General features: G+C 43.0%; 5 protein-coding genes across 8 annotated transcripts; 4 read left to right on the plus strand and 1 right to left on the minus strand.

Annotated features, from left to right (window-relative positions):
* Positions 1-26,336: 26,336 nt before the first annotated feature.
* LOC120065740 (complement C1q-like protein 4) lies at positions 26,337-46,955 on the plus strand. Its single transcript, XM_039016830.1, has 2 exons — positions 26,337-26,879; positions 46,776-46,955. Exons 1-2 carry the CDS (start codon positions 26,343-26,345, stop codon positions 46,953-46,955), a joined length of 717 nt encoding a protein of 238 aa, XP_038872758.1. The 5' UTR covers positions 26,337-26,342.
* Positions 46,956-55,054: 8,099 nt separating this feature from the next.
* On the plus strand, positions 55,055-73,225 carry LOC120065182 (SWI/SNF complex subunit SMARCC2-like). Its single transcript, XM_039015968.1, has 25 exons — positions 55,055-55,165; positions 56,027-56,146; positions 56,473-56,558; positions 56,777-56,858; positions 56,966-57,058; positions 57,170-57,239; positions 57,395-57,464; positions 57,768-57,843; positions 59,019-59,266; positions 59,513-59,637; positions 59,873-59,932; positions 62,336-62,501; positions 63,064-63,135; positions 63,289-63,402; positions 63,930-64,083; positions 64,264-64,383; positions 64,491-64,553; positions 64,761-65,019; positions 65,264-65,425; positions 65,589-65,650; positions 66,154-66,280; positions 66,409-66,572; positions 68,834-68,968; positions 69,133-69,520; positions 69,695-73,225. The coding sequence occupies exons 1-25, from the start codon at positions 55,055-55,057 to the stop codon at positions 69,751-69,753; spliced, it is 3,186 nt and encodes a 1,061-aa protein (XP_038871896.1). The 3' UTR covers positions 69,754-73,225.
* An 883-nt stretch (positions 73,226-74,108) lies between these two features.
* Positions 74,109-84,865, minus strand: LOC120065181 (myosin light polypeptide 6). 4 transcript variants are annotated; one of them, XM_039015964.1, is made up of 7 exons: positions 84,768-84,865; positions 84,483-84,510; positions 82,904-83,047; positions 77,215-77,388; positions 76,474-76,551; positions 74,561-74,609; positions 74,109-74,455 (listed from the first exon to the last, which is right to left on the minus strand). In XM_039015964.1, exons 1-6 carry the CDS (start codon positions 84,768-84,770, stop codon positions 74,581-74,583), a joined length of 456 nt encoding a protein of 151 aa, XP_038871892.1. In that variant the 5' UTR covers positions 84,771-84,865; the 3' UTR covers positions 74,109-74,455; positions 74,561-74,580. The 4 variants fall into 4 exon arrangements, with proteins under 4 accessions (XP_038871892.1, XP_038871891.1, XP_038871894.1 ...); XM_039015963.1 differs by having other exon boundaries at positions 74,109-74,609; XM_039015966.1 differs by lacking the exons at positions 74,109-74,455; positions 74,561-74,609 and adding an exon at positions 74,638-75,084.
* Positions 84,866-93,981: 9,116 nt separating this feature from the next.
* Positions 93,982-101,117, plus strand: LOC120065180 (poly(U)-specific endoribonuclease-like). Its single transcript, XM_039015962.1, has 9 exons — positions 93,982-94,082; positions 94,624-94,746; positions 95,342-95,470; positions 97,587-97,761; positions 99,089-99,294; positions 99,674-99,787; positions 99,907-100,013; positions 100,179-100,321; positions 100,522-101,117. Exons 1-9 carry the CDS (start codon positions 94,025-94,027, stop codon positions 100,634-100,636), a joined length of 1,170 nt encoding a protein of 389 aa, XP_038871890.1. The 5' UTR covers positions 93,982-94,024; the 3' UTR covers positions 100,637-101,117.
* A 9,265-nt stretch (positions 101,118-110,382) lies between these two features.
* On the plus strand, positions 110,383-111,414 carry LOC120064892 (neurogenic differentiation factor 4-like). Its single transcript, XM_039015482.1, has one exon. It carries the CDS (start codon positions 110,383-110,385, stop codon positions 111,412-111,414), a length of 1,032 nt encoding a protein of 343 aa, XP_038871410.1.
* The last annotated feature ends 32,765 nt before the right edge of the window (positions 111,415-144,179 follow it).

Here is a 144,179-nt window from a genome sequence, read left to right on the forward strand (position 1 = left end):
AGGAGTACTGTTTTGCAGTGGGATTGCCTCTCCTCCATGGATCGGACAAATTATATGATTCTAGAAATGAATTGATTACTGCGCCTGATTTAGAAATTACATTGTTGGGCTTCGGTCCTGATCTGTCTAGACTTGGATGTAATACACAATTTAATTCTCTGCCCAATGTCAAATGATGAGAGTTGAGGTCGGGAAGTGTTGCAATGATGTCAGAGAAAATGTTTGCGTCATCCCAATTAGGACCATAGAGTATGTGAATTAGGCATAGTCATAGTAAATAGAAATTAATGTTAGTACAATCACATGGTCAGTGTGCTGAATGGTCAGAATAATAAAATATAAAAGAAAATAAAAAACTGCTAAGAAAAACAGAAAACCTTGGACCCATATATACAGTATATCACAAAAGTGAGTACACCCCTCACATTTTTGTAAATATTTGAGTATATCTTTTCATGTGACAACACTGAAGAAATGACACTTTGCTACAATGTAAAGTAGTGAGTGTACAGCTTGTATAACAGTGTAAATTTGCTGTCCCCTCAAAATAACTCAACACACAGCCATTAATGTCTAAACCACTGGCAACAAAAGTGAATACACCTCTAAGTGAATTTTTTTGGGGGGATTCAGTTCATTTGCATGGCAAAGAGGGACTTGGCAATTAATTGCAATTCATCTGATCACTCTTCATAACATTCTGGAGTATATGCAATTTGCCATCATACAAACTGATGCAGCAGACTTTGTGAAAACATTTGGCCATGACTGTATATACAGTGGGCAGTGGGCAGAACAAGTATTTGATACACTGCCGATTTTGCAGGTTTTCCTACTTACAAAGCATGTAGAGGTCTGTAATTTTTATCATAGGTACACTTCAACTGTGAGAGACGGAATTCAAAAATCCAGAAAATCACATTGTATGATTTTTAAGTAATTAATTTGTATTTTATTGCATGACATAAGTATTTGATACTTCAGAAAAGCAGAACTTAATATTTGGTACAGAAACCTTTGTTTGCAATTACAGAGATCATACGTTTCCTTGAGTTCTTGACCAGGTTTGCACACACTGCAGCAGGGATTTTGGCCCACTCCTCCATACAGACCTTCTCCAGATCCTTCAGGTTTCGGGGCTGTCGCTGGGCAATACGGACTTTCAGCTCCCTCCAAAGATGTTCTATTGGGTTCAGGTCTGGAGACTGGCTAGGCCACTCCAGGACCTTGAGATGCTTCCTACGGAGCCACTCCTTAGTTGCCCTGGCTGTGTGTTTCGGGTCGTTGTCATGCTGGAAGACCCAGCCACGACCCATCTTCAATGCTCTTACTGAGGGAAGGAGGTTGTTGGCCAAGATCTCGCGATACATGGCCCCATCCATCCTCCCCTCAATACGGTGCAGTCGTCCTGTCCCCTTTGCAGAAAAACATCCCCAAAGAATGATGTTTCCACCTCCATGCTTCACGGTTGGGATGGTGTTCTTGGGGTTGTACTCATCCTTCTTCTTCCTCCAAACACGGCGAGTGGAGTTTAGACCAAAAAGCTCTATTTTTGTCTCATCAGACCACATGACCTTCTCCCATTCCTCCTCTGGATCATCCAGATGGTCATTGGCAAACTTCAGACGGGCCTGGACATGCGCTGGCTTGAGCAGGGGGACCATGTGTGCGCTGCAGGATCTTAATCCATGACGGCGTAGTGTGTTACTAATGGTTTTCTTTGAGACTGTGGTCCCAGCTCTCTTCAGGTCATTGACCAGGTCCTGCCGTTAGTTCTGGGCTGATCCCTCCCCTTCCTCATGATCATTGATGCCCCACGAGGTGAGATCTTGCATGGAGCCCCAGACCGAGGGTGATTGACCGTCATCTTCAACTTCTTCCATTTTATAATAATTGTGCCAACAGTTGTTGCCTTCTCACCAAGCTGCTTGCCTATTGTCCTGTAGCCCATCCCAGCCTTGTGCAGGTCTACAATTTTATCCCTGATGTCCTTACACAGCTCTCTGGTCTTGGCCATTGTGGAGAGGTTGGAGTCTGTTTGATTGAGTGTGTGGACAGGTGTCTTTTATACAGGTAACGAGTTCAAACAGGTGCAGTTAATACAGGTAATGAGTGGAGAACAGGAGGGCTTCTTAAAGAAAAACTAACAGGTCTGTGAGAGCCGGAATTCTTACTGGTTGGTAGGTGATCAAATACTTATGTCATGCAATAAAATGCAAATTAATTACTTAAAAATCATACAATGTGATTTTCTGGATTTTTGTTTTAGATTCCGTCTCTCACAGTTGAAGTGTACCTATGATAAAAAATTACAGACCTCTACATGCTTTGTAAGTAGGAAAACCTGCAAAATCGGCAGTGTATCAAATACTTGTTCTCCCAAATGTATATACACACACACACACACACACACACACACACACACACACACACACACACACACACACACACACACACACACACACACACACACACACACACACACACACACACACACACACACACACACACACACACACACATACACACACACACACACACACTGACAATCAAATGTTTGGACACACCTACTCATTCAAGGGTTTTTCTTTATTGTTTTACAATTTTCTACATTGTATAATAATATTGAAATCATCAAAACTATGATATAACACATATGGAATTATGTAGTAACCAAAAAAAGTGTTAAACAAATCAAAATATATTTTATATTTGAGATTCTTCAAAGTAGCCACCCTTTGCCTTGATGACAGCTAACACAATGTGCCATTGGAACACAGGAGTGATGGTTGCTGATAATGGGCCTCTGTACACATATGTAGATTTTCCATTAAAAACAAAATCAGCTGTTTCCAGCTACAATAGTCATTTACAACATTAACAATCTCTACACTGTATTTCTGATCAATTTGATGTTATTTTAATGGACAAAAGATTTCTAAGTGACCCCAAACTTTTGAACGGTAGTGTATGTACGTGTGTGTGTTGGTGAGTACTGTACACTATATGAGACAGGCTGTCATGTTCTTGTCATCTGTAGTGGGATAGGAGGAGGTGTTGTCTGGCAGTGATGTGTTGGCATGGACAGCATGGTTTAAGAGCTAAAGAAGAGGGTCACGGATGTCTTGCTTCACTCTCCCTTTCTCCTCCCTCTCTCTGCTGCCCTTGTCATCCCTGGTAGATGATCCCTCGCTCTCTTCCTCCCCTGCTGTCTTTCTGTCCTTCGTCACGGGTTGGTGTTTCTTCTGTTTTCTTCTCTCTGTTATGTCCAACTTAAGATTCTTATCTTTGAACTCTTTCTAAATTATTTTATTCATATTCCTCTCTCTAGGCAACAACACCTATATCAACCAGTACAGTATGTAAAGCTGATGCATGTGCCTAATGATGGCATTTATGGTGCATACATAATGTAAATTAAGAGAGGGTTTCCAGTTCAGGCTACTCCCTGAGTGGATGGCATTAGTTCCAGTGAATAAGACGTATTGGGAGAGACTGGGAGGGGGTGAGGGGATGCATCTTCTGTCATCGTTTTAGAAAGGTTGTGACCTCTGAGCAGCGAGAGGAGCGGCTCTATTCAATTATTCAGTACACACACTTCTCCCTTTGGGCCTTACGTGTGTGTGTGTGTGTGTGTGTGTGTGTGTGTGTGTGTGTGTGTGTGTGTGTGTGTGTGTGTGTGTGTGTGTGTGTGTGTGTGTGTGTGTGTGTGTGTGTGTGTGTGTGTGTGTGTGTGTCTGTCCCCCTGCCTCCTCCGGGAGGGTAGATCTCTGATTGCTCATGACTGACATTTGCACATGAGTTTTTTTGTTTTACCCCCCAAACACCAGTGCTGTTTTACACACATCCCTATACCTCTGTGTGGGCTGAAGTGGTATGTTTCTTTTGGAGTCTGAGTGGGGTGGGACCCAAGTTAAGTATTGCCGTAATATACACGTCACTGACGTCAGCCTTTAAAGCTGAAATCTGTAGGTGGAAACAGCGCCACTGTTAGCCCCAGCACATTTTTTATTGTTTTTATTTTGTTGATGAACCAGAGAAGAGGAGCATCCTGAATCGTGGTGAAACAAAGCACTGTGAAACTGTGCCAGAGATCTCATTCACTTGAACGCCGTTATACATTTGTCCAGGTTGTATTTATGCTAATCTAATAATCAATAATGCTATTGATGATTAAAATCAGCCATATGTTGTGGTTTGCAGTCGTTAATTTATGTAATCTGATTATTTCCATTGTTGGTTGGTTTAGTTATTAGTTAGGTTAGGTTAAAGGTAGAACTTGAAGAATGTTTGAGCTGTTCCATAGACTTCAATGGAGCACTTCCACTTCTTCCTTCTTGGCCTGGAGTAAGAACTATCATGTCCGCCACATGAATAAAGTCTATTGGCAATAAAAAAGGGACCCTTTTCCCTTTCTTTTCAATTATCCTCCTGCTTTCACATAATCATTCCAATAGGCTTTATTGGCATAAAAGGGAAGATCCAATGTTGCCAAAGCAGTACAATACACAAAATAATGATAATTATTTCCGCTAGCAAGATACTGCCTCAAATATAATAAATACGGTAATTAGAATCAAGCAATTGCCTTAAGAGTTTCAGCTTTCTCTCGGTTTCTTTATCCATTCCAATCTGTTTCACTCTCACTCTTCCATTGTCTTTTTCTCTTCATATGCCTCTCTAATTGTCCCCTCGTCTGTCCATATTTCAGACATTGATAATATGGATATGGTGGGGGCATGAGTGGGGGGGGGGGGGGGGGGGGGGGGGGTCTAGACAAGAGCTTTAATTAATACTTCACTATGGGAGGTGGGGGAGGGGTGGAAGTTGGACATGTCTGATACAAATTGTTCTGGAGGGATTCAGCAGATACTTTTGATCAGTGGTTAATGAACTGTACAGGGCACTCTCTCCCTCTGTCTTTCAATCTCTTTCATATACACAAACACACCCTCATACACACACTGACAAATGTAATATAGCATTTCACAAGTCCTCTCACACATGTGTTGAAAGCTGCATAATGTATCTTGCAAACATCTTATTTTTTTGAATGGATGAGCAATGTTTGGGGCATTGTCACGTCTACTCCCGCTCCCCCTCTGAGGCGCTCAATGTCACCGGTCTACCAACCACTGGTCCTGGCAACCCATCATTACACACACCTGGCAACCCATCATTACACACACCTGGCAATCTTCATTACACACACCTGGCAACCCATCATTACACACACCTGGCAACCCATCATTACACACACCTGGCAACCTTCATTACACACACCTGGCAACCTTCATTACACACACCTGGCAACCTTCATTATGCATACCTGCGCCTCATCATTAGGCACACCTGGACTTCATCACTTCCCTGATTACTCACCCTTTATCTAGCACTCCTTTGTTATCACCCATCAGGCAGTATTGTTTCTGTGTTCAGATGCTACTCTTGTTCCTGTATCCACTGTTTGACTCCCAGCATCTTCGTTACAGGCATGCATGGCTTGGGCTGTAACTACTCTGACTTATACCAGCAAATTACAAGGCTCCACCTGTCCCCCCCCCCCCCCCACACACACACACACACCAGTGGTGGCCGGTGCTGTTTAAGATGGAGGATGAATATTTTTGATGAGTATGGCCTTATTTCTATTACAGCATATTGGATGACTGTCATTCATATTCCATTCACCCAGCTCAATGCAACATCGATAGGTTTAGGATACTACATGACACTTGAAATTTCCCTATACCCATTATGAGGTTGCTACAACTTAGCCTATGAGTGAAAGATTAAAACGTAGGTGCACACTCTTGCCTGCATCTAGCTGATCTAGTCCAACAGCTGCAAACGGTATGTTTATTCCCGTTTTGTTCCGTTTGCTTCCACTTAAGAAACGTTTTTCAACAGTCAGCGGAATGAATACACCACTGAACACAAAATATTTCTCTAATTTCTTCAGAAATGAGAGAATATGTTCAAAACTGTTCAACTATTGTCTTTCTCTCTCTGAGTCAACTACTCACCACATTCCATGCACTGCAGTGCTAGATAGCTGTAGCTTATGCTTTCAGTGCTAGATTCATTCTCCGATCATTTGATTGGGTGGACAACATGTCAGTTCATGCTGCAAGAGCTCTGATAGGTTGGAGGACGTTCTCCAGAAGTTGTCATAATTACTGTGTAAGTCTATGGAAGGGGGTTAGAACCACGAGCCTCCTAGGTTTTGTATTGAAGTCAATGTACCCAGAGGAGGACGGAAGCTAGCTGTCCACCATGGTGCTACCCTAAACAGTGCTGTTGAGGCTACTGTAGACCTTCCTTGCAGTGTGTTTAATCAATTATTTTGTATAGTTTTAGTTTTATCTAAAAAGGATCACTTTAATGTTTCACAATAAAATAGAATAAATGAAATTCACTGAGGAGGATGGTCCTCCCCTTCCTCCTCTGAGGAGCCTCCACTAACATAGAGACACACTTCCTCACACACACAAACACACACCGTTAGTAATAATACATTTCTCTGTGGCTGTACTCTGATTTATCCAGAGCCCTGCCCCACTGTAAATCTAAATACTCTACCTTACACTTACATTACACACTGCTTATCATGATTTTTCCATTCATGACACAGAACACTCATCAGCAACAACATAAAAGATGGGAGCAACACATCCAATACTAGTCTTGCCTTCCATACTGTTCAATATCTTCATTTTGCCAAACAACTACACCTCCATGACAAAAAAATATGTAATTACAGAGTATCGATACAGACATAAATTGGGCCAATAAATCACTGTTTGCTGGTGTGAAACGGTTTACTTGAGCGTGTCGGCAGAATTAGAACCTGAGAATTCAGTGAGAAACCCTCTCAGTATGCTTGACTATATTCCTCAGCTGAGGAGGAGGGAAGAGCAAGGGATGGGCAGCCAGAGAGGGAAAGAGAGAAGGGTGTAAGAGGAGAGAAAAATTAAGGGAGAGAAGGAAGGAGTGGATGAACTGGAAGAAGAGGAGAGTTGGTGTAGGATAGAATGGGATGAATGAACACAGAGACTAAGACTGAGACTGAAGGAGAGAAGTAAAGTAAACATATTTGGTTGGAGAGAGGAGGCAAGACGTGAAGAGCAAGGGGATTGAGAGTGAGAGAGAAGGCGGGAGGGGGTGAGAGGGGGGTGGAGGGAGTGGGGAGCATGAGGCGGATGACAAATTGTGATTAATAGATGGTGTCCGGGGAAGCAGTGTAGAGCGTTGCTCATTAATAGAGAGAATTAGAGAGGCTGTGTAACTCAATCTGCACACTGCCACTTGCAATCAGGGACCATAATCAGATATACACACAGGCAGAGGTGCATGCACACACACATAGGCCTACACGTGTGTGTGTGTGTGTGTGTGTGTGTGTGTGTGTGTGTGTGTGTGTGTGTGTGTGTGTGTGTGTGTGTGTGTGTGTGTGTGTGTGTGTGTGTGTGTGTGTGTGTGTGTGTGTGCGCTCGCGAGAGGTCGCAGGCACACGCAGATACATACAGTTAAAGTCGGAAGTTTACATACACCTTAGCCAAATACATTTCAACTAAGTTTTTCACAATTCCTGACATTTAATCCAAGTAAAAAATTCCCTGTCCTAGGTCAGTTAGGATCACCACTTTATTTTCAGATGTTGAAATGTCAGAATAATAGTAGAGAGAATGATTTATTTCAGCTTTTATTTCTTTCAACACATTCCCAGTGGGTCAGAAGTTTACATACACTCAATTAGTATTTGGTAGTATTGCCTTTAAATTGTTTAACTAGGGTCAGACATTTCAGGTAGCCTTCCACAAGCTTCCCACAATAAGTTGGGTGAATTTTGGCCCATTCCTCCTGACAGAGCTGCTGTAACTGAGTCAGGTTTGTAGGCCTCCTTGCTTGCACACGCTTTTTCAGTTCTGCCCACACATTTTCTATAGGATTGAGATCAGGGCTTTGTGATGGCCACTCCAATACCTTGCCTTTGTTGTCCTTAAGCCATTTTGCAACAACTTTGGAAGTATGCGTGGGGTCATTGTCCATTTGGAAGACCCATTTGCGACCAAGCTTTAACTTCCTGACTGATGTCTTGAGATATTGCTTCTATATATCCACATAATTTTGCTTCCTCATGATGCCATCTATTTTGTGAAGTGCACCAGTCCCTCCTGCAGCAAAGCACCCCCACAACATGATGCTGCCACCCTCGTGCTTCATGGTTGGGATGGTGTCTTCGGCTTGCAATCCTCCCCCTTTTTCCTTTAAACATAACAATGGTCATTATGGCCAAACAGTTCTATTTTTGTTTCATCAGACCAGAGGACATTTCTTCAAAAAGTATTATCTTTGTCCCCATGTGCAGTTGCAAACCGTAGTCTGGCTTTTTTATGGCGGTTTTGGAGCAGTGGCTTCTTCCTTGCTGAGTGGACTTTCAGCTTATGTCGATATAGGACTCGTTTTACTGTGGATATAGATACTTTTGTACCTCTTTCCTCCAGCATCTTCATGAAGTCCTTTGCTATTGTTCTGGGATTGATTTGCACTTTTCGCACCAAAGTACATTAATCTCTAGGAGACAGAACGCATCTCCTTCCTGAGTGGTATGATGGCTGCGTGGTCCCATGGTGTTTATACTTGCATACTATTGTTTGTACAGATGAACGTGGTACCTTCAGGCATTTGGAAATTGCTCCCAAGGATGAACCAGACTTGTGGAAGTCTACAATTTTTTTCTGAGGTCTTGGCTGATTTCTTTTGATTTTCCCATGATGTCAAGCAAAGAGGCACTGAGTTTGAAAGTAGGCCTTGAAATACACCCACAGGTACACCTCCAATTGACTCAAATGATGTCAATTAGCCTATCAGAATCTTCTAAAGCCATGACATAATTTTCTGGAATTTTCCAAGCTGTTTGAAGGCACAGTCAACTTAGTGTATGTAAACTTCTGACCCACTGGAATTGTGATACAGTGAATTATAAGTTAAATAATTTGTCTGTAAACAATTGTTGGAAAAATGACTTGTGTCATGCACAAAGTAGATGTCCTAACCGACTTGCCAAAACTATAGTTTGTTAACAAGAAATTTGTGGAGTGGTTGAAAAACGAGCTTTAATGACTCCAACCTAAGTGTATGTAAACTTCCGACTTCAACTGTACACACACACACACACACACACACACACACACACACACACACACACACACACACACACACACACACACACACACACACACACACACACACACACACACACACACACACACACACACACACACACTTATATAGAAACGCTTGGCCAGTCTAATAAAATATGTCAAAGCCTTGCTATAGACAACATGGCACCATGCCTGCACTGTATTTCAATCTTACTCCCTCTCAATCGCTTTCTGTCTCTCAAGCTTTTGGTTCAGGTCAGGCCCTTTCCAAAGATAATAATTTGGCCTGGGTGCCATCTCTGCAACATACACAGCGGTAACTCCCAGATAACATGTTGGCTTCCTGTTTGAGACCTGATTGGTTTGTTGATCGTTTGTTTTTAAGAGGTGGTCCAAGACAACTCCACACACATCAGGGGTCTCTCTCTCCCTCTCAACTTCCTATTCATCCTAATGACAATTTTGGAAAGTTACTCAATATCAATTTTGTACCAATAACTTGCTTAACATAATCTCTTTTATATCGAGCACATGTAAAATGACAGTCTCAGTGTTAGGAGATACAGTATAGTCTACTCCGGCAGTTAAGGATGTTAGTCAATTGTACAACAGAATGTCCCACCTGAGACTTGACCCAGCAGCCCTCTGGTGCGCCATCCATCCACCTGGCGGGAAGGCCATCCTATCAGTCATCACCAGTCAGACACGTGAAGGCCAGAGGATAAGTGGTGGGATGTAATGGTCATATTACAGGACAAGCACCAATGTCCCCCTATTCCAGCTATTCGTGACCACACTGTAGGGTCCACTGACTTTCTGCACAACCTGTATTCCCTTAAATCGGTAAGACTCTCTTTGGTTTAGCTTTTAGGTGAATATTGAGAAAGGTGTTAAGAATATCCATGTGTTGTCAGGTGTGTACACCTTAGAGCAGTTTATTATTTAATAATGACATAAAGAAGACTCAAAGAATTGCGATATGATTGTCGATATCCCCATCTAGAAATAGAATGATATTCGAAAGTTTCGTTTTATCTGCTGTTGGAATGGACAGTTCCAACATGGTGAATGACTTCAATAATCATCTAAACAAGATTTATTTAGCATATTTAAAAATTTTAACCATACTAACAGTTAGTGGTGCATGTCAGAGACACATATGACAAGATAAATATATAAATCACAGACTTCTATATTCATCAGATCACTTCATATTTTATAAAGCTCTCAAAAAAGCGAACTCTCTGTCAATTGTCTTCGCCTCTTGGCATCGATCATTTAAACCTGGGGCAGTCAGTCAGGTCAGCAGCTACATACAGTGCCTTTGGAAAGTTTTCAGACCCCTTGACTTTTTCCACATTTTGTTAGGTTACAGCCGTATTCTAAAATTGATTAAATAGTTTTTCTCTCCCTCATTAATCTACACACAATACCCAATAATAACAAAGCATTTTTGCTAATTCAAAAATAAATGTCATATTAACATAAGAATTCAGACGCTTTACCCAAGACTTTGTTAAAGCATTTGGCAGCGATTACAGCCTCGAGTCTTCTTGGGTATGATGCTACAAGCTTGGCACACCTGTATTTGGGGAGTTTCTCCCATTCTTCTCTGCAGATCCTCTCAAGCTCCGTCAGGTTGGATGGGGAATATTGCTACACAGCTTTTTTCAGGTCTCTCCAAAGATGTTCGATCGGGTTCAAGTATGGGCTCTGACTGGGCCACTCAAGGACATTCAGAGACTTGTCCTGAAGCCACTCCTGCATTGTCTTAGCTGTGTGCTTAGGGTCGTTGTCCTGTTGGAAGATGAACCCTTGCCCCAGTCTGAGGTCCTGAGCGCTCTGGAGCAGGTTTTGATCAAGGATCTCTCTGTACTTTGCTCCATTCATCTTTGCCTTGATCCTGACTAATCTCCCAGTCCTTGACGCTGAAAAACATCCCCAAAGCATGATGCTGCCACCATCACCATACTTCACCAGTAGGGATGGTGCCAGTTTTCCTCCAGATGTGACGCTTGGCATTCAGGCCAAAGAGTTTAATCTTGGTTTCATCAGTCCAGAGAATCTTGTTTCTCATGTTCTGATAATCTTTAGGTGCCTTTAAGCAGACTCCAAGCGGGCTGTCATAGCCCTAATTGGTGTAGTGTTGCAGAGATGGTTGTCCTTCTGGAAGGTTCTCTCCCATCTCCACAGAGGAACTCTGGAGCTCTCTCAGAGTGACCATCGGGTTCTTGGTCACCTCCCTGACCAAGGCCCTTCTTCCCCGATTGTTCAGTTTGGCCAGGTAGCCAGCTCTAGAAAGAGTCTAGGTTGTTCCAAACTTCTTCATTTAAGAATGATGGAGGCAATGGTGTTCTTGGAGACCTTCAATGCTGCAGACATTTTTTGGAACCCTTCCCTAGATCTGTGCCTCGACACAATCCTGTCTCGGAATTCTACGGACAATTCCTTCGACCTCATGGTGTCACGTTCCTGACCTGTTTTCTGTTATTTTTGTATGTGTTTAGTTGGTCAGGTCGTGAGTTGGGGTGGGCATTCTATGTTTTGTGTTTCTATGTTTAGGTCACTTGTAATTAGCCTTATATGGTTCTCAATCAGGGACAGGTGTTTGACGTTTCCTCTGATTGAGAACCATATAAAGGTAGGCTGTTCACACTGTTTGTTTGTGGGTGATTGTCTTCCGTGTCTGTGTCTGTGCACCACACGGGACTGTTTCGTTTGTTCGTTCGTTTGTGTCGTCTGTACCAGTTCATGCGTTCTTCGTGTTATGTAAGTTCGTTTGTTCGGGTCTGTTTGACTTCGTTTATTATTTTGTATATTCTCAAGTATGTTTAGTTTTCGTCTTGTTTAATAAATATTCATGTCGTATCACAACGCTGCGTTTTGGTCAAATCCCTACTCCTCCTCTTCTTCCGAGGAGGAGGAGGACACCCGTTACACATGGCTTGGTTTTTGCTCTGACATGCACTGTGTCGTGTCTTTGGCACCATTAAAACTGAAGACTTATCTTTATCAAAAATTCTCTGTAATTATTATTACGTGATTAAACTACTTAATCATGTAACTGTAATTAACTAGGAAGTCGGGGCACCAAGGAAAATATTCAGATTACAAAGTTATAATTTTCCTAATATAACTTTCAGATGTTTTAATATCTGATCACTTAGTCTTCTGATTAATTAATTATTATTTACCTCACATTAGTCTCATTCCAAACGTCGTAAATTGTTGGTTATCTCCACGAACCCAGTCTTCACTATGACTCATCCATACATCAATTGTCTTAAAATCCTTTATTTACTAACTAAGTAATTCACAGAAATGCATCACACAAACAAACAAAATAGATATGTTTACAAAGAAACGATAGTGGGTTGTGCCCTAGTGGGCTAAACCGGTATGGCGGCTTGTTAGACAGAGTGATAATTATAACAATTGAAATGCTAATCCTTTGCACATGAACGCTCACTCATTCGGGAACAATTGCAATCAATATATATATTTACGCTCAGTGTGTCGTCGGGATCTCTGTTGAAAAGTTTGTTTCTGTTGGAGAGTTTGCCCGCTCTCTCTCTGTCGTGATTAGAATGGATAGTTCAGGGTGACATTCATTCATGTCGTTATAGAATAGATGTTTCGGCGGTTGTCGGTCTTCGCGTTCAATGATACCGAATTCCTAGCTGCAGACTAGTAATTAATATCAGACTTGTTCTTATTCTGTCGGTATCGATAGTCTAAGAGTTTAACCACTTGGTATGGTTAAAAGATTCAGCCATCTACTCAAACCTTAGGTTTATGGTCTCTACTCAAACCTTGGCCCTCTCGTGGTAAGCTGGTCTACAACCTTTAGCCATCTCGTAATTGCGGTAAGCTCGGTCTCCTCTCAAACCTTGGCCCTCTCGTTATCGAGGTAAGCTGGTCTGGTGATAGAAAACCCGAGTGGGGGTTTTATTCAGAAGAGCAGAAAAGGGCCTGTCCCAGGACGCCAGACCATAACTGTGCTCATGGGCGGTCCTCTGATTTAGTTAAACTCCAAAGGGAATTGGAGTTTCCTTCATTAACTTCTTTGGGATAGAGGGCAGCATTTTCACATTTGGATGAATAGCGTGCCCAGAGTGAACTGCCTCCTACTCAGTCCCAGATGCTAATATATGCATATTATTATTAGTATTGGATAGAAAACACTGACGTTTCTAAAACTGTTTGAATGATGTATGTGAGTATAACAGAACTCATATGGCAGGCAAAAACCTGAGAAAAAATCCAAACAGGAAGTGGGAAATCTGAGGTTTGTAGTTTTGAACTCAGCCCCTATCGAATTCACAGTGGGATATGGGTTATTTTGCACTTCCTAGGGCTTCCACTAGATGTCAACCGTCTTTAGAACGTTGTTTCAGGCTTCTCCTGTGAAGGGGGGCCGGATGGGAGCTGTTTGACTAAGGGGTCTGCCAGCAGTCTCGTTCTCAGTCATGCACATTTCACATGAGAGGTATCTCTCGTTCCATTGCTTTTCTACAGACAATGTAATTTTCCGGTTGGAACATTATTGAACATTTATGATAAAAACATCCTAAAGATTGATTCTATACTTAGTTTGACAAGTTTCTTCGACCTGTAATATAACTTTTTGAACTTTTCGTCCGACTGGACCTGAACGCGATTTTGGATTTGTTTACCAAACGCCCTAACAAAAGAAGCTATTTGGACATAAATGGACATAAATGATGGACATTATCGAACAAAACAAACATTTATTGTGGAACTGCGATTCCTGGGAGTGCGTTCTGATGAAGATCATCAAAGGTAAGTGAATATTTATAATGCTATTTATGACTAATGTTCACTGCGCAACATGGCGGATATTTCTTTTGGCTGGTTTTGAATCTGAGCTCCGTTCTCAGATTATGCTTTTTCCGTAAAGTTTTTTTGAAATCTGACACAGCGGTTGCATTAAGGAGAAGTGTATCTAAAGTTCCATGTTCCAAGTTCCAATTCCACTTGAATTTTCATCAACATTTATAATGAGTATTTCTGTGAATTCATGTGGCTCTCTGCAATATCACTGCATGTTTTGGAACTACTGAACATAACACGCCAATGTAAAATAAGATTTTTGGATATAAATATGAACTTTACCGAATAAAACATACATGTATTGTGTAACATGACGTCCTATGAGTGTCATCTGATGAAGATCATCAAAGGTTAGGGATTCATTTTATCTCTATTTGTGCTTTTTGTGACTCCTCTCTTTGGCTAGAAAAATGGCTGGGTTTTTCTGTGAGTTAGTGGTGACCTAACATAATCGTTTGTGGAGCTTTCGCTGTAAAGCATTTTTGAAATCAGACACTGTGGCTGGATTAACCTGTCTAGGACTGGGGTTCCGTTCCGCTAGCGGAACCCCTCACCAACAGCCAATGAAATTGCAGGGCGCCAAATACAAATCAACAGAAATCTCATAAATCAAATTTCTCAAACATACAAGTATTAGGCACCATTTTAAAGATAAAATTCTCGTTAATCCAGCCACAGTGTCCCCAGTCCTAGACAGGTTAAACAGTCCAAAATCACATTACACAATTTCACAAACAGTATCATCCTCACTCATTCATCTTATACAACAATTAGATGTAAGCCTCATATCTGAGGCTATTGTACAAACAGCGTTATGGTAATGTGGCCGTATTGTCTCCCATGAGTTTCGCAAAATTGTACCAAACGGACCAGTTCGTAGCTGGATTCTTCACAGATCTTTTATACCTTCTCCAGAACATAAATGTCGTTCGGTTCTCCAGTTCTGTGAGGTGGAAGTAATTCCTTTGTTCTCTCTATGATCTCACTCTCTCTCTTTACTGTCTGACCATGAGGCAGGATCTTCCCTAGGAATTTACGACCTCTCTGACCACAGCAGCCTGGTTGTAGGAGACAGAGAGAGGGGGATGGTGCTCGCTGTACCCAAAGAGGGCAACGTCATGACAACTGTCAACTGTGGGACCTTATATAGAAAGGTGTGTGCCTTTCTAAATCATGTCCAATCAATTGAATTTACCACAGGTGGACTCCAATCAAGTTGTAGAAACATTTCAAGGATGATCAATGGAAACAGGATGCACTTGAGCTCAATTTCGAGTCTCATAGAAAAGGGTCTGAATGCTTATGTAAATAAGGTATCTGTTTTTTGATTTGAATAAATTAGCAAATGTCTAAAAACCTGTTTTCACTTTGTCATTATGGTGTATTGTGTACATTGCTGAGGAAATTGTTTCATTTAATAAATTTTAGTGTAAGGCTGTAACGTAACAAAATGTGACAAAAGTCAAGGAGTCTGAATACTTTCAGAAGGCACAGTACATGCTCTGCATGTGCACACAGCAGTGCACACGCATGCGCACACACACAAAGGGCCAGACTTATAATACTGAAACACTTTGTAAATCTGTCCTTAAACCTATGGAGACTAACATGTGTCACTCCATTTATGAAGTTACACTTATACATGTCCTCTTATCTATGATATATTATCTATTTTATAATGCAGATGGATCTAGCATAGTGTTCTCTGGTTTACTATCTTTTGTTATTTGTCTAGAGCATGACCAATATATCGTTTCCCCGATATTATCGGCTGGTATTGGTCTTTTACAGATATATTGATAACCGGCTTATAATTCCACCAATAACCGATATTTAATAAATAGGATGAAAAAAGGTAACTCATGCTTATCTGAACACTTGCGACCATTTTCATGTGTCATTATTGTCACAATGTATGAAATCAACATATTTCTTGGACAATTGCTCTTTTGGATAGCAATTTATGAGAATTCAGTATGGAAAATGTTTCCCTGCTGAGAACTGGAATATCGGCAGATATAGTGGAATCTGTATGTTTTGTCCCACCAACAAATTGTAATCGGACCCAAAAAACCCATATTGGTCATGCTCTAGTTTTTTCTTCCTGCGTATGCTAATGTGACCAGAGGCTTGTCTGGCGCCCAGTGGCTCAGGCAGCTGACAGTATGCATCCTGGGGAGTGATCTATTGATCCATATTCAATATGTGTTTCACTTTCTTCCTCACTAAAGTTGACCGATGAATAACTAAAGTGTAGAACTGACAGTACATTCCACACTTAGGCCACAAAAGGCTGAAAACAGCCCAGATGCTAGTGTGCGAACGAAAGGCCTTAGGCCAGTCTTGTTAGATCTTCTCCACAAACAAATTTACTCAGGCTTAATTATTTTCAATCAATTTCATTGGCAAACATGGTTTAAATGGACTTTATTTATTTTTACAAAAATATGTTCTCTACATTAGAGGCTTTTTGAAATGAAATGTCCCGACACAGTCAGAGTGTGGAGCAGGGTGATATGGCACAACGAAAAAATGTCAAGATGACACAGAATAAAGAAGATTGTCCTGTTGCAATGATGTGCAGTCATGGTAGGCAGGCTAGGCAGTGTTTACCCTGTGATAATCCCCCCTAAAAATGATGTTATGAAAAGCCAAATAAAATATAAAGTATATAAAAATTGTCATTGTTTTTTCTTTTATAATGTTTTCTTTTTTTTAACTAGTGATTTTTATGCTCAAAATCAAAAAATGTGCCTAAACTGCATCAAAACCTCAGGAAAGGCGCCAGGTCATTCATGCCTTTTGTTCCATCCATTCAAATTGTTGACGTGCATGGCCATTCCTGACTCCAGTCACTGTTAATGGACAGGGTCAGATGCTTTGCCTAGCCTGAAGTAGCTTCATTCGTTGCATATTTTGCGCATGCATATTGCCTGAACATGTTGTGTGGGTATTAAACTGGGGTAAGCTCTGCACATTTGGGCGAGTCCAATTTGGCGCTTGCATCCCTTGAACTGAAGGAAGCTAGCTGATGTAATGACGGCGACGGAGAGGATGGCTGCCATTTTATTGGCTCTTAACCAACCGTGCTATTTGTTAGATTTTTCGTATTGTTTGTAACTTATTTTGTACATAATGTTGCTGCTACCGTCTCTTATGACCGAAAAGACCTTCTGGACATCATAACAGCGATTACTCATCTCGAATTGGACAAAGAATTTTTCTTTAATGAGTCGGACGGGAAGGATATACTCCAAACACCCGAAGAGGCCCTCATCCATGTCATTCGCAGGAGAAAGAAACTGAGATTTCACGGAAAGAGATCGGGGTACCTTGTGAGGACCAGGTTACGAGTGGCTAATCTGCCTTTGCCATCCGTACTGTTAGCCAACGTTCAATCGTTGGAAAATAAATGGGACGAACTAAAAGTACGTATATCCTACCAACAGGACATTGAAAACGGTAATATCTAATGTTTCACCGAGTCGTGGCTGAACGACGACATTAATAACATACAGTTGGCGGGTTATACACTCTATCGGCAGGATAGAACAGCAGCCTCTGGTAAGACACGGGGCGACAACCTATGTATATTTGTAAACAATAGCTGGTGTACGATATCGAAGGAATTCTCGAGGTTTTGCTCGCCTGAGGTAGAGTATCTCATGATAATCTGTAGACAACACTATCTACCTAGAGAGTTTTCATCTGTATTTTTCGTAGCTGTCTACAATACCACCACAGACCGATTCTGGCACTAAAACCCACACTCAATGAGCTATATACCGCCATAAGCAAACAGGAAAACGCTCATCCAGAGGTGGCGTTCCTAGTGGCCGGGGACTTTCATGCAGGGAAACTTAAATCAGTTTTACCTAATATCTATCAGCACGTTAAATGTGCAACCAGAGGTAAAAAAACTCAAGACCACCTTTACTCCACACACAAAGGCGTGTACAAAGATCTCACTCGCCCTCCATTTGGCAAATCTGACTATAATTCTATGCTCCTGATTCCTGCTTACAAGCAAATATTAAAGCAGGAAGCACAAGTGACTCGGTCTATAAAAAAGTGGTCAGATGAAGCAGATGCTAAGCTACAGGACTGTTTTGCTAGCACAGACTGGAATATGTTCCGGGATTCTTCCGATGGCATTGAGGAGTACACCACATCAGTCACTGGCTTCATCAATAAGTGCATCGATAACGTTGTCCACACAGTGACTGTACGTACATACCCCAACCAGAAGCCATGGATGAGGCAACATTCGCACTGAGCTAAAGGTTAGGGCTGCCGCTTTCAAGGAGCGGGACTCTAACCCGGAAGCTTACAAGAAATCCCGCTATGCCCTTCAACGAACCATCAAACAGGCAAAGCATCAATACAGGACTAAGATCGAATCGTACTACACCAGCTCCAATGCTCGTCGGATGTGGCAGGGCTTGCAAACTATTAAAGACTACAAAGGGAAGCACACCCAAGAGCTGCCCAGTAACACGAGCCTACCAGATGAGCTAAATAACTTCTGCTCGCTTCGAGGCAAGTAACACTGAAACATGCATGAGCGCTTCAAAGAAAAATCCTGGATGGTTTGTCCTCAGGGTTTCGCCTGCTAAATAAATTATGTTATACTCACAGACATACTTTTAACAGTTTTAGAAACTATAGAGTGTTGTCTATCCAAATCTACCAAGTATATGCATATCCTAGCTTCTGGGCCTGAGTAGCAGGCAGTTTACTTTGGGCACGCTTTTCATCCAAAGTTCAGAATGCTGCCCCCTATCCTAAAAAAGTTAAACAGCTCAACATTCACAAGGCCGCAGGGCAGGACGGATTACCAGGACGTGGACTCTGAGCATGCACTGACCAACTGGCAAGTGTCTTCACTGACATTTTCAACCTCTCCCTGTCTGAGTCTGTAATACCAACATGTTTCAAGCAGACCACCATAGTCCCTGTGCCCAAGAACACTAAGGTAACCTGCCTAAATGACTACCGACCCGTAGCACTCACGTCTGCAGCCATGAAATGCTTTGAAAGGCCGATCATGGCTCACATCAACACCATTATCCCAGAAACCCAAGACCCACTACAATTTGCATATCGCACCAACAGATCCACAGATGATGCCATCTCTATTGCACTCCACACGGCCCTTTCCCACCTGGACAAAATAACACCTATGTGAGAATGCTATTCATTGACTACAGCTCAGCGTTCAACACCATAGTGCCCACAAAGCTCATCACTAAGCTAAGGACCCTGGGACTAAACACCTCCCTCTGCAACTGGATCCTGGACTTCCTGACGGGCCTCACCAGGTGGTAAGGGTAGGTAACAACACATCTGTCACGCTGATCCTCAACACGGGGGCCCCTCAGAGGTGCGTGCTCAGCACCCCCCCCCCCCCTGTACTCCCTGTTCACTCATGGCTGCACGGCCAGGCACGACTCCAACACCATCATTAAGTTTGGCAATGACAGAACAGTGGTAGGCCTGATCACCGACAACGATGAGACAGCCTATAGGGAGGAGGTCAGAGACCTCAGCATGTGATGCAAGGTCAACAACCTCTCCCTCAACGTGATCAAGACAAAGGAGGTGATTGTGAACTACAGGAAAAGGAGGACCGAGCACGCCCCCATTCTCATTGACGTGGCTGCAGGTTGAGCGCTTCAAGTTCCTTGGCGTCCACATCACCAAGAAACTAACAGGGTCCAAGCACACTAAGACAGTCATGAAGATGGCACGACAAAACCTATTCCCCCTCAGGAAACTGAAAAGATTTGGCATGGGTCCTCAGATCATCAAAAGGTTTTACAGCTGCACCATCGAGAGCATCCTGACGGGTTGCATCACTGCCTGGTATGGCAACTGCTCTGCCTCCGACCGCAAGGCACTACAGAGGGTAGTGGGTACGGCCCAGTACATCACCGGGGCCAAGCTTCCTGCCATCCAGGACATCTATACCAGGCGGTGTCAGAGGAATGCCCTAAAAATTGTCAAAAACTCCGGCCACCCTAGTCATAGGCTGTTCTCTCTGCACCCGCACGTAGCCAAGTCTAGGTCCAATAGGCTTCTAAACAGCTTCTACTCCCAAACCATAAGACTCCTGAACATCTAATCAAATGGCTACCCAGACTATTTGCATTGCCCCCCCCCCCCCGCCCCTCTTCTACGCTGCTGCTACTCGCTTTTATTATTTATGCATAGTCACTTTAATAACTACCTACATGTACATATTACCTCAATTACCTCAACACCGGTGCCCCCGCACATTGACTCTGTACCAGTACCCCCTGTATATAGCCACGCTATTGTTATTTTACTGCTGCTCTTCAATTATTTGTTATTTTTATCTTTTACTTTTTTTGTATTTTCTTAAAACCGCATTGTTGGTTAAGGGCTTGTTGTATTCAGCGCATGTGACAAATAACATTTGATTTGAGCTAACTAGCAAAAACAACCTCACAAATGGACATTATACTGCATCTCAAACATTTTCCAAGTTGGAATAATGGAATGCGCCGTTTGAAGGGTTTGAAGAGTGGAGCGTCAACTATAATGAAAGACCAGACAGAGGCAGCACACAGGAGCTCTACGTGAGGCAGCATACAGGAGCAGGCAACCACCATCTCCCTCATTGCTAGCTGTCGGCAGGCTAACTGTGAGTACTAGGGTGTATTCATTCTGCCAATTCTGTTGCAAAACGTTTCTTAAACGGAAGCAGAGGGGACGAATTGGGCCGGGACTTACCTAAATGTGTCCAATAGAAACTCTTGTTTTAGTCCAAAAATGTTTCGTTTTGCAACAGAATCGGCTAAATGAAAACACCCCTGGACTGTCCACTTGTCAGAAATGTCATTACCAATTAATACTTTTTACCCAGTCTTTTACACATCTTGGAAATTTACTTGGCTTCTACAAGATGGATGTGACTAACTACAACGATTCAGTGTGCGTGGCTGCATGGGGGGCGCACTAGAGCGGAAGGATTCTTCTCTCCGACTGGCTGGATGCTCTAATGGATGGAGCAGACTACCTGTGCTACCAGCTACTGTTTGTGTGTGTTTGTCTTTTTGTGTCAGTGTGAAAATGGAACTGAAGGAGGCCTTGGGGATGCGTCTCCCACACGACCGTGGTTCTTCTGTGTCCATGCATAATAAAATAATGGACATGGGGTTCTGTTGTGACTTCTGCAATGCTGTCACCAAGATGTTCAGCATGAAGGACAGACGAATAGACTTAATTTACAAGTAAAGGTAGGCCTAATACATTTCCCTTTGCAATTTGGGGATTAGGCTACTGTTGAATGAACATGAGAATAGACAACATCCCTTTGATTAATCAATCAAATGTATTTATAAAGCCCTTCTTACATCAGCTGATGTCACAAAGTGCTGTACAGAAACCCAGCCTAAAACCCCAAACAGCAATGAATGCAGGTGTAGAAGCACTTCATTTATCAAGCTAGAATTGTGTTTTGATGAGACACTTTTTTGACGTTTTTAACTGCATTTTTCTGTCATTTCGATTGTTGATATCGACATTTTGTTAGAATCTTATTTAATATATACACTGAGTATTCCAAACATTAAGAACACTTGCTCTCCTAACCCTGAGACATGACATAGACTGACCAAGTGAATCCAGGTGAAAGCTATAATCCCTTATTGATGTCACTTGTTAAAATAAATCCACTTTAAATAAGTGTAGATGAAGGGGAGGAGACAGGTTAAAGAAGGATTTCTAAGCCTTGAGACATGAATTGTGTACGTGTGCCATTCAGAGGGTGAATGGGCAAGACAAACATGTAAGTGCCTTTGAACGGGGTATGGTACTAGGTGACAGACGCAATTGGTTTGTGTCAAGAACTGCAGCACTGTTGGGTTTTTCACTCTCAACAGTTTCCCGTTTATATCAAGAATGGTCCACCACCCGAAAGGACATCCAGCCAACTTAACACAACCGTGGGAAGCATTGGGTCAACATGGGCCAGCATCCCTGTGGAATGCATTCGAAACCTTGTAAAGTACAAGCCCCAACAAATTTATTAGGAAGGTGTTCCTAAGGTTTGGTATACTCAGTGTATGTGTGTGTAATAATATTTAATGTGTGTATATTAAGCGTGTGTATCTTGGCTACATTGGTATTTACATTTGGTGAACATTTTTGGTCAATTTATTTTAATAGCCACTCAGGTTTTTGGAGCTATCTGTTGTATGGATGAACTTGGGCTTCATCAAGGTTTATTTGTGAATAAATCTGGCTTGGATAATAGCCCGTGCCTACCCAGCCATCGACCTCACCGCACGTCACTGGCCTGTTGACATTAACAGAGACATCTGAAGGCGCTAAAGGTATAGAATATGTTGAGAAACAAAGAGAGAAGGAACGAATGAAAGAGTGAGAGAGAGCAAAAGAAAAACGGGAGGTTGTCAGTAGCAATGTGTCTTTCACCACTAATGAGATCTGAAAGCTGGAGAAACACAGAGGCACTGACAACAGCCCTGAGAACACCACTCTCCTCCTTTCACCCTCTCCCTCTCACACACATACACACACAGTTTGTCATTCTTCACACCGTGTCTCAGTCTCACATCAGTACATCTCCTATCCATATCACTCTCTTTTCACCTACCCTCCAACCACCAAGAAAACTTTAAATGTTATACAAAGATATAGCCCTTGATCATGACTCTCAGTTCCATTACATTACACATAAGAGTAATTGGATGAAGGCGTCTTCTGTAGGGGTACCTTTTAAGATCTCAGATGATTGGTCTGAACATTAACATGCATTGCTTGCGGTATGGTTTTGGAAGCATAATAACCTTATCTTTCATATCAGCAAGAAATAATTTTCTAAAAACAAAAGGTTAACTTGATACACACCTTGATAGGGTTATGGTTAGTGTTCCCACATGGCCATATCTCCATGTTACAGTGCTTTTTTACGGAAAACAGACAGCAGATAAGCGGCGACCATCTGTGCTAATTAGCCATCTAGCATGCTCCGAACACCTGTGTGTAAGCGTAACTCGGGAAGTGTAGCGGAAGTGTAGTATCGTCGGATGGAGGCACGCATTGCTGTATGGATCTGTGCAAAACTGCTACAGTAAGTGTTATCTTTTTTATTTGAAGGACTCTTTCTCGCTGATGAAAGATAAGAGCCAAATGTTTCGAAAGCCTTATTGAAGGTGATTATTATTGACATTTGTAAACGTTAAAACACAGGGTTGGGATTGTAGTTCACATGAGACAGTCGTGGGTGAAGCTAATGGCTGAAAACTGTAGGGAGAAGGCAGAATGCCGCCTAGAGTTAGAGCTAACAAAGATTCTGCTATTTATCTGCTCATATCTTTAACAAGCAATGGTTTTGAAAATGCACTAGGCAGAAAAAAACACCTTGTAGAAAAAACACCATAAGAGGTTGGGTGAAATAAGACCTTGATAAAGTATTACAATCCTGTAAAGTTATCATAATCATAATATAATCATTTGTATTCACACTACACACACTTTTTTCTCTCCATGTGAAGTAAGACTAAAACTAAATGTTTCTATTGCGGTGATGACAAGAGGCGATAGGGGACATAATGGTTGCCTAAACAGTCATGTCACGAGTATGTGAGAGTTCTATTCAGGCCATTTGGCTATTCACCTGTAGCCGATTGCTGCTCGTGCCTCGTGGCTTTTGCCCCATGTGTGACGAGCCGGGAATAATATATACACAAACTGCTGTGTATGCTAACATTTTTGTTTATTCTAGAACTAAAATAAGTTATCAACGCGCTTATAATACCATAATGACACAGAAAGACTACTAAGGTCATACAGAATGGGACGATGTGTAAGCGCGGAAAGAGGGAGCACAGGAACATTGTGCGAGAGGGCGGGGGAGCAGAGCGCGCGACTGTCAAGAGGAGAGAGGAGGAAATCTAACAAGTGAGAAAACTGTTGCATTTTGGTAAAGACGCTTATCAGTGGATTAAAATATGAAAATCTACAAAAATTCTCTTTAGAATATCATGGAGCATAGAAAGGAAGTGAAAAGTTAATTTGGTAAGTGGTAGCCTAAGTCACTATTTTGTTCCGTCTGTCTGCCTTGGGTGTTGATGACCAACGAGTGACCTGTTACCCACTGACTGGAAAAATAATAATAGTCGGCATAACGACGATTCATTGTATTAAGAGAAAAACAAAAGTGAATTTGCTGTTAGTTTTCGAATTCGTCGGACTATTCCAGAGCTTGACAACTCACGGAGACGACGGTGAGGATGCGCTGTCTTCACTGTTTTCTCGACCACGTTGAAAGTCTGCCTGCGCGAAACTGATAGGTTCACCTTCCCACAGCGTATCTCAGATCATCGACACCTCTATTGTGCAGCGAGGAGCAAAAGGTGAGCGATATAAAAAAAAATATATATTTTTAAAGATTTGTTTGAAATAGCCTCTATCTCTCGGAGATATTTATATTTTCACTAGGCCAACATAAGAAACATGTATGGTCTCATTAAATATCGGAATGTGTTTGAATGTGTGTAATTAAAAATGCTTGAATAAAGTTATAAAGTTACTGATAATTAATTAGATATCCTAAAAAATAACTAATCTAGACTACTATGCAAAGCACATTTTTGGTTTCAAATTATTTTTAGGCATGGCTGTTATTCATAATTGTATTATTACAATTAGTTTTGTTATTATTCCAAAGATTAAGTAGTCTCACATGTATCCATGTATTGCACAAATGTAACCATTTAAGTCTACTAGTTTTGAATCAAGTTACTCTACAGTAGTCCTACACCTCTTTCATTTTCACATAAAATTATGAATTTAAACAATTTGTATTGGATATCAACATTTAAACTCTGCTTTGCAGTAATTGTGTAAGTGATTACAATTGTGTTAATGGTTAGATATTATCTACACTTCATTGTATCTTATGCATATGGTTGAGCTATAGTAATCAATGCAATTAATATAGTGAATAATATACTCTATTCATTTAGTAGGCCTAAATGTACATCAACCTCAAAATATATTTCCTTCCCCCAATAGAATGCTCCTGGCACAAGATGTCTGATTTACAGGCGAGCAGTAGAACCTTAGATATTCTCTGCTACGACTCAACTCACCCAAAAAAAAACAGAGAAGCAAGTTTTTATGAGGAACAGAACATTTTCTCAATACTGCTTCAATAAATACTGACTTTTGAAAAAAATCACCTTCAAACAACCATATCTGAGAGGGGAATTTGTTAGTCTACCCAAGAGGAAAACAGACCCAGGATTAAGCGATGAAAAATACATAGAGAAAGAGAAACACAAGGAAGGAGGAATAGGAACAAATACAAGAGATTTAAGCGCTCTTTCATTCCTCTCCACTCATCCTCGGACCAGACAAGTGAGTGCCCTTCACTGAATGCCGTGGGTGAGATGGACTCCTTTGGGAATACTGGAGCAGACCCCACCTGACAGCTCTCCAACTGAGAAATATAAGGACATTCCACCAGGAGATCCTGCTGCCATTCTGGCTGAAAAATATTAATATTTTTAGAGAACCCTCTAGAACAATCTACACTCCATCCCAGGGAAAAACCTTGCATTTAACCTTCCAAAGACCTGGATGTGTGACTTAGTCAGTTTCAACCCGTGTCTGTAACACTGAGAAGTTGTTCACACTCAACTGGCTGGTTTCTCCTCTAGCCCTCTGAAAGAAAATAACATACTACATTTGATATCAGTGAGATCTTTACTGAAAAGAAGGATGAAGAAAGTGAATAAATATTGTTTTGCGGATTAAACGTTTTACCTTAAAAAATAAATGTGGAGAAAAGAGTTTTGACAAATTAGAGGATAAACCTAGAAAAACATTTAAAAAAATGAATGGAATGAAAACATGTTTTGTATTCTCTTCCTGACATTTGACTTCAACGACTCCTGATTTTGCAACATTGAGCTTTGCTGTTCCTTAAGTGTCCTATAGCATCTCATTCCTGTCTTTAATTTGAAATCTCCTATATTTATAGTCTTTCCTCACAACCCTCCTACCTTTTCACTCTCCCTCATTTACATCTTATTTCCCTTAGGTAAAATTAACTACTTCCCCCCTACTCCCAGTGTAGAACCTCTCTGTCCCATCGCCTTTCCCCCCTTAGCCCCTCTCTCACTATCTCTCCCCCTAGTCCTGGTTTTCCCAGAGTTCATTCTGGCCGGCACCACCATTCCGGCCAAGGGGGAGGAGGACTTCCTCACTCTGGCCGCCTCCCGGCTTAGCCGCAGGAAACGTGTCATCGGGGCAGGAGTGGGCGTGGCCATGGTGCTGGTGCTGCTGGTCGCCATCCCCTTATTGGTTCACACCACCAAAGGGGGGGCGTCTGAAGGCGGGAGCACCCACTATGAGATGCTCGGCAGCTGCAAGATGGTGTGCGACTCTTTCACCCCCCCACAGGGCAGCCACGAGCTGACCGCTGTCTCCCCCCAACCCCCAGACTTCACAGGGAGAAGGGGCAAGTCTGGGTTTCGTGGGAGCCCTGGCCCCCCAGGCCCCAGAGGTCCCACAGGAGAACCAGGCAAGCCAGGCCCCCCTGGTCCCCCCGGCCCTGGCCCAGGGGGTTACATCCCCTCCTTCTACAGCCCCAAGATCGCCTTCTACGCTGGCCTCCGCAAACAGCATGAAGGGAGTGAGGTGTTGAGGTTTGACGACGTAGTGACCAATGTTGGGAACTACTATGAACCCAGTACTGGCAAGTTCACCTGCCCCCTACCTGGCATCTACTTCTTCACCTACCATGTCCTGATGAGGGGCGGAGATGGGACCAGCATGTGGGCCGACTTAAAAAAGAATGGACAGGTGAGACAGAGAGGAGTGTGTGTTGTTGTGTGTGTGATGAGCTAGACAGATGAGCACACAATTAATCCCACACTAAAAGTCAACAGTTCAGCTGATTTAGTCTAAGAACCCCTGATACACCTATGCCTTCTTGTATCACTTCTACTTCCATTATCCCATAATATGTGTTTCTTCTTGTCAGAGGCCTCTCTGAAAAAGAGAAAGGGTTATAATCGTGGTTTGGAACCAAAATAATTTTACAATGGTTTCGTTCCGAACAGAACCTCTATTTCTTTCATTCCGTTCCAGTGTTCCGACCAGAAAAGAAAGTTCTGAACTGGTTCGAAACCAAAAAAGTAACTGTTCATATAGTTCCTTTTCGTACTTGTTCATACTTTTTTAAACCTATCAAATCAACATATTTTTTTACAAAAATAGCTCCTTAATTTACTTCACCAGTTAGCACAAACAGAGAAGCTTAATATGGAATGCGTAAGTTAGTTGTTTACATGTTTGATTGGCAGGCACGAGATGCAAATGAAATTTCACCAGTGGGGAGAGGGCGAGAGTTAGGAGTAAACATGGAGGGGGCTTGGCTTGAAGCGCTGAACATCATGACATGATGTGAACTGGAATGTGTTTAGGTTATAATTAGCATGATAACTTCACATAATTATATACCAGACATTAGGGATTTAACAGGAATAATAACATTATTAACCAGTTCTCAAGATTTGAAAATAACGGTTCTGTTCCGGAAGACTACAGATCTTTCCAGGCTACCCAGCCACATCACTCTGGCCAAACTGACGTTTATCGATGAGTCTGTATTTGCCTCCCTCCCCTACAATATCTAGAATGCTAACACATTCTGACCATTTTGATTGGTCCCAGAAACCAATGGGTTGGGCCTGACCCGGCCTACATGATGAGGTTATCAACTGTGATACTCTGATTGGTTATATTTCTTAGAGACGATCCAATCGCTGATTAATTTGCTTTGTACATCACCCCTCATTTTGAAGTCACACAAACGACTTCTAGGATGGCAGATTCATACTGAATGTATGTAGCGATTGATAGAGTGGAATTCAGGGTGACTTGTCAGGCACCTAAAGTTTATTTTCATTACCGGTTCTGTTTCCGTTCCTTGAACAATTTAATTATTTTTCGGTTTTCGGTTCTGTTCCCTGAACCGGTTCCAAGCCCTGATTATAATAGGTATTTTGGAGTTGTATGCATATGTGTCTTCATGCTCAGTCAGTAAAGCATGGCGCTTAGGTCGTGGGTTTGATTCCCGTTCGGGCCACCCATAAGTAAAATTTAGGCTCGCATGACTGTAAGTCGCTCAGGATAAAAGTGTCATATTATATTATTGAAGGAAAAGGCTGAGAAATTTGGTATATATTTGCCCATTATCTTTTGAGTCAAAGTTAATTTGGAAGGTTTGTTAAGAGATTTAGAAGCCTGTTTGCCTAATTGAATATCCAAGTACCTTGAGACAATTTTTGTCTGGTAGGAAGCTTAACCAGGGGACCTACATTTTACACAAGTATGTATACTCAGAGTGTTATTGTTTAAACATGAAAGAACAGAGAAGTAGAACAGTGGAACGCTTACATATTCCAATCAACTAGGAAGTATGTTATGCCTACACATTCTAAACATTCAACACGAACCATTTAGCTTTTAGCTAGGCCAAATGACATGGGTTGAATGTTTCCATTTGGTATTCTATTATTGGTAAGATTGTGGGATGGCCATAAATAAGAATGGCACGTGTTTGAAGGATGAATTAGCAAAGCAATCTAGATTAAACATAAACATTTAAACAAGGAAAGTTGAGGTAAAATAGATTATTTTGCAGACAGAGTAAAATGAGAATAAAATAACTCATCCAACATTTGTATAAGAACAAGTAAGCCCTCACTTAATAATTCAACAATCCATTTTCTCTGGATATCATCAAAAGGCTTTAAAAAAAAGTTCCCTAAAGATATAGTGAATTGCTCCTGAAGGACACAGAGAAAATGAAGGCCTAAAGTGCCTGAACAGCAAACTGCACACACCAAGCTGGAATGGAATGGAAGACAAAAAGTGTAACACTTTGCTAGGTTCCACCTCCTGATTTGGGCAGCAGGAGAGAGAGAAGGCAGTGACAGCTATGCGATCAAGAGGATAACGATCCTCCACATTTCTGTGGAATGACGCCAAAATGCAACAGCTGGCTACTGTCCTCTGAGGATCTCCGGCTTTAACATCAATAAATAAACAAGCAAAAAAAATAAAAATAATAATAGCCATCTGTTGATGACAAGCTTGAGGAATTAAACCCTGACTCTATTGAGGTTTCATTTTGACGTGTGTGGTGTGGAACAGAAGAGCTACACAGAGGGATTACCATAGAGGAACAGAATACGACTCACTTTGCATTGTGTTTGATGAAACACTGGTGGTTGATTTCTTTACACATAATTTACAAGCTGTGTAGTCAGGCAGCGGTGTGTTGCTAAGTCGACCCTGACCCTGATAGCTACTGCTTATTCAGGACAGATTGGTAGGCATCAACAACTTAAACCAATCCATCATAAAATCTCTATAAAACTGTCTTCAGGGGAAAAACTGAGTTTAATATTTCTTACCCTTTATAAATTAGTACAAACAATTACAACTAAGTGTAAGTGTAACTAACCTGTCTTCATCAGACAATTTTTACTGGGTTGAATGTATACCCCCAACCAAAGAACTCAAGTCTAGTCAAGCACTTATCCACTATAGCCATAAAGGAAGGATGTTAGGGGTTTCGCATCGTGCTCTGGTCAAATTTCAAGTGTTGGCCTTACTGTTATACTGTATCTCAATCATCTAACCATCTCCCTGTAAAAATAGGCAGAGTACATGTTACCATTTAGGCAGAGTGCATGTTACCATCTCCATCATATAAATGTTACCTATCCAATTGGTGGTAGAATGGATGTGTCTAGTTCTGGCACATTTTTAAATGATAACGTCTATTATAAGGGTGCATTCGTTAAATCACTCTGGCTAGCTACTCTTATTTCAGAACACGCTCGTCTGACAAATTTCCAAACACTGACAAATTTCCAAACACTGACAAATTTCCAAACACTCAACACCAATTGAATAGGGCCGGTGTCACTAAACGTCGGCAAAAAGGCGTAATTTAAATTGTTATCAGCAGCACAGTTATCCAATGCTCTGGATAACATGAAAACAGCCTAACCAGCTCTGCTAGGGGGAGTAAAATGGTCAAAGTGAGGTGTTCTCTCATTTGTGTCTGGAAGTAGCTAGCTAGTTAGCCAATGTTAGCCAGTTAGCTTGGGTGCTTGACTGCCGTTGTGAGGCCAGAACACTCGGATCAACCCTACACTACTCCACGGCCAGAGTGTCCAGTGTGCACTCGGAATGCTCCGAGAACGAAACGCTCAGAATTTACGAACGGACAATCTGACAACACTCTGGCACTCCAGATTGAATTTACGAACGCACCCTAAGTTACCATTCATTTTTTATCCTGTACCACCCTGGCACTTCGCCCAGCTTTCCCAATACACCCATAACACAGGCTTTTTATTTGACCAGGTCTATTAAAAGGTAGATTCCGCTCTGCCTCCCCGCTCATTGATTTGACAGGGTGTGAATAAAGTGCACAGTAAAGAAGACGGACAGGAAAATGCCAGGGATAATTGGTAGACCTTGTTTGTTGCGTGCTGTCACTGAAATTGTCATTCCTGTCCTGTACCGGTGTTAAATAATTCATGGCCTTTAGATTAGATCCTCTCCACTCCACCCCACCCCCCCAACGCTTCTGGCTTGTCTATTGGCTTGCCCATTAATTATCTTTTCCATCAACTAAATTATTTAACCCAATTCAGTGCCCATCCCCCTTTCACAGGCCCACTCCACTTCGTGGTCCCACTTTGCAATGAATAGACAAGAGCTCTTATAGGGGAGCTAACTGATGGGATCAATTACAAAAACACAACCCTGGGAGAACATTGCATAGCCAACACTAGAGACCAACAGATCAACCTCAAAGTTATAGCAAGGAGTACCAATATCAATGTCAATGTTTGGTATTTGCCGTGTGTAGGCATACTGTTTGGATTGTGTCAGAAATCGAAAAATGTGATTTGTCTGTTGTAGCTCCCCCTCCCATGTCCCATTTGAGTTGTTGTACCTGTCCATCTGAGTATCCAGTCAATAACTCTAGTTTTAAACAAGGCAACAGCAAACATGTCGTCCCCACGTAAATCCATTATGGGGGACCTAATGGGTCCCTGAGGCATATTTGTTCCTTATGAGGAGAGGGACACTATGTACAGTGCATTTGGAAAGTATTCAAACCCCTTGACTTTTTACACATTTTGTTATCTTACAGCCTTATACTAAAATTGATTTAAAAAATGTTTCCTTATCAATCTACACACAATACCCCATAATGACAAAGCGAAAACAGGTTTATAGACATTTTTTGCAAACAGAAATACCTTATTTACATAACTATGCAGACCCTTTGCTATGAGACTCGAAATTGAGCTCAGGTGCATCCTGTTTCTATTGATCATCCTTGAGATGTTTATACAACTTGGTTGGAGTCCACCTGTAAATTCAATTGATTGGGCATGATTTGGAAAGGTACACACCTGTCTATATAAGATCCCACAGTCCACTGTGGATGTCAGAACAAAAACCAAGCCATGAGGTCGAAGGAATTGTCCGTAGATCACCAAAACAGGATTTTGTTGAGGCACAGATCTGGGGAATTCTATACTCCTGATTCCTGCTTACAAGCAAAATTTAAAGCAGGAAGCTCTAGTGACTCAGTCAATAACAAAGTGGTCAGATTAAGCAGATGCTAAGCTACAGGACTGTTTTGCTAGCACAGACTGGAATATGTTCCAAGATTCTTCTGATGGCATTGAGGAGTACACCACATCAGTCACTGGCTTCATCAATAAGTGCATCGATGACGTCATCACCACAGTGACTGTACGTACATACCCCAACCAGAAGCCATGGATTACAGGCAACATTCGCACTGAGCTAAAGGGTTGGGCTGCCGCTTTCAAGGAGCGGAACTCTAACCCGGAAGGTTATAAGAAATCACGCTATGCCCTCCGACGAACAATCAAACAGGCAAAGCGTCAATACAGGACTAAGATCGAATCGTACTACACCTGCTCCGACGCTCTTCGGATGTGGCAGGGCTTGCAAACTATTAAAGACTACAAAGGGAAGCACAGCCGAGAGCTGCCCAGTGACACGAGCCTACCAGACGAGCTAAATTACTTCTATGCTTGCTTCGAGGCAAGTAACACTGAAACATGCATGAGAGCAACAGCTGTTCCGGATGACTGTGTGATCACGCTCTCCGCAGCCGATGTGAGCAAGACCTTTAAACAGGTCAACATTCACAAGGCCGCAGAGCCAGATGGATTACCAGGAAGAGTTCTCCAAGCATACGCTGACCAACTGTCAAGTGTCTTCACTGACATTTTCAACCTCTCCCTGTCTGAGTCTGTAATACCAACATGTTTCAAGCAGACCACCATAGTCCCTGTGCCCAAAGAAGCGAAGACTACCGACCCGTAGCCCTCAGGTCTGTAGCCATGAAGTGCTTTGAAAGGCTGGTCATGGCTTACATCAACACCATTATTCCAGAAACTCTAGACCCACTCCAATTTGCATACCACCCCAACAGATCCACAGATGATGCCATCTCTATTGCACTCCACACTGCCCTTTCCCACCTGCACAAAAGAACACCTATGTGAGAATGCTATTCATTGACTACAGCTCAGCGTTCAATACCATATGGCCCTCAAAGCTCATCACTAAGCTAAGGACCCTGGGACTAAACACCTCCCTCTGCAACTGGATCCTGGACTGCCTGACGGGCCTCCCCAGGTGGTAAGGATAGGTAACAACACATCCATCACGCTGATCCTCAACACGGTGGCCCCTTGGGTGCTTACTCAGTCCCCTCCTGTACTCCCTATTCACTCATGACTACACAGCCAGGCACGACTCCAACACCATCATTAAGTTTGCCGATGACACAACAGTGGTAGGCCTGATCACCGACAACGACAAGACAGCCTATAGGGAGAAGGTCAGAGACCTGACTTTGTGGTGCAAGGACAACAACCTTTCCCTCAATGTGATCAAGACAAAGGAGATGATTGTGGACTACAGGAAAAGGAGGACCGAGCACAACCCCATTCTCATGGGGGGCTGTAGTGGAGCAGGCTGAGAGCTTCAAGTTCCTTGGCGTCCACATCACCAACAAACTAACATGCTCCAAGGACACCAAGACAGTTGTGAAGAGGGCACGACAAAACCTATTCCCCCTCAGGAGACTGAAAAGATTTGGCATAGGCCTTCAGATCCTCAAAAGGTTCTACAGCTGCGCCATCAAGAGCATCCTGACGTGTTGCTTCACTGCCTGGTATGGCAACTGGTCGGCCTCTGACCAAAAGGCACTACAGAGGGTAGTGCGTGCGGTCCAGTACATCACTGGGGCCATGCTTCCATCCATCCAGGTGTCAGAGGAAGGCCCTGAAAATTGTCAAAGACTCCATCCCCCCTAGTTATAGACTGTTCTCTCTGCTACCGCAAGGCAAGTGGTACCGGAGCGCCAAGTCTAGGTCCAAGAGGCTTCTAAACAACTTCTGCCCCCAAGCCATAAGACTCCTGAACATCTAGTCAAATGGCTATCCAGACTATTTGCACTGCCCCCCCCCCCCCCCCCCCCCCCCTTTACGCTGCTGCTACTCTCTGTTATTATCTATGCATAGTCACTTTAATAACTCTACCTACTGTACATGTACATATTACCTCAATTACCTCGTCATAACTGGTGCCCCCACACATTGACTCTGAACCAGTACCCCCTGTATATAGCCTCTCTATTGTAATTTTACTGCTGCTCTTTAATTATTTGTTACTTAAATGTCTTATTTTTTTGTAGGTATTTTTCTTAAATCTGCATTGTTGGTTAAGGGCTTGTAAGTAATCATTTCACTGTAAGGTAACCCCTGTTGTATTCGATGCATGTGACAAATACAATTTGATTTTATTTGATTCTTAAATGGAAGAGGTTTGGAACCACCAAGGCCGCCCAGCCAAACTGCGCAATCGGGGGAGAAGGGCCTTGGTAAGGAAAGTGACCAAGAACCCGATGGTCACTCTGACAGAGCTCCAGAGTTCCTCTTTGGAGATGGGAGAACCTTTCATATTGACAATCATCTCTGCAGCACTCCACCAATCAGGCCTTTATGGTAAAGTGGCAAGCCGGAAGCTACTCCTCAGTATAAGGCACATGACAGCCCGCTTGGAGTTTGCCAAAAGGCACCTAAAGGACTCAGACCATGAGAAACATGGTCTGATGAAACCAAGATTGAACTCTTTGGCCTGAATGCAAAGCGTCACATCTAGAAGAAATCTGGCACCATCCCTACGGTGAAGCATGGTGGTGGCAGCATCATGTTGTGGGGATGTTTTTCAGCAGCAGGGACTGGGAGACTAGTTAGGATCAAAGGAAAGATGAACGGAGCAAAGTACAGAGAGATCCTTGATGAAAACCTGCTCCAGAGCACTCAGGTCCTCAGACTGGGGTGAAGGTTCACCTCCCAACAGGACCCAGCCAAGACAATGCAGAAGTGGCTTTGGGACAAGTCTCTGAATGTCCTTGAATACCCAGTCGGAGCCCGGACTTTAACTCGATCGAACATCTCCTGAAAATAGCTGTGCAGTGACGCTCCCCATCCAACCCGACAGAGCTTGAGAGGATCTGCAGAGAAGAATGGGAGAAACTCCACAAATACAGTAGTGTCATACCCAAGAAGACTCGAGGCTGTATTCGCTGCCAAAAGGTCTTCAACAAAGTACTGAGTAAAGGGTCTGAATACTTATGTAAATGTCATTTCAGTTTTTTATTTGAGTAACATTTGCAAAAAAATTCCATACAACCTGTTTTTGCTTTGCCATTATAGGGTATTGGGTGTAGATTGATGAGGGAAAAAAACTATTTTAGAACAAGGCTGTGATGTAACACAATGTGGAAAAAGTCAAGGGGTCTGAATACTTTCCAAATGCAATGTACCTTCATTACTTTAGGTAAATCGGGGTGAGGGGCGTGGCGTTTCAAAGTTAGTATTTTCCATCTCTTGTTATAGCGCCATCATCTGGCCAATCAGTATAATTTTGCTAAATAACAGATCTCTTTGGCAAGATGTTTCTGAAAAATCGGGCCAGTGGTGTCTGAGATATCGTGTGGGTTAGCTAGACTCATATCACTGAGCCTGTGTGCCAAATTTCATCACTCTGATACTCTGACTTTGACTTTTTCTGCCAACTTTACCATACCACCAACTTTTTTCCAGCCCTTTTTTTGTATCTGAAAGGTATTGCCGGTATCAAAGCTAAAACATTTATTTCCGCCTAATGACCTAGTAATCATTTTGGTACATTTCTGCCTACGGCTTAGTATGAAACGTGCCCGTAATGCTGTGGCAGCATTGGCACACACTGCGCTCTTAAACTCTTGATGGTTGCGAGGCAGTGCCAGTTAACCATCCTCCTGCCAGCTCCCTAACTTTGCGAGGCATTTCACTTCTCCCATCTCTTCGCATTGCCCACTATTTTCTTAACCACAGAAGAATTACTGTGTGAATAAATATCACTGAATGACAAAAATATTGGAAGAAAATTGGCTAATGCAATTGAAGGCATGTATCAAATTGTTGCTTACTGAAACTCCCAAAGTTATCCAATCATTGTAATACATTTGAAGCAATAGGCTACCCGCCTGTGGTCAATTAGATTATAATTTCAGCATCGTTTTTATTGGGACAGCACTATTGCGCTGCTTTGAAACAAGCGTGGGGACTCGTCTTGATAAATCAATCAATGTCAGATTTTTGTTTTTACTGATTCTCTGTTTGGATATTGGTTAGGCTACAATTAGGCTGGGGAAATGTTAGCTGAGGTGAGTGCTGCTCATGGTCATCTTGTCTAGTTGGCTCATTTATTAGAACATTTTGTTGTTTAACAAGTGGATTATTTTGCTCTTCACTCCCAGTCGCTTAGTATCCTAGGCTTACTCCTGACCAAAAGCCTGTGACTTCACTGACTTGTCTCAATTAATGGGATTTTGTTTCACTGAATCTCCGTCTGTAGGCTATTTGGTTAAGTAGTTTCTGGCTGGGCAAATAAGTGGAAGTGGTAGCTCATCTATTTGTTTGCTCATCTATCACTGATCAGAAACATTTAGCATGCAATAATGTACCAGAAACCAAGTGGAGGCCTATTATTTTGCTCGATCACATATAGGCAACTCCAAAAGTCCGCAGAGGTTATGAAATATGAACTCGAGACTCACATGCTTTTGAAAATAGGATTGCTATTATTTTCTATGGGTATCATGATGGAGATATTGTCAATGTATGCCTGCACCCTAACAAAGTGGAGTGAGGGTTTCGAAAGAGATTAATTGTGGCTCTTTTTCAAAATATCACTTTTTTACAAGACAGCGGTTCCACACATTCCAGTGACACAAGTTGTGTGGGAAAAATATTATTTGTGTTTTATTCTGTTGTATTCCATTATATTCTTACTACAAAATATATGTGTGTTAACTGTGATTGGGGTATTAATGAACAAAATAATGAACTATTGATTTCATTCATTTGGACATAACATAATTAAACCCAAAATATACCATTCTATTGTTTTGAAAATACATTTTATTAGTCTTATAATATTTCTTAGGACCTACCTAAACAAATGAATAATTAATGTCTTTTTGATGGTGTATATTACTACTGCTACCACTCGTTGCCGACATGTTCACAGGAGGTATAAAATTTGTATGCAGGCAAGAATGTGGTAACAATGGGCCTGTTTGTAAGGGGGTCATATAAACATGGCCCAATACATTTTTAAGGCCAAAATACAGTAAATCCTATGTGAAAGCAGTAAGAGTCAAACAGATCAAGAGATATAAACACATGCCCGTTATAGCGCCACAGTGTGGTCGATATGAATGTTCTTGCATATGTTGAGTCTTGACAGTGTTTGCAACATATGTGTGTTACAATACGAATATCCTTGACTGATTTATATGCCTGTTACAATACGAATAGCCTTGACTGATTTATATGCCCGTTACAATACGAATATCCTTGACTGATTTATATGCCCGTTACAATACGAATAGCCTTGACTGATTTATATGCCCGTTACAATACGAATAGCCTTGACTGATTTATATGCCCGTTACAATACGAATATCCTTGACTGATTTATATGCCCGTTACAATACGAATAGCCTTGACTGATTTATATGCCCGTTACAATACGAATAGCCTTGACTGATTTATATGCCCGTTACAATACGAATATCCTTGACTGATTTATATGCCCGTTACAATACGAATAGCCTTGACTGATTTATATGCCTGTTACAATACGAATAGCCTTGACTGATTTATATGCCCGTTACAATACGAATAGCCTTGACTGATTTATATGCCCGTTACAATACGAATAGCCTTGACTGATTTATATGCCCGTTACAATACGAATAGCCTTGACTGATTTATATGCCCGTTACAATACGAATAGCCTTGACTGATTTATATGCCCGTTACAATACGAATAGCCTTGACTGATTTATATGCCCGTTACAATACGAATAGTCTTGACTGATTTATATGCCCGTTACAATACGAATAGCCTTGACTGATTTATATGCCCGTTACAATACGAATAGCCTTGACTGATTTATATGCCCGTTACAATACGAATAGCCTTGACTGATTTATATGCCCGTTACAATACGAATTGCCTTGACTGATTTATATGCCCGTTACAATACGAATAGCCTTGACTGATTTATATGCCCGTTACAATACGAATATCCTTGACTGATTTATATGCCCGTTACAATACGAATAGCCTTGACTGATTTATATGCCTGTTACAATACGAATAGCCTTGACGGATTTATATGCATTTATGTGCCAGACCACACCCACGTAATTGCTTATTGGTCAATAGCGGTTGTGTTGTTTTGGGTACTAGTATGGAAAATATTGACTTGAGAGAACTTTGTCCATAGATGCCACGTGTTAAGTTTCGTGCAGATCGGTCATACCATACCAGAAGAGTAGCGTTTTAAGTGTTTTTCACAAAATTGTAAATGGTGGAAAATCCATCATGGCGGAGCTAATGAGTCCCCGAGGCATATTTGTTCCTTGTGAGGAGAGGGACCAATGTACCGAATTTCATGACTTTAGGTCAATCGGGGTGAGGGGCTTGGCCTTTCAAAGTTAGCATTTTCAATCTCTTGTTATAGAGCCACCATCTAGCCAATCAGTGTAATGTTGTAAATGCCGTATCTCTATGGCAAGATGCATCATTCACCCAAGTTTCATCAAAATCGGGCCAGTGCTGTCTGAGATATCGCATGTGACTAACGTACGAATGTACTAACGGACGGAGACAGATATACAGTTCCCTCCCCGATTTTCATCGGGGGGAGAATTATTATGTACTGTAAGTGTGATTTACATTGACTATAACTCAAAGGGCAGATCTAGGTTGTGTGTTTAAATTGTGTCATATTGACACAGAGATGCAGTTTATCCGCAGCACATCAAAGGGAGGTGGGATTAAGACACAGCCGGGGGAGAGATGACTGTAAAGGGAGGCAGGCTGCAGACAAGTGGGGCGACAGAGAGATCAAGAGAGGAGAGAAAGATGGATGGATAAACAGAGGAAAGCAGGCATAGGGGGATAAGAGACACAGCTACAGCAAGGCCAACATGAGAGGGTAGGATCAGATCAACATAAAGAAGAAAGATGAAGATGGATACGAAAGAGGGGAGATGGAGTGAAAGAGAACAAGGCCAGTGTAAGGACAGAAAGGTGGAAGAAGTTAAATGAATCAAAGACCTTATTGACAGTCGTAGATCTCTGAATATCTGATATTGCTAAATGGATGATGAATCCTTCACGTGTTCCTTGACATCTTGTCCAGTGTACCTATTAGACATCTATGATTAGGAGGGAAATTACGTCTGATCCTCACAACTGACAAGCCTGCATACCCTACTGAGCCGTCAGATCTCTACTCTCCATGTTTCTTAAGCAACCAAACGATTTTTGTTAAAGCAAGTGACCTTTCCTATGAATTTATAATTTACAACCAATATAGATTTTGCCCTTTTGCGATGATGAGCTGGGAGTGGGATTATCATGAATATTTATAGCCGGTGCATGGATTGGTCATTTTGGGAGTGTCTAGGCCCATCCCTCATGTTGGCCGCATATTTCTTCTATGACTAATAGTTTATGATGAGTCCAGTGCAGAGCTGCTGCTAACCCATTTAGACCCAACATGTCTGCTCAGAAGCTTTGTGCCACCATGTCCCCATTATAGGACTGTGGCATTTAGTTTGATTTGACCTATTGGAAAAGAGACCTGGAGGACAGACCGAGCACTAATTAAGCCCAACACAACATTGGAACCGCTGCCCTGATTCCTGCTTCACATGGCTCAACTCTTTGCACTTCTCAGAGGATATACAACTGGAGAGTTAGTGTATTTTCCATTCAGTTGGATAGTGCAGTGTCAATATAGGACATAATATGTCCTCTGCTCTAATGTTGGACCGGATCCCTTCTGAAGTGAACATGACTGTGTTTTCGTATCAAAAACATGAAAACACAGTCATGTTCACTTCAGAAGGGATCCGGTCCAACATCAACTCAATTAGCTCATTAATTAAGGATGCTAGTAGCTAGTAGCTAATTTCTGGGCAACTGTGTGACACATTGTGTGAATCGCTATATCTTATTTAGTGGGCCTGACGTGTCCGCTGTCAGGATTAGTAGCTACTAATCACTGTGGGTTTCAGTGGAGGTGTTAGTTTAGAACAGCCTTCCAGATACTGTCTGCTACACAGGAATTAATGACTACATTTGTTTTGCCTTTCCCTTACTTGTCATCCAGCTTTTGTAAGACATACAGGTGACTTTGAAACTGTAACAGCAAAGCTTATATTTAATTGTATATTCATTACTCTTCCTGTACATTTATTGTATAACCATAAAAAACACAACTACGTTATATAGTAGGGCACATTTTCCAAACGATGGTTCTTTTCATCATGTACTGTTTCATAAGTCAGGGTGGCAGGGAGCTTAGTGGTTAGAGCATGGATGGGCAACTTTGATGGGGGTGGGGGCCACAAAAAATCTGAACTCATCACGATGGGCCACAACGGCTCGCGGGTCTGCGTATTCACATCCATACCCACACATGCATTCAGAGCTGGCCCTAGCCTTTTGGGGGGTCCTAAGTGAAATTTTGTTGTGGGATCACCCCCCACCTTCTGAGCAAAACATTTTAGCAGCCCCCCCTCTTGACAGCAGAGACAAAGTAAGGTTTAGAGTTAATTTCCTGCAAATGTACACACTTTGCCATGGGGCAGAGAGAAGATTTTGCAATTGTATAACTAATATCAGGCAATTGCAATTATACTCGTTTTGCCATGTGGCAGTGAGAAAAATGTGCAGTTTTACAACTAATTTCCTGCAATTCTACACATTTTGCCATAGGGTGGATTGTGATGTTTGCCATTTTTAATATGATATCTGAGTGAGAGTGACTAACAAAATCAATGGGGAGTGAGTGAGAGTCACTAAAAGTCAATGGGGGCCCCCTGGTCAGTAATTCGACAATGATTTCTACAAGTTTAGATAGTCTAGCCAGCTAACTTACCAATCTAAAACATGTTAGCTGACATGGCTAATTGATTGACTGTCAGTGACTGACATAACAAGAGAAAAACTGCTGATGCACAACCACATCTCGAAATTGCACCTCTACAATTGTAACTCTTAACAATAAGTTGAGACCCCGTGGGCTTACAAAAGGGGACCAGTTGCCCATCCCTAACTTAGAGCGTTGAGCTGATGAGGTGAAAAATCTGTCGATGTGCCCTTGAGCAAGGCACTTAATTCTAATTGCTCCAGGGTCGCCGTTGATAATGTCTCATTTCCAATTCACACATGCATATTAATACACACTTGTACATGTGTGAAATAGGACAAATATAAGCACCCACCTTATTAATATTATTAAGTCAGTACACCACAAATGCAGTTTTGCCATCTCTCTCTCACACACACAGCCATTATACTGTATTTCCATTAATTTCTTTAATTATCACTGAGGCATTAATACAGTGCAGACTTAGGCCTCCCTTCTCTTTATTTTTCCTTCTTTTGTTTCATCTATGTTTTCCTTCTCATTTTGCCTCGCACAGTCCTTCAAAAGTTCATCCCAAAGGTTGGGTTTTCTCATTGAGTAGTGTTCAAATGTCAGAATTGGTTTGATAAATTCAATTTTTTTGTGTAAGGGGGGATAAAGAACATTTAGCCCTTAGAGATCATGGAAATGTATATGACATTAGAAATATAACATTTGCAAGAATAGACAGTAAAGGCTAATAGTATGGCATTACCCATGACTCATGGTATTATATAATGAGGGAACTAAAGGTAGCCAATTAAGAATTTCTCCCCACCATGACAGCTTGATCACTTTGTGAAAATATCAGCAATGTGAGATGTCTTAGAATTGGATGACCATGTGAAGTAAATCAGTCACGTGATGTTTGCATGACCTGACCACACACATAGGTGGCATTGTAATCAGATGGTATGGAGGAGAAAACGCTGGTTAGCAAGGCCCAAGAAAATATGTCTACGTGTCTGCATGCATGCTTGTGTGTCTGCCTTCCTGCGTGCTTGTATTGGTAAATATCCCAAGAATTCCGATATTCATATTTTCTAAATTGTTAATAGGAGCCAGCAAATGACCAGTCACTGACTAAGTGGCACATTACTTAATGTCATTGCACAACCTTTGGCTGCTTCATAGTTGATGCTCTGCAGGTAGAGCCATCTGTAGCTGAAACCCCTTTATTTCCAATTAAACTATCTCCACCATTGGAATATTCCAGCCCAGAGCCAATTAGAGACTTTCTAATCAACGTCTTGACACCATAGGTCCAGAGTGTCATGGCAATATATTAGCATTTAGCATGCCAATTAGGGGTCAGACCCACACGGCTGCTAAAAGGCTTCCACAACCACCACCCTAATGGTAAGAGCACACCTTAACACAGCACGGAGAGAGAGAGAGGAGAGAGAGAGAACCACAGCATTGTATAAACTGGATATTTCCATCAGTCCTCCATACCCCCTCCTCGACCCCTGCCTCTCTACCCATATATATAGTGGTCCCACAGGTGAGTTTAAGAGACCCCTCTCAATCGTCTCGCTCCGCTCTGAGAGGTCTGTACATCACGGTGAATGAATCCTGTCACTTTTATTACCAGAGGAGCAAGGCACCACTGCAAAACACCAAAATAACAGAGACTACACAGACCCCCACCTCTCAAGTCTCATTCCTGCCTTCCAGAAATAGGTTCTCTTGATCAGTTTGTTATCCAACAGGCTCCCTCCGTCCCCATCCCTCCAGGCCCCCTCCAGTTTGGCTCCCCTCACCCCCGTCTTGTGCTTAGACTGTTAAAGTGCCACGCAGCTGCTCTCTCCTATGTTCTCTCATTCTAAATCTCTCACTTCCTCTCTTTTTCATAGTCTCTCTCCTCTCTTTACCTCTTTCCCCTGTACTTGCCTCTACTTCTCTGCCTCCTGTTCTCCACGGCCTCTCTGCCTCCACCTCCACCTCCCGCTCTCTTTTCTGTGTCTTTTGTGCCCTTGTACCACCTCTCTCTCGCCTCTGTGTTTTTAGCTCTCCCTCGCCATACATCTCTCTCTCTCTCTCTCCTATTTAATGGCGCCCCTAATGAAAAGTGGAGGCAGTGTTATCCTCCCTGTCGTCCCGCGGGCCCTCGCTCTCCCCAGCAGCAGCAGCAGCTCAAGTCGGCACGGCATTTGGCCAACAGACAGAAATTTACTCCCTTGTCGATATCAATCTCCACTGCAGTTGACAATAATCCTGATTTGCCTTCCTCTCTTTCACATTCCCTCTGCACCCCCCCCCCCCCCTCCCCTCTTAAAGGAAACAAGGTTTCATTTTGATAGTTACTGAGAGACCAAAATGAGACTCACTGCTCTGGTTCTCTCAGACTGCTCTGCCTGTTCCTGTTGGCCCCCTGGCTTGACAAAATACAGTGTTTGGTAATGAAATATTTTAAATTATGATTCATATTGACTTTTTTGCCACTACATAGTCATTTGATTTGAGCTTGTGGACTCAAAAACAGAACCATCTTTCATCTGTAGTTGGTAGCCTATGCTCTGTTCATTTACACAAATTACTCTTTGCTGTTTGATCATGCAATTACTTTAGAGTTGAGGGTAATATCATAAATAACACTGTATACTCATTTAATAACACTGTATACTCATTTTCATATATTGGTTTCACTAACATAGTTTTAAAATGTAATATAATGAAGCTTCATTGTTGGGAAGAATTGCTGTTGAGCCACTAGGTTATATAGGAAGTACAATGCAACCATACATTAATCATAAACATGACACATTAAATGTCAGCGACTGCATATATTTTCTGCGGTCTGAGCCTTAGTGAAGTAATGTCCCCTATGGACCCATGCCAGAAGAGTCATAAATAACCAGGTCTCCTTAGCAAATATAATTAACTGAATGACATGTTTAAAGGGTAATTGCAGGGAGGAGGGGTTAACACCAGCACTGTCATAGCTCTTGTTATGACCCTTTAACATGTGGGCTATTCAAATAGACAGAACGCTCATTGCATTTGCCCTTGAATTCAAGAGTGTGCAGTGTCATAGGTTAAATAAAAGCTGGCCAATTTCTCGGAAAGTTAGAAAATTGGTTCTGTGAAAGTTCCCAGAGCATTTGTTAGGTTGATGCAAATGTTCTCATAACACAAAAACTGTCCAGTTATGCTAATGATTATACAATGTTTGTATAAAACATTCACCTGATGTTGCAAGATATTTTGTTGTGGCAGTATGTTCTAAAAACATTACTTGGAAATGTGTTTTATTACTTAACCTGGAAACCGAATGAGAACTTTTGGGGAATGTTCTGTGGTGGTTGTTACAGATGGTGTACACTATATTTTAGTGAATGTTAGAACATTTCAAGGATATACAGTACCAGTCAAAAGTTTGGACACACCTACTCATTCAAGGGTTTTTCTAAAATGTTTTACTATTTTCTACATTGTAGAATAATAGTGAAGACATCAAAACTATGAAATTACACATGGAATCATGTAGTAACCAACAAAAAGTGTTTTTTGTTTTTTTGTTTATTTTTTTAAGTAGCCACCCTTTGCCTTGATGACAGCTTTGCATCAGCTCTGGTGGACATTCCTGCAGTCAACATACTAATTGCACACTCCCTCAAAACTTGAGGCCACTCTAAAAGGTGCAGTTTTGTCACACAACAAAATGCCCAAGCACAAGGTGCACTTATGTAATGATCATGCTGTTTAATCAGCTTCTTGATATTCCACACCTGTCAGGTGGATGGATTCTCTTGGTAAAGGAGAAAAGCTCACTAACAGGGATGTAAACATATTTGTGCACAACATTTTAGAGAAATATGCTTTTTGTGTGTATAGAAAAATTCTGGGATCTTTTATTTTTAAAATCAAATCACATTTTAGCTCATGAAACCATGGGACCAACACTTTACATTTTACGTTTATATCTTTGTTCAGTATATATCTACAGTCCACCTGAGATACATAAACTATGAAGACTACTAAGGAAAATAAAAACTACTAGTCCAGCAGCTTTTATAGACGAAAATAATGAATTTGTATTCTGACCTCCCACCACTGTTTCTTGAGCCCATCTGACCGCAGTAGCCTATTGTGTGTCCCATTTATTGTGATTGTATGGAGTTATTGAGGAGTGGGGGCTATTAGGGAGGGAGCTGGCATGGCTGTTCCACTACCAATTACCAAACCCTGTAGCCTGGCCTAACGCATCTGGGGGCTGGTGGAGGGGGTCCAGGGAGACCTGCCACAGCAGCGCGCTGTTAATCAATCCGATTTAGAGCGGACAGGGACACGCTTAGCCGCAGCTCCCGCCAACACTGCCATGGTGGGGGAAGAAACTGTGAGCGTGACCTGCATCTCATTCTGGGGAAAGAAGGAAAAAAGATGGATAGATGGGTCCAGAATGAAGAGATAGTGAGGGGGTGCGGATGGAGGATATGTTAGATGGAGAGGGAGAGACAGAACAATTAATGGAGTGATGTGAGCTGAATTAAAAACGACAGGAATGTATTGATTAATTTGAGTCTTCGGGAAGAAGAAAAAAGACCCAAGCAACAAGCTGTACATGGAAACAGATAGCCTGGCTATTAGATTATAGGAAACTAATGAGTTAATGGTATGATATGTGCAAAAGAAAACTCATTATTGCCAACAAGTTTGTGGAGAAATGGTTAGTTTAGTCTCGTCTGACAGGTTGAGATGATGGAACATATCCTCAGCCAGGCCTAAACCCTGGGAGAGAGACAAGAATGGAGTGAGGGTGTCAGATTTGCAATCATTAATATGGATTCACTAGTGTATTTTCTTTTTCCAGGATTAAATAGATCCCATGCTTGAGCAGTTGGCTATTTATCTGGTGATGGTACTATTCATTATAAGCAGCTTTAGTTATTAGGCCTACAAACATACAATTAATAAATGGCACAACTTAAGATGTAGTGCAACTCATTACAGGCCATTTGAGTACAAAAAATGTTATACTGTGAGCACTGTATTTTCCTGTGTTATACCATGTATATTGAATATAAATGGAATATGCTTGTATACTTTTAGGAGGCATATAAATGCATGACTGGTGAGATACTATACTGAACAAAAATATAAATGCAACAATTTCAGATTTTGAGATTGACACTGGTGAAGCATGTCTTCCCTGACCCCAACTAAACCATCTAGGATGCGATCTCTAGAATTGTCCCACTGCAACAGCTTGCTGAACATCCCAGTAAATCGATAGAGTGCAAGTTTGTGTTTCAATGGAGGTTCTGGGTCAAAGGTCAATGCACAGCTCATCTATTTGGAGCGATACATGCCCATTGGACAGGAAGGCCTTTGTACCTATGACATTATACCAAGACCCCTGAGTGAAGGAGGAAATAATATTAAACGGCTCAGAGAGAGAGAATAGAGAAGGAGAGGGAGATTGGAGGAGAGCGAGAGGAATAGAAAGATTACTGATTAATAGAAAGGGAAGATTGGTGAGGGAAGCTGAGAGAAAGAGAGAGGTGAAAATAAAGGAAAGAGGAAAATACAGGAAAATATCACCAAGAGGATTTGGTATATATACCGATATACCTTCTTCTGGGCTATTAACAGTGAATATTTATGATTTATAGTATATGTGTGTTGGGGGAGATGATGCCATCTTGGAAAGGTAGTTGTAAATTAAGACATAGGGATGAGCCATAATTCCCCCATGTGTCTTCCTCTTCCTCCTCATCCTGGGAATTAACATTTAGATGACCATGATGAAGGCTCAACCTCAGGCTATGGGCCGGCAGATATCCTAATGGTTAAGAGCATTGGGCCAGTAACTGAAAGGTTCAGCTTTCAATCATCTACGTGGGTATACTGTATACTCCTAAAAACCAACGAGGAGGTGGGAGAAGCAAGTTCTATTTTAGCGCCTGGCTACGCAGACATTCGTTAAGAAGCGCGAGCAGTTTGGATGAAATTATTGAATAACATGTATGTGTAAAAACAAATGATTATGTGGTCAGCATGTTATTCACTTTCTTCAACCCCGCCCCGTCTTTCTTTCGCGTTCTCTGTTTCTCTCTCTCTGTGTGTCTCAGGTGAGGGCCAGTGCCATTGCCCAGGATGCTGATCTGAACTATGACTATGCCTCCAACAGTGTCATCCTGCACCTGGATGTAGGGGACGAGGTGTGCGTGCAGCTCGACGGGGGCAAAGTTCACGGAGGAAACACCAACAAATACAGCACCTTCTCTGGCTTCCTCATCTACCCTGACTGAAGGGAGCCACCTGACTGAAGGCAGCCACATGTTACACACACACACACAACCATACACACACAACTACACACATTCTCCCAGGCAAACAAATACAGCAACTATTTCAGGATCCTCATCCAACCTGATTCTCTCAACCACTCTCTTCTCTCTCTTTTTTTCCCTCTCTCTCTCCCTTTCTCTCTCACTCCATTGCTAAAACACACAGTATTTAAAGAAACAGATGCAATGGGAAAAGGAAATGTATAATGGCTCTGTGTTTTTAATGTCTAGATAATGGTCATACCATAACATTCCAAACCAAGTATAGTTACAAGGCATCTATTGTGCATATAGACTGTGTATATAGACATTTTTATTTAATACACACCCACACACCCATTTGTTTGTCATGTGTTTTGTCATTCTCATGATATCAATGAATCACAGATATGTAAATGAAACTAACATGTAAGTATGGGGTGACAAACAAGAATTATGTCAAGACAAAACTTGTTTAAAGATCATCTTGATATCGTGTGTATTCTTAAAGTTACATATATATTCACTTCTGATGCGCACACATCTGTGTGTATGATCATGTATGTGGAAGCATACCTACATGACTCGCATACAACTCTTTCACACACACACACACACACACACACACACACACACACACACACACACACACACACACACACACACACACACACACACACACACACACACACACACACACACACACACACACACACACACACACACACACACACACACACACAGTGATTCATTGAACTTCCCCTATCTAGTGTTGCATTGACATGAGCTGACCATTTCGGCCACCAGTGTGGAATTTAGTAAAATGGTCTCAGATTGCAGACTGTAAATGGAAGACTGCGAGGTTGGTTGCAGAGCTTCCCGCCTCCCTTCTACGCTCCAAGATGGATTTCCAATACGGCTGAAGACACCAAATGAGAAAAGTCCTGAATATATTGATCGGAGCTGATAATACACCCAACACCATGAACATCATCCAGTGTGGTGTGTGTAAGATAAGTATCATGTTGTTAGTTTTACCCACACGGCCCCTGCCTACAGCTAAGGGGGGTGGGGAGGGGTGATGGTAGTCCCCTCACACACAGGATATCAATGATGAGGCTTATGGTAGACAGATACAGTATTTTTCCAGACCTTATGGTGGATGATAGAGCATCATCATGTTCCACTAATGAGCCCATCCTTTGTTTAAACCCTCAACCCTCAAACCCTATTCCTATATTCACTTTACATTCAATTGATAACAGAGCAATTTAAACTGGGTGTCGAACCCAGACATAATCAGCGATGGAGCTTTAGATCATGGAGAGATGATGCTTTAGATCATGGAGAGATGATGCTTTAGTTCATGGAGAGATGATGCTTTAGATCATGGAGAGATGATGCTTTAAATCATGGAGAGATGATGCTTTAGATCATGGAGAGATGATGCTTTAGATCATGGAGAGATGATGCTTTAGTTCATGGAGAGATGATGCTTTAGATCATGGAGAGATGATGCTTTAGTTCATGGAGAGATGATGCTTTAGATCATGGAGAGATGATGCTTTAGTTCATGGAGAGATGATGCTTTAGTTCATGGAGAGATGATGCTTTAGTTCATGGAGAGATGATGCTTTAGTTCATGGAGAGATGATGCTTTAGATCATGGAGAGATGATGCTTTAGTTCATGGAGAGATGATGCTTTAGATCATGGAGAGATGATGCTTTAGTTCATGGCCAGTTGGTTATTTGTATAATGATGAGTCTTCTTTTCTTCTAAGGTAAAGCAGCCTGTTTGTTTACAGTGTGGATACGGACATTGAGGATTCATCTTGTACTCTGTACAGAACTAGTTTCACATTTTCAAATGTACGCTGCCACCGTAGAACTAGAAACGGACTGAGTGTCTTTAATGGAAATGTACATCTTTGTGTGTTATTGAATGTACCATACATTACTAATTGTGTAAATGCAATTCAAATATGCAGGTTCAGGTTGATGCTGTCTGTCAAATATGTTATGCAAACCCTTGACACGGTGGCAATGAGACTATATTGTGTCACTTGTGTTATTGATCAAGAATGGATTTCATGGAAATTTTAATTTTAGAGTGGGGGCATTATTACTTTGTCAGGCCATTAATATATATATATATATATATATATATATATATATATATATATATATATATATATATATATATATATCTTTACATCAATGTGAATGCCCTGCCTAGACAATACCATGAAAAGCAGGTCCTTCTCCTGTAGTTCATAGCATCATACATGCACCTAATGAAAGTAGTTGTACATGTTACAGTACTTCAGAGGAGGCCTCTATTGTAACAAGTTGTTGTATTAGGAAAACCACTGAATAAATGCAGCTGCAGCAGGGATGATACTGCTACTCCATGTGTGTCCATTACTGTTGCAACACAGTATGGCCGGTGTGTGTGTCGCGTCTCAGGTCCAACTACAGGACAGAGCTTTGTGCTTGATCTAAAGACATAACACCAGTTATTATCAAACTGCATCAGTCAGATGAAAACATTATTCCTGTACTATATCTTAACTGACAGTATTACAATAACCACCTACCATCTTATTTAAACCAACATAATGTACTGATTTGTTTGTCTGTACATGACTTCTATCTGTGTCATGCTGCATTCTACTGTGTTCCCTGGCACCAAATAATGTTAAATAACTTACCGTTAGAAAAGGAAACCTGGTCTTTATTTATGAAGAGTATGAATTGATTGTTGTCATTGTACCTTGTGTGTATATCTTATGTATAATATTATAAACAACAATTTATCTACCCTAAGGTAATATATAAGACCTACAATAAAACAATGTGAAGACGCCTCTGAGTCACTGTCTGACTTACACTAAAGCTGTCATTATTTACAATCCCCCAAAACTTGATCAATTTATTACTGCAGTAATGTTTTCTCTTTTGTTGATATGCGGTGGGTTGAGAAAACAAATGACATGTTACAGACTTAAGGACTAATACTGTATTTATGTATGTACATCAGGAGCTAACAGGAACTGAATACTGGCAGCTATTTCAGTCCAAGTCAAGCACTGATGTTCATTACATTCAGTCTACCATTGTTTTGTAGAAGTGCTGACTAACAAAGAGTAAACTGTCTCAAAATAAGTAAAGAAAGTCGCTCACTCTATATATGCTCCCAACTATTTAATAGATAAACCTTATGTGCCTTCAGAAAGTATTTACATCTCTTGACTTTTTCCATATTTTGTTGTGTTACAGCCCAAATTTAAAATGGATAAAACATTTAAAAATTGTCACTGGCCTACACACAATACCCCATAATGTCAAGGTGGAATTATGTTTAAAAAAAATATATATATATAAAATCTAATTAATTCAAAATTAAAAGCTGAAATGTCAGTATTCAACCCATTTGTTATGGCAAGCCTAAATAAATTAATGAGTAAAAAATTGCTTAACAAGTCACATAATAAGTTGCATGGACTCACTCTGTGTGCAATAATAGTGTTTAACATGATTGTTGAATGACTACCTCATCGCTGTACGCCACACAACAATTTCTGTAAGGACCCTCAGTCGAGCAGTGAATTTCAAACGCAGATTCAACCACAAAGACCAGGGAGGTTTTCCAATGCCTCGCAAAGAAGGGCACCTAAATGGCAGTGGTGTAAAGTACTTAATTAAAAATACTTTAAAGTACAACTTAAGTAGTTTTTTTGGGTATCTGTACTTTACTTTACTATTTATATTTTTTCCAACTTTTACTTTTACTTCACTACATTCCTTAAGAAAATAATGTACTTTTTACTCCATACATTTTCCATGACACCCAAAAGTACTCGCTACATTTTGACCGGAAAATTGTCCACTTCACACACTAGTCAAGTGAACATCCCTGGTCATATCTACTGTCTCTGATCTGGCAGACTCACTAAACAGAAATACTTTGTTTGTAAATTATGTCTGAGTGTTAGAGCGTGCCCCTGGCTATCCGTCAATAAAAAAACTAAAGAACATTGTGCCATCTGGTTTGCTTAATATAAGGAATTTGAAACGGTTTATACTTTTACTTTAACGTATGATACTTAAGTACATTTTAGCAATTTAGCAAGTATATTTAAAACCAAATAGTTTTAGACTTTTACTCAAGTAGTATTTTACTGGGTGACTCACTTTTACTTGAGTTATTTTCTATTAAGGTATCTTTACTTTTACTCAAGTATGACAATTGAGTACTTTTTCCACCACTGGTAGATGGGTAAAACAATTTAAAATAGTTTTATTCTGTACAGGCTTCCTTCTTTTCACTCTGTCAATTAGGTTAGTATTGTGGAGTAACTACAATGTTGTTGATCTATCCTCAGTTTTCTCCTATCACAGCCATTAAACTGTGTAACGGTTTTGCTTCATGGTGAAATCCCTGAGCAATTTCCTTTCTCTCCGGCAACTGACTTAGGAAGGACGCCTGTGTCTTTATAGTGACTGGGTGTATTGATACGCCATCCAAAGTGTAATTAATAACTTCACCATGCTCAAAGGGATATTCAATGTCTGCTTTTCTTATTTTTTTTACCCATCTACCAATAGGTGCCCTTCTTTGCGAGGCATTGGAAAACATGCATCCTGGTTGCAACAAGGCAATAAAGTAATACTACAAAAAATGTGGCAAAGTAATACATTTTTTGTCCTGAATAAATAGTGTTATGTTTGTGGAAACTCCAAAACACATTACTGAGTCCCACTCTTCATATTTTCAAGCATAGTGGTGGCTGCATCATGTTATCGGTATGCTTGTAATCATTAAGACTGGGGAGTTTTTCAGGATAAAAAAAAATGGAATGGAGCTAAGCACAGGCAAAATCCTACAGGAGAACCTGGTTCAGTCTGCTTTCCACAAGACACAGGAAGATTAATTCACATTTCAGCAGGACAATAATCTAAAACACAAGGCCAAATCTACGCTGGAGTTGCTTACCAAGAAGACAGTAAATGTTCGTGAGGGGCTAAGTTACAGTTCTGACTTAAATCTACTTGAAAATCTATGGCAAGACCTAAAAATGGTTGTCTAGCAATGATCAACAACCAACTGACAGAGCATGAAGAATTTTTTAAAGAATAATGGGCAAAAATTGCACAATCCAGGTGTGGAAAGCTCTGAGAGATTTACCCAGAAAGACAGCTGTAATCACTGCCAAAGGTGATTCTGACTCAGGGGTGTGAATACTTATGTAAATTAGATATACATGTTTCTAAAAACATGTTTTCACTTTGTCATTATGGGGTACTGTGCATAGATGGGTGAGATATTTTTTTTATTGAATTCATTTTGAATTCAGGCTGTAACGAAACAAAATGTGGAATAAGTCGAGAGGTATGAATACTTTCTGAGTTTGCAACTTCTTAATTTTTTAAATCTCACTATTACCACAGTTAGCTAGGTGATAGAGAAATCCCTTCCTCATATAAAATGGCAGTATCTTATCTCTTAACCCCTGAAACCACAAGCAATACTCTAGAATTACAGAATAGACCCGTGTCCTGCTCCTACCCTCAGTGAACCAGTCTGTGGTCTCATCTTGTCAGAGTGAAAACAAGCAGACAGATATTTAATTAAAGGTGAGAGGTAATAGTATTCTGGATGCTGAATTTGTTTCCTACGGGAGACTGGAGGGATAGTGGTGGTAGAAGGGAGGGGGATACCTCGGCAGTCTCCCCTCCTCCTCCTCACACTCTATCCTGGCAGATTCCAGTGTAAAGTTATTTGGACAGGGATCGAGGGCATAGGAGGGAAGCGTTCGTGCCCATTAGCAATCCCCCTGTGGAAGGCTGAGCCGAGAGGATCACAGACTCACAAATAGGGGGATTAAAATAATCAATAGGCTTCACTCTCCTCTCCAGCACCACACACACACACACACACACACACACACACACACACACACACACACACACACACACACACACACACACACACACACACACACACACACACACACACACACACACACACACACACACACACACACACACACACACACACACACACACACACACAGAAATACATATGTTCTGCCTGGTCACATGCACACCCCCGTACACTCAAGACATACAGACACATGTAGACTTTCAATTACTCACACATTTCCATGCATAAACACTGATTTGTATGGACCCATACACACAAAAGTAATGATTCCGCACACACACACACACAAACATATACATCTATCTTAGTGCTAATGAGGGGTATGCGGAGACTGGCGGAGACGGAGAATAGGAGCAAAAGGTCTAAGAGAAGAATTCACCAGACAGCCGCGTTTCTGTCTTTGGAACAATGTGAAATGGATGTTTCTGGGATATATTATTAAAGGAATACCTTAGATTTTGGCAATGAGACCCTTTATTTACTTCCCGAGAGTCAGATGAACTTCTGGATACCATTTCTGCGTGCAGTTTGAAGGAAGCTAATAACTAGCGCAATTGCTAACTAGCATTAGCGCAATGACTGGAAGTCTATATGGGTATCTGCTAACATGTGCAATGACTGGAATTCTATGCTAGCAGATACCCATAGACTTCCAGTCATTGCACTAATGCTAGTTAGCATTGGCTCGCAAAACTAACTCTAAGGCTGCGTTTCAAACACATAAAAGTCACACCCTCCTCCACTTAGCCTCACCTTATGCACTTGGGGGAAATCCCTGCGGCCATCTTTGTAGACGGTCCAAATGATTAGCCAAGCATGGGAAGTTGGCAACACAAGCCCCTCAGCCCTCGTTTTTGATCGAGTTTGCGAGTGTACAATTATGTTCACTCCGGTGCCTGAAACGCCGCATAATTTAATTTGCGGTGATTGTACATCTGCTAAGAAAAGTCAGCCAAAACTTAGAACCAATATTAATATGGAGAAATCAACATACAAGTGTATGTAAAAAAGAATGTAAATAAGTTAGAAATTGTGCTACTAATGCACATGACGGCTCAAACACGTATCATAAAAGTAATGATGTTTTTGTTTGGTTAGCTTTTGGAAACGTTAGCTTGCGTGTACAACTTTCCCTGACATCACACTTATAGATTGTAATTTTCGATATACCTGATATAGTCGGATGGCTAACATTCGATGTCTGCGGAGGCTTTGTCTTCTAGCCAAGATATGAAATGCAATCATAATTGACTGTAGCGCATATAATGCACACACAACAGCTGCCAGTGGTTTCATGATGACTGAAAACACAACCGTGGGATGAACGAGTGACAAATTTCCGGGCAAGAAAATGTAAAATTAATTCATTCTTCCCTCGCCCCTTGCCCTGCAATTGTCAACTTGTCAGAGGTCATGATATGTCATCAGAAGTGTCCACTTAATTTGAGGGCTGAGGGGAGAGGGTGTGTCTTTTAAGTGTTTGGAAGGCAGCCTAACTTCCTTCATACTGACACAGAGACATAACAATGGTATCCACAAGTTAATCTGACTCTGGGGAAGTGAATAAAGGGCCTCATTGCCAAAATCCCAAGTATCCCTTCAATCTTTTTATCCTTTGCTTATTTGTGCAGATTTTTTTTTTTACCAGGGTAGCCTAATGGTTAGAACGTTGGGCCAGTAACCGAAGCTGACAAGGTAAAAATCTGTTCTGCCCCTGAAGAAGGCAGTTAACCCACTGTTCCCTGGTAGGCCGTCATTGTAAATAAGAATTTGTTCTTAACTGACTTGCCTAGTTAAATAAAGGTTCAATAAAATAAAAAAACAGGGAGACCACAAGATGGACATCTCTTTTTTAATGCTTGTTTTTATGTAGAAAATACATATTTATAATGTGGTAATGATTTCTCTCATCCCATGTCAAAACATAACTTAGAAAGGTAGGCCTACATTACATTCAATGTGCGCTCTCTGGTGTCCGTGTTTAAAACGATGCAGACATTATTACGCACTGCATTATCTTTATGCAATGACGCCACCTATTGTATATTTACTGCAACTACAGTGGCAGTAATGGGCCCAACGACTGCAGTATCTTCTTTCCACCACCAGGTCGCTGTCATTCTGCAGACAAAGATGGCGGTGCGGAAGAAAGACGGCGGCCCGAACGTAAAATATTTCGAAACGTCTGATACCGTCTCGCAATTCGACAATGTCCGCGTTTGGTTGGGCAAGAATTATAAAAAGGTACTGCCTGTTTTTTTGCTAAAGTAATAAATACACGCATTCATATTATCATAAATGAAGGAGGGCAATCCTAACAGCAAAACGAGTGAGCAAAGAGAAAGGAGAAGGAGGGTGTGAGATGAGATGGGTTGCAGGATAGTTCAGCGGTTTAATCCACACATTCACGAGACGGAAACAAAAGGATGCTGCGAAAACGTCTTGGGGAAATGCCGCGTTGCAAATTATGAACATAAATCCATGTTTCTACCCCCTTTTAGTAGAGGGGAATGAATGGCCTGTGTTGCAGGTTTTTGTTCAAGGGGAGGAAACCCAACTAGCTATCTAACGGTAATTTCATTGATTGCAGATGTCTATACTCCGGCTACCGCACCCGCAGCGCAAGTGCACAAATCCAGATGTTGAGCTGTCTTTTTACCGGCGCTTTCGGTTTTATCTTTCACCTCATTGCACGCCATGTTCTTTTAGGGCAATATATGCGCCTTGAGTTTTAATGACCCGCCCCCTTTTACCCCCTCCCAGATGGTGTGCAGAATTTTCTCATTATAGTGTTGCCAAAAAGCCCTGTCTATTGTCTCAGAGCATGCGCTCAGCCCTACCATTCTCAACCTGGCCCAGACAGAAATAATGCAAAGATTCACGTAAAGAAACCTGTTGTTTTTTTGACCATCAAATTAATTCTGTTTTTGTTAATTGTAGTGTTCAAACTGTCAAAGTTCTATGGTGGAACTAGAAAAAAAAATCCTATTATCTCTCTCTCTCTTTCTCGCTATCTCACATGCACACACAAACTAAACTTAAGTTATAATGTCTATTTATTCTGACATTTCCATGTAAATCCTCTCTCTCTCTCCCATCCCTCAGTACATCCAGGCAGAGCCCCCCACCAACAAGTCTCTGTCCAGCCTGGTGGTCCAGCTACTGCAGTTTCAGGAGGAGGTGTTCGGACGACATGTCAGCAACCCACCTCTCACCAGGCTGCCGGTACAAACATACACACACACAATTTGGTATTGTGCTTCCCCTATTACACTATTCTAGGGCTCGCGAGTGGTTCAGCAGTCTAAGGCACTGCATCTCAGTGCTAGAAGCGTCACTACAGACCCTGGTTTGATTCCAGGCTGTATCGCAACCGCCCGTGATTGGGAGTCCCATAGGGTGGCGCACAATTGGCCCAGCGTCGTCCGGGTTAGGGTTTGGCGGGGGTAGGCCATCATTGTAAATAAGAATTTGTTCTTAACTGACTTGCCTAGTTAAATATATATATATTTTTAAGAATACTGTATCTAATCCTCTTTCTTTCTGTTCAGATGAAGAGTTTCCTGGACTTTAAGTCTGGTGGGGCTCTCTGCCACATTCTGGCAGCAGCCTACAAGTTCAAGAGTGATCAGGGCTGGTAAGAGTTTCATTAAAGCCATCAGATTTTGTTTGGCTCACTATACATACATTCCCCTCAAATGAATTGAACCAAGTTGTATAGTTGAAAAGTTCTGTTTAAGATTAAACAAGATAGATTGATCCTTGAGATGTTTTCATTTTGACAATGATGTATTTTTATTGAAATATTTGACGAGGTTCTTTGAGATTTTTGACTCCTGTCTGTCTTCATGGCAGGCGCAGGTTTGACTTTCAGAATCCTTCTCGGATGGACCGCAATGTGGAAATGTTCATGACTATCGAGAAATCCCTGGTACAGGTCAGTCTTCCGTGTTCTTCTTTGGAAAACTATTTTATTTATTTATTGATCTGTGTCCCTCTCTTTCTTATTCACTCTCTCTCTCTTTCTTGCCATCTGTCGATTAGAACAACTGTCTGAGTCGACCAGTGATCTACCTGAGCTCTGACATTGAGGCCAAGCTGCTGGGGAAACTGAAGGACATAATCAAGAGGCACCAGGTAGGCTTGTCTTCACTGACCTAATGACAAAACTGTATATGGAGTACACATACAGTGCAATACAATACAACACACAAACACAGTTAAGCAGAGTTTGTTTGCTGCCAGCAGGGCTCAGTGACTGAAGACAAGACATGCAGCTCCCATGTGGTGGTTCCTATCCCTGCCAGTCTTGAGGAGGGTGAGTCAGTCTAACATTATGTATCAAACGTGCCCTTGAGCAAGGCACTTAACCTTAATTGCTCTGTATAAGAGCATCTGCTAAATGACAAAAATGTAGTGGCTTGAAAATGAGGCCCCTCCCTCTCTCTCTCACCAATCCCCTGGTTGGTTCAGAGGAGTGGGTGCGTCCGGTGATGAAGAGAGACAAGCAGGTGCTGCTCCACTGGGGATATTCTCCTGACAGGTAGGTACTGTCCATACTGGGGCCTCAGCCTGACACAATCAACTCAACCTTAGCCTTTAGCAGCACAGCATGCTTTAACACCGGCGACACTGACACTATCGAGTAAAGTCACACAGTGAATGTACACTAACATGCTCTCTAACCCATACCCACATCTCCTTTACCTATTCATACACCACAACAAAAGCAAACTGTTCCACACTGTTTTCTCAGCCTGTGTTATAGCACCATGTTGTGACATGTAGTGCACTAGACTGACACTAGTCTCTGACCTCCATCTGACCTATGTCCCCTGCTGCTCAGCTATGACACCTGGATCTTAGCCAGTGAGGTGGAGGCAGCTGTTGAAGATCCGCCCAGCCCAGAGAAACCCAGGAAGGTCAGCACACATAGCTTTCTTCCTCTCTTTCTGTGTGTGTAAGGGCTGTGCCCGAAATCGTTCTTGCCTACTAATTACAAAAATGCTCTACTATGTACTAACCATACTACGTAGCCTAGTATTTAGAACATACTGATAGTACCCGCCATTCATTCATTTTGGACAGGTCGCCTCGTCCCCTTGTCAAACACACTTGGGTCTGAAATAGACGATTCTCTTCCTCAATAGCATGCAGCTAATTCGTATTAGATGAAGAGCAGAAATGAATATGACATCCTGTCATTTAAAGCATACAACATTTTTGAAATCTCATATACCATAAAACGTTCTATTTTCGCATATATACAGTAATCAGCGTACTATTTATTATGCAAGTACCGGTATCCGGACACGGCTCTGTCTCATATATACATGTAAGAAATTATTAACATATATACATGTTCATGACCAGAGTGCGAATTACACCGTGATATTCGGGGGGGGGGGGGGGGGGGGGGGTCTCTATATGAATTTGTTTTATGGGCCTAATAATAAAGATATCATTTAATGGTAAAAATGAATTACCTTTCAATGTGGCATGAGCACAACCAGTCACGGTGTTTTCATCTGTTTGTCAAGCAAATTACTTCAAAAAGTAGGCTGCCTGCATGTTCAACCACTCCAAAACAATCCAAACAGTGCATCGCATGTACACTTACGCCATTACAAATCAGTGTGCCTAATGACATTCAGCCATTGATAAGACCTACAATTGATGCATCTTGCTGATAAATGTAACTTTTTTGTAGGCTGAAAAGTTGGGACACATGAAATGGGGCTGAAACTGTTCCGTGGAAAACGGGAAGGGTCACCCAAATACACACGCTCAATTTACTACTCTAGGCTACAAATTGTAGGCCTGTTACCATGAACTTCAAATAGGCCTACCGGTAGCCAGTGATGTAGTGGTATTTGGATGCTTTTATTGTCATATTTACCACTGTAAAACATATTTACCACTGCATTTTAAGCAAAGAGTATAATATTAAATTATCATTATTTAGAGACCCCCCATTGTTGGACTTTTGTTGCATTTAGGAGAGCTAATGCCTCATTCAGAGGAGCTGAGCCCCTCCTGGCTCCCCCGTAATTCACACCCTGTTTATGACATCATATTAAAAACTGTGTTTCTTCAGGTCCATGCCAAGTGGATCCTGGACCTGGACCAGTTTAATGAGTGGATGAATGAGGAGGACTATGAGGTCGGAGAGGGGGGCCCCAAGAGGAAGAGGATCTCAGCCAAGACCCTGACGGACGAGGTGACCACCCCAGGGGACGAGCGCCGGGATAAGAAGCCCGGCAGCGCCAAGAAGAGGAAGCGCTCCCCCTCCCCCTCGCCCACTCCACCATCCCAGGAGAGCAAGAAGAAGAACACCAAGAAAGGGTATGTGTGTGTGTGTGTGTGTGCTACCCTACTACCCTTTGTTTACTACTGTATAGGCCAGCCCAGAATGATGCCCTTTGTAGAGGTGTCATTGGGAGATCTGTAGATCTCCCAACACACTATGACTAAGAAATACTAGCCTTTAGATGCTATACAGTATGACTGACTTTGTATGTATGTGTGTGTGTGTGTGTGTGTGTGTGTGTGTGTGTGTGTGTGTGTGTGTGTGTGTGTGTGTGTGTGTAGGCCCACCACCCCGTACACTAAGTCTAAGCGAGGCCAGAGAGAGGAGGAGCCAGAGGATCTGACTAAAGATCTGGATGAACCATCACCTGTACCTGCTGTAGAGGAGATCACCCTACCTAAGACAGGTACACAACACACACACACGTACAGTACATATGACATTTTGTTAGTGAACATTCTAACTCACACATCCACTTTATTATGTAAGATTTTGACTCAGCCCATTGGCTTATCCTTCTGATATTTATGCTGGTTGAAACATCAGTATCATCATTGTGACTGAAGGTCAGGGGTTGAACTAAAGTCTTGTGTCACAGGAAATGCAAACCCCCCTCCCTCTCTGTCTCTGTCTCTCTTTAGCCAACACTAAGAAAGACTCTGAGTTGACACCAGTGAAAGGAGGTACCATGACAGACCTGGGTGAGTTCCCTGAACTACTTCATCAATACAATACTTTCTGTATTGGTCCATATGCACACAGATTATTTAAATGTTTTGCTGTCACAGTATCCAACCTGATACACAACACACACATCACATCATAACTTTACATCTCAGTGTATACACTGTCTGCAGGGTGAGGTCACTATATTTTAGCTTAACCTGTTGAGGATAGAGGGCGCTATTTTCACTTTGGGGAAAAATCTTGCCCAATTTAAACGGCCTCGTACTCTATTCTTGCTCGTACAATATGCATATTATTATTACTATTGGATAGAAAACACTCTCAAGTTTCTAAAACCGTTTGAATTATATCTGCGAGTAAAACAGAACTCATTTTGCAGCAAACTTCCTGTCAGAAAGTGAAAAATCTGAAATCGAGGCTCTGTTCCAGGGCCTCCCTATCATTTTGCTTGAAATTTATGACTATACATGCACTTCATACGCCTTCCACTAGATGTCAATAGGCTGTGAGAGGTGAAATGGGGTTTCTAGGTATTTCTATGGTCAAAAGAGAGAGCTTGGAATGACATGACCCCCGAATTCCTTTGTTCAGGAAGCGCATAAAGGTCATCAGTATTGGCTTCTGAAAAGCATTCGCTATAGACGTCTTATATCTCCGGCTTTGATTTTATTTGATAAATGTGATAATATCATCGTAAAGTATGTTTTTTCAATATAGTTTTATCCGATTATTTAAATTTTTTCGGGAGTTTAGGCGTGTTGCGTTCTTTGCGTTTGGTGACGATGGAGAGCTTAGCGCCACTTGGCTAGTTTTGCTTGCTCATTCGAAAGGGAAAAAGCCCATTCTAAAACCAAACAACGATTGTTCTGGACAAAGGACCCCTTGTACAACATTCTGATGGAAGATCATCAAAAGTAGGACCCATTTATGATGTTATTTCATATATCTGTCGAACATGTTTACTTTTAGTTTGCGCCCAGATTTTGGGCGCTCTCTCGCTATAACGTAAGCTGCATGTCGTAATGAAGTTATTTTTAGAATTCTAACACGGCGATTGCATTAAGAACTAGTGTATCTATCATTTCCTATACAACATGTATTTTTTAGTAAAGTTTATGAATAGTTATTTGGTCAGAATAGGTGAGTGTCAGAAATATATCCGGACATTCTGGGAAAAAGATGCTAAGTTTTCACAATGTATAACCACGGATTTCAGCTCTAAATATGCACATTTTCGAACAAACCATATATGTATTGTGTAATATGATGTTATAGGACTGTCATCTGATGAAGTTTATGAAGGTTAGTGAAAAAATTAATATATTTTGCTGGTTTATTCGCTATTGCTAACGTGCCTATCGCTATCGCTAACGTGCCTTGAATGAATGAATGCGGTTGTGTGGTAGGCTATTGTAGTAAGCTAATATAATGCTATATTGTGTTTTCGCTGTAAAACACTTAAAAAATCTGAAATATTGGCTAGATTCACAAGATGTTTGTCTTTCATTTGCTGTACATTTTACATTACATTTTAGTCATTTAGCAGACGCTCTTATCCAGAGCGACTTACAGTAGAGTGCATACATTTTTATTACATTTTACATACTGAGACAAGGATATCCCTACCGGCCAAACCCTCCCTAACCCGGACGACGCTATGCCAATTGTGCGTCGCCCCACGGACCTCCCGGTTGCGGCCGGCTGCGACAGAGCCTGGGCGCGAACCCAGCCCAGCCTGGGCGCGAACCCAGAGACTCTGGTGGCGCAGCTAGCACTGCGATGCAGTGCTCTAGACCACTGCGCCACCCGGGAGGCCCGGGAGGCTCTGTACACCATGCATTTTTCAGAAATGTTTTATGATGAGTATTTAGGTATTTCACGTTGGTCTCTATAATTACTCTGGCTGCTTCGGTGCTATTTCTGATGGTAGCTGTGATGGTAGCTGCAATGTAAAACTGATTTATACCTCAAATATGCACATTATTCGAACAAAACATAGATTTATTGTATAACATGTTATAAGACTGTCATCTGATGAAGTTGTTTCTTGGTTAGTTTGGTTGGTTCTTGGTTAGTTTGGTTGGTTATGTGCAAGCTACCTGTGCTGTGAAAAATGTCTGTGCTTTTTTGTATTTGGTGGTGAGCTAACATAAATATACGTGGTGTTTTCGCTGTAAAACATTTTAAAAATCGGACATGTTGACTGGATTCACAAGATGTTTATCTTTCATTTGCTGTATTGGACTTGTTAATGTGTGAAAGTTAAATATTTCTCAAAAATATTTTTTGAATTTCGCGCTCTGCCTTTTCAGTGGAATGTGGGAGGAGTTCCGCTAGCGGAACCCCGGGGCTAGACAGGTTAATCTATCCTTTCTGTCCCCCTATGTTCATTATCTCCTCTTTTATCTCTTGAACAGATGAGCAAGAGGATGAATCCATGGAAATTGCAGAAAAGGAGGAGGAGGGCTCTCCGAGTGTGAAAGGAGAGCCGGTGAAAGGGTTGGACCTCCATGAGGACAACGTGACTGAGCAGACCCACCACATCATCATTCCCAGCTACGCTGCATGGTTTGACTACAACAGGTAGGCTACACATCCTCCCCACCCCCGGATCATCAGCCTTATAGTGTTAAGTTTTAGAGTTTGTTTCGTGCAATGCTACACATTTGGCCATGGGGCGTTGAGAAGATTTTGCAATTTTATAACTAACTTCATGCAATTCTACTCATTGTGCCATGGAGTAGAGAGGACAATGAGCTGTTTTAAAGCACATTTCCTACAGTTCTACACATTTTGCCATAGGGTGGAGAGAAATGTTTGCAGTTTATAATATAATATCTGAGTGAGACTAACTAAATCAATGTGGGTCCCCCGGGCGGTAATTCGACCACAACAAGTTTAGATAGCTGGCCGCTAAACTAACTTAGCAATCTAAGAAATGTTAGCTGACATGGTTAACTATCAGTGACTGACATAACAAGAAAAAAGCTGCTGATGAAATTGAACCTTGTGTATTCTACTATTCCCTGACTGGGGGGATTGATCCGAGGGTGCGAGCTGCCAGTTGCCCATCCCTGTTCTAGAGAGATGTTCTTAAATGGTATAGCTAGTCTACTGTATGTTAACCTCGTTCTCTCTTTCCCAGTGTCCATGCTATTGAGCGCAGAGCCCTTCCAGAGTTTTTCAATGGCAAGAACAAATCCAAAACCCCTGAGATGTGAGTAAACCCATGCTAACATATTATTATTACACATGCCTAGCTTATGCACTCCTCTGTGTTATGCATAAAACAACAGCTTTCACACAGCTTTCAGGTTTGGAGTGACTTAACTATATATTCACTGACAATAATCTCTCTCTCTCCTCACAGTTACCTGGCCTACAGGAACTTCATGATTGACACGTACAGGCTGAACCCGCAGGAGTACCTCACCTCCACCGCCTGTCGTAGGAACCTGGCCGGAGACGTGTGTGCCATCATGAGGTTAGGAGGACTCGGTGCACACAGGACATTTAAAACAGGACATTTAAAACGCATTACAGTTTACTCCGTTTTGTAATTCTTATAAGAAGAGTATAATACTATCTTCGTTAAACCAGACCACTGCGCTCAGATCAGGCTGGTTTAACACTGTAGAACAAGGGTGTCAAACTAATTTTGCCCCGGGGGCCGCATTCGGTCTTCAACGAGGTCCGGAGGGCCGCACTGCAAAAATTAGTCCTCTGGCCATCGTGTTTGGAATTTTCGATGCTGCCTGACTGTCTAGCTTTCATTTGGGTGATTAGAGAGATGGACACGGTCATGATACTGTATGAATGTAAGTCCATTATCATTTCTACACAGTTTCCATTTGGTTTTAGACATTTTAAAGTATATTGAGTTTAAAAAAAACACCTTTAGTCCAGATTTGACACCCCTGCTGTAGTACATTGTGTACACACTGTCATTGTTGTGTATTCTTGTCTTTTCATCTACTTCCTGCAGTAATATTTACCTACTCCTCTCCTCAGGGTGCATGCATTCCTGGAGCAGTGGGGTCTGATCAACTACCAGGTGGACTCAGAGAGCCGGCCCACCCCCATGGGCCCCCCGCCCACCTCCCACTTCCACGTCCTGGCTGACACCCCTTCCAGCCTGGTGCCCCTGCAACCCAAGGCATCCCAGGTATACACATACATACATACACACACACACACACACACACACACACACACACACACACACACACACACACACAGATAAACACATGCACACGCACGCACAAATACTAATTGTATCTATATTTTGGTTCTAGATGTCTCTATTTGACTGTAGCTTCACTCCACTTCTCTCTGTCCCCTAAAGACTCCGGCGGCCCAGCAGATTCTGTCATTCCCAGATAAGGTGAAGGAGAAGCAGCCAGCCGACCTGCAGAACTTTGGCCTGAGGACAGACATGTACAGCAAGAAGACTGGGCCTCCTAAGGTATGGCTCACAACACTGCAGGACTGATGATGATCATAATGCACTGTATAGCTAACTATTAAAGAGTAGTGATGTGTTCCAGTGATATTACTTCTTCCTGTCTGCAGAGTAAGACTGCTGCCAATGCCATGCGAGACTGGACCGAACAGGAGACACTACTGCTGCTAGAGGTAACTAACAACTGTCTCCTCCACTTTATTACCATTCAACAGAATGGTTCAACAAAATGCCCTTTAAATCCAAATAAACTTAAAATTGAAAACGTGTTGAGAGGAACAACAACAAAAACACACAAAGCACTTATCTGAAAACAAAATCTAAGGCTTAATATAACATTATGATTATTAATATCAATCATATCATCCCTACCCTTTCAGGGTCTGGAGATGTACAAGGATGACTGGAACAAGGTGTCAGAGCACGTGGGCTCACGTACCCAGGACGAGTGTATCCTGCACTTCCTGCGTCTGCCCATTGAGGACCCATACCTGGAGGACATGTCCTCGTCCCTGGGCCCCCTGGCCTACCAGCCCGTCCCCTTCAGCCAGGCAGGCAACCCCGTCATGAGCACCGTGGCCTTCCTGGCCTCCGTGGTGGACCCCCGCGTGGCCTCCGCAGCCGCCAAGTCTGCCCTGGGTGAGAGGTCAACTCACTAACTAACCGTCGGTCGGATCACACAGAGTAAAGACTGGCCTGATTTGTGTCAGATAATTGTTTAGTTAACCGTTATTTACCAGGAGGTGTCTTGAGGTTTTGGAATTTTTTCTCTCAAGAGAGACATTTTAGAGATGGATTGTGTATTGGGTGTAGCGTTCAGCTGTTTATCTCTCTCTCTCTCTCTCACTCACTCACTCACTCACTCACTCACTCACTCTCTCAGAGGAGTTTTCCCGAATGAAGGAGGAGGTCCCAGCAGCACTGGTGGAGGCCCATGTGAGGAGGGTGGAGGAAGCGGCGCGGGCCAGTGGCAGACAGGACCCCCTCTACGGCCTGGAGGGCAGCGGCATCGCAGGCACCAGCCTGGAGGAAGGAGACAAACCTGGTACAGCTTCCATCTACTATTATCTAAAACTATAGTCGTCTTTCGTCATGTTTACCCATAAGTATGTATGTCAATAGTTTATCGATCTGAATTGAAAAACGAGTTGCAGGTGGGGTAGACGTAAGGCTGGCTGACAACTCATCTGTCTTTTCTCTGCCTCCAGAAGAGAGCAGTGAGGAGAGTAAGAGTGACAGCCAATCCAGTGAGGAAAAGAGGGAGACCAAGGTATGGTGTCTGTTTGGACTTCTACTGTACCTGTGTTTGCGTGGTTGAGTCTTCTGGCAAACCAGTTCTGAATTGTCTATGTTGTGATGATCGATGCTCAAGTATCAGTAAGGACGGCCTCCCGAGTGGCACAGTCATCCGGGTTAGGGGAGGGTTTGGCCGGCAGGGATGTTCTTGTCCCATCACGCACTAGCGACTCCTGTGGCGGGCCGGGCGCAATGCACGCTGACACGGTTGCCAGGTGCACAGTGTTTCCTCCGACACATTGGTGTGGCTGGCTTCCGGGTTAAGTGGGCATTGTGTCAAGAAGCAGTGCGGCTTGGCTGGGTTGTGTTTCGGAGGACGGACGGCTCTCAACCTTCGTCTCTCCCGAGTCCGTACGGGACTTGCAGCAATGAGACAAGATTGTAACTACCAATTGGATACCACAAAAAAGGGGTAAAAAAAAATCAGGTATCAGTAAAGAGCTGACCGAATTGTCCTTATCCCCATGGTGATAACAGGAGAATAAAGATGGAGCCATGGAAGAGGATGAGAAGCAAGGAGAAAACGGGAAGAAGGAGGAGGAGAGAGGGAGAGAGGGAGAAGGAGAGAGAGAACGAGAGTCTGAGAAGACAGAGACAGAGATGGGTAATGTCTATGTCTGTGACTGTGACTGAATTTGAATGTATCTGTAATCTCTGTAAAATAGTGGATTCTGTCTCTCTTGCTCAGACACTAAATTAGGTGTGATTTCTATGTTTCCCACTCTGCATTAGGTGAGAGAGAGAAGGAGAAGGAAGGGAAGGAGGCCTTGGAGGAGGGCCAGAGAGAAGGAGAGAGCGAGGGCGAAAGGAAGGCAAAGGTGGAACGAGATGTGGGAGAGGGGAACCTGGCTACTGCTGCTGCCTCCGCCCTGGCTGCTGCTGCCGTCAAAGCCAAGGTCTGAATTCTGACCCTTGTTTAGCATTATGCCCCTAACCACAGATCTAGGATCAGATGCTGTATGTATCAAGCTTCTCAGAGTAGGAGTGCTTATCTACGATCAGTTTTGCCATAGTTCATACAATTACATTAGGAGGCACCTGATTCAAAATCATCTCTCCTAGCCAACCCCCAGGGACTCAAAAATAGGCAGAGACTGCGGTTCCGGAGGTAACCACCCCGTCGTGCCCACCTGGATCCCTTTTCCCCACAGCTGAAGATCTGAATCACGTTCTGATTCTGAAACGTCCATGCAGCGTCTGCATACCAATCATTTGATCTCAATCAGTTTCATGGGATATGCATTTAGATCTTATTGAGTTATACAGTGTTGTTTCCAAGTAGCCTACAAGTAGCCTGTTCTGAATTATATACAGTGGAGCACATTTTTTTGCAGATAGTGTTAAACTGCATAGCTTACCTGTGTTTAGTTTCAATCAAAGCACATATTTTGCCTAACATGCTGTTGAGGCCACATGAGAAAAATGTGACCATTCGTACAATCATCCTAAAAGAAATTAGGTGGTATTTTTTGTCTTCCAGTAACGTTATACAGTGCATTCGGAAAGTATTCAGGCCCCTTGACTTTTTCCACATTTTGTTACGTTACAGCCTTATTCTAAAATGTATTAAATTGTTATATTTTTCATCAATATACACACAGTACCCATAATGACAAAGAAAAAACAGTTTTTTAAGGAAATGTAATATCACATTTACATAAGTATTCAGACCCTTTACTCAATACTTTGTTGAAACACCTTTGACAGCGATTACAGCCTCGAGGCTCGAGGACGCTACAAGCTTGGCACACCTTTATGGTTCAGATCCAGGCTGTGTCACATCCGATGGTGATTGGGAGTCCCATAGGGTGGCGCACAATTGGCCCAGCGTCGTCCGGGTTTGGCCGGGGTATGCCGTCATTGTAAATAAGAATTTGTTCTTAACTGACTTGCCTAGTTAAATAAAGGTTACATTTCTCTTCAGATCCTCTCAAGCTCTGTCAGGTTGGATGGGAGCGTTGGTGCACAGCTATTTTCAAGTCTCTCCAGAGATGTTCAATTGGGTTCAAGTCCGGGCTCTGGCTGAGCCACTCAAGGACATTAAGACTTGTCCCGAAGCCACTCCTGCTTTGTCTTGGCTGTGTGCTTATGGTCGTTGTCCAGTTGGAAGGTGAACCTTCACCCCAGTCCTTTAGGTGCCTTTTGGCGAACTCCAAGCGGGCTCTCGTGCCTTTTACTGAGGAGTGGCTGGCCACTCTACCATAAAGGCCTGATTGGTGGAGTGCTGCAGATGGTTGGCCTTCTGGAAGGTTCTCCTATCTCCACAGAGGAACTCTGGAGCTCTGTCAGAGTGAACATTGGGTTCTTGGTCACCTCCCTGACCAAGGACCTTCTCCCCCGACTGCTCAGTTTGGTCGGGCAGCCAGCTCTAGGAAGAGTCTTGGTGGTTCGAAACTTCTTCCATTTAAGAATGATGGAGGCCACTGTGTTCTTGGGGACCTTCAATGCTGCAGAAATGTTTTGGTACCCTTCCCCAGATCTGTGCCACGACACAATCCTGTCTCGGAGCTCTACGGACAATTCCTTCGACCTCATGGCTTGGTTTTTGCTCTGACATGCACTGTCAACTGTGGGACATTATATAGACAGGTATGTGCCTTTCCAAATCATGTCCAATCAATTGAATATTCCACAGGTGGACTCCAATCAAGTTGTCAAAACATCTCAAGGATGATCAATGGAAACAGGATACACCTGAGCTCAATTTCGAGTTTCATATCAAAGGGTCTGAATACTTATGTAAATAAGGTTTTACTGTTTAGTATATTTTTTTCATTGTGCAAGAAAATACAAAAAACAGTTTTCGCTTTGTCATTATAGGGTATTGTGTGAAGATTTATGAGATTTTTTTTTGATTTAATACATTTTAGAGTAAGGCTGTAACTTAGTCAAGGGGTCTGAATACTTTCCGAATGCACTTCAGTTCTGTTATGTAGTCGGATCTGCAGCCAGTCTGTAAAACATATCAGACCCTGTATCAGTGATTAGGGACAACTTCTACTATCTCAGTTACTCATTCTGATGATCAACCATGGATTGTTCAGTATATGTCTGTGCTATTTTCACATACTAAAGATGATTTTTCTCTACCTCTCCACCATACTTCTTCTCTCTCTCTTCCTCTACCTCCCTCCTCTCTGTCTTTCTCTCTCCATAGCACCTGGCTGCGGTGGAGGAGAGGAAGATCAAGTCTCTGGTGGCTCTGCTGGTGGAGACTCAGATGAAGAAGCTGGAGATCAAACTGAGACACTTTGAAGAGCTGGAGACTATCATGGACCGAGAGAGGGAGGCTGTGAGTCAGGCAGTAGCGAAGCATTATGGGGGATGTCGTTTAAGTGGACTTGATGGTTTTGTTAATTGGTTTTGCTTTGTTGGTTGGACTGCGCATTTACGTGTGTGTGTGTGTGTGTGTGTGTGTGTGTGTGTGTGTGTGTGTGTGTGTGTGTGTGTGTTTAGTTGGAGTACCAGAGGCAGCAGCTGCTGGCAGACCGTCAGTCGTTCCACATGGAGCAGTTGAAGTATGCAGAGATGAGGGCGCGTCAGCAGCACTTCCAACAGATCCAGCACCAGCAGCATAGCCAGACTGGAGGCCCACACCCCGCCCCGGCCCCCACGGGCCCCCCACCCCAGGGCCCCTCAGCCACCCAGTCCCAGCCGGCCCCCAGTATCCCTGCACCACAGCCAGCTCCCAGCCCAGCACCCTCTGCCTCCTCCGTCCCCATGACTGGCCCCTCCTCTGCCCAGGCCCAGGCCACTGAGCCCCAGCCGCCCCCCAGTGGTCCTCACTCCTCACCTCCCCGCCCGCCAGGCCACTCCAGCACCAACACCACCCCAACACTCCACGGTGAGTCACATTTTTTATTGACCAACTGTGAATTTTCAGTAATTACCTAATACTGTATGAAGGTGATCATGTGACCCATTGGAATTAACTTCACCTGTACTGTTGAATGTTTTTGCACTATGTTTGTATGTTTGTGTTACACATCTCAAATTCTTCTCCTCTTTTTGAACCCAGAGTCCAGCGCCCCTGGGGATACACTCCACTCCTCAACCGCTGCTCCCACTCCACAGTGAAAAGAGAGAAAGAAAGAGAGAGAGGTAGGGAGAGGAGGGAAAAGAGAGAGGGAAGATGAGAGAGAGACAGGAAAAAGGTCTTGGCAAACTGAATGACATTGACCACTTTGTACCTATGAATTCTGCCTGTATCATCTGAAAATTAAGAAGTCAAACTGAAGGAGATACAACAAACTTTGATAATTTTTAACATTTGGACTGGACGATTGACATGAGAAAGAAAAACAAAAGAAAAACATTCCTTACCGGAATTAATATTAGGTGGAAACAACCCCCTCAAAATTACTCCCAACTAAAAAGAAAATGCCAATGAAGAGTTTTCAAACAAACAGTCCCCTCGTCATTTTTACAGACATAAGTTGCTTAATTACTTTCACCCTTCACATCAGACCCAAGGTTAAACCAAGAGAGTATTGTCATGTAAATACATCACCTGACCTGAGGATATGAAGAGAACTAAAGGACTCTTGTCTTAGCAGTCCTCTGAAGAGTGGTGCTTTTGTTTTCTTCTATAGTGTATTGAGGGTCAGATGTTCCCAGCCATGTTCCCAGACGTACCTACCTACCTATTCTCCCAAGGTACCCTAGTAGGTACTTACAACTTAAAGAAGATTAAAAAAAAGATTTGTACTTTGAAAATATGTTTTTTCGGCGGCCATATCTGAATACAAATCATTATTAACTAAGGGCTCTATTCAATCAGATCCGCTTTAGACAACATCCGCAAAGCTGTTGTTGTGGCTGTGTCAGAGGTGGAACTGCTTTAGAGCTGTCAAATACCACAAGCGGCTCCTGGCATTACACCTAAAGCGTACATTGCTATTGGCTGCATGAAGTAGCATTAAGGGATTTATTCAATCCGCATCGCGGAAGTTCAGCTTTACACCATGATTGAAATTTAAAGGCAGTGTTCCCGCATTAGCAGAGACTGTGTTCACGGTAAACGCTGCATACTGTATGTCGGCTCAATCGGAAAATACCATTACATTTCTATCCTGGAATCTGTAACGCTTTACAGATTGAATAGAGCCCTACAAGAATACCATGCAGCCTTGTTTATAAGTTTGAATACTGGAATGTGTGATGTAATCTACAACTCGATTAGGCTGATAGAAATCCTCATTATTTAGTTGAATGATTTTCAATTTGAGCGTCATTATTTCTATATAGCCTACATTTTCTTGTTCTGAACTTCTAACGTGAGACGGGTATGGCTACATGATAATGATCAAGAGCAGCTGCTCACCGATTTGACAGTTCCACCTCGAACACCGCCAAAACATCAGCTATGTGGGTGTCGGCTATCGCCAGTTAACGCTTGATCTGATTGAATCTAGGCCTAAATTGACCTGAAACACATTACTGTTTTCTTGTTTTTAACTTTTACTAGGATGTCATAGTTTCCAAATATGAGATCATCAATTGAACAAGTCACTGTATTTCATTGGATTGTTTGCTTGTTGTCCTATGTTAGTGAATGTGGCGTTATAGAGCTTTGGGGTTGGCCTGTTGGTTAGATGTATCCTAAACTAAAAAGTATGTGTGAGGGCAATGAAAACGAATGGTATTACTCTTTGTAATAATATCTGTTCCACTTGAAAACTGTCTCATCTTGCCCTACTGCCATTTTAGTTAGTAAGACTATGTACTGTTAACTGGATTTTCTGTTTACAATGCTGACAAATGATTCACTCCAATTTGAAGGGACAAAATCCCTATATGACTGAGCATTAGAAACCACTTAAAGTATTGATGAAGGGAAACATACTCCCAGAGTCACAGTGCCCCCGAGGACCCACAAGGACCAGGTCACAATGTCCTAAAAGTCCTCATTTTAAAGGGACAGTGCAGTCAAAAACTTTATTTTCTCTGTGTTTTATATATGTTTCCACACTATGAGGTTGGAATAATGCTGTAAAATTGTGAAAATTATGATAATGCCCTTTAGTGTAAGAGCTGTTTGAAAATTTCAGCTTGTTTTGCAAGGGTGGGGTTTTGGACTACATGGCAACATCACCAGGCGGTTTAAATTAATAGACCAATAACAAAGAGAGTTTGCCCTCCTCTCTGCCAACAATAGCTAGTTTTCAGGTTACATGTCCCTCCCATTAGGCTCCTCCAATTAGTCCCCTCACTCAGACCACTTCGCCAGTCCTAGCAAAATTCTTGCTTGAGAAATTGCTTTTAGCTAAGAAGCTATTTTTGTTTGTTTTCAATTCAAATGTTCTAAAATAATCAGGTAGTTAATTGTTATCCAGAAATGATTTGATATTGAGATAAAAACATCTTCATTGGCCCTTCAACTCTATTTTTGAACATTCATATCTGAAACACTTATGAAACAGTTGGGCTTTCATAGAGCAGATCGTAATCACAAGACAAGCAGTAACTACACAGATAGGATTTGTATTCATGGATGCGTCATATTTGGTTTCTGTCAGTATGTCCAGTATGGCTGGTCAGTATCAGTGAATCATACCATTGTAAAGATTATACTCTAAAGTAATGACTGGATGTAGGCTCCAGAAGAACCCTGTTAGCAACTTCAGATATAAGACATCAGCGTCACAACTCTTCCTTCATTGACAAACCAACATCATTTTCATCATGTTTGCCATTTTCTCCATATAAGTCAGTGGGGTGAAGCCAGAGTTTTGGATGTTTGGGAAATCCAGATTTTTATAGTTTGTGTTTTTCCAATGACAGGTCCAACTCACATGAAGTGATTACTATGTAATGGAAGTGGCTTTAATGTTACAAAAGAACTGTGCAAGTCAATGGATCTCAAAAGTCAGTTCAGTTTAGAGAGAATTCTGTCCATTAATATTTGTAACAATATCTTTGTATCCTTTCTATTTTTATATTTTTGGACTGTCAGGTTTTCCATCTTGTTTCTTTGATATTACTGTTTGCATTTAATTGCTGTATTTTTGTAACCTCCCTCACTGTCATGCGCGTGGTCCTAATAGGTCACAATGACCTGTCAGTCAGTGTGACTGTGAGCATGGGTGTGAATGCATGCCATGAAGATCTGTTTTCCCTAAGAGTTCCTTCAGTTCCATCACCCACCCTGTGTTTGATTTGTTATAAGGGCTGAGGAATTGTGATGCTCATAGTTTGGTATGTCTGTATGAGAACAATCACGCACCAGCACATCACACACATTCTGACAGTGTCATATATACTCTGATGAAACTTGTCCAGATAGCCAGTGTTAGAAACTTCACTAGTCGTGACCATGGATGGACTGCTTTGGTCTCCATTGTTACAGTGTGTGGATTTCGTGATATGAAATACATGTCTGTTCAGTTTGTTTTTCATGATAACACAAGTAGAAATGAACCTTTCCTCAGTTAAACCGTTACCGAATTAGTGTCAGTTGCTCTACAGTTCGTATAAAAAAAGATGCTAAGGTTTTACTTACAAAAAATGTTTAAAAAAACCATGTAATAAATGTGACATGTGTACGGTTTGGTCATTGTTGCCATCTTGACTGTACCATGGCAAACTTCAAGCTATGACAATTGTAGGCTGTAGTTCACTAAGAATTTTGGGGAGTATGACTATGGCTCTAAACACTCAACCCTTACGTGAAGGAAGACATCTTTCACTGGTTGTTACATTAGGCCTACGGAAATAATCCAACGCTCCGTCTGCACTGCAGGCACCACAAGAGGGCAGGCTGTGCGTGGCATCTTCGTACAGGGTCCCCCTATGCATGGGACAACTGCGTCTTGAACATTACGGTTTATTTTCCACTGAACTATCACCTAGTACTAACAGACACTCTGCAGACTACTGAGACCAAGCAATCACCTTACCATACAAGGCCTACTGCCTCAGGGCTGCTAGCAGACTCATACCTGCATTACCATAAAAAGGGCTAGTGTAAGTACTGCAAATACCTTAGAGAACCATAGAGGGCCACTGCAATAAAACATACCCATCTTACCATAGGACTACTGCAAAAAAGACACTATGACAATGCTGAGTAGGCTTTACATGACGGCCCTGTTGAATAATATTCAAATTCCCTTTACATTTGAGAGAACGCCAGCATAGAAGTTTGTTCACTGAAATTATCAAATGGATATACTCTATTGGAATACCACTTCCTAGATTCCATGGTGTCAACTCAAAACACATGCATTCTAATAACCAGAATGGTCCTGGACATGTAGCCAGAATGTCTAGGTATCTGGACCATCCAAGACACATAACCAGAATGGCTTAAATGGTCTAGTAAGTGAAGTATCCATTTTTATATTACTGTAATGGAATTACACTGACATCTTTAAACTAAATGAAGGATGGTTCTTCATAACTCCACCATTGTGTTATTAAAAAGATAAACATTTGTTTTCAGAAACTGGGGATTTTTATTAAATATCGTTTGATACAACATATACATGAGACAGTAATCTACCATTTGATAATTGGCCCGGTAAAAATCGACATTACAGCTGGTCTCAGCCAATGAACATGCATCTTCTCTGTATAAAAACACAGCTATTGGGCGACAGGGCCGACACGGGGGTTGAGTGACAGGGTGGGAGATGGGAACGTATGGAATAATCAAGGGAATGTTATTGCCGAGTCTGTCAACGAGCCAGGCATGATAGCATGCACCTCTGTGGCTTGCTGATATTTTGAAGTGAAATGAAAAAGGGGCTCTTCAACTCAAGACACAGAAAAGGCACTTCTGAAAGAAAATAAAAAAGATCACAAAATGAGGGCAAACAAGAGTTGGATGGGGGTGAGACAGACATTACATATAATAGAAAAAACATTTGGGAATAAAGTTCACCGGTTGTGTTCTTGAAATCTTCAACCACTCATCACCATCCGGACGAGTTCTGAGGGAGAAAAAAAACACACAAAAAAAAAAAAAAAAAAATCAGCAGCATGCTTGGTTATCGGTGTGAGAAAAGCCCAGAGCAAACTCCACCTCCAGCCAGCAGTGCTACAGCCTCCATGCTCTCCCAAATAGCCTTGCGCTCCCTATCAACTATAGATTTAGAGGGCCATATTGTCTATAGGAATTTATACTGACTCATTACTGTGACTCTTCGTTCGAGATGGATTGGCTTGTATAGCCTAGAATCAATGTATATTCCATTCAAAATATACATTTTGACAAACACTCAGAGGACGTCACAGCCCAGACATCACATTGAGACAAATTCAATGAATCAGAGAGGTAAGTCCACTTAGTGACTTGCTCCCACATGGCTCTAGGTGTTTATCCCCAACATGAACACAGCTCTCTGCTGGAGCTGGGTGCTGCAGCCTGATCCACAGAGACTCCACACGTCAGTCAGAAGAGAGAATCTGCATTAAAGAGGAGAACATTAGAGGCAAGAGCGAGGGATTAGAGGGGGAAACCATAGAGCAACTCAGAAGATCCATCTCCTAGCGAGCCAGAACAGCCAAGGGTTTGCTCAGCCAGGCCTCAGAACCTGGAATGTGTTAGGATTAGCAACCACCCCCTCTTTATTTGGGCTGTTCTAACAGAGGAAAAAGGAGGAGCGAGGGATCTGGCAGAAAGGGAGGAAAAACACTAACACTTACGGTACCAGCAGCAGCTTCCATGGGGAGAGGGGATGGATGGAAGAGATGTCACCAGCCAAGGAAATGCAATTCTATATTAGTAGGAAGTGACTATAGTAAAGAGGACAATAGTTTAACCCTTAAGGCTTTATTATTTTACGGCACTTCATCCAAAACACCCTCAAACACACCCCTATGCATTCAGAGTTGAGGAGTCACCCCTCTAGTCTAACAGACTCCCCCCTCTCCCATCAGTGTCCTGCCCTCATCAGGTTGGAGAGTCAGTGTCCATGGGGTTCACTCAGGAGCCACATGCAGAGAGGCTACATGCAGACTACAGCCAGATGAGGGGGAAGGGCAGGAGAGGGAGAAGTGCTCTGCAGGAGAGAAAGTTAAATAAAAGAACAGATCAAACCATAAATTCAAACCAGACTCCACCACAGGAATCCAGTAGCCTCTGACATCACCATCACGGCACAGAGATGTCCTACTCTACATACGCCATCAGTATCATAGTCTTTACTACGCATCTCTTCAATAGGACACCATCTTTTAAATTAGTGTGTTTGAGCAAGAACACCCCCACACGCAACCAGAAACAAGAGTAACCTGCTTGTTAACTACTTGCTTAAATATATATCTGTGGTATCAGTAGCTAGGAGTAGGAGCATTCTGTGCAGTGATGGTTGAAGAGAGGGCCCCCCCTCACCGCTACACACATCTCCCAGAGCAGGTGAGAGCCCACTGCTGGGGTAGGTGCTGACGGGGGGGGGGGCTTTAGGGGGTCTGCTCGTACCCGCTGCTCAGCCAGACATGATGTTGCGGACAAAGACTGTGGGAGAGGAACAGGGAGGTCAGTGAAGGGGGGGGGGGGGGGGGACGACAAAAACAAGGGACACCACACACACACTCATCTGAAAGCAAATGTGCACAACCTCCACCCAGTCAAACAATCAAAGGAATTTGTGTTTACATGATACATGAGTACATCCCATTCAAGACAATTGCCATTATATTGTTACAATCAAACATCTTATCCACATGATTTTCGTTATTCCAACACTGTGAAATGGTTATTCCTAAAGCTTTGTGATATATTCTACTGTACAAGTGTAAGTCCAGTGTTCTCCCTTTACATCCATATACATCCAGTTCACCACGCTGCTTTACCTTCGTAATTGATGCAGCCGTTGGCGTCTTCGTGTCCCGCTAAGAGAGTCTCCACCTCCTCTTCTGTCATTTTCTCACCTGCAACAAATGAAACACTTACATTCTCATAACAGATAGACAAGACTCTATAGTAAGGGAATCCCATCTTTCCTATACCTTACACATGTGCAATTCTAAAAAAAGCTAAACCCCACTACCAAGCAGACAGTCCCAGAGGCATACTGATACAGTTAACAAGTGAGACCATCAAAGCCATGTCTTATGTGTTGCTCAATCGTCTTACAAGACAGCTGTTCCGGGTGCAAATGAAGAGGATCAATATGGATAAGGTAGGGCATTGAATCACTAGTTTAAGAGGTGATATCAGGAATGTAATCAGTTTAGTGACAATAAGTACCTTTGGTTCCCCAGTCAAGTGAGGTTGACAAGGAAAAGAGGTAAACTATCAGGACCATGCAGTTCAAGCTTTTCTCTTGGTCCAATTTAAAATTCAGGTAAAACCGTCAAGAGCTGAATGTCAATGATTTATGTCGCCGACATTGTCACAAGGCAGGTTGCAGTACTGTTTGTCTGGAATGTTAAGCTGAAGTAGAGCTCTCAACAAGAAATAAATTGTTGGCTAATATACTGTAATATTAACCATTGACTAATACAAGAAATAAACAGTGACTGCAGTTGGATGAAAATTAACTCTTCATGAGGAGAGATGTAAACATATTCATCGGGGTTGTGAGGTATTACCAAGTGTTGTGAGGACATGGCGCAGCTCAGCGCCCATCACTGTGCCATTGCCCTCCTTGTCGAAGACACGCAGACCCTCCACAAAATCCTCAAATGAGCCCTGGTCCTTGTTCTTAGCAATGGCCTGCAGCATGGGCAGGAACTGCTCAAAGTCTAGCATCTTGTGGTTCATCTCTGGGGAAGGACGAAAACATATTTTTTAAACACATCTTACTCTGCTAGAAACCCACTAGCTGTTACTTTGCTAGAAGACAGAATAACTTAAACTGAACAAAATTATAAAATGCGACATGCAATGACTTAAGATTTTACTGAGTTACAGTTCATAAGGAAATCTGTCAATTTAAATAAATTAATCTATGGATTTCACATGACTGGGAATACAGATATGTATCGTTGGTCAGATACCTTTAAAAAAAAAAGTTAAGGGCATGGATCAGAAAGCCAGTCAGTAGCGGGTGTGACCACCATTTGCCTCACGCAACATCTCCTTCGCATAGAGTTGATCAGGCTGTTGATTGTGGCCTGTGGTTGTCCCATTCCTCTTCAATGGCTGTGCGAAGTTGCTGGATATCATACACATTGATCCAGAGCATCCCAAACATGCTCAACAGGTGACATGTCTGGTAAGTATGCAGGCCATGGAACTGGGAACTGTTCAGCTTCCAGGAATTGTGTACAGACCCTTGTGACATGGGGCCGAGATTTATCATGCTGAAACATGAGGTGATTGTCGTGCCATTCATCCACCACAATGGTACTCAGAATCTCTTCACAGTATCTGTGATTTCAAATTGCCATCGATAAGATGCAATTGTGTTCGTTGTCCGTAGCTTATGATTGCCCATACCAAAACCCCACCATGGGGCAATGTTCACAACGTTGATATCAGCAAACCGCACGCAACACCATACATGTGATCCGAGGGTGAGAGGCCGGTTTGACTTACTGCCAAAATCTGTCAGACGAAGAGACATTAACATTCAATTCTCTGGTGGACAATCCTGCAGTCAGAACGCTAATCGCACTCAACTTGAGACATCCTTGACAACTCAATGTGACAAAACTGCACATTTTAGAGTGGCCTTTTGTCCCCAGCACAAGGTGCACCTGTGTAATGATCATGCTGTTTAAACAGCTTCTTGATAATCCATCCAGCTGACAGGTGTGGCATATCTTGGCAAAGGAAAAACGCTCACCAGATGTAAACAAATGTGTGCACAACATTTGAGAGAAATAAGCTTTTTGGGCATTTGGAACATTTTATTTCAGCTCATGAAACCAACATGTTTTTAAAAACAAATTGTTCAGTGTTTACAAAATAACTGCATCTGCTCCATTTAAAACTAGACCTGCATACTGAGAGTAAACTCAACATGGCATGAAATGTATTTTACTCCCAAGAGTCAATTGACAAAAGTTTTTTTTAAACTGTCAGTTTAAGCTAGATTGTCGTGGTAATTTCCTGTATTACTAAACATTGAGAGAGCAAACCACACACAAGTCAGAGTTTTTTTTATAAAGTCCATCTTTAATTATATATGAGCTTCACCATAGCCCTTTTTGACTCTCAGATCAATTCAGTGTCTATAAATGAATTCTGAGTCCTTACAAAACAATTCGTAGTATCATTTATTGCCAAGACACACCCCTCAACTCACATGACAAATAACAGATCTTAGGAACATTACAAAGAACCTTTTACTTGGAAGAGGAGTATCCCATCCAGATAGCATTAGCTATACATTATCGTTCAGTTTGGTCTCTTTAGACGAGATTCTAATCTCGTTCTTGGTACCACTTAGGACCAAAACATTACCTCATCCAATGGCATATATCAATTGTCAAGTCTAGATACTCCCATCTCAAATACACCCCTCCTGGACAAGATCAGAAAAGACAATGAGCCTCTTAGGTCATATACTAGGTCAAGATAAGGGCAACCCGGGTGCAGTGCACGCTAACCAAGGTCGCCAGGTGCACGGTGTTTCCTCCGACACATTGGTGCGGCTGGCTTCCGGGTTGGATGCGCACTGTGTTAAGAAGCAGTGCGGCTTGTTTGGGTTGTTTTTCGGAGGACGCATGGCTTTCGACCTTCGTCTCTCCCGAGCCCGTACGGGAGTTGTAGCGATGAGACAAGATAGTAACTACTAACAATTGGATACCATGAAATTGGGGAGAAAGGGGGGTAAAATTAAATAAAAAATATATACAAAAAAGATAAGGGCAACCTCAGAGGGGACATACAATAGTTAGACACATTCCAAGACAAGCCTCCATTCAGTCCACCTCCCCTTCTGATATTCTTCATAGCATCACATGGTTTAACAGATACATTGACATATGAAGACAAGCCTGACCTCTCCCCTCTCTGGGCCCCAAGTGACTAAGCCCTAGCTGAGAAGGGATAACTGCAACTGCCAACAGTATAGTCCAAAAGAAGACATTCTAATGACAAGAATAAAAAATCTTATTTATCCATGTTACCTAACTAATTCTGATTCAGCCACGACAAGATATATTTTTTTGTTGTCAATTCGTGTCGCACTCCTGCATCTGCAGTGAAAGGTGGCAGAGCTAGAGCGATGTTAGTCATACCATGATACATCCTGAAAATCAGTCTTCGTGAACATCTGTAGCGTCTGACCTACAAACTATTATGACCACTATGGAAAGAGGAGACTCAAACATGGTTTTCCTCTACGGCCCCCATAAGTGTCACAGGATTCCACTGAAGGAAAGCAGTACAGGTTTGGAAAAACTAAGGTAGTTATGTGCCTACCTCAAAGGGGTTATGTAAGAAAAATATTATATACACACACGTTTGGACACACCTAACACCTTATTTTTCCATTGTAGAATAATAGTGAAGACATCAAAACTATGAAACAAATGGAGTCACGTAGTAACCAAAAAAGGTGCTAAACAAATCAAAATATATTTTAGATTCTTCAAAGTAGCCACCCTTTGCCTTGATGATAGCATTGCACTCTTGGCATTCTCTCAACCAGCTGAAGTAGTCACCTGGAATGCTTTTTCAACAGTCTAGGAGTTCCCACATATGCTGAGCACTTGTTAGCTGCTTTTCCTTCACTTCGCAGTCCAACTCACCCAAAACCATCACAATTAGATTGAAGTCAGGTGATTGTGGAGGCCAGGTCATCTGATGCAGCACTACATCACCCTCCTTTGTCAAATAGCCCTTACAGCCTGGAGGTGTGTTTTGGGTCATTGTCCTGTTGAAAAACAAATTATAGTGGGACTAAGTGCTGCAAAATGCTGTGGTAGCCATGCTGGTTAAGCGTGCCTTGAATTCTAAATAAATCAGACAGCCTCCCCAGCAAAGCACCCCCACCATGCTCCACGATGGGAACCACGCATGCCGAGATCTGTTCACCTACTCTGCGTCTCAAAGACGCGGCAGTTGCAACCAAATATCTCAAATTTGGAATCAGACCAAAGGACAGAATTCCACAGGTATAATGTCCATTGCTTGTGTTTCTTGGCCCAAGCAAGTCTTATTATTATTATTGGTGTCCTTTAGTCATGGTTTCTCTGCAGCCATTCGACCACAGAGGCCTGATTCACGCAGTCTCCTCTGAACAGTTGATGTTGAGGTGTATGTTACTTGACTCTGAAGCATTTATTTGGGCTGCAATTTGTGAGGCTGGTAACTCTAATGAACTTATCCCCTGCAGTAGAGGCAACTCTGGGTCTTCCATTCCTGTGGCTGTCCTCATGAGAGCCAGTTTCATCATAGCGCATGATGGTTTTTGCGACTGCACTTGAAGAAACTTAAGTTAGACATTTTCTGGATTGACTGACCTTCATGTCTTAAATTAATAATGGACTGGTTTCTCTGCTTATTTGAGCTGTTCTTGCCATATGCACTTCGTCTTTTAACAAATAGGGCTCTCTTCTGTATACCCCCCTACCTTGTCACAACACAACTGATTGGCTCAAACACATTAAGGAAAGAAATTCCACAAATTAAGGCAGACCTGTTAATTGCATTCCAGGTGACTACCTCATGAAGCTGGTTGAGAGAATGCCAAGCATGTGCAAAGCTATAGTCAAGGCAAAGGGTGGCTATTTTAAGAGTCTCAAATATAAAATATATTTTGATTTGTTTAACACTTTTTTGGTTACTACATGATTGCATACGTGTGTTATTTCATATTTGATGTATTTACTATAATTCTAGAATGTAGAAAGTAGTAAGAATAAAGAAAAACCCTGGTATGAGTAGGTGTCCAAACACTTCACTGGTACTGTATTTATTTTTATTAATTTGGGGATACCTAAAGGGGTCCTGAAATTCAAAAATCAAATAGCAAAATGATCCATAGTATGACCAGCTTAACACAATTCCATACGTCAGCTTAGCACCCCCCCCCCCAACATCATAGAAGACAAACTAAAAGAGGAGATATTTGATAAGCATTCCTAAATAGATAAACTACTGTACTCACGCCCAGTATGTGTAGCCTTACAAAATTCAAAGTACGTGCTGCTCATACACATTTCGCAAAAAATTGAATATTTAAAAATCGTATAAATTCCAAGAAGAATGCTTGTGTTTCTCTTTAAGTTGATTATCAGCTTTACATTATCAGATCTTGTTGACATGAGCTGCATATCTGAGATGCATGTGTTCTGTTTCACACATGTAAGAACAGAACAGGGATTGTTTGGAGAGTGAACCCACACAATGAGTGCTGTAACATGTACACAATGTGATTGTGGATAGTCAGATTAATATAATAGTTCAATTAAAACATGTACATGCTGTGCAAGAAGTACAATTTCCCTAATAATCTTGTTTACATAGACACATCTGAAATCAGACCTGATGGCACTAAATATTCAGAAAACCGGCAATCAAAATAAACGTTCTACAACAGTGAACATGTTATTTTGGGGGAGCATATTTGATTCTGAGTTCCGACATAAAATTCAGTTGTTTACTAACACATTTCACTCGCGCTAAAGAGGGAGGCTCGCTCGGCTGGTGCTAGCACATGCGCAGAGGAAATACACAGCTGGAACGCCGGGTTTACATGTCCTAATAATTTGGAAGAATGCTCAGAAAACCAGGTGTTTTAATCAGCGTATGCTTACTTTAATTTTGATCTTATGCCAAATAAGATAAGCAGAGTAAAGTGTTTATATGACTATTGCATAATCTCCTTACGGCTATAATCAGTTTAATATCAAAATATTAGTGTGCATGCAAACATTCAATGCCTCAGTTCCTTGACTGGTAAGGGACAGGCAGCACAAGCACAACAGAAACTGAGTTCACTAGTAACACCCTCTTGATAGGTTAGGACAATGCCTGTGTGCCTCTGTGGTACTTGACAATTGCAGATTATAAACAAAATTCACACTCCATAGGATAGTTATGTCATACCCAGAAGAAAATTGTTTCAGTTATATCCTTGGATGCTTAAATCACATTAGTTGACACCTTACAAATAACTCAAACTGATTTGGTAAACAGGCCCAAAAACAGGCCCAAAAACACCAACCCTATATGCCTAAATCAAACTGAACACAATAAAACTACTCTATGCCTGAATAAAATCATATTAATTTGTTAACTGAAGCATGTAGTACTTCTATAGGTTTGATCCAGCCAGTGGATACTAATGTCAATGTTCAGTAAACATCTAGAAGCATGGCTGACCTTCTGACTTGGGGTTTCCCAGGACCTTGAGGACCTCAGCGTTGACAGGGTTCTGGCCAAGGGCCCGCATGACATCACCACACTGGCTGTAACTGATCTTCCCATCACCTGTCCTGTCGAACAGCAGGAAGGCCTCCTTGAACTCTGACAGACAGGGAGAAGGGTGTTAAAAAAGCAGAGTTGGATTGAGAGAGAGTGTGAGGGGGGCTGTACATTTAGAAACAGGTTGAAAAGAATGGGCAAAAAGTCTGAATAATTTCTCAAAGAGTTATTACATAAGCTATTCAATTGTCTACAGTAAATGCGGTGGCCTCTAATGGGACGCTTTCTGACATCTGGGTAATTTCCACGGGCCATTGTTATGGTGCTTGCCTCCCATCGCTGGTATGCGGCGCATTCCGAGACCGTTCGTCAAACTACACAGCAGCCACTCATTTACCCATATATGGCATTGACAGCAAGCCCTGACCGAGTAATCTTTCAACCAAACAAACGAGCAAATTAAATCGACCGTGGAACAAAACTCAAAACAGCCCATTGAGTAAGAGGAAAAGCCACATGCGATAGGTGAGTACAGTAACGCCATGTCGGTACATAGATCATTGCTAAATGGATACATTATGCTTAGCTAATTTTCTTTCAAAGAATATGTCTGAGGTTTAGTTGGGCCACGCCTTCAACACGTAGAACTCAAGTGGTTGAGTCATTTCCCTTTGCTATCTATACAATGTCTATGAGTCAACACTGGTGTAGGACTGAGAAATTACAATAGTGGCTTGACTTCCTCTATAATATATAGACATATTTTAAACAGTTCTGGCACACACGTAGCTAGCTGAACTAGGCGACATCACAACAAACGGAACAGATTAATACCAAAATTGGTGTTGGCAACAAAAAAAAGTTTACTCAAACGACCAATGTTTCATCCAAGTATCTAGGCTTTTAAACACTAATGACTAACTATGCTATGACATGTTGAAATATGGCCCTTCGATTTCTGCATGCATAAATGTATTTTTTTAAATCAGGACGCAGTGCAAAATTAGTTGGTCATCCAGTCAACACAACCTTAATCTGTTTAGACAATTCAATCAAACCCGCTGTGGGGACCAAACAAGGGGATTGACCACATTATATGGGATTGACTGAGCCAATAGACACCCGTGAATCAATATTTTAGTAAATGTATCACTATTCGTTGCTGGTTGTTTGATGACAATTCCACCATTCATGCATGGTACGAAAATGTATGCACTCACTACTGTTAGTCACTCTGCATAAGAGCGTCTGCTGTGCTAATTGTCAAAAATGTAAACGTAATAATGTTTCCCAAGACGGTTAGCCAAAACAACCTGGACCATCAGCAAACTCACCATAGGCTCCAGTTTTAAATCAACTTGTCAGTAGGGAAACTGCTTCTCACAACAAGACAAACATGAGGACAGGAGAGAAGAAATACAGCTATTCCACATTCAAAGAATGACGACAGTGAAGCAAGGGATAGTCTAGTAGCTAACAATTTAGCTAGGTAGCTAACTGGCTAGCCTTCAAATAGCTTTACTGTCACAAAACTCACCGATGATCTGGTCTTCTGAGAAGTCAGACTGGTGGAGAAGTACGGCAAAAATTAAAATAGAGAACACATCCTTTAATATGATTATCGAAGATAAGGAAAACAAGTAACGTTAGCCAGCAAACACTGCCCAGCCATGTTTTGAAAATCCAGCACTGCAATGTATTCGTTGGATCAGTTTACTGGCTTAGTCTACACGAATTTAAAATGACATTTGGCTAGGCTAACATTCTACACTTCACGTCACATACAAATATCTTTCAAACAGAACAGAGTAAAGGCATTTACCATTTCTGGGCTTGGTTGGAGTCCTGTCTGCGGTCGGAGGTCAGGCGAATGTGAACAGACAGGGGCGAACGTTGACAAGAAAAACTATGCTCATGACGTCATCCTTCTTACTTAATGCACTGCACAGGCCAATCACATCTCGCAGGCGTTGGCTCTTCGAATTATTTACCGTCATTCTGGAAGATAAGCGCAAAAAACGGTCCCAACATTAATTTCTTAGAATCTTGACCATTCTTTAAAAGCGAATAAATGAATATCGGTGTATGTATGCTGTGCTGGGGCAAAAACAGAAATGATAATAGTTTTGCCAATTCCATTGAAGCTTTCATGTGGACGATTGTTATGAGCCATATGTATTACTGAACAAGTGCGCCATCGTGTGGTAGGAAAATGCAAACTGTAGCTAGAGTCATGATCTTATGAGAAATTAGTGAGATAAGATCATCATAAATGTACAGCAGACATGGTAATGAGCTTCAAATATATTTATTGCTGGGGGGGATAAGGTGTTCCTAATGTTTGGTATACTCAGTGTATATTAGGCTTCACATACAGCATTAAAACAAGAGACACTGAAATTGGTTGAGTGCATTTGCATGACACCGACTGAGCGTCGGCACTGTGACCTAATTCAGAAACAAAAAAAGGCAGATAACAAAACATGTAAGGTCTCTGAGATGCTCTCCTCTCCCTTTCACTATGCCCCATCACTGCCCGCCTCCCAACACTGAAAGCGAACAAAGTCCAGAACTCGAGCCCCCTGCTCTGTCAGGTACTGGGCAACTGTCCTACTGGGGTCAGGGAGGAAGGATTGGGGCAACAGGCGTGTCTCCGTGTCCCGACAGGGCAGATCATCCGTGCTGCCCAGGGATATGGGGATGCCACAACAGGATGCCTCAGCTTCCTCCTCAGGGTGTCCTGCGCACCGTCCTTGCCCCCCCCCCTGGAACACCACTAGGGCGCCGTATCGCCCATGGCCATGTCAGACTGGCCTGCCACGCCACTGTGGATGTAGTAGCTGATGTGCAGCCCACCGTCACCGCCCGCCTCACTGACATGTTCTCACCCAGACAACCTGACAGGGGACGGGGCAGGAAATGACAGGAAACCACAACTTCACCAAAGAGCAGTCTTCCATTTCCAAACACTTTCAATCAAGAAATAATGCTGGAGATAGAGGCTCTCAAAGTTCAAATCAAGTAAACCCTCTTTGATACATTTAAAATCATATTTGAAAATGTTTGAGCTACTTTTATTAGTCACTCACCTATGGTAAGAGCTAGCTGATCAGCCAGAGAAGCACCTTCACCCAAGTTCAGTTTAGAGAGGTCTTCTGCTGCCAGGAGACACTGGAACAAACAAAGATAAATGCAATTTTACATATTCCAACAGGAATACTAGGATGATGTGGCTACTGAGTGGGGGTGGTGTGGTGATGTGTCATACCTTCACGTATCCAGTCTGACTCTGGTTTTTACTGCGGTGGTGAGCCATGGTGGCAAACGCCACATCCTTCACCAGCTGCTGGAACTTCTCATTACGGGCAACAAAGTCTGTTTCACAGTTCACCTACAGCACACAGACATGGAGGACATTGAGATACAGCTACTTCTGATCACAGTGGAACTACTACTATATTTAAGTTTACACAAAAGCCTTTATCAAACTAAACAAAGTTGACTGTCAAACTTCATAACATTCAACTTAAATATTGCATGCAGACAGCATTGAGGAGGATGAGTGATAGGATCTCATTGAGTGAATGAGATCTGCTTACCTCCACCATGACAGCAGCTTTGTCTCCTACAAACAGACTGATCAGCCCCTCCTTGGCCCTCCTCCCCTCCAGCTTGCTGGCTTTGCTCCAGCCCTCCTTTTGGGCCTCCTCATGTAACCATCTCTATGCTTTTGTTGGAGAAAAAGGGGGCATTACACATACATACTATCCTAAATATACATTACATTTAAGTCAGGGGTTGCCCAATCCTGGTCCAGGAGGCATAAAGTATGTGCAAGCCCTGCATGGCAGGCTTTTGTTCCAGCCTAGCACTAAATCATAACATACTACTAACAACATTTTTCGTTAATGTTGGACTGGAACAAAATCTTGCACATTGCACAAAATCTTGCACACCACCTCTCCAGGACAAAGTTTGGACATCCATCCCTGCCATGCTTAGCCAGGGAGACTGCAGACAGAAGACATGTTTACCTGTGTGATGTCATTATCACATTTTCCAATGATTTCTTGCAGTTAATAAACAGTGCTTTTGCGTAGTTTCATAAGGAGAGCTTTCTCTGCAGCATGAAGTGGACATCCTGTGTGTAAAGACTGTACATGCTGCAAATCAAAGCTCAACATTTCTCCTTATGAAAGACAGAATGTTATTGAACCACACTGGGTACTACAACGAAGGTTATGTGAGCTATATGGACCACTCCAATATATTGGTATCACTCCGCGATGGAGAGATACATCCGAGGTGAGAATTTACAGATTTACTCCCGTGTACACCTGTGTCACGGCTGGGGTCCGCCCCTATATATACTGTAGACCCCATGGTCGCGACACACGTTCTCTACATAATTTGAGGCGCCACTAGCACCGTAGAGGATTGGAGTGATCCATATAGCTCACATATCCGTGGTTTCAAAACGTAACCTTCGTTATGTTTCACTATATTGGACCACTAATATATTGGTATACCCATACCAGATTTAGTTGGTGCTAGAGGGACCTGGCTAGCCAGCGGTGAAGTTCCAGCGCGGGACCGAGACGCAAAGGCCGTCAATGTGGAACTCCCATACTCCCACGCCACTGTCGGGGGGTCGTAAGCAGACAGGATAAAAGGGATGTTCACAAGCCTGTCTGACAGAACCTTTGGGAGGAATGAAGGGTTGGGGTGGAGAAATATACTCCTCCCACCGGGGTCCATCCAGTAGCACCCAGAACTTACCGACAGAGCATGGAGCTCACCCAACCTCTTCATGGAGGTAATCGCTACCAAGAAAGCCACCTTCATAGAGAGGTGTTTCAGGGAGGCAGACTCCAACGGTTCGAAAGGCTGCTTTTCCAAAGCTGCCAGACCACATCCAGATCCCAGCTCTCCATTGACCGGGTCCTAGCTGGACGCAGGCGACGAACCCCCTTCATAAACCTGGAGACCAAGGGATGGCGCCCCACTGGCCTGTCCAACCACCCCACATGGCAGATATAGCGGCCCAATACCCTCTCAGTGTAGAGGCTGCAAAGCCCTCATCCATGCGAGACTGCAGGTATTGGAGGACATACTGCACCCCACATGACTCAGGCACAACCTCAATACCAGTACACCAAGAGCAGAACAACTGCCAGCGCAACTGGTATGCTGTGGTTGTAGCCGGTGCCTTTGCGCTCTGCATGGTGTTCATTACACTCTCCTGTAGTCCTAACATGGACCATTGGTGCCGTTCTGCGGCCAAGCCCATAGACTGAGGCGGTGCGGTCTCGGATGCCACAGAGTTCCCCCGGCCTGAGTCAGCAATCGTGAGCCAGAGCATCCAAGCCCAGAGGCCCTGGTGGCTCCGACATGGAGTACCACTGGGGGCAGTGTGCATTGTCCAGGGAGGCAAACAGGTCCACCTGCGCCCTCCCGAACTGCTGCACCACCTGGGGATGTAGGCTCTAGTCCAAAGGTGGCGGGCCGTCCCTCGACAGCATATCCGCTGCCACATTCAGGATGCCAGGTACGTGCGTTGCGCTTAGAGACGCTAGACATCCCTGAGCACAGAGAAGGAGCTCCCATGCCATAAGATGGAGTCGGTGGGACCTCAGTCCACCCTGATGGTTGATGTAAGCCACCACTGTGGTGTTGTCCGTTCTCACCAGGACATGTCTTCCCTGGTGAAAGACCGCAGGGTCAGAAGTACAGCTCAGAGCTCTAGTGTAGTGATGTGCCTGCCACTCCAAGGGGGTAGCCAACAGCTGCTGGCTGACCTGCCCTTGGTCACACCCACAGCATCTCCACCCCACCTGAGAGAAAGGAGCGACAGTGCCACCTCAACAATGCCCTGAGGCACTGTGCGGTCACCCGCACCTGGCGGTGACGGTGGTGCTTCGGGTGCAGCCGGTGGGAGTTGAACAACCGTTGAAAAGCCCGGAGATGGAGCAGACCCAGGGGAATCAACAAGAGCATGTCTGTTTGACAGGACCTGGGTCCTGGTCGGGGCACAAATCAGCCAATCGTCCAGGTAATTGAGGATCAACAATCCTTGGGACGTGAGAGGTCCATGCACTTTGTGAAAGTGTGGGGTGCCAAGGAGAGGCCGAAGGGAAGAACCATGAATTCCTAAGCTGTCTCTTCGAAAGCGAATTGGAGGTACTGCCAATGAGCTGGGTGAACAGGAACATGGAAGTACGCATCCCTCAGGTCCAGCGTCACAAACCACCGGTCCCCGGACATGGCCTGCAAAACGCAGGCTGGGGACAGCATGTGGAACCGCAGTACCTTCAAATACCCATTGAGGTTGTGGAGGTCCAGAACCGGTTGCAACCCTCCGTCTCTTTTTGGGACCACAAAATAAGTGTAGTAGAACCCACCTAACTGTTCGGGTGTCTCGATCCTGCGGATGGCACCCTTGTCCAGGAGTGAGGAGATCTCCAGCTGCAGGGTTTTCTTCAGGCCCTTGAAGGACGGGGGCCGGCACCGGAATTGGAGTCGTTACCCCTCGAGCATTGTGGACAACACCCAGGGGGACTCCATACCCTCCTCCCACTTTGCCCTTTGAGACCAGATGAAGCTGCGGGGGAAGGGTGTGTCAGGGATCTTGCCGGGGTCTGCCTCTCCTCTGGTGCCCCGAGCGCCTGGGTCCCCCAGGCACGTCCCTATGGCGGTGACGGTTGACAGGTTGTTGCTCCACAGCATGCTGTGCCCCTCCCCGCTGTCGTCCCCCCAGCTCTCCTGCAAGGTCTCGCGGAACTCAGCAGAGGTGGGGACAGATGGAGAGTCATCACTGTCCACCAGTTTGATGTCCAGTGCAGTGGCTACCTGAGTGAGTAGGCTCCTCATAGCCTCTCGAGCCGCTGGGGACGATGAAGCCACGCTGCCAGCTTCTGATGGCCTGTCAGCCTGGTAGCCCAGCTCACGGTGGTGAACAGTGCCAGCATTGTCCCCCAGGAACAGCCTATCACTGGCCAACAGGGAACAGCTGTCGTCGCCTTTGAAGCTATCAACCTCCTGACGCAGGGCATGAACCCTCCATTCAAGGTGGTCCCAGCGGAGCCGACTCCTGCCCCCGTCCAGGACTGGCAGCAGATGGGCTCTGCCTGCGGTGGCTCTGGCCACGCTTCCTGAGAGGGGTACTGGGACCAGTACAGGGACTAACAGCTCACTGGCACACCACTCCTGAGGGAGGGTGCTCGTCCCCAGCTTGAGCCTGGCCGACCCACTCAAGCCAACAAGGCCACAGAGCAGAGGTCCGACGCCCTGGGAGAGTTTGTCGTGACCCGCTTGGAGGAATAGGAACCCGGTGAGGGATAAATTACCCAGTACCTCTGCAAAAACGGGGAAGACCTGTGTGGGAAAAGCAGGCAGACAAAAAAACAGCAACCAGGTAATGGATTTGATTTATTTGTTTTATGCCAACTGCAATATTACCTAGCCGTTTAATATCCAAGCAGTAAAAACAGCACCATGATGGAGTAACTCCGTTTAGGAACTCCAAAGTTAATGTCTCAACGTAGTGAAAGCACACCACGATACTCTTACACTCTGCAGGGGAAAGAACAAGAAAAAAACCCTGCAGGGTAATTAGCAGAGAACCCGTGCCTACGTCGCGGGGAGCAGCATGTTAAAGCAATTCACAACACACACATAGAACAAGCCAGTCGGCAAGTTGTGTAAGGTAGATGCAGTTTGTGGCAGCAAGAGCCACCATACTAATGGATGCACACAGAGTCGTAGTGTAACGCTAACGAAACACAAGTACGACAAACTATGGGCGGAAGACATACACTGCTCAAAACAATAAAGGGAACACTAAAATAACACATCCTAGATCTGAATGAATGAAACATTCTTATTAAATACTTTTTTCTTTACATAGTTGAATGTGCTGACAACAAAATCACACAAAAATTATCAATGGAAATCAAATTGATCAACCCATTGAGGTCTGGATTTGGAGTCACACTCAAAATTAAAGTGGAAAACCACACTACAGGCTGGTCCAACTTTGATGTAATGTCCTTAAAACAAGTCAAAATGAGGCTCAGTAGTGTGTGTGGCCTCCACGTGCCTGTATGACCTCCCTACAACGCCTGGGCATGCTCCTGATGAGGTGGCGGATGGTCTCCTGAGGGATCTCCTCCCAGACCTGGACTAAAGCATCCGCCAACTCCTGGACAGTCTGTTGTGCAACGTGGCGTTGGTGGATGGAGCGAGACATGATGTCCCAGATGTGCTCAATTGGATTCAGGTCTGGGGAATGGGCGGGCCAGTCCATAGCATCAATGCCTTCCTCTTGCAGGAACTGCTAACACACTCCAGCCACATGAGGTCTAGCATTGTCTTGCATTAGGAGGAACCCAGGGCCAACCGCACCAGCATATGGTCTCACAAGGGGTCTGAGGATCTCATCTCGGTACCTAATGGCAGTCAGGCTACCTCTGGCGAGCACATGGAGGGCTGTGCGGCCCCCCAAAGAAATGCCACCCCACACCATGACTGACCCACCGCCAAACCGGTCATGCTGGAGGGTGTTGCAGGCAGCAGAACGTTCTCCACGGCGTCTCCAGACTCTGTCACGTCTGTCACATGTGCTCAGTGTGAACCTGCTTTCATCTGTGAAGAGCACAGGGCGCCAGTGGCGGATTTGCCAATCTTGGTGTTCTCTGGCAAATGCCAAACGTCCTGCACGGTGTTGGGCTGTAAGCACAACCCCCACCTGTGGACTTCGGGCCCTCATACCACCCTCATGGAGTCTGTTTCTGACCGTTTGAGCAGACACATGCACATTTGTGGCCTACTGGAGGTCATTTTGCAGGGCTCTGGCAGTGCTCCTCCTGCTCCTCCTTGCACAAAGGCGGAGGTAGCGGTCCTGCTGCTGGGTTGTTGCCCTCCTACGGCCTCCTCCACATCTCCTGATGTACTGGCCTGTCTCCTGGTAGCGCCTCCATGCTCTGGACACTACGCTGACAGACACAGCAAACCTTCTTGCCACAGCTCGCATTGATGTGCCATCCTGGATGAGCTGCACTACCTGAACCACTTGTGTGGGTTGTAGACTCCGTCTCATGCTACCACTAGAGTCAAAGCACCGCCAGCATTCAAAAGTGACCAAAACATCAGCCAGGAAGCATAGGAACTGAGAAGTGGTCTGTGGTCACCACCTGCAGAACCACTCCTTTATTGGGGGTGTCTTGCTAATTGCCTATAATTTCCACCTGTTGTCTATTCCATTTGCACAACAGCATGTGAAATTTATTGTCAATCAGTGTTGCTTCCTAAATGGACAGTTTGATTTCACAGAAGTGTGACTGACTTGGAGTTACATTGTGTTGTTTAAGTGTTCCCTTTATTTTTTTGAGCAGTGTAGATCAACTGCGCAGCGAGTGGAGTACTCAAGAGGGACTGGCCATGTGGCCAGCTGCTCCAGGCTGCAAACAGCCAGTGAGTATACTTCCACACCAGATATTACACTTACCAGTGACTTACCAAGCGATCTTGAAAGTTTGTACCTCAAACCATACGGACGTCCGCCGAGAAAATGAAAGAGAGCTTGTGTCGCGGCCATGAGGTCTATATATATGGGCAGACCCCAGCTGTGACACAGGTGTATACGGGAGTAAATCTGTAAATCCTCACCTCGGATGTATCCCTCTGCCGCGGAGTGATACCAATATATTGGGGTGATACAATATAGTGAAATATAACTGAGCATGGCCAAACTTACTGTTAGAAAACACATTTTTCGTTGAGCTGGGAAATGTCGCTATAGTGATTGTTTAGCGCCTTCTAATGTACTGGAATGCATATCACACTTAGCACACAGGGCAGCACTTCTTTGGGATACAGTTTGATGGTACAAATCTGGTCTATTATTTTCTTTATTACATATTTTTTTACTTGTACTATACGTTTTTTATTTTGAGAGATACTGTTTAACACATTCGCCTATACTGCTATGAGGTGCAAGTTGTTTACATACAATGGGGCTCCTTCTACACAGTGACAGGCCCCAACATCACAACATCAACCATTACATTGCATAGTATTTCCAAGGGCAAGATATGGGTGTGTCCCACTTACATTCACCCCTGTTGTAAGGCACGTGCCTATGGAGCTGAATGCTGAAACAGTTTTCCACTATGACATTGCACAATGGCAGCAGGTGTTCTGGATGTGCTACAGGCTGTACTTCAGAAACCATGGGAAGTGAACTACACCAGATGGCAGACGACCAAATATAACTGGCCCATTTCAGACTTTGAGTGGAAAGGTCCAGGAAAGGGAGTAGAGCATTGTTTGCAGAAATATGTAGAAAGTGAGAGATCCACACAATATGTCAGTGTCTATGCATTATTATGCATAATGGGCATAGTACCACATTTGAAATGGTTCAGACTTTTATATCATGATACAGTAATCCATTTATGCAGTTTATTAATATGCAATATGCATGAATGCAGACAAAAAATATGGCAGGTGTTTCTATAACACAACAGAATCTGATAAGATGCTATTTTAAAAACTAGATGTGTTCAACAGGTGTGAGTGTGTGAAATTTCTCTGTGCCTGTTAGTATTCATTAACTTCGTCCCTCCTACAAGTTAATATAAGTCCACTCTATATTTTTTTAGGAACGTTATAAACAACTCTGTTCTCCCATTCCCATGTCACCTCAGCATATTTGCACCATGTCAAACCTTTGTGTATGGATGCATCACTAGCGTCCTTCCACATCAACCACTGAATAGGTCATAGTCATATGTTTTACAAAAAGCTTTCATAACAAATGGGTTACAAAAGAGGACACATTGGAAACACATTTGTGAACAGTATGTTCAAACTGGGTCTAACTAGTACAAATGCTATCCTCAATATGTAGTAGCTGCCAATGCTAACCCCAGATTACTGTACTTAACATGATTGGAAGAGTGACTACAGGGAGGAGCTTTCATGGATGCTGGAACTTCTGTTTGGCTCGGCTAACTTGCTATATAAGGAAATCCATCTTTGGGACAGTGCACCTAGTTTTTGGATCTTTGCTGGGCCATAATGAAGATCATTCTGCTTGTCATTCTGCTTGTGACCCTGTTCTTTCAGGGGTACAGCAGTAAGTATGAGCCCTCCTCAGGGTGTTATGGGGCAAAGGATAATCTACTAGATAATTATTATTTGTTAACTTCATTAGTATCACTTGAGATTAAATGTAATATACCTGTTAGAATATAATATTATCATTGTGAGTAGGGCAGACCCTAACAAAACCTGTCAGTGTAACACAGCCTGTGTGCTATGGAGACTGTTGGTCTGACTATGAAAGCCTCTGCAAATGTCAGTTACAGTAGCAACCCTCTCTGTCAGTTTATTTTTTATTTTTTATGAGTTAACTCCTTCAAAGCTGTCCTGAAAGATATGTGTCATAGAATTATCAATAAATTAGTGTCCAACCGCATTCTAAGCGCTCCACCTTGTAAGTCAGATAGTTAGAATAGTTTATCATCCATTAGGAAATTATTGATTTGTTAATTGGCTCAAAGCCTAGTTAAAATGTGTATGAACTTTACCAAAATAGCCAAAACGAAGCACAGCTTAGTCTTTACATGTCAACAGAAGCAGGGTGTGAACTTTTCACTTTTGTTCCTTTTCTCCAGCTGGATCCACATCCTGCCAGGGCCGCTGTGACGAGAAGTACAACTCTCAGAACAAGTGCCACTGCAACTCCAAGTGCTCCCAGTATGACAACTGCTGCAGTGACTACGAAGCCCTCTGTAATGGTGAGAGGGGCCTGTGGCATTCTGATCTAGAGGCATGCAAACAAAACCATGTCCCTGAAACATATCCCATGGTCTACTACACCTAGGCACAGTTAGTTATTCATCTGTTATCTGTTTGAGCTGCCCTTCTTTCCATCTCAGAAAATTAACCACAAAACCTGGTGAAATTCACATAGTGGTCAAGGTCAATCACAGTGCACCATTGAGATACTCCTGTATCATACGTGAAAGAGTCTTCACTACACAACCTTTGTGAACTAAGTAAAAATCAACATACTACATGTAGCTCAATATTAGACAATAGCTAGTCATTGGCCTTTCTGATGGCCACGGTGGCAAGAGCCCAAGATGGCTCACCAGTGTTTGAATCAGGGTGCCCTCAGTCTTTTTACAGCTTGAGAATGCATTGGTGTGCTTGGCCAGTAGAGGTCATTGGTGTGCAATGTAAAGTGTCGCTCATCAAGCATAGCACAACAATCTTCAATAGGCTCCTTATGTGAAACACAGTACTCTGCAGTTCGAAGTCCTAGCTTACACATGAATGTTAAAATGTCAATTTAAGCTAAAACATAATAATAATGACTTCTCCACTTAGCACCCGCTCCAGGATTGTCCTGCCAGGGCCGCTGTGGGGAGAAATACAACTCTCAGAACAAGTGCCACTGCAACACCAAGTGTGGAGACCACAACAACTGCTGCAGCGACTACACCTCTCTCTGTGGAAGTGAGTTAACTGTTACTCAAACTGTTACACCAAAAGTATTATATCCTTGGTATTTGTCCTGACGCACACTACTGTTCAAAAGTTTGGGGTCACTTGGAAATGCCCTTGTTTTTAAAAGAAAAGCAAATTTGTTGACCATTAAATAACATCAAATTGATCAGAAATACAGTGTAGACATTGTTCATGTTGTAAATTACTATTGTAGCTGGAAACGGCAGATGTTTCATGGAATATCTACATAGGCGTACAGTGGCCCATTATCAGCAACCATCACTCCTGTGTTCCAATGGCACGTTGTGTTAGCTAATCCAAGTTTATCATTTTAAAAGGCTAATTGATCATCAGAAAACCCTTTTGCAACAGTGCAAACTGTCTCTAACCAGCATAAAAAGAGTGGGAGGCCACGGTGCACAACTGAGCAAGAGAACAAGTACATTAGAGTGTCTAGTTTGAGAAACAGACACCTCACAAGTCCTCAACTGGCAGCTTCATTAAATTGTACCCGCAAAACACCAGTCTCAACGTCAACAGTGAAGAGGCGACTCCAGGATGCTGGCCTTCTAGGCAGAGTTGCAAAGAAAAGGCCATATCTCAGACTGGCCAATAAAAATAAAAGATTAAGAAGGGCAAAATAACACAGACACTGGGACAGAGGAACTCTGCCTAGAAGGCCAGAATCCCGGCGATGCCTCTTCACTGTTGACGTTGAGACTGGTGTTTTGCGGGTACTATTTAATGAAGCTCCCAGTTGAGGACTTGTGAGGCATCTGTTTGTCAAACTAGACACTCTAATGTACTTGTCCTCTTGCTCAGTTGTGCACCGGGGCTTCCACTCCTCTTTCTATTCTTGTTAGAGCCAGTTTGTGCTGTTCTGTGAAGGGAGTAGTACACAGCATTGTACGAGATCTTCAGTTTCTTGTCAATTTCTCACATGGAATAGCCTTCATTTCTCAGAACAAGAATAGACTGACAAGTTTCAGAAGAAAGTTATTTGTTTCTGGCCATTTTGAGCCTGTAATTGAACCCACAAATGCTGATGCTCCAGATACTCAACTAGTCTAAAGAAGGCCAGTTTTATTGCTTCTTTAATCAGGGCAACAGTTATCAGCTGTGCTAACATAATTGCAAAAGGGTTTTCTTTTTTTAAACAATATTTTTATTGATTTTTCTTCTTTAACAAGACATCCAGTATAGAAGCAGAAATATTACATGAAAAAAAATCTAAAGTTAACAGCAACAAAAAGCAAAACGGTTTTCTAATGATCAATTAGCCTTCTAAAATGATAAACTTGGATTAGCTAACACAACGTGCCATTGGAACACAGGAGTGATGGTTGCTGATAATGGGCCTCTGTACGCCTATGTAGATAATCCATGAAAAAGATGCCGTTTCCAGCTACAATAGTCATTTACAACATTAACAATATCTACACTGTATTTCTGATCAGTTTGATGTTATATTAATTGACAACATTTTTTTATATATTTTTTTTATTTTCTTTTAAAAACAAGGACATTTCTAAGTGACCCCAAACTTTTGAACGGTAGTGTACAAAATAACTAATTTATGAGCCACAACAGCACTAAATGACCCATATTGTCCAGGCCGTCGAAAGAAGTGGCCCACAGTGCAGCGTGGTGAGCGTACATATTCCTTGTATTTTAGAAAATGTCGGCAACAAAACAACAAAAACAACTGTGACGCTTACAGGGCTAAGTGCCACTAACAAAGTTAACTTCCCACAAACATAAAAGGGAAAAATGCTGCCTAAGTATGATTCCCAATCAGAGACAACGATAGACAGCTGTCCCTGATTGAGAACCATACCCGGCCAAAACAAAGAAATACAAAAACATAGAAAATAGAACATAGAATGCCCACCCAAATCACACCCTGACCAAACCAAAATAGAGACATAAAAAGCTCTAAGGTCAGGGCGTGACACATATATTATTAAAACCATGTCACTACTTCTTTATGTTACAGCAGTACAATTATTGTTAATGTAAACTGTTCCCCATGTCTCTGATACTGTTTGTTCTATGGGTGGTAGGCTATTATAGGTTCTATGGTGGCAGTCCCTAAAATAAAGTGTTACTTTCCCGTGTCTGTTAGGCTCTGGTGGGGGAGATGGAGGCAGTGACATCACTGATGCTGAGATCAAGTCTATGTCTGAGGCTCTGTATGCTCTGGACTCCAACAAGCCCTCTGCGTCAGAGCTGATCATTGACTCCCAGGCCAGAGTGCCCAACTCCGAGACCAGCTCCCAGAACGACCTGTCCCCACGCCCGTGAGATACTTGCCTGAAAAAAACTGTTATATTTTGTTTATCTTTTCTCTTTCATTCTCTACTTATCCATTTCCAACCACCTCTTTGTCCTATTATTCCTCTCTTCTTCTGTCTCTCTCTTATTGTCACGTTCCTGACCTGTTTTCTGTTGTTTTTGTATGTGTTTGACGGTCAGGGCGTGAGTTTGGGTGGGTAGTCTATGTTATGTGTTTCTATGTTGGTTAAAGGGTGACCTGATATGGCTCTCAATTAGAGGCAGGTGGTTTTCATTTCCTCTGATTGAGAGCCATATTAAGGTAGGTGTTTTCACATTGATTGTTGTGGGTGGTTGTCTCCTGTGTCAGTGTATGTTACGCCACGCGGGACTGTTTCGGTTTTGTTTGTTTGTTCGTTTTATGTAGTCAGTTTTCCTGTTCTTGCGTTCTTCGTGTTTCATGTAAGTTCGTCGTCCAGGTCTGTCTACGTCGTTTGTTGTTTTGTAATTATTCAAGTGTTCGTCGTGTTTTCTGTTTTGTTGATTAAAAATCATGTCTTATCACAACGCTGCATTTTGGTCTAATCCTTGCTACTCCTCTTCGGATGAGGAGAAGGAGGAAGCCCGTTACACTTATATTATTTTTCTCTCTCTTTCTCCCTCCTTATATCTTCATCCCTCTTTCCCTGTCACTGTCCAACCTCCCCCTACTCTCTGCCCCCTGCTCTATCTCTTTCTCTCTCTCTGACCTAGAGTATAGATATACAGTACCAGTCAAAAGTTTGGACGCACCTACTCATTCAAGGGTTTTTCTTTATTTTTTACTATTTTCTACATTGTAGAATAACAGTGAAGACATCAACACTATGAAATAACACATATGGAATTCTTTGCTTATTTGAGCTGTTCTTGCCCTAATATGACTTGGTCTTTGACCAAATAGGGCTATCTTCTGTATACCACCCCTACCTTGTCACAACACAACTGATTGGCTCAAACGCATTAAGAAGGAAAGAAATTCCACAAATGAACTTTTAACAAGGCACACCTGTTATTTGAAATGCATTCCAGGTGACTGCCTCATGAAGCTGGTTGAGAGAAAGCCAAGAGTGTGCAAAGCAGTCATCAAGGCAAAGGGTGGCTACTTTGAAGAATCTCAAATATAAAATATATTTGTGTAACACTCTTTTGGTTACTACATGATTCCATATGTGTTATTTCATAGTTTTGATGTCTTCACTATTATTCTACAACGTAGAATATAGTAAAAATAAAGAAAAACCCTTGAATGAGTAGGTGTGTCCAAACTTTTGACTGGTAATGTATATCCTGACTGTGTTTTCTTCCATCCAGGTTGTTCAAGTTCCTGGACGAGGCGTCTCTGTTCTCCAAGCCATCGTATGCTGCCTTCATGGCCCTGCTGGACAACTACGAGAGAAACACAGGCACCACAGAGGACTTCACCCCCCAGCAGCTGGCTGAGCAGGATACCTTCCTCAAGGAGGCCATGTCCAACACCGAGCTGGGCAGAGAGCTCTACGCCTTCCTCTTCACCAAGGGTATGGTAGTATAGACATCCACTCTGTGGCCTACTGAGATAACATAAGCCAGTTTTTATATCATCATCACGTCTCTAAGAGCCCGTCTATCATTAATATGCCATACTTATCACATACAGTACCTTCCTAGCTTGCACCTACAGTTCATGTTACAGTATATCTATGATACCACCCCTTCACATTTCTATCTCAATATTGCTCACTATCTCTGATGATGTCCAAACATCTATCTCCATGTAAAGAAGGTGTACCCAACTGCACTTCAGCCCAGCTTGAACAAAAAAAGTAAATCAGGTGCTCGACTGAGGGACTTGAAAATCCCATTGTTTGGATCTATCTCCATGTGTAACGTGTCAGTTTGCTGTTCTCTCTTCCCCAGGACGCTACAGCTCTGAGGAGGAGTTCCTCCATGACCTGAAGATGATGTGGTTCGGCCTCTACTCCCGCTACGCTGGCAAGATGGACTCCAGCGGCTTTGAGCACATTTTTGCAGGTATGATATGTGTGTGTGTGCCTGTGTTTGTGTGTGTGTAAAAGTGTGGTGCGTATCTAGTTTTGTTAGTGTGCAAGCATGTGTGTGTGTGTTTATAAAGTGTATCTGTGTTATTCTAGGTGAGATTAAAGGAGGGAAGATATCTGGCTTCCACAACTGGCTCCAGTTCTACCGGCTGGAGAAACAGGGTCTAATTGACTACTACAGCCACAGCTTCGATGGACCTGTAAGCACCAAACAAACCATCACATTCACAACACAACTCTGTAATCATAACATAATCATCACACAAAGTCTCCAAAAATGTTGATTTGACTGAGACCTCCCTCCCTGTCATTCTCTCTCTCTCTCTCTCTCTCTCTCTCTCTCTCTCTCTCTCTCTCTCTCTCAGTGGACTTCCTACCCTGATGTTCTGGGGATGCAGTTTATGTGGGATGGCTACTTCAAGCAGGTTGGTTCTTCCATCATTGGCTGCAGTCCTGAGTTCGACTTAGCCGTGTACAGTCTCTGCTACATCACCCGTCCAGGGAAACAGTGAGTACTCCGTTCGTGTGTGTGTGTGTGTGGTTCATTCCTTTTTCATGATCTACCAAAGATGATGCACACACAATACATAGCCATTGCTGTTCTGCACTTCCATCCATTTTGGAACGTGTGTCACGTGATCGCTCATTATGTGAGTGTGTGCTTGTTGCCATTGTATGTTATGTTTTCATCTGGCTTTCTGTCTGCAGGTGTAAACTGAGCCTGGGAGGGAAGCCACTGGTGATCCAGACCTACACCTGGGATAAATCCTCCTATGGGAATGGGAAGAAGTACATCGGCTCCGCCTTCCCTGCCACGCCCTAGAACTGAAGCACACAGTGGCCATTCAGCATTCAACAAGCTACCAACAGTCTGTCATCACATCCCACATCGAACTAAACAATGTCCAATTTTAGTCCTGATACGCAGGAGCATTTCAATCAGAACTTGTATTTGTAAAAGAGTCAAATTTTTGTCAATGGGACAATTAATCCTAATTTAAGTTAATATAGTATGAATGTATTGTCTCACTATAAATGTAGGTGCAAAACATAGATGTTGTAATTTTACAATTTACAATTTAGTAATTTAGCAGACGCTCTTATCAAGAGAGGCTTACAGTAGTGAGTGAATACATTTTGTAGTAATAAAGCAAAGGTGGCATACCATTCAATATTGGGACTCTTGACATTTCTGCTCATGATTATTTGTACAATTGGGATTATTTTATTCTCAAAGAATGAAGATTCTAATAAATCAGGTGAGCCCAAAAATAAGTTCAGGTTGTAATGTTTTACAATCACATTTGCCAGAACTTGTCCAAGATGATCAAGAATAGTCCAACACCAAGCAGTTAGTCAAGCAATGAAAACACGTGTAGGGTATGAGAATCCTATGCACTTCTGAGGGCATGCTCAAACGATGCCCAACGGGGCTGAAAATGGGCATTTACACCCCCTAGAGCCGGCACAATGGTGACACCCCACCACTAAAGCATGTGTGTATATGACACAATCGCTTACTGTCTTACCCAAACAAAAAACAAATGCGATCTCCTGAACCCCTCACCAACAAACAAATGTAAACGAATAGAAACAAAAACAGGTTTAGCAGATCCTATTCTGCTTGACCTACTCCAAACAGTACCCACTAGCTTTTCCTATCAGCCGTACCACCCCAGCTTGTTGTGTGGATCTGCATGTGTGTAAGGCTGCTTCCAGCTGGGATGGGGAGATCGAGTTTACCCTTTCACTCATCCAGGGTGACTAACGGGATAAACTCTGGGTCTGCCGACGGAACAGGGACGCACGCTTGCACCCCTGTTTAGTGAAAGTATTAGAGGAGATGGATCTGCTTTAGATCCCATTGTCCCCCGGTATGTTAGCGTCCATGCCAAGCGAGAACACAAGGCCAGTGACTTCATGCTAAAAACACTGCCTTTCAGGAATTCATCTGATTTGGGCCTCCATAAACAGTCTCAGTCTCACATCAATTTGACAAGAAAGATATGCTCTGTGAGGAATTTCTCCAGGTCAGTTTTGTCAGACCATATTACATTTTCTGGGCAGGTGACTCTGAAAATTAGAAGAGTAAATGTCCTCTGTTTTTGAACCCAAGATGGAATCAAATTAAACCACACTGGGGCAAGAGAGAGAACAATATTCAATTGTTTCTTTTGTCGCTCTCAAAACTTCATAATCTAATTATAGCTGGCCACCCGCCAACCCCTCCACACATAGCCCCCCAAATGGGCTCCCCCTGGCAGAACTACTAGCCACCTGACTTTTGTTTTGTAATTATATTATCCCGCTCTCTTTAGCGTGTCGTGGCTAATGGCTGAGCGGGATGGTCCAGCTGCCCACGCAGAAACAAAGCAGCTTACTGGGCCAGACAATGGGCCCGTGGAAATGGGACGCCTGAAGGGCGTTCGGCCAAAGAGCGCGCACCGCAGGGGGCCAAGGGAAGGTTAAGGGAAGGGTTAAGGGGGTTTGGGGTGTAGCTGGGGGGGTATCTATTTTTGTTGCCCCGTGGAGCGGCCTCATCAATGGGATGGTTGGTATAAGGACACATGGTCCAGATCACCAGAACGTTTAGGGCTTGGGTTGGAGAGAGGTTCAAGTGTTGCTTAGTGGAACTTCCAAGCTGATCAGGGACCATGAAACTCAGAGTAACTTTCATTCTCTGGAGGTCTGTTTGTCTTTCTGAATGCTCTATAATTAACAATATGATGAGCCTATTGTTGTTCCTATTCAGAACATTAAAAGTGTTTGAAGAGAATTTAGGTGATGGGACAGTGAGGGCTCAAGTATTATGTGAAGTGGTGATTGTGATATGTTATTGTCAAATAAAATGTAAAAGAAAATCAATTTTACATATAGCATAATTGTAATAGCATAATTTCTGATACGTGATATTGTGAATAAAAGCATTTAAAACTTAGGCCTAATTATAATTACACATGCAGTCTTTCCAGACCAATCACGACCCCCAATCCCCAACCCTCCACCAACACACACACGCGCACGCACACACACACACACACACGCACAAACGTGCTCTCTCCTCCTGCCTCACTGGGGTATTGGGATCTCTCATAGGACTCCCAGTCTGACAGATGGACACAGCCCCCTCTCCCCACTGTAATTGTAAACAGGACTGCTGGGGATTCAGGAAGAGGTCGTGTGCCTAGGGGGGTGTATGTGTGTGTGTGTGTGTTTGTGTGTTAGAGAGTGGGGATTGTGCTCTGCTTTCTGCAGCTGAAGCCGCTACCCTCTTAAGCAAACATACAAACATACCTACACAAGGTGAGTAGGGAGGGTCCTTGGGGATCAACGTTAGGTCAGATGAGAAGTGCTGAGCAACTATCAGATAGTTAATGAGAGAAAAGCGGGGAGAGGAAGGAAGTATGAGCCATCTGTCAGAGAAGTTCATAGTGCATGACCAACACTAAGGGGACCAGGGGACATGACAGCAATCATAGCTACCTTTTTACCACTTGTGACATAGGGATATTTATCCTGCTTTATTTTGCTCCAGCTTTATTCTGCTCCAGATAAATGATGTCTTTATTTTCACTTAATCTGTGTTACCCATAGTTTTCTCAGGTGTCTGCCAAAGTGAGGTTATTTGGAAGGGTGAGGCTCAGATAGGATATTTCCAGGTTATTCCCACTCTGGGGAAGAGCAAGGCCTGGCAAAATTATTCCCATTCTGTGCTGCAGGTGTGGAGTAGAACAGGCGGGACCCAGGGGGAGGTGAGGGAGATTGGGGGGGTCGGCTGGGGAGTGTGAGACACATCCATTGGGTGCACAGACAGTCCCCCCATGCAACCCCTCACTCCCCACCTCTCCAACATGAGCACATGTGATTCTTTTTCTCATGGGATGGTAGCACTTCCCTCAATGTCTTTCTATCTGTCCCTCACACAATCACACACTGTATCTATTGAATGTAAAGTCTATACAGAGACAGTAGCGTGTATTCATGGATGCCAAGGGAAGCCAGGCCTCCCCAAAAAATGGATGAAGAAAAATGAAAAAAAATACATACTAAATAATTTATCTTTCATCTGTCTCTCTGTGTTTCATAAATGTCCTTCAATTCGCAAGAGGCTGAATGTACACTTGTCACGTTCTGACCTTAGTTCCTTTTTTTATGTCTTTATTTTAGTTTGGTCAGGGCGTGAGTTGGGGTGGGCATTCTATGTTGTTTTTCTATGTTTTGTTCTAGTCGTTATATTTCTATGTGTTTGGCCTAGTATGGTTCTCAATCAGAGGCAGGTGTCGATCGTTGTCTCTGATTGAGAATCATACTTAGGTAGCCTGTTTTCCCACTATGGGTTGTGGGTAGTTATTTTCTGTTTAGTGTTTTTGTTTGCACCTTACAGAACTGTTCGTTTCGTCGGTTTGTTATTTTTGTTCAGTATTCATCCTTTATTAAATTATTATGAATACGTACCACGCTGCACTTTGGTCCTCTTCTCCTTCCACCAACGACAACCGTTACAACACTACCGTTCAAAAGTTTGGGGTCACTTAGAAATGTCCTTGTTTTTTAAAGAAATCTATTTTTTGTCCATTAAAATAACATAAAATGTATCAGAAATACAGTGTAGACATTGTTAATTTTGTAAATGACTATTGTAGCTGGAAATGGCTCATTTTTAATGGAATATCTACGAAGGCGTACAGAGGCCCAATATCACTCTGTGTTCCAATGGCACGTTGTGTTAGCTAATCCAAGTTTATCATTTTAAAAGGCTAATTGATCATTAGAAAACCCTTTTGCAATTATGTTAGGCCAGTATATCCCAGAGTCGCCTATTCACTGTTGATGTTGAGACTGGTGTTTTGCGGGTACTATTTAATGAAGCTCCCAGTTGAGGACTTGTGAGGCATCTGTTTGTCAAACTAGACACTCTAATGTAGTTGTCCTCTTGCTCAGTTGTACACCGGGGCCTCCCACTCCTCTTTCTATTCTTGTTAGAGCCAGTTTGAGCTGTTCTGTGAAGGGAGTAGTACACAGCGTTGTACGAGATCTTCAGTTTCTTGGCAATTTCTCGCATGGAATAGCCTTCATTTCTCAGAACAAGAATAGACTGTTTCAGAAGAAAGTTAATTGTTTCTGGCCATTTTGAGCCTGTAATTGAACCCACAAATGCTGATGCTCCAGAAACCCAACTAGTTTAAAGAAGGACAGTTTTATTGCTTCTTTAATCAGAACAACAGTTTTCAACTGTGCTAACATAATTGCAAAAGGGTTTTCTAATGATCAATTAGCCTTCTAAAATGATAAACTTGGATTAGCTAACACAACGTGCCATTGGAACACAGGAGTGATGGTTGCTGATAATGGGCCTCTGTACGCATATGTAGATATTCCATAAAAAAAATCTGCCGTCTCAAGCTATAATAGTCATTTACAACATTAGCAATGTCTACACGGTATTTCTGATCAATTTGATGTTATTTTAATGAAGAAAAAAAATAGCCCAACTATCTGATGCTGTCTGGTCAAAAAGAGTATGACATTATTGCCGCACATACCTAGCATTGAATGCAAGGGAAGCCAGCGAGCATTTGGCCTCCCTTGATTAAAAAAAGTATTAAAAAATTGCCAATTAGCATTGAGCTAAACTGAGTGAGCTCAGCTGTGAATGGTCCTGGTTCACCAAAAGAAAGTGTCATGGGAAGTCAGCTTGGATTTGGCTTCACACCAATCACATCACCAGAATCCAAACGTCATTGAAAAAAAAAAAAATGTATTGTTTCATCTCATTGTGTTGTTATCCTCCGGTGGCTAGCTAGCTAGCTAAAATAGGCCCATTCCTAAATCAGCCATGGATTGAGATAGGGATTTGACTTGAGATTTGACTTAATTCTCCGTACTGGCCAATGATTATAAAGGTGATTCTGATCCAACCATAAATTCATACATTGTGCCCCTGGACTGAGAGAATGGAAGTTCAATATGTAGCTAGATGTAGTAGGCCTGGCGCATCGTTGCCCATGTAAGGAAGTCAGGCTAGCAAGCAAAAATGTTTGCAATGTAGCCTAGGACACCAAAAACTAAAAGTGTGTACTGTACGACAGTATCATAGACCATTTAGGCAACATGAAAGGGGAGTATGGATTTGCTGGCGTTTCTCTACAACTAGTGTGAGTCAACATGTTTTTGTTCTACTTCCAAACACACACACACACACACACACACACACACACACACACACACACACACACACACACACACACACACACACACACACACACACACACACACACACACACACACACACACACACACACACAGAAATCAGTGCCATGGACAGCCACAACATATTTAGCTTATGATGATTGGACTAAATCGTTTTTGGTATATTTTAGTTGCCAATGTATTAGACTAAGCAGAGGTGATTAGATGATGTTGAAGTTGAAATGGTGCTGGATTAGTGGAGGCAGCGCATGTTTTCATTGTGACTTGTGGTAACTCTCCTTTGTTCTAAATCAATAGTTTAGCAGTCCGAAAATATTGGAAAAATTAACTTGTTTGACCATGCTCTAGGTCATGTAACTGTTTGTTACATGCTTTGTGGACTTCAGGAAGGTTGTTGAATTTATTCTGCCACTTTGTCTTCTTATTGTCTCCGCCTTAGGCCTGCCTAAATACTGTATCATGGTGTCAAGGCATATGAACTAACAGGTTATAGAGCAAACAATGCAATTGTCACAACACATAGGTAGGTTCCTCTTATAGAATATTAGCTCAAACGTATTCTGGAGCTCCTGTACCTGAATATAAACAGTACCGGTGTTGTGCCGAAAATCCCCCCCCTGCCAGAATCCCCCCCTTTGCGTTCTTCATTGATGCGACTTGCTTGCTAGTTGAGATTTCTGCTCTTCACCCCGTTGTTAGTTTAGCCTACATTTCACAGATCTTAATAGCAGAAAGCATTTTTGTCTGCAGTTTTCGGTTTGGCTATTTGTTTCAAGTGTATGTGGCGGTTCTAGCTTGTATGGCGCCTGGGCGAAACACCCCTTCAGCGCCCGCGCCCTCCCCCGTCCTCACTCGGGGGCGCCCCGTACCTAAATCCGCTACTGATTTTGTATTAGTCTATAAATAAATCTCTTTGACAAAATTAATCTCTCCCATGTCTTATTCGACTAGTATTTTTGAAAGTGTAAGGATAATAATTCAGCCATAGTTGTTCTGAAATGTTTATTGCTTGCCAACATTTTACTCCCTCTATGTTTAATATAACACACATACATTAATTATTAATTTCGGTTGCCTATCCTGACGTGAAGTTTGTTCTACGGAAAGTATTTGACTCTGATGTGTGTCACAGAAAGTATTTGACTCCAGCCACAAAATTAAGGAAATTAGGGGGGGGGGGGGGGGGGGGGGGGTCCCAGGTGGGAGATTTTCAGCACAACACTGGCACCCAAAACGAGTGGGAACCTATTCAGTCCAAGTTAATGTGCACAAGTAATAGCCCACTTGTACCGAGATAGCCTGTCTCCATTCGGCTAGTTTGCGCTGTCCTTCATTTCAGGTCTTCACTAAGGCACAGCGCATGTCCCGTCTCGTGAGGGGTGTCTCTAGAGCCCTATTTAATGAGCGTTATTGGGTGCAATGAGCGCACGCCGGACGCCAATATTTGCTCAGCACACCCGGATGTATGAATGGACGGGGGAATGGCACGAACACCTGCTCATGCGCAACCGCAAACTCTCATAACCGGTTAAACTCATAATACGGAGCGTGCCGCTCCATCTCTCTATGCAAAAGTTGCGCTGCTTATTTGTCGAAACAGACTGATGATACAAACAATACAAAACTAAAAACGATTGCAACTATGAACATATTCTAATGTAGATAATGTCACGAGCTATAAGAGTTTAGGCCTACAGGCTATCAATCTAATCAAAGCTGGTTAACTTTTTTGTTAACGTCCACAGGCCGCCCACGCGCGCTCTCGAGCGCAGATGAATTGGATACGAGAGGATGAGAGAGTTGGAGGAGGAGCCTGTGCATGGTCGGAGCCTTAAACCCCGGACCCCCGCCGGGTGACCCGCAGAGATGCTACACTCTGGGATGGAACACTGACAACAACTGTGTAGGAGACGCAGGGAAGAAAGTTCATAAAGACTGAGTGCTTTAGGCTAGTTGATGGATAGAAGGTTTTACTCCCTGTAGAAAGGTGAGATAGTAGTAACCTAGAGGCTACGCCTGCTCAACAGCCAACAAGAACACACAGGAGGTCCTTAGGAGCGTTATTTCAAACAGCAGGTAGGACAACCTCATCTTTCTCATTTGAATTAATGTCAATGTTTTACTCTCATAGGATAATCGTGTAATTTGAATAGCATAGGCCTATTGAATATTCAAATATTTTGATAATGTTTATGTGAAGTTGTCCATTTATACATTGGTAGGGTAATAGGTTATGATTTGCCATTTTTCGAAATGTTGGGTTAGGTTATGCTAAATCACAGGAATGAGGCATACAACAGCAACTGTGTTAAGGCATGATGGGCTACAGACATGAATACATTGCTATAATCGATTATCTAATTTAGGATTCCAAAAACTATGACATGATTATTAGACTCTAGGCTTACTGCTCTTAAAATGTGCCTGGCATAATCTTAACGGGAACATTTTATCAGGTGTAAACCTATACTTAAATCCGTAATTATTTATACAAAGACAGTTACCCCACCAGCTCATCATGCTTCAAAATCACTTTGGTCATAAGATTGTTGCTATAAAGATGGTCTAAATCATTGCTGACACAGCTGAAAAAATGGCTAATAATTGTACGAAATTATGCTATAGGTTATCATTCAGCAAGCTAAATTATAGTCTGGAATAAAAACCTATGACACACACAGTTGTGGACAAATTTCTTAAAACCAATAAATAGTTTCAAATAGGCCTATAGGGAGCATCTAATAGGCTCAATAATACAATTAATTTTCCAGGAGGTTCAAAATATGGGCAAACCTACAATGAAAACTCCTAATGAATCCTATCCTGAATCCTAATGAATAGCCTATCATTACCATAACCATAAACACAGAACACAATAAGCCGAGTACAATTTGTCGCAGAGTTATACTGTACATTAATTATTCTGCATTCCCTGTCACTGATCCGGGAATGTAGTCTAACCTTGAGTTAATCCCATGTTGCCGCTTCATCCAGGGAGGGAGCAAATCCCGCAATGGCCCAGATTGAGAGTCCATCCCAGCGCCCGTCGCGACCTAAAAGCATGGAATTACAGAGTTTAGAAGTCCCCCGAGATCAAGTTTCCCCTCGGATTAAAACCCTCTAAAACCTTTTTAGGGGGGAGGGTACGAATTTGATTCGGGGTACATTTGTTTTTAATGGTTTATACACTCATAGGCAGACTGCAACTGTGTATCCTACAGGCTCATAGCCATTCAGTAACATGTTGATCCTCATGTGCAGTATAATCCCTTCATTAGCGGTGATTGACACCTGAAGCACGAGAGTGGCAGGACCTGAGCAGGAGAGAGTAGCACTATAGGAGCTGTCCACTGTCCACGTGACCATGGTGCTGAATTTTTTTATTCGTCACTTGCTTCGTAAACAACAGGTGTGGGCTAACATTGAAATGCTTACTTATGGCAACAATCCATAGAGAGAGAAAATTGAGAAATAATAGAAGAATTTAACACTAATCCTTGTAGGCTAATCAAATCAAATCACATTTTATTGGTCCATACATATATTTAGCAGATGTTATTGCAGGTGTAGCGAAATGCTTGTGTTCCTAGCTCCAACAGTACAGCAATATCTAACAATACACAACAATACACATAAAGTGTAAAAGTTTTTAAAAAAAGAATGGAATTAAGAAATATAGAAATATTAAGATGAGCAATGTGGGAGTCCGGAGTATATATATATAATGTGATGGGATGGGATGTATAGTCAATATGGACAGTATATGGATAGAATATGTAGAATATCTGAACTATTACATATGACAGCAGCATGCTTCAGGAGAATCATCAAACTAAAAATCCCTAAAATATTCAAAGAACCCCCAATGTACTGTTACAAACTGGTAATTAAGGCCTTAGCTTAGATAATTGATCACGGCCTTAAGTAGATTGTAGAGTAAGCAGGCTGAGGCTATAGTCCTGACCTAATCTCATGGACAGACTAGTAAACATAAAACCAAATTACCCAAGATTTTAGTTCTGGGTTAACGAAGATCAGTCATGACCTAGCTATCATCTTGAGACTAGTAGGCCACACAAGGTCAGTAGAACTCATTAGGCTGCGGGATAAGACTGCTATAAATAGACTGGTCCTGGTCTGGTCCTCAAGACCAGCTAGGGTCAATGTCCCAGTATCAGTCGGTCTACACAGTCAGAGAAACTCTACTCTCAATTCACTCAGCTTTGGAAAGGATAGACAAAACATGTAAAAGGGTAGAGTTGTGATGAGCCTCATTTGGCCTCAAAATCGTCAAAAAAATGGTATATGTTAAGGTCAAAACTGTTGCTAATGTTAGTGTGTTTTCGTTTCCAGGAGACCATGATGGCCAAGTCGTACGGGAGGCCCAGCGAGGGGGCGGAGCTAGTCAGTTCTCTGGAGTGGATGGATGATGACGTGAGCTCCCCAGACGGAGACGAGCCAATCACAGCACACCGCTACAGACCGGGTGGAATGGGCCACCTGGACAGGGAGCTGGGCAGTGAGGACGTGGAGGAGGATGAAGAGGAAGGGGAAGAGGAGGGCCATGGAGACGGGAACGCTCCCAAACGCAGAGGGCCCAAGAGGAAGAGGATGACCAAGGCCCGGCAGGAGCGCTTCAAGGCGCGGCGTGTGAAGGCTAACGCCCGGGAGCGCTCGAGAATGCATGGGCTGAACGACGCTCTGGAAAACCTGCGCAGCATCATGCCCTGCCACTCTAAGACCCAGAAACTGTCTAAGATCGAGACCCTGCGGCTGGCCCGCAACTACATATGTGCCCTGTCTGAAGCCCTGGAGGGGGACCAGTCCACGGAGAGCAGGGCCTTTATGGAAACCCTGTGTAAAGGCCTCTCCCAGCCTACCAGCAACCTGCTGGCTGGCTGTTTGCAGCTGGGGCCTGGGGGGCCTATCGAGGAGAGGCCTGAAGACACGCATGGGGGGAGAGGAGGGCCCACAATCCTGGGAGGGGTGGGGATGGCCGTTGGACCAATCAGCTACTCCTCCCCCGGCCTGCCCAGCCCGCCTTACGGCACACTGGACTCCGCCCACCTACTTCACCTGAGAGGGATGAAGGGAGGGGCTTACGAGAGCCACTCCCCTAACGACTGTAACAGTGGGGTAGGCACCCCTCCCTACGATGGCCCCCCCACGCCCCCGCTCAGCATTGGCAGTAACCTAGTGCTCAAGCAGGAGTCCTCGCCCCACTATCTCCCCCCTCCCCACTACCCCCCCTCCTCCATCGGCCTGACAGGCCCCCAGGGACAGGTCTTGTACCATAGCGCCCGCTACCAGGTGCCCCTGGAGATGCCCTATGATTCATACCGCCCTCCTCACATGGCACCCCCACAGATGGGCACCGTCTATGGGGATTAAGGGGTAGAGAGGACAGATGGGGCAGATGAGACTCTCCCCAACAACACACTTCCCCAACTGGCTCCATCTTGACCAATGACTGATATGTTGGGAGAAATATGACTTTGATATGAGAGACCCATCTTAGTACTAAACACTGTGAAACCAGCCCATCGTTGTGAACAACTGGGTAGTTACTTAGTAAAAAGTAGAAAGTGGATTGTTGTTTACATTTGTGTACTGTAAAAGTTAGTGCTCAACACTGTCAAAATCAGCTCATGATTGACTTTAAACCGCTTGTTTGCTGTGGTTGTTTCTGAACACCAATTAAGCTAAAAGGCACCTCGCTACTTGACCATTTCCAAGGGGTTCACAAGAGGAGTGGGTCCTATAGGTGGAAAGGCTGACTTGAAGAAAGACCTCAGCTTGAGCACTTCTGACCAGCACTCGGAACATGAAACACATCATTTACATGAATGAATAATAATGCATTTATTTATTCTCTAATTTAATATTTATATGAACTGCTGTTAGTCATTTTGTGTTTATCCTTTATATATGTGTTTGGTCTTGGCCTTCTCTACTTGTGCTGTCCCTGTTACATTGTTGACTGACTCTGATAGTGTATCTATTTTCTCTCTTCTGTGTCCATTTATCCTTTGTGGTCAGTTGTTCCCTGTTTCACATGGAAAAATATTCTCATATATATTGCTAGCATAGCTGAGGATCAGAGAGAAAACTGCCCATGAGGAAGTGAGAAATGTTTGCTGTTGTAATGACAAGAACAAATATCAATTACAAAATCTGATCAAGGTGTAACTTGTTATTAGAGATATCATTCTGTTCAGACACTTTCTCCATTTCGCCAAATATTAAAAAATGCAAAAATGTTCCTCAAGATGAATACTTTTGGATTGAATTTTTGAACAAAATCGTTATCCATTAAAACCATTTCAACTAAGTTTTTCTGTTTGAAATTCTAAAAGTGGGTTTGCTTTAATGAATCAGTCTTGCTATGTCGAAAGACAGTCAAGGACCAACTGCTGCAATTAGGGTGTTTGTGGGTAGTGGGTGGAAGTGATATGTAAGAGGTTGTGAGACACAATGAGAGAGGTGAGAGGGAGCAGAGAAGATGACAGGAAGGGAGTATGATTCTAATGAGAGTACTTCAGTGACCACTGTTATTATGCTACCACCCCCTGACACACACGCACATGCACACGCAACACACACACACACACACACACACACACACACACACACACACACACACACACACACACACACACACACACACACACACACACACACACACACACACACACACACACACCTCTAGGCCTAGAGAGACATGAAACATGGGAAAGGGAGTTTGGTTGTGAAATGACCACCGTGGGTCCATTGTAAACGCAGCCTGTTCTTTCTCTTGACCACTGACCCTGCATTATGCTGAGGTTGCTGGCTCTGGAGGGAAAGACAGCTGGGAGAAACAGAGGGGAGGGACATTTCTCTGACAGGCAGCTAGGGAGCGAAATGCAGGGGAGGGTGAGCTACACCCCCTCATATCCCCATCTCCAAACAATCCCATTCCTCTTCATGAATTATTGGAATGACACATAACTTTACACACACACACACACACACACACACACACACACACACACACACACACACACACACACACACACACACACACACACACACACACACACACACACACACACACACACACACACACACACACACACACACACACAAAACATAGACTGGTGGAAGATGGGGATGCAGCAAGTGTTGTTCTCACTTGACAAGGGTTTGTGTGTATTTATTGGGGGTGTGTTGCTGGGCATACATTATTCAGAATCTGACGGACATTTAAAAAATTGAAAGCTCTAAAAAGCTGTGCGTTTCTCAAGAAGACAAAAGAGGTTATCGTGGGTTCCACTGTTGGTTATCTTTTCTGGCTGCATTCAACATTCAAAACCGTAAGCTGATGAATGGAACTAAAACCTGACAACAGTATTAGAGAAGGTGGAAATAAATAGTCATGCCTAGTCCAAGAGTAATTTACTACGTCCAGACATACAGTATATAGTTGAATACAGCCAGGGAAGGTTTAGCATCATACCCCAGTTAATCACCCCCACCATGACTGGAATGGAATAAGTGGAATGCTATCAAATACTGGTGTTTGATGCCAATCCATTTGCTCTGTTCTGGCCATTATAATGAGCTGTTCTCCCCTCAGCAGCCTCCTGTGAATTGCACTCCATGATAATGTCCAGGCTTTATCACAGGACTGTTATGTAGAGGCACATGTGCTCTGATTCAGCCTCAGGGTGTGTGACCTGTAGCTACTCCCCAGGGGAGATGGAGAGATGGAGAGAGGGTGAGAGGCAGAGAGAGAGAGAGAGAGAGAGAGAGAGAGAGAGAGAGAGAGAGAGAGAGAGAGAGAGAGAGAGAGAGAGAGAGAGAGAGAGAGAGAGAGAGAGAGAGAGAGAGAGAGAGAGAGAGAGAGAGAGAGAGAGAGAGAGAGAGAGAGAGAGAGAGAGAGAGAGAGAGAGAGAGAGAGAGAGAGAGAGAGAGAGAGTGAGAGAGAGAGAGAGAGTCCCTGCTCACTCTTCCCTGAGAGACATGATGTCACTATCACTAACAGTGGAGTCCATCTGCCCTCACACTCAGTGTATAGAGATCACAGACCTGTAGTGAACAAATATTTTATACAGAGCAGACAAAATATATTATACTATACCTTTATTGTTTGTCTCACTGATGGGCAGAGTGAAGGTTATGAATGGTTACTTTACGGAGAAATATCAACAGACAAGCCAAGTTGCCCTCCTTTATTTTCTTTCACCTGTTCAACACTCCAACTCTACCCCTACGCTCTCTTCCTACCCTCCTCCCTCAACTTCATCTCTCATCTCTTTCGCCATCTTTTGTTTTAGCTACACTAATCCATCGGCTGGCTCTTAATGAAAGAGTGGATGTGTGGAGGCTGGATTGTAGTAGGATAAAGGTTGGTGATTAAGGTGGCTGGCCTCATAGGGCAGGCAGGCTTTCCTCACTGAGTCGCTGTTGTAATAATCCTGTACAATTCAACTGGGCTCAGTTCTCTCTCTTTCCCTCACACACACACACACACACACATACACACAGAAACATAGGCATGCACACACGCGCACACACACACACAAGCAAGCCGGCACGCCCGTAAACACGCACACGCACACACACACACACACACACACACACACACACACACACACACACACACACACACACACACACACACACACACACACACACACACACACTGGGCGGGTGATGTAGTAGAGGCTGATGATGATCAAGGCTATTTGGAAAGACAAGCGGATGAAGGGAAGGGGTGGGGGCAACACAACACAGGGATGAGGCAGGAGGGGGAGGGATGATGTGTAGGATGTGTGTGTGTGTGTATGTGGGGTGAGAGGTTTTAGTGATGGGTTGTGGCAGCGGGGCGTGTTGACTCTGACCCTGGTAACCCCCTCCACCCCACAGTTCCTCCACTGTAGCAGTGACAGAAAATGGAACAGGAGAGGAGGGACAGATGGGCTCTTTTACTAGAGGAGAGCAATGGAGAGACATGAGAAGACCCAAGAGAGAGGTAAAGTTAACATGAGCACTGTGGGGATGAGAAAGAGAGAGATGAGTAAAAGAGAGATAGAAGAGAGACAAAGAGAAGAGAGAGAAAGTGAAGCCGAGGATGGAACCAGAGCCAGTCGGAGTGAAATTGGAGGTGAGCGAGGGGAGCGAAGCAGAGACAGTGAAGGAGTTGATGGGGAGATTGGAGGAGAGAGCTATGAGAGAGCTGCTGTGTTGGTGCATGAGGCACCTGAGTCAGCTCTCCATACTCGTCCTGAGGTGCGTGCTAGCCGTCTGGTGAAGACTGTGCCAGCCCCACGCACCAGGCCTCCTGTGCGCCTCCCCAGCCCTGCACATCTTGTGCCAGCTTGGCGCTCCAGACCTCCAGTGCGCTTCCACAGCCCGGTGAGTCCTGCGCCGGCTCTAGGCACGGTTTCCCCAGTTCGCCAGGAGAACCCAGTGCGGCCTGTTCCAGCTCCCCGCACGTGCCGGGCTAAGGTGGGCATGCAGCCAAGAGGAGCGGTGCAAGTGCTAAGCACCAGAGTTCCAGTGCTCCCCCACAGCCCAGTTTGACCTGTGCCTGCGCTCTGGAGGTGCCGGGCTAGAGTGGGCATTCAGCCTGGAAGAGTGGTGCCAAGGCTACGCACCAGATCTCCAGTGCTCCCCCACAGCCCAGTGTATCCGGTGCCTCGGCCAAGGAAGAGGCCTCCTGTATGTCTACCCAGCCTGGTGAGTCCTGTGCCTGTTCCCAGAACCAGGTCTCCTGTGTGTCTCCCCAGCCTGGTGAGTCCAGTGTCGCCCTCAAGTCCAGAGCCTCCAGTGTCGCTCTCCAGTCCGGACCCTCCAGAGGCGCCCTTCAGTCCGGAGCTTCCGGAGGCGCCCTTCAGTCCGGAGCTTCCGGAGGCGCCCTTCAGTCCGGAGCTTCCGGAGGCGCCCTTCAGTCCGGAGCTTCCGGAGGCGCCCTTCAGTCCGGAGCTTCCGGAGGCGCCCTTCAGTCCGGAGCTTCCGGAGACACCCTCCAGTCCGGAACTCCAAACAAGGGTCCCCAGTCTGGGGTCGGCGATGAGGGTCCCCGCTCTGGAGGCGCCACCTAAGTGGGCCAAGCCAGAGGTGGAGTGGGGTCTACGTCCCGCACCAGAGTCGCCACCGCGGTGAAATGCCCACCCAGACCCTCCCCTATAGGTTTAGGTTTTGCGGCCGGAGTCCGCACCTTTGGGGGGGGGGGGGGGGGGGGGGTACTGTCACGTCCTGACCGTAGAGAGCTTTTTATGTCTCTATTTTGGTTTGGTCAGGGTGTGATTTGGGTGGGCATTCTATGTTCATTTTCTATGTTTTGCATTTCTTTGTGTTTGGCCGGGTGTGGTTCTCAATCAGAGGCAGCTGTCTATCGTTGTCTCTGATTGAGAACCATACTTAGGTAGCTTTTCCCCACCGATGCTTTGTGGGTAGTTGTTTTCTGTTTTGTGTTTCTGCACCTGACAGAACTGTTTCGGTTTCATTCATTCTCTTTGTTGTTTTGTTATTTAGTGTTCAGTTTAATTAATAAATCATGAACACTTACCACGCTGTGCTTTGGTCCACTCCTTCTTCATACGACGGCCGTTACAACCCCGTTATGGTCAACCCTGTTACTTTATTTGTCACTTTATCAGGCACTTACTATAGTCTTTTTTTAATGGGAAAACATGTTTATTTTATTGAGTTGAACATGTGCTCTTTATGACAGAATGTTAAAATTAGGAGAAATCAAACCTTTATTATTATAATTTGTTTTTACCAAGTTACACTTCTCAAAAGGCACCGAATTGGTGGAACGACCCATTAGATAATGTTGGTGGAGATATAATTGAAAATGAACCTGTAATCCTGATGTAAATGCTGATGAACATCCCATGCTTGACTTATACAAAGGAAATATATTGCTTTGTTTTTACAAGGATTGTCACACCCTGGCCTTTGTTATATATATTTTCTTGATTAGTTTAGTTAGGTCAGGGTGTGACATGGGGGATGTTTGTGTGTTTTGTCTAGTTTAGGGTGTGTGTATTGTTTAGGGGGTTTTGTAGTATGTATGGGGTTGTGTTCAGTGTAGGTGTTTAGGAAAGTCTATGGTTGCTTGATTTGGTTCTCAATCAGAGACAGCTGTTTATTGTTGTCTCTGATTGGGAGCCATATTTAAGGCAGCCATAGGCTTTAGGTGTTTGTGGGTAATTGTCTATGTTGAACGTTTGTAGCTTGTGTGTGCACTAACGTTTGTAGCTTCACGGTTGTTTTGTTTTGTAAAAGTGTTCGTTTCGTGTTTCGTCATCTCTAAAAAAAGAAGATGTCCTCATATCCCGCTGCGCCTTGGTCCGCTTATTATGACGATCGTGACAAGGATTAACATAATCCATGGTGTGTGTGTGTTTTTTGTTTTACTATACTTGTGGGGACCAGAAGTCCTCACAAGGATAGTAAAACAATGAGGATTTGGAAAAGTGGTGACATTTCAAAAAAGGTAATTTAGGTTTAGGTTTGTCTTGGGGGAGCTGTTTTACTCGCTCGGCTGCTTTCTCCGGTGAGATACATTCAGCCTCTTGCGAATTTAAGGAAAATTACGAAAATACAGAGAGACAAAACATAAATTATTTTATATGTTTTTGTCTTTTTTTCTTGGTAAATGTTTTGGGGAAGCCTGGCTTCCTTTGGCATCCATGAATGCATGCCACTGATCAGCAGCAAGCAGTTTTGCAGTTACAAAACCCCAGTGGCAATAAACTAATAAAACCAAAAGCTTACCTTGACTTGGAAAAGTTCCAGTGTTGGATAGCCATAGCCAGCTAGCTAACAATGCGTCCCTCTCTGTTTGAGTAGGCTAAACTACTGTAGCAAACTGCATTCGCTAGCTAAGTAATTGAAAGTGAAAAAAATATACAACTACATATAGTTAGTTCTCTCTCTCTCTTTCTCTCTTGCTTCTCCTTCATTTTTGAAGAAATTAACTTGTTCAAAACTGTTCAACTATTGTCTTTCTCTCTGAGTCAACTACTCACCACATTTTATGAACTGCACTGCAGTGCTAGCTAGCTGTAGCTTATGCATTCAGTACTAGATTCATTCTCTGATCATTTGATTGGGTGGACAACATCTCAGTTCATGCTGCAAGAGCGTTGATAGTTTGGAGGACGTTCTCCAGAAGTTGTCATAATTACTGTGTAAGTCTATGGAAGGGGGTTAGAACCACGAGCCTCCAAGGTTTTGTATTGAAGTCAATGTACCCAGAGGAGGACGGAAACTAGCTGTCCTCTGGCTACACCATGGTGCTACCCTACAGAGTGCTGTTGAGGCTACTGTAGACCTTCGTTGCAAAACAGTGTGTTTTAATCAATTATTTGGTGACGTGAATATATTTAGTATAGTTTTATCTAAAAAGGATAACTTTTCTTATATTTCACAATTTTTATTTTTAGGAAATTCACTGAGGAGGATGATCCTCCCCTTCCTCCTCTGAGGAGCCTCCGCTGGTCCAAACACGCCAACACAGTCGTGAAGAAGCCACGACAAAGCCTCTTCCTCCTCAGAAGGCTGAAAAGATTTGTCATGGGCCCTCAGATCCTCAAAAAGTTCTACAGTTGCACCATAGAGAGCATCTTGACTGGCTGCATCATCGTCTGGTATGGCAACTGTTTGGCATCTGACCTCAAGGCACTACAGAGGGTAGTGGGCCGAATTCCCTGCCATCCAGGACCTCTATAACAGGCGGTGTCAGAGGAATGCCCTAAAATTGTCAAAGACTCCAGCCACCCAAGTCATAGACTGCTCTTTCTGCTACCGCACAGGAAGTGGTACCGGAGTGCCAAGTCTGGGACCAAAAGGCACCTGAACAGCTTCTACCCAAAGCCATAAGAAAGCCATCAGTTAATCAAATGGCTTCCCGGAATGTTTACATTGACCCCCTTTATTATTTCATTCTTTATCTGAATGTTTTGCACTAACTCCCTTGCACTGGCTCTGTGTACACTCACCTCTACCCACACACTCACACATACCAGTACTACTCTGACACTCCAACAGACACACACACCTACACTTAAACACAAACACTACATAGGCTCACACATACAAAACACACACACAGACACACATATTGACGCCACACACACACACACACACACACACACACACACACACACACACACACACACACACACACACACACACACACACACACACACACACACACACACACACACACACACACACACACTTTCACACTCTTCACATATGCTACTGCTACTCTGTTTATTATATATCCTGATTGCCTAGTCACTAGTCACTTTTACCCCTACTTACATGTACATACTGTATTACATCAACTACCTTAACTTCTTATGGCTGGGGGCAGTATTGAGTAGCTTGGATGAATAAGGTGCCCAGAGTAAACTGCCTGCTACTCAGTCCCAGAAGCTAAGATATGCATAGTACAGTATTAGTAGATTTGGATAGAAAACACTCTGAAGTTTCTAAAACTGATTGAATGATGTCTGTGAGTATAACAGAACTCATATGGCAGGCAAAAACCTGAGAAAAAATCCAACCAGGAAGTGGGAAATCTGAGGTTTGTAGGTTTGCCTATCCAATATACAGTGTCTTTGGGGTCATATTGCACTTCCTAAGGCTTCCACTAGATGTCAACAGTCTTTAGAACCTAGTTTGATGCTTCTACTGTGAAGAATGAGGGAAGGAGAGCTCTTTGAGACAGGTGTCTGGCATGAGCTGATCATGCGTGCTCCCGTGAGAGCGACCTGCGTTCCATCGCATTTCTGAAGACAAAGGAATTCTCCGGGTTGAAACATTATTGAAGACCTATGTTAAAATCATCCTAAAGATTGATTCTATACATCGTTTGACATGTTTCTACAAACTGTAATGGAATTTTTTGACTTTTCGTCTGACCTGCGTGTCATCAATTTGGATTTTGGAACTAAACGCGCGAACAAAAAGGAGGTATTTGGACATAAATTATGGATGTTATCGAACAAAACAAACATTTATTGTGGAACTGGGATTCCTGGGAGTGCATTCTGATGAAGATCATCAAAGGTAAGTGAATATTTATAATACTATTTCTGACTTCTGTTGACTCCACAACATGGCGGATATCTGTTTGGCTTGTTTGGGCTCTGAGCGCTGTACTCAGATTATAGCATGCTGTGCTTTTTCCGTAAAGTTTTTTTGAAATCTGACACAGCGGTTGCATTAAGGAGAAGTTTATCTAAAGTTCCATGTGTAATACTTGTATCTTCTATCAATGTTTATTATGAGTATTTTTGTAAATTGATGTGGCTCTCTGCAAAATCACCTGATGTTTTGGAGGCAAAACATTACTGAACATAACGCGATTTTTGGATATAAATATGAACTTTATCGAACAAACATACATGTATTGTGTAACATGAAGTCCTATGAGTGTCATCTGATGAAGATCATCAAAGGTTAGTGATTCATTTTATCTCTATTTCTGCTTTTTGTGACTCCTCTCTTTGGCTGGAAAAATGGCTGTGTTTTTCTGTGACTAGGTACTGACCTAATATAATCGTTTGGTGTGCTTTCGTCGTAAAGCCTTTTTGAAATAGGACACTGTGGCTGGATTTACAACAAGTTTATCTTTAAAATGGTGTAAAATACTTGTATGTTTGAGGAATTTTAATTATGAGATTTCTGTTGTTTGAATTTGGCGCCCTGCACTTTCACTGGCTGTTGTCAAGTCAATCCTGTTAACGGGATCTCAGCCATAACCTCGTACCCCTGCACATTGACTCGATACTGGTTCTCTTTGTATATAGCCTCATTATTGTTTTTCTTCTCGTTACTATTTCCTTTTTATTTAGCAAACTTTTTTTAAACTCTGTATTGTTGGGAATGGGATCGTAAGTAAGCATTTCACTGTAAAGTTTATAGACTGTTGTATTCGGCTCATGTGACCAAAGATTCGATTTTATTTGATTTTTGGGTTAAGGTTACAGTTAGGGTTTTTATTAGAATTAGGGTTAGTAGTTAGGGCTTTGAATGGGAATCAGTTGTTTGGTCCCCACATGGATAGTAAAATAAACTTGTGTGTGTGTCTCTGCGTGCATAGGTGTGTGTGTTTGTGTGTGTGTGTATGTGCAAGTGTGTGTACAGATGAAATTCAGGAACTTGTAGTGTACTTGGGTTTTAATAAGGTTTCTGAAGATTGTAATTTCCTGACTTGATTTTCCCTTAAAAGAAAATGTTCATTAATTATAATCCATAATTCAAATTTCCTGTTGCTGCAGGATTTTTTCTGCTGTAGCAAACTGGCTCAAATTAAGATCCTACATCTGTATATGTTCCTTCATATGTACGTGTGCTAGCTCTGATGCTTGCTCTGAACTTCAAGCACATATTGAAACACACATACAGAGTCAACATTGACTACTGGTCGCTCTGAGCAGAGAGAGAGTGGCTGATCAGTATGTGAGAAAACAGGGGGAGAGCAGGGTGGAGTGATAGAGAGGTGAATGTGGGGAAATTAAGTTAAATTGGTGTAAACAGGGTCTAGGGGCAACAGATGGAGCAGGCCCATTGTGATAGAGGTTCTGTATTCATAATTCTCTGTGTGAAATATTGGCTGGCGACATCTGTCATGCTTTGTGTATTTAAATAGGACATGGCATGATAAGTCTGTATACAGGCTACTCTACATCTATGAGTGGGACACTTCCGTACCACCTGAGAATGATCTATAATTATAAGTATTACTTGTACTGTACATACATTAAGTGTTTGTGTGTGTGTGTGTGTGTGTGTGTGTGTGTGTGTGTGTGTGTGTGTGTGTGTGTGTGTGTGTGTGTGTGTGTGTGTGTGTGTGTGTGTGTGTGTGTGTGTGTGTGTTGTTGGGAGGGATAAAGCAGTATTAACCAGCTGATCAGAGCTCAGTGTCTGAATCGTTGCATTTACACACTAATCCTGACAGAGGAAAGAGGGGTATGGGAGGAAACTCCTCATCCCCTCTCATGGACTTCACCGCACTATGGTACATACTTACTCATTGTGCAATAATACAGCTTTGCACAATCCTCATCACACACACACACACACACACACACACACACACACACACACACACACACACACACACACACACACACACACACACACACACTTTTCACATATTTGTTCACTACAACAACAAAAAGCTTGAAAAATAGACGGTATGACAAAGCCTGCAGATTAAGCCATTATGACTACACATTATGAGTTCAAACTAGTCAACATCTAAACATCTCTGACAGTTACAGGATTATACAGTCTTTCAAAATGTACTATAACCTAAAGTAGCATCACTGACCTTTTCTCACTGCCAAACTTGAGAAAATGCATTGCCAATACAATGTCTGATCAGTTCTCATATCGTCCATGTACTGTAAAGCTGAGAGTTACAATAATAGAGTCACAGTGCCACCTAGCATGAGACTGCAGTCCTACAATCTTTTTACAGGGTACAGTGCGTAGGCCAGAGCTGAGGCTGTTCATCAGTCCCGCCACAAGATGGCCTTAGTAGTGTAAAATGCATGGTGTTACTGGTGATGTGAAAGAGAGATTTCTGACTGTGGAGACTCTCCTTGCATGAGGAAATGTTTCCTTTAAATGACTTCATTCAGATTAATGATGAAATGTGGACAATAAGGTCATTCAATTACACAGACAATATGATATGGTTCTAACATTTAATAATCAATATGATAAGACTATTTTAATCTAATGCGGTGGCCTAAGCGCAATGACCTTGGTTTGCACTAGGAAATAGGAGTTCCTTTTTATTGTCCATCAAAGGTTGATCTATCACACATGTCAAACTCATTCCACCGAGATCTTGATTGATGAATTAAGGTCACTGATTAGCAAGGAACTCCCCTCACCTGGTTGTCTAGATCTTAATTGAAAGGCAAAACCAAAAACCAGCAGACACTAATAATCATGGCATGAGTTTGACACCCCTGATGTAACATGACAATACTTTCAGACAGAACACAGCACAGCAGGACAACATGAAGAGGCGTACTGCAGACCCACTAAGCACGTACCAATGCCAGCGTCTTTTGGACGTCTTTTTTTGGTCCTGTCCGAACCGGTTGTACTTTGGGGTATTTTTTTTGGTGTGGTCTGAACCGGCCTTGATTTCAACATACACGGACATGTAATTTTTTAACCAATCATTGGCATCTATGTCTGGTTCAGATTTGGTCTGGTCTGGAATGGAGATCTATGTTTCACAAGTTTGGACAGCACATTACAGCACAATACAGTACTGTAGAGCACAGCAGCATACAGTACATTACAGAACAGTACAGTTAAGAAAAGTACAGTATAGTACAGTAGAGTAGAGTACAATACAGTACAATACAGTAGAGAACAGTAGAGTACAGTAAAGTATAGTTCAGTACAGTAGAGTACAGAACAGTAGAGTATAGTACCGTATAATGTAGTGTGTTATACCCTACTTTACTCTAATGCACTCTAGTCTACTGAACTAAACTGTACTGCACGCAACTGAATTACACTGTACTGTACTATACTGAATTAAACTCTACTGTACTGTACCGTACTGTAGAGTATTGTACTGAATTAAACTCTACTATAGTGTACTGTAATCTAATTGATAAAACTCTACTGCTCTGTTCCATACCGTATCATACCATACTCTACTGTCCTCTACTGTACTGAACTGTACCATACTGTACTGTGTTGTTCAAATGTCTATGATTCGTTCAGATTTTAGTAGAATAATACCCAGCATGCTTTGTAAGTGTTTGTTTGAACATTTACATTTTTGTCATTCAGCAGACGCTCTTATCTTGAGCAATTTACAGTCAGTGCATTCAACTAAGGTAGATAAACAACAACATATCCCAGTCATAGCAAGAAATATTATATTTCTCTAAGCTTTAATGAGAATGTTGTTGTAGTTGAAGTGGTGTGTTGGTTTATTCTGTAGGTCGGACTACTTTGAGCATCCTCGTTACCAGTTTTAAAGCTTTTACGAAAGTGACAGATGCAATAATAAACATTTTGCAATCTTCAGTTCGCTCCTCTTTGCAATATCAAATGGATCAAGAGATTATTATTGTGATATAATGCTTACTTCATTGAGAATGCACAGTGAGGGAAAAAGTATTTGATCCCCTGCTGATTTTGTACATTTGCCCGCTGACAAAGAAATGATCAGTCTATAATTTTAATGGTTGGTTTATTTGAACAGTGAGAGACAGAATAACAACAAAGAAATCCAGAAAAACGCATGTCAAAAATGTTATAAATTGATTTGCATTTTAATGAGGGAAATAAGAATTTGACCCCTCTGCAAAACATGACTTAGTACTTGGTGGCAAAACTGTTGTTGGCAATCGCAGAGGTCAGACGTTTCTTGTAGTTGGCCACCAGGTTTGCACACATCTCAGGAGGGATTTTGTCCCACCCCTCTTTGCAGATCTTCTCCAAGTCATTAAGGTTTCGAGGCTGACGTTTGGCAACTCGAACCTTCAGCTCCCTCCACAGATTTTCTATGGGATTAAGGACTGGAGACTGGCTAGGCCACTCCAGGACCTTAATGTGCTTCTTCTTGAGCCACTCCGTTGTTGCCTTGGCCGTGTGTTTTGGGTTATTGTCATGCTGGAATACCCATCCACGACCCATTTTCAATGCCCTGGATGAGGGAAGGAGGTTCTCACCCAAGATTTGACGGTACATGGCCCCGTCCATCGTCCCTTTGATGCGGTGAAGTTGTCCTGTCCCCTTAGCAGAAAAACATCCCCAAAGCATAATGTTTCCACCTCCATGTTTGACGGTGGGGATGGTGTTCTTGGGGTCATAGGCAACATTCCTCCTCCTCCAAACACGGCGAGTTGAGTTGATGCCAAAGAGCTCCATTTTGGTCTCATCTGACAACAACACTTTCACACCGTTGTCCTCTGAATCATTCAGATGTTCATTGGCAAACTTCAGACGGGCATGTATATGTGCTTTCTTGAGCAGGGGGGACCTTGCGGGCCCTGCAGGATTTCAGTCCTTCACGGCGTAGTGTGTTACCAATTGTTTTCTTGGTGACTATGGTCCCAGCTGCCTTGAGATCATTGACAAGACCTCCCGTGTAGTTCTGGGCTGATTCCTCACCATTCTCATGATCATTGCAACTCCACGAGGTGAGATGTTGCATGGAGCCCCAGGCCGAGGGAGATTGACAGTTCTTTTGTGTTTCTTCCATTTGCGAATAATCGCACCAACTGTTGTCACCTTCTCACCAAGCTGCTTGGCGATGGTCTTGTAGCCCATTCCAGCCTTGTGTAGGTCTACAATCTTGTCCCTGACATTCTTGGAGAGCTCTTTGGTCTTGGCCATGGTGGAGAGTTTGGAATCTGATTGATTGATTGCTTCTGTGAACAGGTGTCTTTTATACAGGTGAAAAAACTGAGATTAGGAGCACTCCATTTAAGTGTGTGCTCCTAATCTCAGCTCGTTACCTGTATAAAAGACACCCGGGAGCCAGAAATCTTTCTGATTGAGAGGGGGTCAAATACTTATTTCCCTCATTAAAATGCAAATCATTTAATATTTTTTTTTTTACATGCGTTTACCTGGATTTTTTTGTTGTTATTCTGTCTCTCACTGTTCAAATAAACCTACCATTAAAATTATAGACTGATCATTTCTTTGTCAGTGGGCAAACGTACAAAATCAGCAAGGGATCAAATACTTTTTTCCCTCACTGTATGTGCAGTTGAAACTTGTCCATAGAATCAATGACCCACAAACATGTATTTTAAACTACACATTTTTAACTTTCATTCAGAACTGAAAATGAACCCAACGTGAACATCTGGAAAATATGTATTTTAGATGTCTTTTCAACATCCTTTTTCTTACTGGTGATTAATGTTCACAACCACTTTCAAAGTTCTTCTACTGTGACCATGAGGAGTGAAAACTGTGGGAGTAGAGAGAAGAACAGAGGAAGGAGTAAGAGGGAATGTCAGAATCTCATCTCATCTAATAGACATACGACTACCATATGGTCTCTACTGTAGGAGTGGCGCAGCAAATCCATTTGCATGTAGACTCAGTGAATAAGTGAGCTTCTTCTCATATTAAATAATTAGGCTAATGAGGCTAGCAGGGGAATTGGTTCTTTCAGAAATCGCTATCGTCAGAATCTATAATTAATTACCATCGTCAGACAAGAAAAACGATTTATCAAGAAATCGCACTGGTTACATCTTCAAAGGAAACGTTAAAAGAAAACCGAGAGAATGTGGTATATGTATTCTCCAGGACAAGTTTCTATGCTTTAAAGTTTACACAGAAATTGATTGCTGTTTAAAATAGACTGTATAAATAATCAAATCAAATCACATTTTATTGGTCACATGCACGTGTTTAGCAGATGTTACTGCAGGTGTAGCGAAATGCATGTGTTTCTGGATCCGACCGTGCAGTAATATCTAACAATTTCACAACTTATACCCAATACACACAAATCTAAGTTAAGGAATGGAATTAAGAATATATAAACATATGGATGAGCAATGTCAGAGCGGCATAGACTAAGATACAGTAGAATATAATAGAATACAGTATATAAACTACCGTTCAAAAGTTTGGGGTCACTTAGAAATGTCCTTGTTTTTGAAAGAAAAGCACAATTTGTCCATTAAAATAACATCAAATTGATCAGAAATACAGTGTAGACATTGTTAATGTTGTAAATAACTATTGTAGCTGGAAACAGCAGATTTTTTATGGAATATCTACATTTCTAAGAGAGGCCAAACTTTTGAACGGTAGTGTACATATGAGATGAGTAATGCAAAATATGTAAACATTATTAAAGTGACTAGTGTTCCACTTATTAAAGTGGCCAATGATTTCAAGTCTATGTATATAGGCCTCTAATAGCTAGTGATGACTATTTAACAGTCTGATGGCCTTGAGATAGAAGCTGTTTTTCAGTCTCTCAGTCCCAGCTTTGATGCACCTGTACTAAACCTCGACTTCTGGATGATAGCGGGGTGAACAGGCAGTGGCTCGGGTGGTTGTTGTCCTTGATGATCTTTTTGGCCTTCCTGTAACATCAGGTTGTGTTGGTGTCCTGGAGTGCAGGTAGTTTGCCCCCGGTGATGCGTTAGGCAGACTGCACCACCCTCTGCAGAACCCTGCGGTTGCGAGCGGTGCAATTGTTGTACCAGGCGGTGATACAGTCAGACAGGATACTCTCAATTGTGCATCTGTAAAAGTTTGTTAGGGTTTTATGTGCCAAGCCAAATTTCTTCAGCCTCGGCACTGAATGTATAATTTTCGTAAAACCAAAGCTTAAGTTTCATAATAAAAAGTGCTGCTAAGACCTCCTGAACATGTTTTGGACAAAATATTGGATTATATAGACCACCAAACTTGTTTTCCTACATGTATGGTCATTTCCTGCTATAAGGATTGGACTTTAAAACTTCAGTTACCAATGTCATTACAAAGAGAAGAGAAGGCTACTTTCCAAATGGAAGAAATAACAATCTTGGGCCTTTGGCATGCTGGTACATATAAAAGACATATGTTAAGGAACAGATATAGATCAGAGTCATGGAAAACTAAGACGTCCTTCGTTAATTTGCCATATTTAATGGCCACCACTGTTCTTGTAAACATTTTATTAGAGACAGGCAGCGGACAAGCGAGCTGTGTGGGCTAGAGAGGAAGGGGAGGGGGAGATAGGGAGTGTGTGCCCCTGTAACTCTATCCTAACTCTCTCCGATGGTGTAATGTACTGTTCCAGTTTGAAGGCCTTCCTTACTGTCCCGCAACCCTACCCCTCCATGGAAGCTGGCTAGAGTCTGGCCCAGGGGTGAGGGAGAATTTTACATGTGTGTGTGATTTATGTGTGCCTCCGAATAAAAATGTGTGTCCATAGGTAAGGATAAACTTTGCAGTGGACAGCTGTCTGAACATATGAATTTACAAGGACATTCTCCTGCTCAGTATTGACACTGTGGGGCTCTGCCAAGCCTAACAGGACAGACGCAGTACTGCTTTTACTGCCTCCATCAAACACAGACATAATCCTGGACTATACATGTACATAAATACCCCATTACTTAATACTAAGGAATTCCTATAGGCAACTAAATAACTAACAATACAAATAATACTAATACCCATACTGTCACGCCCTGATCTGTTTCACCTGTCCTTGTGCCTGTCTCCACCCCCTCCAGGTGTCAGTCATCATCCCGGTGTATTTATCCCTGTGTTTTCTGTCTCTCTGTGCCAGTATGTCTTGTTTGCCAAGTCAACCAACGTTTATCTCCTAGCTCCTATTTTTTCACAGCCTCTGTTTTTCCTAGTCCTCCTGATTTTGACCCTTGCCTGTCCTGACACCGAACCAGCCTGCCTGACCATTCTTCCTGTCCTGACACCGAACCAGCCTGCCTGACCATTCTTCCTGTCCTGACACCGAACCAGCCTGCCTGACCATTCTTCCTGTCCTGACACCGAACCAGCCTGCCTGACCATTCTTCCTGCCCTGACCTCAAGCCTTTCTATCGCCCTGTACTGTTTGGACTCTGACCTGGTTGATGAACTCTCACCTGTACCCAACCTGCCTTTTGTCTACCCCTTGTGTTATAATAAATATCAGAGCTCAACCATCTGCCTCCCGTGTCTGCATATGGTTCTCGCCTTGTGCCCTTATAGTACGAAGCATATGGTTCTCGCCTTGTGCCCTTATAGTACGAACTGGCCATGACAGACCCAGCAGACTTGGAGCAGCTCCGTCACGTTGTCTCCCTGCAGGGAGCCACCGTTGGGAGGCATGAGGAGCTACTTTGGGACCTTTTGGAGGGGCTTCGTTCCCTGACGGAACGCCAGGATCAAGGGTTTAAGGCTATAATGGAGCAAATCCGTGAATTAGCTCATAGGCAGCACGCCACATCTGAGACCTCTCAACCACTCAGTAACCTCTCTACTCGTGGTGGATTTATTCAACCTACCCCGGCTCCCCGAGAACCCCGCTTACCTCTTCCGGAGCATTATGCTGGCGATCCTGGTACCTGCCGGGCGTTCCTTTCCCAGTGCTCTCTCATTTTTGAACTTCAGCCCTCTTCGTTCCCGTCGGACCGATCGAAGATAGCGTATTAAATTACGCTAATGTCCGGAAGGGCGCTCTCCTGTGCGACGGCTGTGTGGGAGCAGCAATCCGCTGTGTGCCATAGCCTGGAGGAATTTATGACAGAGGTGAGGAAGGTTTTTGATTCTCCGGTGCCTGGGAGAGAGGCAGCTCGAAAACTACTGCAGGTACATCAGAACTCCTGTAGTGTGGCAGACTACGCAGTAGAGTCTAACACCCTGTACTGTTTGGACTCTGACCTGGTTACTGAACCCCTGCCTGTCCTGACCTCGAGACTGTCTAACGCCCTGTACTGTTTGGACTCTGACCTGGTTGATGAACTCTCACCTGTACCCGACCTGCCTTTTGCCTACCCCTTGTGTTATAATAAATATCAGAGCTCAACCATCTGCCTGCTGTGTCTGCGTATGGGTCTCGCCTTGTGCCCTTATACATACATACATACAGTACATGCATGATTCATTCTTGAACTCAACTCAAAACTAAAAAGTATTACCCCACTGGTCACACACTGGTTGAATCAACATTGATTCCACGCCATTTAAATGAAATTACGTTGAACCAATGTGGAATAGACATTTAATTGATGCCTGTGCCCAGTGGGACTATTCTGATATACGTATTTAGGGACGGTTTTTCGGGACACAGTTTAATCCTAGTCCTGAGATAAAAAGCTATTTCAAAGGAGATTTTCCACTAAACAGATATTTTATTCTAGGATTAGGCCTAATCTGATTCCGGGAAACTGGACCCAATGTCTAATATGTCACTTAAACATCTTATAATAAATAACGAGATATTCAATACCCAGTTATCTAATGCCAGTCAATCCACATGTCATTTCACTGGCAAGGTAAAAGACACTGAGGGGTAGAGGGGAAGAACTGACTTCTAAGGTCATTTAGCACATTAGAATTAGATTGACATTTACTCGACATTACACCTTACATCAATCTCACTCCCTCCCTACACTCCTCCAGCCACCTCCACCCCCACCTCCCTTACCTCTCTTATATGACACCCTGCAAGCACATTTGCCGATATCGGATCTACATTTCCTGTAAAACTACTGTCAGTGCAGTAGCAGGTTCAGGAGTCCCGTGTGTGTCTCTATATCAGTGTATCATACCATATGACGTAGGCTAATAAAAACATCAGGTGATCCAGCAACTCTACCCTTTAGATAAATGAACTACAACTCAAAAAGAGTCAACAAAAGGAACAGCATAAATTATGAGCAGATCAGAGTGTGAGAGTGTCAAAAATACTCTTCCGTGGTCTGCTTAGGTCTAAGGTAGTGGGGGCAAGGAATTGGTAAGGGAGTTGGTAAACTTAGATGACAAGTGGAAAGGAGAGACATTGAGATGGATTGGTATTTGCATTGCCTGTTCTCTCTCCATGGTGTTCAATGAATTATAGTGACGATTGATGTGAGTAAACTCGAGGTATGTTGCACAGGTCGTGATGGAGCCACAGCCATTCACAACATCTAGTGTGGCTGACACAGGAGCTCATTGGATACGCAGTTAAAACTAGTGTGTGAATTAATCTCTAAGTCAAACTAAACAAACAAACGTTCCCTGTGTTATGATATTATCTGCCAATCTCACTTCCCTCTCTCTGTTTCTATTCCCCAGTCCTCTCTCCCCCTCTCTCTCTCCACTCCTCTCTCCTTTGAATTGAATTTTCCATCCTTCATTCTGTGCCTGCTCCCTCCTTCCCCCTCCTTCTCGCTCTATCCTCCGCCCTCACAGTTGTCCTCACATATTAAGTTCCATGTCTTAAGAAGCAGAATTAGCTGCTGGAATTTTGTGCACTTGTTCCGTTCTCTCTATGGGGGTGTAAAAGCAAGGAAGGGTTGAAGAAGAAAGAGTGGGAGAAAAAGAGAGCAATATAAAAGGAAATTAATAGTAAAAGAGGGGAGGAAAAGAAAAGGTGAGAGAAAAGTGGAGAGAGAACTGGTGTTTGATCTCTGCTTTACGGTGGGTACGTGACTGCGTGCTCACATCTCTCTCTCTCATCGCTCTCTCTCTCTCACTCACTCATTCTCACTCACTCACTTTCTGAGTTTGTGTTTTTGCGGTTTGCTCTCTGTAGTATTTTGATTGACATGTTTTCTTCAAGTAACATGTAATTCTAAAGGATCTGCTCTCATCCCTCTGTGTACAAAAGGACATATAGTGTTTTCTCTCCTCATTTATACTGGTTGATACACATTTCCTCTGGGAAGTACTGGATCCATTCAACCAAAGAGGAGAGGAGCTGCCAATGTGGGGCTCAGGTAAGGACACTTAAAAATGGTAAATATTGTCATAAGGCTAGAAAATATCCCAATGTGTCACAACACATGCTAATATCTGTGTCATAACATTGCCATAAGTCATGACAAGATTTGACGCATGCTATAAAGTTTCAAGACATGTTTATGACATCGTAATGAAGTGATTATGGTGAAGATTTAAAGTAAAATGTTACCTAAAAATGTTTATGACATCGTAATGAAGTGATTATGGTGAAGATTTAAAGTAAAATGTTACCTAAAAATGTTTATGATGTCACATTTTCTAACCTCTGTTACACTGTTTAGTGTAAAATACTGTTATGAGCCCAGTTACAAGCAATTCTAAGTGAGGTAACTCTTTTGAGTACTGTGGTTAGATTGCTGTAATGTTGGCTGTTCTGACTATCAATTGAAGTAACTGCAATACTACATTTACCACAACACTGTTGTTTGTCAATACTACATTTACCACAATACAGACAACTATTTGTCAATACTACATTTACCACATTACAGACAACTATTTGTCAATACTACATTTACCACAACACTGTTGTTTGTCAATACTACATTTACCACAATACAGACAACTATTTGTCAATACTACATTTACCACATTACAGACAACTATTTGTCAATACTACATTTACCACAATACAGACAACTATTTGTCAATACTACATTCACCACAATACAGACAACTATTTGTCAATACTACATTCACCACAATACAGACAACTATTTGTCAATACTACATTTACCACAATACAGACAACTATTTGTCAATACTACATTTACCACAATACAGACAACTATTTGTCAATACTACGTTCACCACATTACAGACAACTATTTGTCAATACTACATCACTGTTGTTTGTCAATACTACATTCACCACAATAATGACACTTAGCAACAAGGTGATTCATTTACATTTTAGCAGACACTCTTATCCAGAGTGACTTACATTTTCCCCCTGTACTGGTCCATCATGGGAATCGAACCCACAACCTTGGCATTGCAAGCACCATTCTCTACCGATTGAGCCACATGCTACCTCACCATGAAGGACTGAAAATATTTTTGGTATCTCAGATTGTTCTGGCAAACTTCACATAAAAGCAATTTTTGAGAAAATCATGATGAAAGTGGCCATTTTAGGCCCTTTTTAGACCTATACATGCCTCCTGTAAGACCCTATGAGCTGTGGACAGTACATGATACAGACAACATCTTGGTGTCATTATACTCCTTATAGTGTGATCTAACTTATGGAGTTAGTCTAGATTCTGAAAAAAATTGTTCACATTAATTTATTCAACATAAAATCTCAAAAGTACCCTTTTTGATTTTGTTTATTTAAAGACATATTGTTTTAAACAATACACTCTACAAGTACATCACATTTCCAGATTTGCTGGTGTAAAAATAGAAGTTAGATTTGGGGTGGGGTTGGGGTAACGAGATATTCTTGCGAAAGAAATGTGGTCTCCACAAATTCTGTTGGGTCACAGTGTCACAGTGACTTACGGTTTGAGTAACGACTAGAAAATCACTTTTAGTAAGTGTACTCAGATACATGAATTGCAATTGGTTTCTTCAAAAGTTTTGAGTAATGACAGCATATTGGGGTTTATAGTGTGTAAGAGTGTGTGTGTGTGTGTGTGTGTGTGTGTGTGTGTGTGTGTGTGTGTGTGTGTGTGTGTGTGTGTGTGTGTGTGTGTGTGTGTGTGTGTGTGTGTGCATGCTTGTTTGTGTTTGATTTCTGAGAATGTCGATCTTTGCTGAAACAAAAGCAACCCTCTATGGCTGAACCTCCACATTACACCTACCTGCACTCTGACCTTTCCCTAGCACTCTCTACATTCATCACCACAGTGAGATAAGGAGTGCAGGGAGGAAAGTAAAGAGAGGGGGATAAAAAGGAGGACAGAGATGCCACTGTTTTGGATAGACCACCTTATAGTCCTAAGAAACACATCCCTTAACAACAAGTCACAGAGAAGAGGATTCTGTGGTTGACAGGGATATGACAAAAACATATGGAGAGGGATTAATGGGAGAGAGAATTTGAGAGAAAGACAGATTATGACCACAATTAGATGTGCAGGACGCACTGCCCCAATCCCCCCTTCCCCAATACACGTGTAAATATGGGACTATAGATTATGCCTTCCTGTGTTATACTGATGCTAAAACATGTATTCTATTCTACAGAGCCATTTACTTTATGTTCGTATTCTTAACTTTAGTTATTTCTTATTGTTGTTGCATTGTCCAGAAGGAACCTGGAAGTAAGTATTTGGTTGGATGATGTATACCATGCGTATCCCGTACATACCACTAATACATCTTGAAACTTTAAGAGGATGAATGGCAGTGAGAAAGAGATGTGTAGATGGTAGAACGTGTAATGGTGCATAGCCTCATTCACAGCAAAGTAGGAGAACCTACTGTAAAATCAAGCCACACAATATCACAAAGTTGTGGCCTTACCAACACTATCTTCACTATATACTATGAATACATTAGCTGTAGTATTGTTCTCGTTTGGTGTTATCTACACAGCAGGTCTGAGAGCACTGTTCAAGGAGACATAACATGCCTGTGTGAAAGCAGACATTACAGAGGAGGTTGTATGAGAGGGAACAGTAGATGTACTGTACAGTATGAAAAGCAACTTATCCTTTTCACATAAACTGATGGCATTCTTAGAGGGTCAGAAGTTCAAAGGCATCGCTATGATTGACTTACTTTGCATTAGCACACTTTGGTCTGGCTCAGACCGGTTAAAAGACACGTTGTGGGGGCGTTGTGCCGTAAGCTCTCACTGGAATTGCAAGTCTTTAGTTGTCAGGTGAGGTCTTGACTAAGTCTTGGTCGGCTTCTGAACCAACTCTTAACGATCAGGGTTAAAATTAGAGTTAGCTTATTGACATAGTTATGGCTTTCATCAATGCAATCGGAGAGAGGGATATGGTGAGAGGAGAGAGGGATATGGTGAGAGGAGAGAGGGATATGGTGAGAGGAGAGAGGGATATGGTGAGAGGAGAAAGGGATATGGTGAGAGGAGAGAGGGATATGGTGAGAGGAGAGAGGGATATGGTGAGAGGAGAGAGGGATATGGTGAGAGGAGAGAGGGATATGGTGAGAGGAGAGAGGGATATGGTGAGAGGAGAGAGGGATATGGTGAGAGGAGAGGGGGATATGGTGAGAGGAGAGAGGGATATGGTGAGAGGAGAGAGGGATATGGTGAGAGGAGAGGGGGATATGGTGAGAGGAGAGAGGGATATGGTGAGAGGAGAGAGGGATATGGTGAGAGGAGAGAGGGATATGGTGAGAGGAGGGAGGGATATGGTGAGAGGAGAGAGAGATATGGTGAGAGGAGAGCGATAGTAAAAAGAGACACCTACCCATAGATGACCATATCAAGGCATCCAATAACATCCTTTCAAAGGTTTCATTGAGTAATCCTGAAGAACTTTAAAAAACACTATATGAAACTAAAGACACGTCATGTAAACGTTTTAGACTGAGACAGTCATTCAGGCTGAGATCAAGAAACTTCAATGCTTCTCTATTTTTGCTACCTATTTATTATTTTATCGCTGAACGTCTAGTCTTCACTCCTCCTCAGACTCTGTTTCTGATATTCCTTTCAAACCACACACACACACACACACACACACACACACACACACACACACACACACACACACACACACACACACACACACACACACACACACACACACACACACACACACACACACACACACACACACACACACACACACATTTACACACTACTCCCTCCTTTCCATGGTGTGTCACCCGAGCCCAGAGGTCTGGTTTCAGGCTCTCATGGTGACATCCATTAAAGTTGTGCAGTGTCTGCCCATTGGCCCAGAGACACAGAGACAGCCCCATTAGCACCTGGACCATTGGCCACAACAACAGCCCTACCTGCATTATTCACACTGACTCTACTAATGAGGAAACCATATAGCCTACACACACACGCACACGCACACACGCACACGCACACGCACACGCATACAACCAGTGCCCACTAATACACACAGTACAAACTAATACACACAGTACCCACTAATACACACAGTACACATTAACACACACACACACAGTAGACACTAATACACACAGTACACACTAATACTAAACACTGATGGGAGCTTAAAATTAACTTAAGATGAATACAGGGAACCAGAGGATGGATTTCTACAGTATGTCACAAACACACACACACACACACACACACACACACACACACACACACACACACACACACACACACACACACACACACACACACACACACACACACACACACACACACACACACACACACACACACACACACACACAAACACACCAAATAAGAAAGAATTATTCGAAATGGAAAACTCTGAGCAAATTCTGTCTCATATATGATACTGTGCTGTCAGAAACAGGGTAAAAGGGACGACTTAAATTCCCTTAAAGGCAGCAAGAGAGAGAGAGAGCAAGAGAGAGAGAGAGCCACTGATGGGTAGACAGGGGAAAGAGAGGAGGGAGAGGGAGACAGGGAGGGGAGGGAGAGGTAGAGGGAGACTGAGAGAGGGGGAGAAGGGGAGAGGGAGACAGAGAGAGGGTGAGAAGGGGAGAGGGAGACAGAGAGAGGGGGAGAGGGGGAGAGGGAGACAAAGAGAGGGGAGAAGGGGAGAGGGAGACAGAGAGAGGGGGAGAGGGGGAGACAGAGACAGAGAGAGGGGGAGAGGGGGAGAGGGGGAGAGGGAGACAGAGAGAGGGGGAGAGTTGGAGACAGAGACAGAGAGAGGGGGAGAGGGGGAGAGGGAGACAGATAGAGGGGGAGAAGGGGAGAGGGAGACAGAGAGAGGGGGAGAGGGGGAGACAGAGACAGAGAGAGGGGGAGAGGGGGAGAGGGGGAGAGGGAGACAGAGAGAGGGGGAGAGTTGGAGACAGAGACAGAGAGAGGGGGAGAGGGGGAGAGGGAGACAGAGAGAGGGGGAGAGGGAGGCAAAGAGAGGGGGAGAAGGGGAGAGGGAGACAGAGAGAGGGGGAGAGGGGGAGACAGAGACAGAGAGAGGGGGAGAGGGGAGAGGGAGACAGGGAGAGGGGGAGAAGAGGAGAGGGAGACAGAGAGAGGGGGAGACACAGAGAGAGGGGGGGAGACAGAGAGAGGGGGAGAGGGGGAGACAGAGACAGAGAGAGGGGGAGAGGGGGAGAGGGAGACAGAGAGAGGGGGAGAAGGGGAGAGGGAGACAGAGAGAGGGGGAGAGGGAGACAGAGAGAGGGGGAGAGCAAAAGCGACAGCAGCATTATTACTCGAGCTAATGTCTGCCTCCTGATTCTAACACCCCCAGAAAGCGCTACGAACTGGCCACAGTGATTGGCCCAGACCTCCACCAATTAGAGCACAGGAATGTAAGGTGCCTTTAGGTTATACCCAACCCCCAAAAATTTGAGAGAGAGAGAGGCTGGCAGTGTTTCACAGGCGTGCGGTAGTGCAGAGGTTTCTCCACTGAAGAGAGGATCTGTCAGAGTGAATTCTCTGGTGTTGCTGCTGCTGTAGTGAATGCATCACCGGGGATACACTGCAGTTAACACTGCATTGGAGAATACTGTGGTGGTTTATACTGAGGTTTGGATGGCAGTGGTGCTCCCAAAGCATCACCTTTCAACTGCATAGTCACATAACTGCAACAACCAGACCCTGTTTCTGAAGACCTTCACCTGGAGAGGAGAGACAGACAGACAGACAGACAGACAGACAGACAGACAGACAGACAGACAGACAGACAGACAGACAGACAGACAGACAGACAGACAGACAGACAGACAGACAGACAGACAGACAGACAGACAGACAGACAGACAGACAGACAGACAGACAGACAGACAGACAGACAGACAGACAGACAGACAGACAGACAGACAGACGAGAAGAGAAGAGAAGAGAAGAGAAGAGAAGAGAAGAGAAGAGAAGAGAAGAGAAGAGAAGAGAAGAGAAGAGAAGAGAAGTAAAGAATAACTAGCATTTCAGAGAAAGAGGATAAATGTCATAGGCGGGAGAGAGGATCCTTAAACAGAGCATCTAAACTGGAATTGACGGGGGGAGAGTGGAAGGGTACTACAGGATGCTTCTGGGTAAGTGGCAGATTGATGATAGTTGAGAAAGTCCTTGTATTTAGGTTACGTTTTTGCTTTTTCCCCAGACTGTAATTCGTTATCTCTCTATTGGGGTAAGGTTCCAGGTGTCACTAACTAAGGAAAAATCTATTAGCTGGTAAAGACGGTATTTTAAGCTGTGTTCAAGTTTATACTGTTGTGTGGGTAGGCTACTTGTACTGTACACATAAATACCTACTATCATCATATGTAAAACATATCAAGATTACATACAGCAGCACTGTTGTTGTGGAATTGTTAGATATTACTTGTTAGATATTGCTGCACTGTAAGAACTAGAAGCACAAGCATTTCGCAACACTCACAATAACATCTGCTAACCATGTGTATGTGACCAATAATTTTTTATTTGATTTTGATTTGATTTATGACTGTTTAAATAAGTGGACTATCAAATTAAGGGTGAATGGTTTGACCAGTAAGAAACGGCTAATCGGAAAAAGGTGATTTCAGGTAGAGAGCTAAGAGGGATGAATGACCATTGATATGTTGTTTTATGCTGACAAACTCCTATAGTGTTACCGTTTTACAGTTGTTTTATGCTGACAAGCTCCTATAGTGTTACCGTTTTACAGTTGTTTTATGCTGACAAGCTCCTATAGTGTTACCGTTTTACAGTTGTTTTATGCTGCGTAGTAGTTTAGTATACTACATGAGTATAGAATGATCACAATGGTACGTAGATTCAGGAGGACTGGGAGACAGTGGAGGAGCAGAGGAGCAGTCTGTTAATGAGCTCTCACGCTCTCAGACCCACATTGCTTAATGCATGCTTGCACACACACACACACACACACACACACACACACACACACACACACACACACACACACACACACACACACACACACACACACACACACACACACACACACACACACACACACACACACACACACACAGTCCGTTGTATTGTCAGATAATTTAATGAGTTAACACAGCAGAAAGTCAATCTACAAGATATGAATATGAGGCCCCTCTGTTTGTTCTACACATTCAGGGGTCTCACACACACACACAGACACATGTGCACACATACACATGCACAAGCTCACACACTATCGTTTCACTGAAGTTAGTGAAGCTTGGAGAGGATGAATACATTATTGACCCGGTGTCCAATAAGCCTGGAACGCAATACAGCTTGATGTCCTTTCGGCCAACACTGTGTGTGTGTGTGTGTGTGTGTGTGTGTGTGTGTGTGTGTGTGTGTGTGTGTGTGTGTGTGTGTGTGTGTGTGTGTGTGTGTGTGTGTGTGTGTGTGTGTGTGTGTGTGTGTGTGTCTATGCATATTGTGCTAGCTTGTTTGAGAGTGTGTGTTTATGTGTGTGCATATGGACGCATTTCCCCAGAGCCATATATTTCCCTTTGATCTCTAATTGACCTTGAGTACATCCTGAAGGCTCTGCCCGTGTTGTGGCTGGAAACGCCCACCTTCAGCCACGTCAGATCTTTAAACATATACTGTCTGACCTATGATCTAAATGACATGTATGGTGAATGACATATAATTTCCCTCCACAAGGAGACACCTACAGCCTGCAGTCTGAAACAGTCGTCCATGGTCTAAGTAATGACAGTTAATTATGTTGACAATGAGAGAGGAATAGTGCTGTGTGGAGAGAGAGAAAGAAGAGAGAGAGGGGGGTGAGAGAGAGAGAGGGGGGTGAGAGAGAGAGAGAAAGAGAGAGAGGGGGGTGAGAGAGAGAGAGAGAGAGAGACAGAGAGAGAGAGAGAGAGAGAGAGAAAGAAAGAAAGAAAGAAAGAAAGAAAGAAAGAAAGAAAGAAAGAAAGAAAGAAAGAAAGAAAGAAAGAAAGAAAGAAATAAAGAAAGAAAGAAAGAAAGAAAGAAAGAAAGAAAGAAAGAAAGAAAGAAAGAAAGAAAGAAAGAAAGAAAGAAAGAAAGAAAGAAAGAAAGTGTTTGTAATGCCTGGTTGTCAGTGTAAATGTCCTCACCAATGGAAGGAGATGATAACCTCAAATAAACATGTCATCAGTTTGACCTTACACATGTACACTACCGTTCAAAAGTTTGGAGTCACTTAGAAATGTCCTTGTTCCTGAAAGAAAAGCACATTTTTTGTCCATTAAAATAACATCAAATTGATCAGAAATACAGTGTAGACATTGTTAATGTTGTAAATGACTATTGTAGCTGGAAACGGCAGATTTTTTATGGAATATCTACAGAGGCCCATTATCAGCAACCATCACTCCTGTGTTCCAATGGCACGTTCTGTTAGCTAATCCAAGTTTATCATTTTAAAAGGCTAATTGATCATTAGAAAACCCTTTTGCAATTATGTTAGCACAGCTGAATAACTGTTGTGCTGATTAAAGAAGCAATAAAACTTGCCTTCTTTAGACTAGTTGAGTATCTGGAGCATTGGCATTTGTGGGTTCAATTACAGGCTCAAAATGGCCAGAAACAAAGAACTTTCTTCTGAAACTCATCAGTCTATTCTTGTCTGAAATATGAAGTCTATTCCGTGTGAGAAATTGCCAAGAAACTGAAGATCTCGTACAACGCTGTGTACTACTCCCTTCACAGAACATCGCAAACTGGCTCTAACCAGAATAGAAAGAGGAGTGGGAGGCCCCGGTGCACAATTGAGCAAGAGGACAAGTACATTAGACTGTCTAGTTTGAGAAACAGATGCCTCACAAGTCCTCAACTGGCAGCTTCATTAAATAGCACCCGCAAAACACCAGTCTCAACGTCAACAGTGAAGAGGCGACTTTCTAGGCAGAGTTGCAAAGAAAAAGACATATCTCAGACTGGCCAATAAAAAGAAAAGATTAAGATGGGCAAAAGAACACAGACACTGGACAGAGGAACTCTGCCTAGAAGGCCAGTATATCCCAGAGTCGCCTCTTCACTGTTGACATTGAGACTGGTGTTTTGCGGGTACTATTTAATGAAGCTGCCAGTTGAAGACTTGTGAGGACATTTTGGTATTCAGCACTGGAGCCTGTTAATATGATAATGCTAGCTGATCTCTTCTTGCACAGGGGGAATGGTGAATATACTTTAGTAACCTTTGCTAGATTTTCATAAAGAATATTTTAGACTGGAGAGTTTGAGGTCTTTATTTATTTAGAGAGCCACTATTTCTCTTGACGCAGGAATGAGCTGAGCTTGACAAAAAAATTATGACGGCCTCTGTCACTGTACTGAATACGGAACTAATTAGTGTGAATGTGTGTGTATATATATATAAACACATTACCCCCAACATAATCCCCCCCCCCCCCCCCCCCCCCCCCCACACACACACACACACACACACACACACACACACACACACACACACACTCCAGCCGTCCAAAGGCAAAAGTGGTCCATAAACAACATCATGGCCTTTAAATAAAGGCAAGGCAGTGAGGGATGAAACAGAATGACATTTAAGATGGGTAAACTTCACTGCCTTCCCATGTATTTGAAAGGCTGATACACATCACATTTTAGCAGATGCTTTTATTCAGAGCAACATACAGTTTCATACTTTCTTTTCATACTGATCCCCAATGGGAATCAAACCCACAACCCTGCCTTCGCAAGCGCCATGCTCTACCAACTGAGCGCACGCACGCACACACGCACGCACGCACGCACGCACGCACGCACGCACGCACGCACGCACGCACGCACGCACGCACACACACACACACACACACACACACAAACACACACACAGGGCTGACTGGGCTGGTTTTGAGTTGTCCTGCCCCTCTGTAATGCGTGACTCATTTGTCCCTGTCATCTTGTCTCAGTAGCTGTGACCTGGGCTAAGCCCGTTCTGGAGCAGAGCCCTACACACACACTGACAAACACACTGACAGCACAACTCACTGCAGTCACTCCTGGACTGGTCAACACTGACAGCACAACTCACTGCAGTCACTCCTGGACTGGTCAACACTGACAGCACAACTCACTGCAGTCACTCCTGGACTGGTCAACACTGACAGCACAACTCACTGCAGTCACTCCTGGACTGGTCAACACTGACAGCACAACTCACTGCAGTCACTCCTGGACTGGTCAACACTGACGCTGGCCCAGATGACACAATGACTCCAACGAGACACTCACAGAGTAGGACATACACAGGAAACACCAACCACATTTCTGCAAGGACCAATAGACACAAAACACACACAGAATTTCCATTCAACTGACCCTGACCAGATGTTGAAATAAAGCACATTTTAATGTAGTGTAATCATTAAGATTGACCACACCGTTGGCAACATTTCATACACGTATATAGCCTTGGGTCTGAATATATTATTAGCGCAATGACAGAACTGACTACACAGTAGCCTACATGTGCAGTGCAGTGGTTGACAGCATTATCTTTCTCTCTGTAGCCGTCTCCCACCTGCATGGCTATACCAGCAGTCTTAAATGGATTGATTGACTTGAACACTGTTCTCTCGCTCTCTCTCTTGGTGAGCTCAGCTGCATTGCTATAGCTACCAGCAGATGGTAAATCCTCTGTCCATTAACCCGTGGTCACCTTGGGCTCACCTCAAAATATGCAGTATGCCCCCCTCCCCCACCAACACAGTTCTCTCTCTCAATCCATCTCATCTACTTCCTCCCATCCTCTCTCTCCTCCACTTTCTGACCCCCCCGTTCTTCTTCCTCTGCCCCAATGCTGTTACTCTCTCTCTCTCTTTACCTTTTCCTTAATCTCTTATTGCCTTCCTCCCTATCCCACCCTATCCCACCATATCCCACCCTATCCCACCATATCCCATCCCTGTCTCTCAATCTTAATCAGATGCGATTGACTGCTGGGTCTGTGAATAGTGATCGGCAGAACACACATCATTTCAGACATTTTACTGAGACTCCACTTCTATGGGGTTGGAGAAAAGGCACCAGAGAGGGAGTGACAGAGAAAATGAAAAGAGAAGGTGACATGCCAAAGAATAATGATTTAAGGTAGGAGGGTAACCTAATCCACATAGTGCCCTATCTAAATGGCCTTGTCTGTAACCTTACTTCTCTGATCATCAAACACAGACCTCTGGATTGCTGTCCTAAACATGCTGCCGTCTTTTGGTGGCAGGTCATTCAATGTTATGGCACTAAGACTGCAGAACTCTCCACCAAAAGGTATTAGGACTATAAAAATAACCTCTTTTAAATCCAAGAACATACAAAAACGCATCTTTGTTCTCTGTCCTATCTTGGCCTCTTAATCTGTTGTGATGTCTTGTGGTTTTATCTGGTTCTCTCTTCTTCAGCATTTATTTGACCTTTGTCTGCTTCACTCTTAATGCGTTAGTGTGCTTGTTCTGCTACTACCTTTTGTAATGTTTTTACTTCAAACGTTTTATGATGTGCTGTGTTTGTTGTTCACTCTATTGTGAGATGTGTCCTTGGGTTTGGTTAAGGTGTTCCATAAATAAGACAAACAGCCAGTCATCATTATTATCATAGTCTGTCTCAGTGGGGTGCAACTGGGCAAATTATGGAGGTGCTCACTCAGTGGAACACCGCCCTGCACCATCATCATCACAATGCCCTCAGTAGAACACCGCCCTGCACCATCCTCATCACAATGCCCTCAGTAGAACACCGCCCTGCACCATCATCATCACAATGCCCTCAGTAGAACACCGCCCTGCACCATCCTCATCACAATGCCTTCAGTAGAACACCGCCCTGCACCATCATCATCACAATGCCCTCAGTAGAACACCGCCCTGCACCATCATCATCACAATGCCCTCAGTAGAACACCGCCCTGCACCATCCTCATCACAATGCCTTCAGTAGAACACCGCCCTGCATCATCATCATCACAATGCCTTCAGTAGAACACCGCCCTGCACCATCATCATCACAATGCCCTCAGTAGAACACCGCCCTGCACCATCCTCATCACAATGCCCTCAGTAGAACACCGCCCTGCACCATCATCATCACAATGCCTTCAGTAGAACACCGCCCTACACCATCATCATCACAATGCCTTCAGTAGAACACCGCCATGCACCATCATCATCACAATGCCTTCAGTAGAACACCGCCCTGCACCATCATCATCACAATGCCTTCAGTAGAACACCGCCCTGCACCCTCATCATCACAATGCCCTCAGTAGCCTAACAACACATCTAATCAGCCAATTTGTCAGTGTGTGTGTGTGTGTGTGTGTGTGTGTGTGTGTGTGTGTGTGTGTGTGTGTGTGTGTGTGTGTGTGTGTGTGTGTGTGTGTGCATGGGCGTGTGTGTGTGCGCGTGCGTGCATGGGTGTGTGTGTGTGTGTGCGTGCGTGCATGGGTGTCTGTGTGTGTGCATGTGTGTGAGAGACAGATTAGATGTGTGTTTGAGTACTCTGTACATGTGTAGTGTACGGTACTGAATGTGTGTATAACATTTCATTCATTAATTAAGACTGAATGAAATGTATAACTGCAGTGGAGTCTGATGCGGCAGGGAGAGAGTATAGTTGTGTTCAACTACTGCACAGTGAA

This window comes from Salvelinus namaycush, chromosome 20 (genome assembly GCF_016432855.1).
Source record: "Salvelinus namaycush isolate Seneca chromosome 20, SaNama_1.0, whole genome shotgun sequence".
Lineage (NCBI taxonomy): Eukaryota > Metazoa > Chordata > Actinopteri > Salmoniformes > Salmonidae > Salvelinus > Salvelinus namaycush.

What these genes read in the sequence shown, in the direction of transcription:
- LOC120065740 (XM_039016830.1), top strand. Translation starts at nt 26,343, where the DNA reads ATGGTGCTGGTGCTGCTGGTCGCCATCCCCTTATTGGTTCACACCACC. An exon ending in ACTTAAAAAAGAATGGACAG is followed by an intron (nt 26,880 to 46,775) that starts GTGAGACAGAGA and finishes TGTGTGTCTCAG; the next exon opens with GTGAGGGCCAGTGCCATTGC.
- LOC120065182 (XM_039015968.1), top strand. Translation starts at nt 55,055, where the DNA reads ATGGCGGTGCGGAAGAAAGACGGCGGCCCGAACGTAAAATATTTCGAA. An exon ending in TTCAAGAGTGATCAGGGCTG is followed by an intron (nt 56,559 to 56,776) that starts GTAAGAGTTTCA and finishes TCTTCATGGCAG; the next exon opens with GCGCAGGTTTGACTTTCAGA. An exon ending in TGGGGATATTCTCCTGACAG is followed by an intron (nt 57,465 to 57,767) that starts GTAGGTACTGTC and finishes CCTGCTGCTCAG; the next exon opens with CTATGACACCTGGATCTTAG.
- LOC120065181 (XM_039015964.1), bottom strand. An exon ending in GGGAAACCCCAAGTCAGAAG is followed by an intron (nt 77,389 to 82,903) that starts GTCAGCCATGCT and finishes GTCCTTCCCCAG; the next exon opens with AGATGAACCACAAGATGCTA. An exon ending in CCATGTCCTCACAACACTTG is followed by an intron (nt 76,552 to 77,214) that starts GTAATACCTCAC and finishes CATTTGTTGCAG; the next exon opens with GTGAGAAAATGACAGAAGAG.
- LOC120065180 (XM_039015962.1), top strand. Translation starts at nt 94,025, where the DNA reads ATGAAGATCATTCTGCTTGTCATTCTGCTTGTGACCCTGTTCTTTCAG. An exon ending in GTTCTTTCAGGGGTACAGCA is followed by an intron (nt 94,083 to 94,623) that starts GTAAGTATGAGC and finishes CCTTTTCTCCAG; the next exon opens with CTGGATCCACATCCTGCCAG. An exon ending in ATCACCCGTCCAGGGAAACA is followed by an intron (nt 100,322 to 100,521) that starts GTGAGTACTCCG and finishes TTCTGTCTGCAG; the next exon opens with GTGTAAACTGAGCCTGGGAG.
- LOC120064892 (XM_039015482.1), top strand. Translation starts at nt 110,383, where the DNA reads ATGATGGCCAAGTCGTACGGGAGGCCCAGCGAGGGGGCGGAGCTAGTC.